We start from the raw sequence: 144,179 nt of genomic DNA, 5'->3' as shown, positions 1-144,179 counted from the left end.
AAACGTTGGATTGCTTTTACTCCAAGGGGATGTGGCCAGTTGAGGACAGCGGAAACCTTCTTGGGATCCATCTCCATACCGGACTTCGAGACAATGTACTCAAGGAAGGGCAAAGAAGACTGCTCGAAGACGCACTTCTCGATCTTAGCGAAAAGATGATTCTCCCTCAGACGTTGTAGAACTTGACGAACGTCTCGTCGATGGGTGGATAAACTCGGAGGAAAGATGAGAATGTCGTCAAGATAGACCACGACACAGGAGTAGAGGAGATCCCGGAATACATCATTTACGAATTCTTGCAATACCGCAGGAGCATTGCAGAGTCCAAACGGCATAACCAAATACTCTTAGTGACCGTCACGCGTATTGAACGCGGTCTTCCACTCATCCCCGGCACGAATTTGGACCAGATTATAGGCTCCTCGCAGGTCGAGCTTGGTAAATATTTGCGCTCCCCTCAGGCGATCAAAAAGCTCTGGGATAAGTGGCAGCGGGTATTTGTTCTTCACCGTGATGTTGTTTAGGCCTCTGTAATCGATACAAGGACGAAGGGAACCATCCTTTTTTTTACGAGGAAGAAGCCTGCAGCGGTAGGAGAGGAGGATTTCCGAATAGCCAGATTCTCCTGAACGTACTCCGACATGGCTAGAGTCTCCGCATGTGAGAGAGGATAGATCCTTCCTCTTGGAGGAATGGCTCCAGGGACGAGGTCAATAGGGCAGTCGTAGAGTCATTGCGGAGGAAGACTCTCAGCCACTTTCTTGTCGAAAACATCCGAAAAGGAACTGTAAACAGAATGCAACCCGGGGAAGATAGAGAGGGAACGAGGAACACCTACAGGACACATCGGTAGCAGACAATGTGTCCGGCAGGACTCTCCCCAGAGCAAAATATTACCAGTATGCCAATCCAAGGTGGGCTCGTGGGTCCGCAACCATGGAAGACCGAGAAGTACCGGCTGAGAGATTCCAGCCAAAACATAAAACGCAATTTTCTCCTTATGCAGGGTCCCTATCTGAAGTTCCATCTCTTGCGTAACCTGAGTAATGGTTTCCTGCAGGGGTTTGCCATCCACGGATGCGAGGATCCATTGATATTCTAAGGTTCTCACAGGGACAGAAAATTTAATGACCTCCTCGAGCCTAATAAAATTCCCCGCTGCGCCCGAATATAAATAGGCGGCTAATGAAAAACCTTTAACACCAACATGCAACATAATAGTAGACAGAGTAAGGCCGGAGTCACACACAGCGAGCTACGGCCGAGTCTCGCAGGTTAAAACCAAGCTCTGGCACCGGCACTCCAGAGCGGAGGGTGCAACTCCATGTATTGCTGTGCGGCTGCACGCTCCGCTCCGGAGTGCTGGCGCCAGAGCTTGGCTTTAACCTGTGAGACTCGGCCGTATCACGCTGTGTGTGATCCCAGCCCCAGGGGTAGAAAGGTATCACATACACCTAGGGAGGCTTCTCTTACCTGACGTAGGCGGAGAAGTTTTCTGGACGTTCAGGGCAAACTCGCAGCAGATGGGAGGCACTCCCGCAGTAGAAACAAAGGCCCTGAGTGCGTCTCTCCTTACGTCGTTGTTCAGACATCTTGATCCAATTGACTTGCATCGGCTCGGGCACAGACGCAGTAGAGGACGTTCCGAGTTGAGTCTTTTCTCACTGGCACGCTCCTGGAAACGAAGGTCAATACGAGTGGCCAGGGAAATCAAATCTTCCAAGGTAGTTGGGGTGTCGCAACCTGTCAACTCGTCTTTTATTCGCCTGGAGAGTCCCCACCAGAAGACTCCCACCAAGGCCTCATTATTCCAGCCCAAATTGGATGACAAGGTACGAAACTGGATTGCGTACTGACCTACAGATAGAGACCCTTGGTGGAGGTTAAACAGAGCCTCTGTGGTAGAGACCAGGCATCCCGGCTCATCGAATTCCAGATGAAAAGTCTCCAGAAAGACTGACAACTGTGAGACCACAGGGTCATCACGCTCCCAGAGGGGATTAACCCATGCCAAAGCATCCCCTTCCAGGTGGGAAATCAAGAAGGCCACTTTAGCCCGGTCAGTAGGGTACTGCAGAGGCAGGAGCTCAAAATGGAGGTGACATTGATTAAAAAAACCTCGATACCGTTTGGGATCCCCATTATACCGAGGTGGTTTTGCCAATGGGGAGGAGGGTGGGGAACCAAAACAGAGGTGGAAGTAGAGGTGGCCGACTGCAAGGAGAGAAACCGGTCGTCCACCAAAGCCATATAACTAAGAATATGAGACTGGGTGTCTCGCTGCTGAGCCAATTCCTGTTGCAGACCAGCCAGCTGAGAGGTGCTCCCAGGATCAGAGGTCTGGAGCGTGGAGAGTCGAGAGTCCATAGTTTTCATGAAGGATATAATACGGGTCTGATTTTCCCATAAAAAGACAAGCTCTTTCTGAGCGGCTGAAGCTCCAGCGGGTCCATGGCCTGGTTATACTATTAGGACTCGAAGGAAAACCTCTGGGTTGTAGCTCTAGAGCCCCTGAGGGCGAGCGGACCTGATGGAACCACCCCCTATACAGAGAGCATTAGGGGCAGTCCCAAGGGGGATGAAACCACAACAACTGGAGCCAAAGGGGCGACTAAGGGCAAGTCAGGAAAGAGAAGAGACCGGGGTATGGAAGCAGTAAATGGGAACAGAGAACAAACGGAAACTGAGGAATATGGGAGGTAGATAAGGCTAGGAGGATCAGAGACGGGCGGCGGCACGATGCTGCAAGAGAGGAACGAAAAAAGGTAATAACTAGCAGGAATAGACGGAACTGGTAGACACAGGACAGGTACGGCTGAGACACAGAGCAGGCACAGCAGAGACACGGGACTAGCACGGCAGAGACGTGGGGCAGACACAACTGAGACACGGGGCAGGCACGGCTGAGACGCTGAGCAGGCACAACAGAGACACGGGGCAGGTACGGCAGAGACACTGGGCAGGTACAGCAGAGACACAGGAAAGGCAAACGGAGATAGGGAGCCAGACAACAAGGGGGAACGCCAGCAAGAATGCTAGCGTCACCGCTATAGATAACCGGGCGTCTTACCTGTGCAGACGCCGAGTAGAAATACCCGATGGGCACCGCCATGATGGGGCGGAGCCAGCGGATCACAACCTCCCAGAGAGCTTAGTGGCGGGAAAAGCGCGACCGCGAATGCACGAAGCGCTGACACCCCGCGACCCCGAGAAGACAGGCGGGGAGCGGTAAGGGACCCCGTCGGAGACGCGCCGGAGGGAGGGGACAGACGGGTAAGAACACAAAGTCATGACAGTAACTAGCTGCTTTTCCTGATTCTCTCAATATTAGGGTATGTGCACACGTTCAGGATTTCTTGCAGAAATTTCCTGAAGAAAACCGGAAATTTTCTGCAAGAAATCCGCATTTTTTTTTTTGCGTTTTTTTAGCATTCTGCAAGCGTAATTAGCTTGCAGAATGCTAAAGTTTTCCAAGCGATCTGTAGCATCGCTTGGAAAACTGACTGACAGGTTGGTCACACTTGTCAAACATAGCGTTTGACAAGTGTGACCAACTTTTTACTATAGATGCAGCTTATGCCGCATCTATAGTAAAAGATAGAATGTTTAAAAATAATAAAAAAATGCTTATACTCACCCAGACATCTCCTCACCGGCGTCCGGCTCCTCTTCCTATAGCTGGTCTGTGCGCACAGGACCTTCCGTGACGTCACGGTCACGTGAGCGGTCACATGACCGCTCACGACCAATCACAGGACAGTGACGTCATCGGCAGGTCTTTCGCCGCACACCAGCTACAGGAACCGAACGGCAGCGTGCAGTGGAGGCGGGAAGACATCGAGGGTGAGTATAGGACTGTTTTTTATTTTAATTCTTATTTTTTGACCACTTATATGGTGCCCAGTGCGTGGAGGAGAGTCTCCTCTCCTCCACCCTGGGTACCAACCGCACATAATCTGCTTACTTCCCGCATGGTGTGCACAGCCCCGTGCGGGAAGTAAGCAGATCAATGGACCCCTAGGTGTGCGGAATCCCCTGCAATTCCGCATTTTAATGAACATGTTGCTTTTCTTTCCGCGATGCGATTTTTTCGCGGAAAAAAAGGCTACATTTGCACAAAAAATGCGGAATACACTTAAAATAATAGGAGGCATATGTAAGCATTTTTTTCGCGTTTTTATCACGTTTTTATAGCGAAAAAACGCGAAAAAAACGCGAAAAATACTGAACGTGTGCACATGGCCTAAAGGCTATGTGCACACGTTCAGGAATTCTTGCAGAAAATTCCTGAGGAAAACCTGAAATTTTCTGCAAGAAATCTGCTAGAAAACCGCATGCGTTTTTTGCGCGTTTTTGACGCGTTTTTGGTGCGTTTTTGATGCGTTTTTTTCCGGACATTTCCCAATGCATTTTAAGTGGGAAAAACCGCAAAAAACCCGTAAAATTAATGAACATGCTGCGTTTTTTACCGCGATGCGTTTTTACCGCGGAAAAAAACGCATCATGTGTACAAAAAGTGCAGAATTCATTAAAAATGATAGGATGCATAATATAAGCAGATTATTTGCGGTTTTATAGCGTTTTTATAGGGAAAAAACGCGAAAAAACCGCGAATAATCTGCAACGTGTGAACACAGCCTAAAGCACCAACTTCATTGAGAGAAATAGGAACAGATGCTAGTTGGCATGTGACTGTATGAAAATGTCATATGACTGGAACCAGCAAGCAGAGACCAATCCTGAATACTGTCTCCTCACGCATTTCATCCTTCCTTCTCATACTGTCTTCACACGTTTCACCTCACCTTTACATACTGTCTCTACACACATTTTGCCTACCTCTTCCCATACTTTCTGATCACATATTCCCCTTTCCCTTACCGTCTCTTCCCCAAAACATTCCCCCTTCCCATACTGTCTCCTCACCTCATTTCCCCTCGACATACTGTCTTCTCACACATTCCCTCTCACCATATTGTCTTCTCACACATCCCCATCCAACCCCCCCTATATTGTTTTCTCACACATACCCCCTCCTACTGTCTTCTCTCACATTTCCCCAGCCCTTATCATCTTCTCACACATTACCCCTCTCAAAACGGACTTCTCACACATTCCCACCTGCCCATACTGTTTCCTCAAATATTTCACCCCATCCTATACTATCGCCTCACACGGTTTGCCCGCCTTTCCCTTAAATCTTTTGCCTACACCTTCCCATACTATCTTATCACACATTCTCCCCATACTTTTCCCTTCTCCCCATACTGTCTCCTCACACATTTTGACCCCCTTCCCATACGGTCTCCTCGCACATTTTCCACTCCAATTACTACATCCCTGCATATTTTTCTCTCCCCATACTGTCTCCTCACACTCCTCCTCCCTCCCTATACTGTCTACTCACAAGATTCCCCATAATATTAAAACTCTGTTCTTTTCAGCTCTATTGGAGCATTTACTGTACCAACATTCACCACCTCTATGGCACAGAAGATTGACATCGGTAGCATGCTCGGCTGACCTCATCACACTGCGAACATCACCCCAACAATGAAGTGGCTTCAGGACAGGGCTTCTATTGAGCTCCTACCTGAAAAATGATGGTACAACTGAAAGCTCGGAGTCGGCATTTTATACCTTCTTTGAACCCTGCCTGCCAACTGACCACCCTGATCCCTACAAACGTCCCTGATCTCAGAATTATTTTATGATTTGGAGTTTTTGATGATGTTATTACTTTGTAGAGGTTGCAATTTGATTGGGTTTCATCTGATTTTTTTTAGGGTGTGAAAGTGCTGCAGACTGCTGTGAGATAGCGCTTACTGCATGTGTTGGGGACACTCTCTTAGCAACGGTACTCAGTCACACAGCCATGATTTTCTCACAAAAATAGTCTATGCGGTTTATTATGCAGTCATAAACCGGATTATGCACAGTTCATTATATACTTCATGGAACACAGATCAGTACAGGGGCCCACTAGGGGATTCCCCTGTTACCCTATGGGCCAGTCCGAGCCTGAGCACACACCAATATGACATGTTTTTCCCATTCTGCTCTCTGTAAATAAAAAGGTATATATTTAAATGGTCTTTTTTACAGTTAAAATGGATACGTCAAACACTCTACAAAAGCGTTGTGTGAAACAGGCATTGAAGCTGGCAAAAGATCCATCCAGCTCTTCTGAGGCCACACCACATTTTTGTAGTGTCATTAATATATTCATTTGTACTGTAAAAAAAAAAATGTTGTAAACACATTGAATGTAATGGGTAAACCATGCCAAATGACTATCCGTTTGACGTATACTTGTGCACATATTCTTTTTGATCCGCTTCCTGACGCGATGCATAAAACAGTTGTCTGCGCTTGTTCATTAAGAAGTTGGTCCCTGTTTTATGACATTGCAGGTTATGGATTATGTTATACATTTACATGCTTTTTCTCTCATGCGTTTTTTCCATTTATTTTTAGCAGAAAACAAGTCACATGATTTTCGACACTCCCCCATGTTCTTTAAATAAAAAATAGATCTTTAAAAAAAAAAAAAAAGAAAAAAGGATGCAACGAATATGTTGAAAAAAACAGATATATTTTTTCTTTCAAATGAATACGTTTGCAAGTTTTGAAATGGAGCCATCGTTTTATGTTTACAGTGTACAAATGTTTAGTGGTTACAAATTGCAAAAATGTGATGTGAAACAGGCCTGATCCAAGGCAATCAGCTGTTAGTACTCAGGAATCCTTGTGTGACCGCTGCGGAGGAAATGTAGCGATATAGCGATTACTCAAGAGTATGACTGAGCGTAAAAGATGGCCACAATGAATGCCAGAGCAGCAACTCTTTTACTTGAAGTAGACCTTTTGTCTGGAATAAGGTGGAGGGTCTCATGTGGAGGACCCCCTGAATGGAAATTCATATATTGTAATAGGGTGAATAGAAAGCAGCTGTCCGGTTGTGAAAAATGCTTTTACTGTTGGAAGGGTTACTTATGCAAGAAAAAGAGGTAAATATATTAGCATTGTCCAGACTTGTTGAATATAACCTCAGAGCTCCATCTAGTGGCCAACCTACGTATAAGTATAGTATAGACACCACATTGGTTAGGGGACGTTCAGACGCTGCAGATTTGTTGCAGACGTTTTTCTGTCTCATTCATATCAATGCAATTTGCATACATTCATGCACAACCTGTAAAAACAACATTTACACAGTATCAAGAATAAATTCTGTAAATGTCCAGAACAACCTCGTCAAGGGGGTTGTCTCATCTTCTTGTTAGGAGCTCCTGATTAATAGCAATGGCAGGGTTATGCCGCAGGCCCAAACTGTGCACTCTCTGATGTTGTAAGCCAGGGCAGTGATCTGGCCAGCTTTAGAACAGTGCTCACAAGTGCTATAGAAAAGTGCTTGTAAACGCTGCGCTCCTTGCCTAGGAGACCGGTCACCACTGATGGATCCCAACAAGCAGTAAACAAAACAATTAAGGAATTCTCCTTTTTTGAGAATGGAAGAATTTTTTTTAACAAAGGAATTGCAAAGTTGCCTGTTTTTCTTACAAGCACATTGCTGTTTTAACCATTTTGTGATGTTGAAATACACCATAAAACAATCTTGCTAATCTTGTACACGTACTATATTTATTGTGTAATACATTTTTGTCTTTCAAATATTTTATTATGTTTTCCCAATATAATTAAGTTTAAAATCCATTAAACCAACACAAAATCTCCTAGACGTAGTATGACAAGCCCCCTAATGAAATGAATCACACAAACACAAAAAATATCCAATTGGACAGAAGCAGTGAATACTCAGTCTTACACAGAAGAAAAATCACTGGCACACGAACATAATAGATAATATATAAAATAATAGAATAGAATAAAAAATAGATATTAAATTTACTGAGTAATTACATAATCATAGAAAATTCAATAGCATATATAAATAAACTAGATGGTGGCCCGATCGGGAATTCTAGAATATGTATGTATGTATGTACGGCGCACGTAGCACAGCCACGTAGTATATAGCACAGCCACGTAGTATATAGCACAGCCACGGAGTACATAGCAGCCACATAATATATAGCACAGCCCACGTAACACAGACAGCCACGGAGTATATAGCAAAGCCCACGTAACACAGACAGCCACGTAGTATATAGTACAGCCACATAGTATATAGCAGCCACGTAGTATATAGCACAGCCCATGTAATATATAGCACAGCCCACGCAGTATATAACACAGGCCACGTAGTATATAACACAGCCCACGCAGTATATAACACTGCCCACGTAGTATATAGCAGCCAGGCAACACATAACACAGCCCACGTAATATATAGCACAGCCCACGTAGTATATAACACAGCCCACGTAGTACATAACACAGCCCACATAGTATATAACACAGCCCACACAATATATAACACAGCCCACGCAGTATATAACACAGCCCACGTAGTATATAGCAGTGTGGGCACCATATCCCTGTTAAAAAAATAAAAAAATAAAATAGTTATATACTCACCCTCCGGCGTCCACCGAAGCTGTCCCGATGCGCGTGATGCTGCTGCCAGCTTCCGTTCCCAGTGATGCATTGCGAAATTACCCAGATGACTTAGTGGTCTCCGTGCGCATCGGTGGACGGCGGAAGGTGAGAATAGCACAATTTTTTTTTATTATTATTTTTAACATTATATCTTTTTACTATTGATGCTGCATAGGCATCAGGCATAGCAAACAAACATCAGGGACATGTGTGTCTGTCTCCCTGATCTGCGTCTTTTTGGCTTAATCGACACTATATTATATCTTTGTTTATATATGCTATTGTATTTTCTATAATCATATAATTACTCAATAAATTATTTTTTATTATTTTCACACGGAAGAAGAGAAAAAGGGAAGCAGGGCAGCAGCAACCTGCAACAGTGACCCCATTCCTTCACATCTCCTGCAGTCTCTCTCACCAGTGGTCACCACTCACCGGACTAAAATATTTAACCTCTCTCTTTCTGCAGGTATCTTTCCCTCCTTATTTAAATATGCCATCATAACCCCTTTACTTAAAAAGCCATCCCTGTACCAGAACTGCACAGACCTGTCTCTAACCTGTCCTTCATTTCTAAACTCCTGGAACGCTTGGTCCACTCCCGTCTAATCCGCTATCTCTCGGATAACTCTCTTCTCGACCCCTTACAATCTGGTTTCCGCTCTTTACACTCCACTGAAACTGCCCTCACTAAAGTCTCTAATGATCTAATAACAGCTAAATCCAAAGGTCATTGTTCCCTGCTGATTCTCCTGGATCTCTCCGCAGCATTCGACACTGTGGATCATCAGCTCCTTCTCTCTATGCTCCGCTCTATAGGCCTCAAGGACACAGCCCTCTCCTGGTTCTCCTCCTACCTCTCTGACCCCTCCTTCACTGTATCTTCTGACGGCTCCTCTTCCTCTCCTCGTCCTCTTACTATCGGGGTTCCGCAAGGCTCAGTCCTAGGCTCCCTCCTCTTCTCTCTATACACTGCCCCTATTGGACAATCAGCAGATTTGGGTTCCAGTATCATCTTTATGCTGATGACACCCAATTATACACTTCTTCCCCTGACATCACCCCTACCCTAATTCAAAATACCAAGGATTGTATGTCTGCTGTCTCTAACATCATGTCCTCCCTCTATCTGAAACTAAATCTCTCCAAAACGGAACTTCTTGTGTTTCTCCCTTCTACTAACCTCACTCTACCTAACATCGAAATTACCCTGGAGGGTTCAACCATAACTCCCAAGCAGCATGCCCGCTGTCTTGGGGTCATATTCGACACCGAACTTTCCTTTACTCCATATATCCGATCACTCACTCGCTCTTGTCACCTGCATCTTAAAAACATCTCCAGAATCCGACCTTTTCTCACCTTTGAAACTGCTAAGACTCTTACTGTCACTCTTATTCATTCTCGTCTGAACTACTGCAACTCTCTTCTGATCGGTCTTCCTCTTACCAAACTTTCTCCTCTCCAATCCATCTTGAATGCAGCAGCCAGGGTCATATTTCTGTCCAGCCGTTTCACCGATGCCTCCATCTTGTGCCAGTCATTACACTGGCTACTCATTCGCTACAGGGTCCAATATAAACTCATCTCTCTCACCCACAAAGCTCTCCACAGTTCTGCACCGCCTTATATCTCCTCTCTCATCTCTGTCTATCGCCCTACACGTGCCCTCCGTTCTACAAATTACCTAAGGCTAACATCCCCCGTAATCCGAACCTCGCACCTCTAATGCTGGCTAAGATTCAACACTAGTTATATACTGTTACTTTATGTGATGTAAGTCTATCATAAAGAATTATCATCTCCCAAACAATATGTTTATTTATGTAATTTATATTTATCTCATGTGCTAATTTACCTAGGTTTAATCATGTATGGAAAGTAATCAGTGCAATTTGCAGACATTTTACCTCAAAGATACAATAAATATTGATAAAACAACTGTAAAATGTTAATAAATGTTTTAACACTAAAATCATCTAATATGTAATTTGGTTCTGTTACAGCAATTAGCCTAATTTTTCATCCTGATGCTGCTGTTTATTGCATGCAATAGTGCATAAGGGGTAACATTTCTCCATGTCTAGATTGGCTCTTCAGAGAGGAAGAGGACCAGAACTCTAGCGCCACCTATAGGAAGTAGCAATCCTAAAAGTCAATATTGTCACGCTGCAGCTATGCAGGTAACTGCAACTTCCACTAGATGACAATAGAGTGGAAGGATAGTAACAAGCCTGCAAGGGCAGACCTGCAGTGCTGCTGCGAAGCTACCACCAGGTGGCAGCAGAATAGTCAAACAAGCAGAGTCAAAACCTAGACCATCACACAGTATAAAGGGGAAAAAACAAGCACAGAGTCAGTGGAGAGCCAGAGGGTCAACACCAGACAAAGGCAGAAGTCCCGGGGACCAGAGGCAAAGTCAGAGTCAAAGCAAACACCGAGAAATCCAAAAGCAAACAGGAAACACTAAGATGGGACGGAAAGGGAAGGAGGAATAGACACAGGCAAGGTCAGAAAGCGCATCAGGACTAGTGATGAGCGAGTGTACTCGTTGCTCGGGTTTTCTCGAGCACGCTCGGGTGACCTCCGAGTATTTGCAAATGCTCGGAGATTTCATTTTCATTGTGGCAGCTAAATGATTTACAGCTACTAGCCAGCCAGAGTACATGTGGGGGTTGCCTGGTTGCTAGGGAATCCCCACATGTAATCAAGCTGTCTAGTAGCTGTAAATCATTCAGCTGCCGTGATGAAAACTAAATCTCCGAGCAGTCATAAATACTCGGAGGTCACCCGAGCGTGCTCGGAAAAACCCGAGCAACAAGTACACTCGCTCATCACTAATCAGGACCAATCATGGTACTACCAGAGTCAGATACTCACGCTGAACGCAGAAAATATAACTGACATGGCCTGCAGGATACAGTGGAGCTAAATAGCAAACCTGAACCCAGAGCAGAGCAAAGTTAACTCTTGACATGATCCAGCCTGGGAAAAGGGCAGACAGGATTCAAAACCCAGAATGGATCATGACAAATCTCGACTCTCTAACGAGACTTAGGATAAAAGCCAAAACCAAAATCTCGATTTGCAGACACTGCAAAATGTAATCACAGAAACCGGATGTCAACATATTTTGAGGCTAATGGTCCTTGAAAACTAATGATTGTTTATATTTTGCATACAAATTGTTTAATTATTACTAATATTAAATATTTTTTAATTTGTGTGTTTGCAGAAACTCGATGGCTGTGAGCCAGGTCTCTCTTATATTTGCAATATCTCCATATTTAATAACTTATCTTTACCTAGTTCTTTTTAATTGTAACTTATTCTAAATATTTTTTATTCATATAACCTGTGAAGACTGGTGTTAGGGGTTGAGATCCCGCCTCTGCACAGGGGGAATCTCGAACCATCTCCGCTGCGGTCTCCCATTCTTCTCCAGCCGCAGTGGAGCATTCTCAGCAGAGATGTCGGTCCCTGCATCTGGCTCAGCCTGATACGGTGCTGATGGTTATTGCTGCCTTTCCAGGCTCAGCCATTGTAGCCAGTACTGGTCAGCGGCGAGCAGACGTCTCTGGGACTAAGTCCTGCTTTTCCCCTTCTGAGCATGCCCAGGGTAAGTCCTCTCATTGGAGGTCGGGGGTCACATGCTCAGGTACTACAGCAGCTCCCATTGGTCCTCTAGGAAGGTCCTGAAGTGGCGAAGGTACTGTAGCAGCTCCCATTGGTCCTCTAGGAAGGTCCTGTAGTTGCTGCAGCTATAAAAGGCTTGCATGGCCGCACGGCTATGCGCTAGTATCAAGTAAGTTGTGTGTTCTGCGGCTGCGCCAGTGTGGTCATGTGTATGTGATTTCAGGGTTCTGCTGAAATAAGCCCCTAAAATACCAGCACCTCCGGTGAGGAGTTTTGTGTGAGTGGATTCAGGGCCTGGCTGAAATTAGCCCCTAGAATACCGGCACCTCCAGTGAGGAGTTTTGCGTGTGCTATTCTGACTGCATGACCACTGTTTGCTCTATTTGGTAGCTGTGTTCCTCTGAGAGGCTAACAGGGCACAGCGTTCTCTTGTCTTAAGTGACTCTGTGAAGTAACAAAGTTCACTTATACCGCCATATAGTACCGTCAGTTGCTAGCAGAGGGTTTTACTCTTGCACAGTGGACCCCGTGTTGCGAACACACCTATTACTCTTTAAATATATATTTGGTGCATTCCGCCAAACCCTAACATAATACTAGCGTCAGTGTCTGGCTAGTAAATGGCGGATAAAGAGCAATCTTTGCGGTGCATCCAGCAGCTGGAGGGTAGGTTGGCGGCTTTCGAGCGCACAACCTCAGCAGTGGATGTTACCGCAGTTGCTGTTCAGGCTGCTAGCGTGGTTGCAGCAACCTTGTCCACTGCCACCCCTGTTCCGACTCTTTCTCGCCTCCCGCTGCGAGAGAAATTTTCTGGAGATAGTAAATCTTGTAGGGGTTTCGTGAGCCAGTGCTCTATACATCTCGAGCTTCTGGCCGCACGTTTACCCACAGAGTGGGCAAAGGTGGGATTTATAGTGTCTCTCCTGTCGGACAGGGCGTTGGAGTGCATTGGTGCGTTCCGCCAAACCCTAACAACTGGATCTTTGCTGGTATAGTTTTCAATATCACCACTGAAACTAATGTTTGCAGCAGTCATGTGTGTCTATTTGACCAGCAGTGTCACCACAGAGGATATCAATGGAGATCTATTACCAGATGATATAATACATTATTAGGTTAAGTTCCCATAGTGATTTCTTTATGAATGTTTGACGCTGTGTATTTTTGCTGTTCAAAAATATGTAGCGTCTTGCAGTTCCAGCAGAGTTGGCAGGATTTATAGAAATCTCATAACCACTGTGCTTTTATTTAGCTAAGAATAAACTGACCTGTAGTGTGTGTTTCAAATTTGCAACATGTTAATTTGTCTCACGAAAAACACTGGATTTTATGTATAGATTTTCCCCATTGACTTGCATTAGATTCAGAAAATCAGTAATTGAAAAGCGCATCTGCATTTTTAGTGTATTTTTGCAAATAAAATGCATTTCTAAAAATGCACACAAAAAGTGCAATGAAAACCCTCTGCAAATAACCTATTTTACTTTATAGGTGGATAAATTCTGCAGAAATTCTGCAACATCAAAAGTATACCAAAAGCTCATCGTGGGGCCACAGCATTAAAGGAAATTTGTTGGTAAGATCCCATCCCACCCCAACTGCACATATGGGAATGCAAGTCTTTGAAAGATAAATCCATAGACCCTGCACCATTATATCCTCTATTTTGTGCTGCATTTCTAAGAAATTAGCATTTTTATTTAGACAGAAATAAGGTGCTCTGAGTATGACAAAGCACTTCCCAAGCCTCTGCCTCCTCAGGTTTTTTCCCCACCCAGCTCTAGCCTCTTTGTCATGATTTCACCACTCAAGGTGTCCTAAGGACCTTGTGAGTGACAACTTAGCCACCCTCTGGGATCAAGGGCATGCTGGGTTTTCAATTATTTGATTCACAGCCCAGTCGTCCAATCTGAGGCATGGGCTTGTTGGGCTGCAGGTGTCTCCCGTTCAGGGTGATTATTTAGCTGGCTGGCAATGGTCAGTTGTAGCCTTGCTCATGTGATGTGTTTGCCTGTGCTCCCAGTTCTTAGATTCTGATCCTTCTTGCCAGAACTTGGATTTGCATTTGACTACTCATTTGTATTACTCCTTTTGTCTTTAAGCACTATGAATTTAGTTATCTGACCCTGGACTTTGAATCTGACTTACCGTTTGTTTTATTCCACTGTCTTTGACTTACCCTCCTGGCTTTTGACCTCGGATTCCTTGACTTATACGCTTCACGGCTTGTATGCGAAAAGTGACTCAACGTCACATTACAATTGGCCATTACATTTGAAAACTCATTGTGGAAAAAAGGGTATGAGTACTATATAACATTTATTTTGATCTTTGTTTAGTAAATATTAAAATAACATATAGAATATACAAATGTAATATCAGAGGCTGTAATGACATATACCGTATATATTAGTCGCAGGAGACCTTGTTACTTATTTTGCCCGATCTGAAATCCTATTACATGTCCATTATTACTGAAATACGTGTAGACTGAACATTAATCTAAGTACAAAAAAAGTGTATGTAGTGTAAAGTGCTGCTTAATAGCGTGCATATACAATACAATGTGATAAAGATAGTAAGACTTACATAATAGGACAGGGTATAGTAGAGGTGCTCCCGCCGCCCCAACGCACGTTTCATGTGGTTACTTCCCCTGTTTCACAGAACTGAAAGGTACTAAAAAATGTTGCGACTTTTGACATTTTTTGACAAAATGGGTGAAGTTGGGGTAGGGCAGGGTCATGTCCGCTCATCAAATTCACAAAAAATGCTGGTGTTTTGTATGCCAGAACTGAGAAGCATTTCTGGTGCAGTGCATACAGGAGCATGGCACTTAGAAGAGGCGACAAATTCATCCTCTTAATAAATTAGGCACCTTCTATTTCAGCAACACTGATGCGATTGTGCACTACATCAGTCTTGATAAACTGGCTCCTATGTGTTGTGAAATCTGGTGACAGATCCTCTTTAACAGTTCATGTTAAAATCAATGTAGGAACATATCACATGCTGGATCCTTCAGGAAAAGAGCTGCTGTTCACATCCATCCTCTGCTTTGGCTAATAGATAAGAATCCTAAACAGAAGAGACGTTCTATTAACTCTTAAAATTTATAATTTTTTAGGCATTTTCTTGTACAAATCTAGCTCTTTTCTTGTATTACCATGGGACAATAATCCATGTATTAATATAAAGAATCCTTACTTTTATGTAACAAGGACCTGCAGAAGCAGAACCCAGTCGTCACTTACCTTTACTCTAAATTGATCAAAATGCTTTATTCTATTTTACTCCTTAGTCCCAGCATCTCTACGACTTTTATAATCATCTTCATGTCTTTTGCCTTGTGCTATGTGTCAGTTTTTATATTTTTTGGCTGACTCAAAGTGTTGTATTTCTATCTCAGAAAGCAGTCACTGTGATCTGTAGAAATGCAACCACATCGTCTGTTTTATTGCTCACTCCTTCATATGTCAGTGCGTATTCTGATACAACTGCTTTTCAAGCAAAAAATGTTGCGTTCATAGAGTAGAAAAGAAATACAGGTATCAACGCTCTTTTCTATTCCTAAAAAAAACAACAACAGATGAATCAATGGGCAGTAAATTAGAGGCTTCTGCAAAGTGATTTGCAGCAAATATAATCTACAGCGGTGGAGCCGATCAGCTGATCAGGCGGATCACTCCAGGAAGCCGGGTTCCCTCTGCAGCTTATTCGGAAAGCACTATAGCTTGCAAAACAAGCAGGGACCAGATCAAATTCACTCATCTCTAGTCAGGAGCTGTTTCCCCATGATGCCCTGCAGCAATCCGGTCACATGGTGTAAGCACAGCCAATCAGTGGGCAAATCAGTATAAATCTTGGGGCCGATCAAAGAACGCAATTATATACAGTTGTATGAAAAAGTGTTTGCCCCTTCTTGATTTCTTATTCTTTTGCATGTTTGTCACGCTTAAATGTTTCAGATCACCAAACAAATGTAAACATTAGAGAAAGATAATACAAGTAAATCACAAAATGCAGTTTATAAATGAAAGTCTTTATTTCTAAGTGGAAAAGAAATCCATACCTACAGGGCCCTGTGATAGCCCCCCTCGCCGTTAAAACATAAATTAATTGTGGTTTATCATATCTTTGAGAAGCTAAGTTCCAATTGCCTAGCCACACCCAGGCCTGATAATAAGCACAATATAGCACAGTGACTGAAGACTTGTAGCCTAAGGCCAGATAACCCCTTTAATGTTGTACAGAGTGGAATTTCCAATCATCAATGATATCTGTTTCTATTCTGCCCCAAAGTCCCCAAGCCTTAACTTTAACATTAACTTTGGAAGCTAAGGCTTCTTTCACACTTCCGTCGGTACGGGGCCGTCACAAAGCGTCGGCGCAACGTACCGACGGACAGTGGTGATTTTCTGCACAACGTGGGCAGCGGACGCAGTGCTTCAACGCATCTGCTGCCCATAGTAAACTCCCACGGAGGAGGGGGTGGAGTTACGGCCGGGCATGCGCAGTTTAAAAAGCAGGACACGACATACGAAAAAACGCTCCCTTGAACGTTTTTTTGCTGCCAAAATCCGCCAAATAAGGACGCATCCAGTGCACGATGGACGCGACGTGTGGCCATACGTCGCGATCCGTCAGCAATACAAGTCTATGGGAAAAAAACGCATCCTGTGGGCACATTTGCAGGATGCATTTTTTTCCCAAAACGACGCATGGTGACGGATCTAAAAAGTGTGAAAGTAGCCTAAGGAACATATTACACCAGAAAAACTTCTTCCAGTTGATAGTTTGCAAGACATGAACATTCAGCCATTATTCTCGGAAGACATGGTGCCAGCTAGGCTGCACAGCACAATTCTAATGCCAATCTGTGTTGCAGGCTTTGTGGTAGGGACTAGAGATGAGCAAATTTGTTTGAAAAAAGTTCGCCAATCTCAAATTTGGCATGAACGTTGCATATTCGACTCATGTTTGGATTCCTGAGCTTTTTCCCTAAAAATCCGCAAAATTTGGCCAAAGTTTGGTAAATGATCAAGTTCACAAAGGACTCTTTTAATCATCAGTGTTTCTGGTAGCAGCACTGGCTGAAAAACGTCTCTCACACGTGCACACTGAGGACACACGGATGTTATCAGCGTAACAAGTGACGGGAATACTGTTAGGGCTGTTCCCTGAAGTGAAGACACCTCACATCACTGTCCCCTGCACACGCTGCGATTATTAACCCCTTCACCCCCAAGGGTGGTTTGCACGTTAATGACCAGGCCAATTTTTAAAATTCTGACCACTGTCCCTTTATGAGGTTATAACTCTGGAACGCTTCAACGGATCCTGGTGATTCTGACAATGTTTTCTCGTGACATATTGTACTTCATGATTGTGGTAAAATTTATTTGATATTACCTGCGTTTATTTGTGAAAAAACGGAAATTTGGCGAAAATTTTGAAAATTTCGCAATTTTCCAACTTTGAATTTTTATGCAATTAAATCACAGTGATATGTCACACAAAATACTTAATAAGTAATATTTCCCACATGTCTACTTTACATCAGCACCATTTTGGAACCAACATTTTTTTTTTGTTAGGGAGTTATAAGGGTTAAAAGTTGACCAGCAATTTCTCATTTTTACAACACCATTTTTTTTTAGGGACCACATCTCATTTGAATTCATTTTGAGGGGTCTATATGATAGAAAATACCCAAGTGTGACACCATTCTAAAAACTGCACCCCTCAAGGTGCTCAAAACCACATTTAAGAAGTTTATTAACCCTTCAGGTGTTTCACAGGAATTTTTGGAATGTTTAAATAAAAATGAACATTTAACTTTTTTTCACACAAAATTTACTTCAGCTCCAATTTGTTTTATTTTACCAAGGGTAACAGGAGAAAATGGACCCCAAAAGATGTTGTACAATTTGTCCTGAGTACGCCGATACCCCATATGTGGGGGTAAACCACTGTTTGGGCGCATGACAGAGCTCGGAAGCGAAGGAGCGCCATTTGACTTTTCAATGCAAAATTGACTGGAATTGAGATGGGACGCCATGTTGCGTTTGGAGAGCCACTGATGTGCCCAAACATTGAAACCCCCCACAAGTGACACCATTTTGGAAAGTAGACCCCCTAAGGAACTTATCTAGATGTGTGGTGAGCACTTTGACCCACCAAGTGCTTCACAGAAGTGTATAATGCAGAACCGTAAAAATAAAAAATCATATTTTTTCACAAAAATTATCTTTTCGCCCCCAATTTTTTATTTTCCCAAGGGTAAGAGAAGAAATTGGACCCCAAAAGTTGTTGTACAATTTGTCCTGAGTACGCTGATACCCCATATGTGGGGGTAAACTACTGTTTGGGCGCATGGGAGAGCTTGGAAGGGAAGGAGCGCCGTTTGATTTTTCAATGCAAAATTGACAGGAATTGAGATGGGACGCCATGTTGCGTTTGGAGAGCCACTGATGTGCCTAAACATTGAAACCCACAAAAAGTGACACCATTTTGGAAATTAGACCCCCTAAGGAACTTATCTAGATGTGTGGTGAGCACTTTGACCCACCAAGTGCTTCACAGAAGTTTATAATGCAGAGCCGTAAAAATAAAACAAAAATTTTTTCCCACAAAAATTATTTTTTAGCCTCCAGTTTTGTATTTTCCCGAGGGTAACAGGAGAAATTGGACCACAAAAGTTGTTGTCCAATTTGTCCTGAGTACGCTGATACCCCAAATGTGGGGGGGAACCACCGTTTGGGCGCATGGGAGGGCTCGGAAGGGAAGGAGCGCCATTTGGAATGCAGACTTAGATGGAATGGTCTGCAGGCATCACATTGCGTTTGCAAAGCCCCTAATGTACCTAAACAGTAAAAAAAAAACACAAGTGACACCATTTTGGAAAGTAGACTGTTATGACCTGGTGGTTAGGAGCACCCGAAGTGACCTAATGGTTAAAACAGAAAACCTGGGACAAGCTCTGAGGAAGTGGCAACTCTACTGACCGCAATCCCTAATCCTATCACACACACTAGAAATAGCCGTGGAGCGTACCTAACTATCCCTAGATGCCTCTTCACAGCCTAAGAGCTAACTACCCCTAAAGATAGAAATAGTAGCCTACCTTGCCTCAGAGAAATTCCCCAAAGTAAAGGTAGCCCCCCACAAATATTAACTGTGAGTTAAGAGGGAAGTGACAAACACAGGAATGAAACAGATTTTAGCAAAGGAGGCCGAATCTTCTCTAGAAAGACAGAGGATAGGAAAGGGAACAATGCGGTCAGTAAAAAAACTACAAAAACCACGCAGAGTGTGCAAAAAGACCTCCACACCGACTCACGGTGTGGAGGTGCAGCTCTGCACCCCCAGAGCTTCCAGCTAGCAAGGAAATATCATAATAGCAGGCTGGACTGAAACATAGCATGTACTGAAAAATATATTCAAAAACCGATGAACAGCAAATGACTAGCAAGGACTTAGCTTCTGCTGGAGTAGTCAGGTCATCTGAGAATTCCAAGAGAGATCTGAACCAGTACTAAGACATTGACAGCTGGCATGAACTAACGACCTGGGCAGAGTTAAATAGGAAAGCGAGCAGAAGCAATAAACGAGGGCAGCTGAGAAAGCCAACCTCAAAGATCAGCAGTTCCACTCAAAGCCACCAGAGGGTGTCCAAGGACAGAACTCACCAAAGTACCATTCACGACCACAGGAGGGAGCCCGAGAACGGAATTCACAACAGTACCCCCCCCTTGAGGACGGGTCACTGAACCCTCACCAGAGCCCCCAGGCCGATCAGTGTTATGATCCTAGTGGCAAGGATCGCAAGTAGGACTAGCTAAGTAACTAAACCGACTACAAACTCTGGGGAAGTGGTAACTGAATTGACCGCAACCTGATCCTATCCGCAAACAACTATAGGCAGCCGTGGAACGTTACCTGAAAATCCTAGACGTCTCTTCACAGCCTGAGAAACTGACTATTCCTAGAGGGAATGAAAGTCCTCACTTGCCTCAGTGAAATGACCCCAAAGATATAGAATAGCCCCCCACAAATATTAACGGTGAGTTAAGGGGAAAGCACAAACGCAGAGATGAAATTAGATTTAGCAAATGAGGCCCGCTAACACTAGAAAGCAGAAAATAGAAAGGGAACTGTGCGGTCAATTAAAAACCCTATTCAAAATATCCACGCAGAGATCGCTCGAGCCCCCGCACCAACTAACGGTGCGGGGGAAGCAACTCTGTACCCCAGAGCAAACCAGCAGAAGAAATCACATATTAGCAAGCTGGACTAAACTCATCATACACAGAAATCATATTTCAGACTGATGAGCAAAAAATAATTAAACAGAACTTAGCTTCTCCTGAAGAGACTGAAACCGAAGATAATCAGGAGTAATCAGAATAGCACTGAGTACATTGACAGCCGTCAACAAGTGGAAGTGAAACAGAGCTAAATAGGAAACTCCCAAGTGAATAACGAGGCAGCTGATCAGCCACAGACCCGCAGGATAACAAACAAAGCCACCAGGGGGAGCCCAAAACAAAAGTCACACAATACCACCTGTGACCACAAGAGGGAGCCTGAAAACAGGGTTCACAACATATCAGGACGAGCCAAATGAAAGGCACGAACCAAATCGGCAGCATGGACATCGGAGGCAACAACCCAGGAATTATCCTCCTGACCATAGCCCTTCCATTTAACCAGGTACTGAAGCTTCCGTCTCGAAATACGAGAATCTAAAATCTTCTCCACCACATACTCCAACTCCCCCTCAACCAACACCGGAGCAGGAGGATCAACGGAAGGAACCATAGACGCCACATATCTCCGCAACAACGGCCTATGGAACACATTATGGATGGCAAAAGAAGTTGGAAGGGCCAAACGAAACGACACAGGATTGATAATTTCAGAAATCTTATAAGGACCAATGAAACGAGGCTTGAACTTAGGAGAAGAAACCTTCATAGGAACATAACGAGAAGACAACCAATCCAAATCCCCAACACGAAGTTGGGGACCAACACAGCGACGGCGGTTAGCAAAACGTTGCGCCTTCTCCTGAGACAATGTCAAATTGTCCACCACGTGAGTCCAAATTTGTTGTAACCTGTCCACCACAGAATCCACACCAGGACAGTCAGAAGACTCAACCTGCCCTGAAGAAAAACGAGGATGAAAACCAGAATTACAAAAAAAAGGCGAAACCAAAGTAGCAGAACTAGCCCGATTATTAAGGGCGAACTCGGCCAATGGCAAGGTGGTCACCCAATCATCCTGATCAGCAGAAACAAAGCATCTCAGATAGGTTTCCAAGGTCTGATTGGTTCGTTCGGTTTGGCCATTTGTCTGAGGATGGAACGCTGAAGAAAAAGACAAATCAATGCCCATCTTAGCACAAAAGGACCGCCAAAACCTAGAAACAAATTGGGAAGCTCTGTCCGACACAATGTTCTCCGGAATGCCATGCAAACGAACCACGTGCTGAAAAAATAATGGAACCAAATCAGAGGAGGAAGGCAATTTAGGCAAGGGTACCAAATGGACGATCTTCGAAAACCGATCACAAACCACCCAGATGACAGACATCCTTTGAGAGACAGGAAGATCAGAAATAAAATCCATGGAAATATGTGTCCAGGGCCTCTTCGGGACAGGCAAAGGCAAAAGCAACCCACTGGCACGAGAACAGCAAGGTTTGGCCCGAGCACAAGTCCCACAGGACTGCACAAAAGAACGCACATCCCGTGACAAGGAAGGCCACCAAAAGGACCTGGCAACCTCTGGTACCAAAAATCCCAGGATGACCAGCCAACACTGAACAATGAACCTCAGAAATAACCCTACTAGTCCATCTATCAGGGACAAACAGTTTCTCCACTGGGCAGCAGTCAGGTCTATCAGCCTGAAACTCCTGCAGCACCCGCCGCAAATCAGGGGAGATGGCAGACAGAATCACCCCCTCTTTAAGAATACCAGCCGGCTCAGGGACTCCCGGAGAATCAGGCAAAAAACTCCTAGAAAGGGCATCAGCCTTCACATTCTTAGATCCCGGAAGGTATGAGACCACAAAATCGAAACGGGAGAAAAACAGTGACCATCGAGCCTGTCTAGTGTTCAACCGCTTGGCGGACTCGAGGTAAGTCAGATTCTTGTGATCAGTCAGGACCACCACGCGATGTTTGGCTCCCTCAAGCCAATGTCGCCACTCCTCAAATGCCCACTTCATAGCCAACAACTCCCGATTGCCGACATCATAATTACGCTCGGCAGGCGAAAACTTTCTAGAAAAGAAAGCACACGGCTTCATCAAGGAGCCATCAGAACTTCTCTGAGACAAAACAGCCCCTGCCCCAATCTCAGAAGCACCAACCTCGACCTGAAAAGGGAGCAAAACATCTGGCTGACGCAACACAGGGGCCGAAGTAAAACGACGTTTAAGCTCCTGAAAGGCCTCAACGGCCGCAGGGGACCAATTCACCACATCAGCGCCTTTCTTCGTCAAATCAGTCAAAGGTTTAACCACACTAGAAAAATTAGCGATGAAGCGACGGTAAAAATTAGCAAAGCCCAGGAACTTCTGAAGACTCTTCACAGATGTAGGTTGAGTCCAATCATAAATGGCCTGAACTTTGACAGGATCCATCTCGATAGTAGAAGGGGAAAAAATGAAGCCCGAAAAGGAAACCTTCTGAACTCCAAAGAGGCATTTAGAGCCCTTCACAAACAACGCATTAGCACGAAGGACCTGGAACACCATCCTGACCTGCCTTACATAAGACTCCCAATCATCCGAAAAGACCAAAATATCATCCAAATATACGATCATGAACCTATCCAGATACTTCCGGAAGATGTCATGCATAAAGGACTGAAACACAGATGGAGCATTATAAAGCCCGAATGGCATCACCAGGTACTCAAAATGGCCCTCGGGCGTATTAAATGCTGTTTTCCATTCATCGCCCTGTTTAATACGCACAAGATTATACGCCCCTCGAAGGTCAGTCTTGGTAAACCAACTAGCCCCCTTAATCCGAGCAAACAAATCAGACAACAGAGGCAAAGGGTACTGAAATTTGACCGTGATTTTATTGAGAAGGCGGTAATCTATACAGGGTCTCAGAGAGCCATCCTTCTTGGCCACAAAAAAGAACCCTGCTCCCAACGGCGACGAAGACGGGCGAATATGCCCTTTCTCCAAGGACTCCTTTACATAACTCCGCATAGCGGCATGTTCTGGCACAGATAAATTGAACAGTCGGCCCTTAGGGAACTTACAACCAGAAATCAAATTAATAGCGCAATCACAGTCCCTATGAGGAGGTAGGGCACTGGACATGGGCTCATCAAATACATCCTGGTAATCCGACAAAAACTCAGGGACTTCAGAAGGAATGGAAGAAGAAATTGACATCAAAGGAACATCACCATGTATCCCTTGACAACCCCAACTAGACACAGACATTGATTTCCAATCCAGTACTGGATTATGAACCTGTAACCATGGCAAACCCAACACGACAACATCATGCAAATTATGCAACACCAAAAAGCGGATATTTTCCTGATGTGCGGGAGCCATGTACATGGTCAGCTGAGTCCAGTACTGAGGTTTATTCTTGGCCAATGGTGTAGCATCAATCCCCCTTAAAGGAATAGGACTCTGCAAAGGCTCCAAGGAAAAACCACAGCGCCTGGCAAACTCCAAATCCATCAAGTTCAGGGCAGCGCCTGAATCCACAAATGCCATAACAGAGTAGGACGACAGTGAGCAAATCAGAGTAACAGATAAGAGAAATTTAGGCTGCAAAGTACTAATGGTGACAGACCTAGCGAACCTCTTAGTGCGCTTAGGACAATCAGAGATAGCATGAGAGGAGTCACCACAGTAAAAACACAGCCCATTCTGACGTCTGTGTTCTTGCCGTTCAGCTCTGGTCAAAGTCCTATCACATTGCATAGGCTCAGGCCTCCACTCAGAGGACACCGCCAAATGGTGCACAACTTTGCGCTCGCGCAAACGCCGATCAATCTGAATGGCCAAAGACATTGACTCATTCAGACCAGCAGGCGTGGGGAACCCCACCATAACATCCTTAAGGGCTTCAGAAAGACCCTTTCTGAAAATTGCTGCCAGGGCACACTCATTCCATTGAGTAAGCACAGACCACTTTCTAAACTTCTGGCAATATACTTCTGCCTCATCCTGACCCTGACATAGAGTCAGCAAGATTTTTTCTGCCTGATCCACAGAATTAGGTTCGTTATAAAGCAATCCAAGCGCTAGAAAAAATGCATCCACATTAAGCAATGCAGGATTTCCTGGCTCAAGGGAGAATGCCCAGTCTTGCGGGTCACCACGCAACAAAGAAATAATAATCTTTACTTGCTGAATGGGATCACCAGAGGAGCGGGTTTCAGAGCAAGAAACAGTCTGCAATTATTTTTGAAATTCAAAAATTTAGATCTATCCCCAGAAAACAAATCAGGAATTGGAATTCTAGGCTCTAACATCGGATTCTGAACTACATAATCTGGAATACTCTGTACCCTAGCAGTGAGTTGATCCACACAAGAGGACAAACCTTGAATATCCATATCTACACCTGAGTCCTGAACCACCCAGAGGTTAAGGGGAAAAGAAAGACAAAACAAGCTGCAAAGAAAAAAAAATTGACTCTGAACTTCTCTTATCCCTCTTTTGAGATGCATTAACACTTTGTGGGCCAGCTGTACTGTTATGACCTGGTGGTTAGGAGCACCCGAAGTGACCTGATGGTTAAAACAGAAAACCTGGGACAAGCTCTGAGGAAGTGGCAACTCTACTGACCGCAATCCCTAATCCTATCACACACACTAGAAATAGCCGTGGAGCGTACCTAACTATCCCTAGACGCCTCTTCACAGCCTAAGAGCTAACTACCCCTAAAGATAGAAATAGTAGCCTACCTTGCCTCAGAGAAATTCCCCAAAGTAAAGGTAGCCCCCCACAAATATTAACTGTGAGTTAAGAGGGAAGTGACAAACACAGGAATGAAAAAGATTTTAGCAAAGGAGGCCGAATCTTCTCTAGAAAGACAGAGGATAGGAAAGGGAACTATGCGGTCAGTAAAAAAACTACAAAAACCACGCAGAGTGTGCAAAAAGACCTCCACACCGACTCACGGTGTGGAGGTGCAGCTCTGCACCCCCAGAGCTTCCAGCTAGCAAGGAAATATCATAATAGCAGGCTGGACTGAAACATAGCATGTACTGAAAAATATATTCAAAAACCAATGAACAGCAAATGACTAGCAAGGACTTAGCTTCTGCTGGAGTAGTCAGGTCATCTGAGAATTCCAAGAGAGATCTGAACCAGTACTGAGACATTAACAGCTGGCATGAACTAACGACCTGGGCAGAGTTAAATAGGAAAGCGAGCAGAAGCAATAAACGAGGGCAGCTGAGAAAGCCAACCTCAAAGATCAGCAGTTCCACTCAAAGCCACCAGAGGGTGTCCAAGGACAGAACTCACCAAAGTACCATTCACGACCACAGGAGGGAGCCCGAGAACGGAATTCACAACAGTAGACCCCCTAAGGAACTCATCTAGATGTGTTGTGAGAGCTTTGAACCCCCAAGTGTTTCACTACAGTTTATAACGCAGAGCTGTGCAAATAAAATTATTTTTTTTCCACAAACATTATTTTTTAGCCCCAGTTTTTTTATTTTTCCAAGGGTAACAGGAGAAATTGGACCCTATATATTGTTGTCCAATTTGTCCTGAGTACGCTGATACCTGATATGTGGGGGGGGGGAACCACCATTTGAGCGCATGGCAGAGCTCGGAAGGGAAGGAGCATCATTTGCAATGCAGACTTAGATGGATTGGTCTGCAGGCGTCACATTGCGTTTGCAGAGCCCCTAATGTACCTACACAGTAGAAACCCCCCACAAGTGACCCAATATTGGAAACTAGACCCCCCAAGGAACTTATCTAGCTGTGTTGTGAGAACTTTGAACCCCAAAGTTTTTCACTACAGTTTATAACGCAGAGCCATGCAAATAAAAAATATTTTTTTTCCACAAAAATTATTTTTTAGCCCCTAGTTTTGTATTTTCCCAAGGGTAACAGGAGAAATTGGACCCCAAAAGTTGTTCTCCAATGTGTTCCGAGTACGCTGATACCCCATATGTTGGGGTAAACCCCTGTTTGGGCGCACGGGAGAGCTCAGAAGGGAAGGAGCACTGTTTTACTTTTTCAACACAGAATTGGCTGGAATTGAGATCGGACGCCATGTCGCGTTTGGAGAGCCCCTGATGTGCCTAAACAGTGGAAAACCCCCAATTATAACTGAAACCCTAATCCAAACACACCCCTAACCCTAATCCCAATGGTAACCCTAACCACACCTCTAACCAAGACACACCCTTAACCCTAATCCCAACCCTATTCTCAACCGTAAATGTAATCCAAACCCTAACCCTAACTTTAGCCCCAACCCTAATCCTAACTTTAGCCCCAACCCTAAATGTAGCCTTAACCCTAGCCCCAACCCTAGCCCCAACCCTAGCCCCAACCCTAGCCCCAACCCTAGCCCCAACCCTAGCCCCAACCCTAGCCCTAACCCTAGCCCTAGCCCTAACCCTAGCCCTAACCCTAGCCCTAACCCTAACCCTAATTGGAAAATGGAAATAAATACATTTTTAAAATTTTTTTAATTTTTCCCTAACTAAGCTGGTGATGAAGGGGGGTTTGATTTACTTTTATAGCGGGTTTTTTAGCGGATTTTTATGATTGGCAGCCGTCACACACTGAAAGACGCTTTTTATTGCAACAAATATTTTTTGCGTTACCCCATTTTGAGAGCTATAATTTTTCCATATTTGAGTCCACAGAGTCATGTGAGGTCTTGTTTTTTGTGGGATGAGTTGACGTTTTTATTGGTAACATGTTCGGGCACGGGAGATTTTTTGATCGCTTTTTATTCCGATTTTTGTGAAGCAGAATGACCAAAAACCAGCTATTCATGAATTTCTTTTGGGGGAGGTGTTTATACCGTTCCACGTTTGGTAAAATTGATGAAGCAGTTTTATTCTTCGGGTCAGTACGATTACAGCGATACCTCATTTATATTATTTTTTTATGTTTTGGCGCTTTTATACGATAAAAACTATTTTATAGAAAAAATAATTATTTTGACATCGCTTTATTCTGAGGACTATAACTTTTTTATTTTTTCGCTGATGATGCGGTTTGGTGGCTCTTTTTTTGCGGGACAAGATGACGTTTTCAGCGGTACCATGGTTATTTATATCCGTCTTTTTGATCGCGTGTTATTCCACTTTTTGTTTGGCGGTATGAGAATAAAGCGTTGTTTTTTGCCTCGTTTTTTTTTTTTTTACGGTGTTCACTGTAGGGGTTAACTAGTGATATAGTTTTATAGGTCGGGTCGTTACGGACGCGGCGATACTAAATATGTGTACTTTTATTGTTTGATTTTTTTTATTTAGATAAAGAAATGTATTTATGGGAATCATTTTTTTTAATTATTTATTTAGGAATTTTTTTTTTTTTTTTTTTTACACATGTGGTACATTTTTTTTTTACTTTTTTACTTTGTCCCAGGGGGGGACATCACAGATCGCTGATCTGACAGTTTGCACAGCACTCTGTCAGATCACCGATCTGAGTTCCAGTGCTGCAGGCTTACCAGAGCCTGGTCTGCACCCGGAAGTAATCCCTGCAGGACCCGGATGCAGCCCCGCGGCCATTTTGGATCCGGGGCCTGCAGGGATAGGAGGTAAGAGACCCTCGCAGCAACGCGATCGCATCGCGTTGCTCCGGGGGCCTCAGGGAAGCCCGCAGGGAGCCCTCTCCCTGCGCGATGCTTCCCTGTATCGCTGGCACACCGCGATCATGTTTAATCGCGGTGTGCCGGGGGTTAGTGTGCCGGGGGCAGTCCGTGACCGCTCCTGGCACATAGTGCCGGATGTCAGCTGCGATAGGCAGCTGACACCCAGCCGCGATCGGCCGCGCTCCCCCCGTGAGCGCGGCCGATCGCGCTGGACGTACTATTCCGTCCTTAGGAAGTAGGGCCCACCCCACATGGACAGAATAGTACGTCCAATGGCAGAAAGGGGTTAAAGGAGTCTGTATAATTCTTTCAATTAAAATACTTTATTCTGACTGTGTGTTTATTCACAATTTAATTATAGGATTAGTAATGGAGAGGTGTCTTAGAGACGCCTCTCCATTACTAACCCGTGGGCTTGATGTCACCTGACAATACAAAGGTGACGTCAACTCCACAAATATGAACCCCACTTGCCACTGCACAGGGCAAGTGGGAAGAGCCGGGCAATCTAATTGGTAAAGTGGATGGTTGCCAATTATATATATGACTAGGTAACTACTACTCGTATATGTTCCTACATTGTCAACACTTTCCAGCTTGTGCGGCTCCTATGCAGGTCAGGTCAGAAAGAGAAAAATTGTTAGCAAAGGCAACATTTTGTAAAATGATCAAACCAAAATTATTTTAATTCTATAAATGCAATTTTCTTTCAGAAAATAAGTAAAAAAAACATTAAGAATAACCAATGCAGCAGAAGCAGCACCAATTATAATATACTAGCTGAAGAGCCCAGCGTTGTCCGGGCATAGTAACTAACTGTGGTTAGTTATAACAAATTATAATGATTATATTGCACATAAAAACATTTCACAACATATTTTCAACACTACAGATTTTCATTTTCCCCTTCACATCTCTCACTTTCCCCTCCTCTCATTTTCCCTTCATTCCTCTCATTTTCCCCCTCACACTTGTCATTTTCTGATCACTCCACTATTTTCCCCTCATGTCTCTCATTTTCTACTTACACCTCTTCATTTTCACCTCACTCCACTATTTTCCCCTCATTCCACAATTTTCTCCTCCTCCTCTCATTTTCCCCTCACTCCTCTCAATTTCCCCTCGCTCCTCTCATTTTTACCTCTCTTCCCCTCACACGTGCACAGCAATTTCCTGTTATGAGCACAGCGGTGTAATCCACGAGGCTCCTCCCTTTCCCTTGACGTCATGCCTCACAAGAGGAACTCCATTCTAGACACGACGGAGCTAGATGTGGCCTGTGCCTGCCGTGCACTGTTACTCTGAAGGCGGCAGCCCTAATTGTATCTCACAGCAGCAGGGATGTCGCAGCCGGTGAGTTTTGCAGGGTGGCTTTCGAGGTGAATGTGTCTCCGCCCATGTGCGCTAACAATGTGGGCCATGTGGATGGGGCTTTGCGTTTGGAGTGAGTGGGGCTATGTGGAGTGGGTGTGGCTTGATACATACTAAGACTTGTATTGTCGAAACGTGGCATGTATTTGGCAGAATAAAAAGAATAAAAGAATTATTTGCTTCACTCAAGTTTGGATTCTGTCCATTTAATCCTTTTATGACTGTCAATTGTCTGTCTTCTACATCATTATATAGCTAAGAGAGCCTGTGGCCCATGCTCAGATAGGCATCTCCCTGTCTATCAAGTCATCTGTACTGTAGCACTACTGGTACTGCCGTTGTTGGTCCTGCACTGCCACACATCTACCTGCCTAACCAAACAAAATTGCTTACCATATAGATTTGGCAGCAACCACTGCAAAGACACACCAGCCACACACTTCTTGGTTGCCCACTGTGTTTTATAGTACTAGACAGTAATACTGCTGCCGGGGCTGCCATTGCTGGTCCTAAACCATCAAGCATCGTCTTGCCTGCCCTTGTGGGGCTTTTGTACCTTCAACAAACAGCTCTCAAAACAGGGCTAATTTTTTAAAAGACTTTGTGACAACAAGCCATAATTTCTTCACAATCAAAACAGTACTCCTGTTTTGTCTCCAGAAAAAAGAGGATCATTTTTGAGTGGCTTGATAAAAAAGCCATTGTAATTGCCTAATCATTTTGTGACTAGCAAACCAGTTGTGTATGCCGAAAAGGGAATAATTTTTTTCACTTCTAGTTGAGAAGCCATTACTTCTTAACAATCAAATCAGTAGACTACACCTATTTTGTCCCCCTTATTAAAGGGGTAATTTTCAGCAGGGATAATTGTTGCACCCAATCACGTGAAAATGCCATAGCTTCTTCGGTTTGCACCACCTGCCTATAAAACACAGCAATGCATACATCTGCCTACCCAAAATGGATAATTTTTGGCCACGCATACAATTTTTGTAGCCTAAAAAGTCTTATACCACAGTGTGTTGTTAAATATGATAATGGTTAGCTGTGGTTACCATCCATTTCCCCTAATCAGAGAGGTGGAAGTCATTTGGACATAAAAAAGGCTGTGTTTACAGAGATCAAAACATGTTCAATTGACTGTAGGGGAACTCAGTCTTATATATATATATATATATATATATATATATATATATATATATATATATATATATATATATATATATATATATATGTATTTATATATATATATATATATATATATAAAGAAAATTGGAACAGCACAATGCTCACCAGTGGGTGCCCAGCCTCCTGGGTAGAATGGTCCACTCATCTACCCAACTTGTATACATAAATAGAAAAAAGAAGGCAGCACTCCAAGTCCTCTTCAGGGTGAAAAATGTGAGGTTTACTCAGCCCACATCTCTGTGCGACGTTTCGGCTCACACTGAGGCTTTTTCAAGGCTTGAGAAAGGCTCAGTGTGAGCCGAAATGTCGCACAGAGATGTGGGCTGAATAAACCTCACATTTTTCACCCTGAAGAGGACTTGGAGTGCTGCCTTCTTTTTTCTATTTATATATAAATATATATATATATATATACTAGCTGTACTACCCGGCTTCGCCCGGGGTAATAACTGCTGTTAGCAAAATAGAATGTGTTAACAAAAATTTATTCTGCACAAAAAACCCACAAAACAAATAGATAGAAATGTAATTATTAAAAGGCAAAAACTAAGCTAATAGAAGCATTTTACAACATATATTTCAACACCAGAGATATTCCACACAGATTTAACTAAATTGGCCAAGTAATCTGAAGTAATCTTCTACTACTTATTCGAGAGCCTTTTGATAAACGACATTCTTAGTTTTTCCTTCAGGTGCAAAGACAAACAGATTTTTGGCTGTTCCAACTCTTGAACAGGCCACATAAAGTTGACCATGAGAAAAGCATGGAGATTGTAAATCTAAGCTAGCTGAAGAGCCTGGCATTGCCTGGGCATAGTAAATATCTGTGGTTAGTTATAGCACCTCACTTCTCTTATTTTCCCATCACGCCTCTCATTTTCCCCCTCACATCTCTCATTTTCTCCCTCACACCTCTCATTTCCCCCTCACTCCTCTTATTTTCCCCCTCACTCCTCTCATTCCCCCCTAACACTTGTAATTTCAACCTCACATCTGTCATTTTCCGATCACTCCGCTATTTTCCCTCACTCCTCTCATTTTGCACTCACACCTTTTCATTTTCACCTCACACCTCTCATTTTCACCTCAGTATATACATGTTTGTCATCTCCCTTATATATAGTATACACCTGTATGTCATCTCCTGTATATAGTATATACCTGTATGTCATCTCCCCTGTATATAGTATATACCTGCTGTGTGTCATCTCCCCTGTATATAGTATATACCTGTATGTCATCTCCTCCTATATATAGTATATACCTGTATGTAATCTCCTCCTGTATATAGTATATACCTGTGTGTCATCTCACCTATACAGTATATAGTATATATCTGTGTGTCATCTCCTCCTGTATATAGTATATACCTGTATGTCATCTCCTCCTATACATAGCATATACCTGTATGTCATCTCCTCCTGTATATACTATATACCTGTAGGTAATCTGCTCCTGTATATAGTATATACCTGTGTGTCATCTCCTTCTGTATATAGTATATACCTGTATGTCATCTCCTCCTATACATAGCATATACCTGTATGTCATCTCCTCCTGTATATACTATATACCTGTAGGTAATCTGCTCCTGTATATAGTATATACCTGTGTGTCATCTCCTTCTGTATATAGTATATACCTGTATGTCATCTCCTGCTGTATGTAGTATGTACCTGTATGTCATCTCCTCCTCTATATAGTATATACCTGTGTGTCATCTCTCCTGTATATAGCATATATCTGTGTGTCATCTCCTCCTGCATATAGTATATACCTGTGTGTCATCTCCCCTGTAAATAGTATATACCTGTGTGTCATCTCCTCCTGTATATAGTATATATCTGTATGTCATCTCCTCCTGTATTAGACCTCGTTCACACGTTATTTGGTCAGTATTTTTACCTCAGTATTTGTAAGCTAAATTGGCAGCCTGATAAATCCCCAGCCAACAGTAAGCCCACCCCCTGGCAGTATATATTAGCTCACACATACACATAATAGACTGGTCATGTGACTGAGAGCTGCCGGATTCCTATATGGTACATTTGTTGCTCTTGTAGTTTGTCAGCTTATTAATCAGATTTTTATTTTTGAAGGATAATACCAGACTTGTGTGTGTTTTAGGGCGAGTTTCGTGTGTCAAGTTGTGTGTGTTGAGTTGCGTGTGGCGACATGCATGTAGCGACTTTTGTGAGATGAGTTTTGTTTGGCGACATGCGTGTAGCAACTTTTTGTGTGTCGAGTTGCATGTGACAGGTTAGTGTAGCAAGTTGTGTGCAGCAAGTTTTGCGCATGGCGAGTTTTGCGCGTGGCGAGTTTTATGTGTGGTGCCTTTTGAGTATGTGCAAGTTTTGTGTGAGGCAACTTTTGCATGTGTTGCAACTTTTGTGCATGTGGCAATTTTTCCGCGTGTGCAAGTTTTGCGTGTGGCGAGTTTTCCATGAGGTGAGTTTTGCACGTGTGGCGAGTCTTGCATGTGGAGAGTTATGCGTGTGGCGAGTTTTGAGCGGCGACTTTTGTGTTTCAACTTTTATGTGGCGAGGTTGGTGTATGTGTGGTGAAATGTGCGCTGAGGGTGGTATATGTGTTTGAGCACGTGGTAGTGTGTGGCGCATTTTGTGTGTGTGTTCATATCCCCGTGGTGGTGTGGTGTTTATCCCATGTCGGGGCCCCACCTTAGCAACTGTACAGTATATACTCTTTGGCGCCATCGCTCTCATTCTTTAAGTCCCCCTTGTTCACATCTGGCAGCTGTTAATTTGCCTCCAACACTTTTCCTTTCATTTTTTCCCCATTATGTAGATAGGGGCAAAATTGTTTGGTGAATTGGAAAGCGCGGGGTTAAAATTTCACCTCACAACATAGCCTATGACGCTCTCGGGGTCCAGACGTGTGACTGTGCAAAATTTTGTGCCTGTAGCTGCGACGCCTCCAACACTTTTCCTTTCACTTTTTCCCCATTATGTAGATAGGGGCAAAATTGTTTGGTGAATTGGAAAGCGCGGGGTTAAAATTTCACCTCACAACATAGCCTATGACGCTCTCGGGGTCCAGACGTGTGACTGTGCAAAATTTTGTGGCTGTAGCTGCGACGGTTCAGATGCCAATCCCGGACATACACACATACACACATACATACACACATTCAGCTTTATATATTAGATATATATATATATATATATATATATATATATATATATATATATATATATATATATATATATATATATATATATATATATATACTGTATACAATTGCAACAACCCTGCTGGCATCACTGCCTGGCCTCCCATCCCCCACCTGCATTACACTCAAACTCACTTCTCTGGGCCTTGTTGTGACTTCTCTCTGCTGCCAGCTCCATGCTGTGTGCCTCATGTCTGCTGTTTGCCCTGTGCATGCTCTGTGTGCATAGGGGGTGGAGACGGCAAATCCTGTGTCTTATTGAGTCTGTGTGCACCTTGCTAAGGTGTCCCCGGCCAATTGCCATGAGGCTTCCTGTATTTAAGAGATCCCCACCCATTGGTGGGGGCCTGTGCAACTTACTCCCTCAGTCAGTTCTTATCTGCTGAGGTGCCAGGCCCTGTCTCTTTTACTCTCGTGTCCTCCACCCAGGGGGGCGTTGTACCCTGGTCTGTGTCCTGTGTAGCTGCAGCACCCCAGAGTCCTGGTTGTTGCAGTACTGTGGCTCCGCCACTATGGGGAGCTATGGTACGTCTGATTGCACTAAGGAGTTTCTCTGACCAGGTACATTCTCACCACACTTCACACTCCGGCCACCAGGGGGGGGGTGGTCCTATCTAGTAGGCCACTCCTCACAACTCTGGTAAAACTGGGGGTTGGACAGGAAGACAGGGAGAAGTAGCTGGGAAGAGCTAGTGAGAGGACCTGTCAGGGATGGGGATCCTGGCAGACTCCTCAGAGCAGAACTAACCAGCAAACAACGGGAATACAGAAAAGGAGAATACCAGCAGGGGTTTTGTTGAAAGAGGCAGCACCTTGCTGAGGCGCAAACAATCGGTGGCCGGAACGCCGAGCAAGTAAGAGACTTTAAGTACATTGCAAACCACGGCAGGACAGCTAATTACAGGTTGGCTGTCTCACTTAACACCTAAGCAGACAACGGAGGCAGCTGTGGGAGAGGGGCGACTCTAGAGTCCCGGAAGAACTCCAGGCCTACCCCGTCATACGGGTGCGTCCTACCATATCACCTGGAGGACGGAGAACGAACAGTAGAGACAGAAAGAAACAGTTGTGAGGACTATCCCGGGAGCTCAGCAGGGAAGAACTACAACACACAGCGCTAGAAGGTAGATACTGATTCCCACCTGTGAGGAGAACTCCTGATGTGTCGTTGGACCGGCCGGTCTCTGAAAACCCAGTTAACAGCGCTCTGGACTGAGGTCTCCAACATCTTCAGTAAAGAGGTAAAGAGACTGCAAACTGGTGTCCTCGTTATTTACCGCGACCTGCACCGTTACCACACCACTTATTGCACCGGACGTCCCCCATTGACAGACAGGGCCACGGACCGGGTCTAGCCACCGTGACAACCCCAGGACTGAGACCTAGAGGCCCGGCTCCGGGTACCCCTCGGCCCTGCGGCGGTGTGGGGGCGCTCCAACTTGGCGTCACGAACAGGATCTACTTAAGCCTGAAGAATCAGGTCATGTGTGCCTAGAGACTGTGATTTATTGTGCTTGGACTGTACTTTATTGAAAAGACTGTGCTGTGCCATTTGCCGCCAAAAATTCGCCATTGCCGCGCGCGGAGGGAGGAGCCTTAGCTACGTGGGCGGGATCAGCCAAAAGAAGCGCGGAACGGAAAGCGCGGTGAGGCGCCAATCCCGGAAGAGGAACTCCAACCTCCAGCAGGTTAGTGGGAGGAAGGGACGGCCATGTCCGAGTCGGGAGGAGAGGAGGTGGCGGTCGCAGCCGCGGACGCAGGGGCAGCTCCGGTCCCCGCAGCGGGCGAAGCCGCGGCCCTAATACCACCACTGACTGCCGCAGAACCCGCTGCCCCCATCAGCCAGTCGGACACTGCCGCTAATGCAAAAGCCATAATGCCCTTCTCCATGCCCTACCTGCCCGGAGCGGCCTGGCTCCCACGATACTCTGGGGAGGCGCATACGTTCACTGACTTTAAAGAAGGGCTCTGCAGCCTGCTCGAGTTCTATCCCCTAACCGAGCCCCAGAAGGTCCATATGATAACCGGCCAACTCTTTGGGGCGGCTCTGAGGGAATTGAAATCCTGGCCCGCTGAGGATAAAGGAACTGCACAACAGATTTTTGCCAAGCTTAAAGCCACCTTTGACACTCGCACTGCTACAGAGATTAAACTGACTTTTTATGGATGCAAACAAAAGTCACAGGATAGCTTGCGGGACTATGCCCTTAATCTCCAGGAAGCAATGCGGGCCATTAAGCAGAGTGACCCCGGCAGCATGCAGGATGAAGATAAAATACTGAAGGAGCGGTTCATTGAGGGGCTCCTGTGCAGTCACCAGCGGGGCCAATTGCACTTTCTGGCCATGCAAAATCCAGACTTGACTTTTGCGCAGTTTAAAGATAAAGCTATCCAGGCATTGCAGGAGCGACAGCCCAGCCGCGCAGTACCACCCAGGCGCCCCGCTCTCACATACCACCAGGAGGTGGCATCGGATACCCCAGTTGTCACGGAGGCCGACGCCCAGAGCTTCGAGGACGACTCCCCTGCAGGACTTCGTCTCCAGATGCAAGAGCTGACCAAGAGCGTTGCTGCCCTGGCCCGGACGGTGCAGTCCCTACAGGAGGCCCCCAAAGAGAAGATCCAGTTGGCTTCCAGCCCGGAGGATGTCCCTTGGATGCGACAGAGGAGGACTCCGCCGACCAGGAGCCGGCCCGACGATCGCTTCCACCAGGATGGACGACCCATCTGCCGCCGCTGTCACCAGGTGGGCCATCTTGCAAGGTACTGTCCTTTAAACGAGCAACCCCTGGGGCAAAGGGCCAACCCCCAGGAGTAGGACGGTCAGGCCCGCAGCATTGGAGAACCAAGTATATTGGAGGACGACCAGTTCTCCCTGTAGTGATTGATGGAATCCCCTTGAATGCTTTGCTGGACACCGGTTCTCAGGTGACGACTATACCTTACGTGCTCTACAAACGGTATTGGGAGGACGCTGATATTACTCGTGGCCCTGATGATGATTTCACCATAATCGCCAGTAATGGTCAGCCATTGCCACAAGTGGGGTATAAGGAGGTCACCATCAAAGTGGGGCGGGTGGAATTGAAAGCCCAAGGGATTGTGATTGTAGATATTGATCGTCGAGAATGTAATCCCATGATGACTCTTGGTACTAATGTTATAGAAAATTGTCTTGCAGAAGTGATTGTTTTGTTGCAACAGGTGGCAGAAAACGCTGGCCACAGTGAGCAACGTGCCCTGCAGAAGGAAATCAGAGCTCTGATGCAGAGACAGCAGGTAGAGCTGACTGGTGGTGAGATTGGTCGTGTCACTGTAAGTGATTCAAACCCCATCGCGATACCTCCCAAGAGTGAAATGTTAATATGGTGTCGAGCAGCCATAGGCCTCAGGGGTAAGGACTACCAGGCCTTGGTAGAACCTGTATATTCAGACAATAGGCCTACTGTTCTGACAGCCCGGGGGGTGGTAGACGTCCGACAGGGGAGAGTGCCTGTACGTGTCCTCAATTGTGGGGAGGAAGAGGTCCACCTAACCAAGTATACTACGCTCGCCAAACTGTTCACTGTCAATAATAGTGTAATACAGACACCTGAACCCTTGGGCCCGTCAAATGTGGCGGAGAACAAAGGTTCTGCAGAGCACTCGAAAGATTGGTGTCGGGAATTGCATGTGGGCACTGACTCTACCCCATCTCATCAAATACAGGGGGCTTACAGGGTGGTACACGAGTACGAACAGGTATTCAGCAAACACCCCTCAGATTTTGGGCAGGTGAAAGGGATCCAACATCACATCCCCACGGGAGATCATCGACCCATAAAAGAGAGATATCGCCCTGTACCCCCAGCTCATTACCAGTGTGCCAAGGACATGTTGCGGGAAATGAAGGAGGCTGGGGTGGTGAGAGACAGCTGTAGCCCCTGGGCGGCTCCGTTAGTCCTTGTTAAAAAGAAAGATGGTACAATGAGGATGTGTGTTGATTACAGACAGTTGAATCGCATTACACATAAGGACGCATACCCACTGCCCAGGATAGAGGAGTCTCTGGCTGCTTTAAAATCTGCTAACTATTTCTCTACCTTAGATCTCACCAGTGGGTACTGGCAGGTTCCTGTGGCGGAGGCGGACAAGGAAAAGACGGCCTTCACGACGCCAATGGGCCTCTGTGAGTTCAACTACATGCCCTTCGGATTGTGCAATGCTCCCGGAACGTTCCAGAGGATGATGGAGAGCTGCCTGGGACACCTGAACTTTGAAACCGTGCTGCTATATCTGGATGACGTCATAGTCTTCTCTAAAACCTACGAAGACCATCTGAAGCACCTGGCCGAGGTGTTTGAAGCCTTGTCCAAATTCGGCCTAAAAGTGAAACCATCCAAGTGTCATCTGCTGAAACCTAAAGTGCAGTACCTGGGCCATGTGGTGAGCGCTGAAGGAGTGGCCCCAGACCCCGACAAGGTCACAGTGATCCAGGACTGGCCAAAGCCTAGTGACCTCCACGAAGTCCGGCAGTTCCTCGGGTTGGTAGGTTACTACCGGAGATTCATTAAGGATTTCACCAAGAAGGCCGCACCCTTGCAAAATCTGCTGGTGGGCCAACCAAAGAAGACCAAGGGGAGGAAAACCCCCTTTGATTGGAACGAAGAGCTGGAGGAATCCTTCACCTGCTTGAAGTCGGCGCTGACGGGGGAAGAGGTACTGGCTTACCCCGAATACGACCAACCGTTTGTGCTGTACACAGATGCCAGTAATGTGGGACTAGGAGCCGTGCTGTCTCAGGTCCAGAACGGCAAGGAAAGAGTGATCGCTTACGCCAGCAGGAAACTCCGTCCCACGGAAAGGAACCCTGACAACTACAGTTCCTTCAAACTGGAATTCCTTGCCCTTGTCTGGGCAGTGACGGAGAGGTTTAAGCACTACCTGGCTTCCGCGAAATTCACCGTCTTCACGGACAACAATCCGCTAACGCATCTGGATACCGCCAAACTCGGGGCCTTGGAACAGCGGTGGATGGCCCGGCTGTCCAACTATGACTTCACCATCAAATATCGGGCAGGGCACCAGAATGCCAATGCCGATGCTTTGTCCCGAATGCCCAATTTACCAGAAGTGGGAGAAGACCCGGAGGCACTTGAAGAGGTGGAGCTGCCTGCCTTCCATCGCCCCAAAGCCACTCAGAGCTCTCACCATGTGAAGAACAGGCACAAGAACCAACCGGATGCCACGCTGAATCCCCTGCCCCACCACGGATGGGCAGAAACCCAGGATAGTGACCCCGCGGTCCGTCAGGTGAAGGAGCTCTTGACGCAGGCTGGGTTGCACCCTGGCCCAGATGATCCACAAGAAACCCAACAGCTGTGGAAGGGAAGAAGCAAGCTGTTTATCCATGATGGCAAGCTGTGCAGGAGGAGCATTGACCCACGTACTCATGAATTGGTGTGGCAGATAGTGGTGCCAAGGCGAGATGCGCCCATGGTTCTGGGAGCCTACCATGATGGAGCCGGACACTTCGGATGGAAGAAGCTGGAGAAGCTACTCCGAGGGAGGTTCTATTGGATTGGCATGAAGAGAACCATTGAGAAGTGGTGTCGGGAGTGTGGTCCATGTAGTCTGCGCAGAAAGGACCGTGACAGCCAACGGGCCCCCCTGCGGCCTATCATCACCAAACGGCCGCTTGAACTGGTCGCGCTGGATCATGTGAAGCTGACACCTAGCCGGTCGGGCTATATCTACGCCCTTACCATCGTGGACCACTACTCCAGGTTTCTGGTGGTTGTGCCTGTTAAAGATCTAACGGCCAAGACTGCCGCCAGGGCCTTCCAGCAGCACTTTTGTAGGCCCCATGGCTACCCAGAGAAGGTACTGACGGACCAGGGACCTGCCTTTGAAGCAGAAGTATTCCAAGAATTCTGCCAGTTGTACGGGTGTAAGAAGATCAGAACTACACCGTACCACCCTCAAACCAACGGGATGTGCGAGAAGATGAACCAGGTAGTAATCGATTTATTGAAGACCTTGCCTGTGGAGGAACGGAATCTGTGGCCGACAAAGTTGCCTGACTTGGTGGATATGTACAACCACATCCCAGTAAGTTCCACCAACTGTACTCCAGCGTACCTGATGCGAGGAAGGTCTAGTCGGTTACCCGTTGATCTGGACATGGGGGTCCTAGTACCCGAAGATACCTCGCCGGATGCGGATTGGGATGCAGAAAGGCAGCGAAGGTACCGCGAAGTGCAAGAGTGTGTGGAGAGAAGTCTCGCCCAGGCTAGGCAGAGGCAAGAAAGGGACTACAACCAACACGCTCCTGCGATTCCCCTGTCACCTGGTGAGCAAGTGCTTAAACGAAAGAGGAGGTTACACAAGCTCGATGACCAATGGGAAGCGGAACCGTATACCATCTTGCCATCCGACTTCGACAACACTAAGGTCTGTCTCATCAGCAAGGACAAAGGGGAGACCTCGACAGCGGTATCCAGGGATCACCTTAAGGTCTGCCCCGATAAATTGAAAGAGAGGGGCACGGCCCCAGAAATCTCCCCGCCGGTGGAAAAGGAGAAAATGTTCCATACTGTCCTTGGTGACTTTCCCCAGTCCTGGACTCTGATAAACCAAGCCGTTGCGGTACCTGTTGTAATGTTTGAACAGCCGGACCCGCCAGAAACAATGGTGGAACCAGATCATCCGGCCCCGCAACCTCAACAAGCCTTGCCTGAAGAAGCCATGCCAACCGTTGAACCGGCAAATCCTCCCTCTGCTATCAGTGAGCCTGCCGTACCCACTGTTGATAGCAGCAGCTCTGAGAGCCCCAACCTGCCAGTGCTACCCAGACTCACTAGAAGTGTAGTTAGAAGACAGCGCACTACACCAGCGGTAGCAAGCATAGCGGGCCCTGTTAGGCCAATAGCAACCCCTGCGCTGCGAAGGTCCACACGCAGCACACAGAACCAAACTCCCCTCCGCTACAAAATGTGGAGGTATTGATAAGGGCTGCTATTTCATTAAAAATGTTTGTATGCATATCTTTTTGTTACAGGTTGTTAAAATGGACAATAGAGTAATGGACAGTGAATTGCTCAAAAACTTTCATAAGGGGGACCCCTTTGTTTACCCGGGGTCCCCGCTGTTTCAACCACTGAACTGAGAGTCATAAACTGTGCATGACCTAACTTTTGCAACGTTCAAGAATCCTCACCTCCCGTAAAGGGAAGCATTGTTATGTTCAATTGTTATGCTATTTCAAAAGTTTGTGTGTTTCCTGTTAACATGTATTATTGTTCTTGTTTTCCCAGTCCCGGAGTACTGGATTTAACCGGGGGGGAGTGCAGCACCCCAGAGTCCTGGTTGTTGCAGTACTGTGGCTCCGCCACTATGGGGAGCTATGGTACGTCTGATTGCACTAAGGAGTTTCTCTGACCAGGTACATTCTCACCACACTTCACACTCCGGCCACCAGGGGGGGTGGTCCTATCTAGTAGGCCACTCCTCACAACTCTGGTAAAACTGGGGGTTGGACAGGAAGACAGGGAGAAGTAGCTGGGAAGAGCTAGTGAGAGGACCTGTCAGGGATGGGGATCCTGGCAGACTCCTCAGAGCAGAACTAACCAGCAAACAACGGGAATACAGAAAAGGAGAATACCAGCAGGGGTTTTGTTGAAAGAGGCAGCACCTTGCTGAGGCGCAAACAATCGGTGGCCGGAACGCCGAGCAAGTAAGAGACTTTAAGTACATTGCAAACCACGGCAGGACAGCTAATTACAGGTTGGCTGTCTCACTTAACACCTAAGCAGACAACGGAGGCAGCTGTGGGAGAGGGGCGACTCTAGAGTCCCGGAAGAACTCCAGGCCTACCCCGTCATACGGGTGCGTCCTACCATATCACCTGGAGGACGGAGAACGAACAGTAGAGACAGAAAGAAACAGTTGTGAGGACTATCCCGGGAGCTCAGCAGGGAAGAACTACAACACACAGCGCTAGAAGGTAGATACTGATTCCCACCTGTGAGGAGAACTCCTGATGTGTCGTTGGACCGGCCGGTCTCTGAAAACCCAGTTAACAGCGCTCTGGACTGAGGTCTCCAACATCTTCAGTAAAGAGGTAAAGAGACTGCAAACTGGTGTCCTCGTTATTTACCGCGACCTGCACCGTTACCACACCACTTATTGCACCGGACGTCCCCCATTGACAGACAGGGCCACGGACCGGGTCTAGCCACCGTGACAACCCCAGGACTGAGACCTAGAGGCCCGGCTCCGGGTACCCCTCGGCCCTGCGGCGGTGTGGGGGCGCTCCATAGCCACCCAGCAGGGCTTTGTACCCTGGCCTATGTCCGCCACCCAGAGGGGCGTCGTACCCTGGCTTGTGTCCATGTCTCTGTGCCTTGTCCTGTTCCTGACTTTGTATTAGCCTAGTCCTGTTCCTGTGTCCGTTTATATCCCTGCCTTGGTTTCCTTTCCCTGCTCTGCGTTATCTGTGTCTTGCTTTGCTCTGCTTTCAGCTCTGCTCTCTGCGACCTTGCTTTGCTCCTTGCTCTGCATTCTGTGACCTTAATCTGCACTCTGTGGTTTTGCTCTTGGCTCTGCACTCTGTGTCTTGCTCTGCACTCTGACTTTGCTCTGCTCTCAGCTCTGCTCTCTGTAGCTTTGCTCTGCACTTTGCTCTGTACTCTGACTGCTCTGCTCTCTGCTCTGCACTCTGTGGCCCTGCTCTGCGGCTCTGCTCAGTGGCTCTGCTTCTTGTGGTTCTACCTGGCTCCGCCTCCTGCGTTTCTGCACTTGGCTCCGCCTCCAGCTCTTGGCTCCACCTCCTGTGTTTTCGTGCTTGGCTCCACCTCCTGCTCTTGGCTCCGCCATCTGCCTTCCTGCACTTGGCTCCGCCTCCTGCGTTTCTATGCTTGGCTACTCCTCCTACTCTTGGCTCCGCCTCCTGCATTTCTGTGCTTGGCTCCGCCTCCTGTTCTTGGCTCCGCCTCCTGAATTTTTGTTCTTGGCTCTAGCTCCTGTGCTTTCGCTCTGCATCCGCTCTTGCGGTCTTTCTCTACCTATTCTTAAGTCCTCCTGTCTGGACAGGTTCTTACCTGTTTAACATACCTGCCTGCAGACCGGTCCCTACCGGTTCTTCCAGTGTACCAGCCTTGTCCGCCTGTCCTGCCAGAGAGCCAGCCGTACCTGCCTGCCTACCAGAGAGCCAGCCGTGCCCGCCTGCCAGCCAGTGTCTCTGTTGTACCCGTCTGCCTGCCTGTGTCCCAGCCGTGCCCGCCTGTCTGCCAGAGTGCCAGCCATGCCCGCTTGCCTGTCTATGTTCCGTTCTCCGGTGGGATCAGCAGCCACAGCCAGACACCACCCTGGAGTGGTACCTGGTAGCTTCCTATTGCACAAGTCTGTCCTCACTATCAGAGGCTCCAGCGAACACCTAGGAAGCTACTTAGTTACACCCCTTCCAGGGAAGTTTGGTCTGTGGTCCAGTGGGGCCACATCCCCGCACACCCGCGCCAACCAGTCTAGGGCGCAAGCGTGACAATAATCTAGCATGCAATTAAAGGCATGTTTGTTTTGTGATTTGCGCAAATTTCTTCACTGTAAATCACATTTTTTGAAAAAATTGACAAAGTCAACAAATTCGACTTTACCAATTTTAACTAAACAAATATAAGTTTTATCTTTAGGCTTAAATTTTGCACCGGATAAATGATTTGATTTATTCTAGACATTGCTAGATATTAACAAGTTTGTCCGTAATTTGACTGTTAATAGACATTTCTTTTCTTTGGATTCTGTGTCAATTGATCAAAATTTTTCTACACCCTCAAATGAATTTCGTAATTTAACATTTGTGGAACACCTAGCTTTGAGAGATCTTCAGGATCTACGAGCTGTTAACTCACCTGGTGAGAAATCAATAAATTCAGCAGTGCGTTTACAAACTAGGAATCCTATGTTTTATCCCATCCACTCTAAAGTGGATTGCATGGATCATTTTCAATCCGTTATTGAAAGAGAATTGAGAGCCCTTGATCTATCAACTAAGTGTCATGAATACAAAGCCAATCTGAATTGTGCACAATTTAAAGGAATCCAAGAAATTAAAAACATGCCAGAAATTACTGTTAAGGTGGCACACAAAGGTGGCTTAGTTGTGGTTATGGATACAGAGGTCTACAGAGATCAAATTAATTCTCTTTTGGAAGATGATATAACGTATACAAAACTGACATTAGATCCCACACACCGTTTTCAAAAAGAAACTTTCAGCTTAATAGATGAAGGCTTTGCATTGGGGGTTCTGACAGAAACTCAAACAGAATTCCTCAAAGTGAACCACACAGTACTCCCAATAATGCATGCTCTGCCAAAAGTTCATAAAAACATTACACCGCCGCCTTTGCGGCCCATTATATCTGGCATTAGTTCCATCACAGAGCATCTAAGTCAAAGGTTGGACTCCCTTCTGCAACTTTTATGTACACGAACTTCCTGATTTCTCAGAGATTCTAAAGATGTATTGGATCAATTTTCAGTCATAGTCTGGATGGATATTATTTGTGGATCAGCTGTGATGTAACTGCCATGTATACATCGATCCCACAAGACTTGATAATAGCAGCCTTAAAATTCCACCTTAATACAATGACTATGCAGCTGACCTACGCATGTTCATGATCCGAGTGACCCATTGTTTAATGGGTCATAATTATTTCTGTTTTGATCAGAGTTATTATCTCCAGTGCAAAGGGGTGTCAATAGGTGGTAAGCATTCATCGTCTCTTGCGAACTTGGTCATGTCCTATTGGGAGGAGTTGTTTTTGTATTCTGGGGACAATCCATATTTGCCCTACATCTTCTGGTATGGCAGATACATCGATGACACACTCCTCATTTGGAGTGGTGATGTATCTGCCATGCCCAAATTTGCAGGGTACTTAAATTCTAATCGCAGGGTATTTAAATTCTAATCAATTTAATCTTCTTTTACTTATGTCACTGATTAATTTTCCATATCAGTTTTATATTTGCAATTGAGGGGTGTCAGTTAAACCTATAATTACATCAACCTTTTCTAAATCCTTATCTGGTAATACCATTTTACATGCTACCAGTAGTCATCCCCAGCATATGATAAAATTGATACCAGTTGGTGAACTTACACATATCACTAGAAATTGTTGTGACACCACTATTTTTTATCAAGAGACAATTTGCATATTTCCCAGAGGAGCATTGCGGCTTTAAGTCTCGACATGCTTAACATGGCACTCTCCACAAGGAGAAACGATACTTCTTGGATCCCGGTCAGATGCCTCTCAGTCAGCCAAACCAGATTTCCACTTTGCACTGACGAGGGGCAGTACCCCGAAACAGTGTCTGCAAATTGAGATTCTGGTTTGGCTTTTATCCTAAGTCATGTGACAAGGCTCGTTAAAGGGTCGACATTGACTGCTAGAATTGCTACTTCCAATAGGTGGCACTAGAGTTCTAGTCCTCTTCCTCTCTGAAGAGACAATTTGCTTATCAAGAGACAAAAACATGTCAAAGTAAATTAAAACAAGAGGGGATTATACGGAGAGAAATGGGAAGCGCAGACTTCTGAGTGTAGCAGTTAGCTTCCAAATATGTATACTCAGTGTGAATCCACTCATCTTTTCGGTGTCTTGAGATACCGCGTATAGATCCAATCGATGGATCACTCCATTCCTCTTTCCATTCAGTTTGCTGCAGAGATCTGGGAACTGATGATCGCACTGAACAGTGCTTTCATAGGCGATAACACTTTGTAAATGTTTTTCCCAGCAATATGCGTTCCTGAAGGATGATGATGGAACTCAATGTTCTGATTCAAGGATGATTTTTAGGATGATTTTTATTTCAAACTTAAGTTTTAAATAAAAATCATCCTTGAATCAGAATATTGAGTTCCAATTCTTTGGATAACCTACCCTTTCCATTCAATTCAGCCCCCAGTTAGTTAAAATCAAATCCTTAATTCAGAGACACATTCCCATTTTATATGAGACTGACATTTTATCATCTGTACTAGCACCTGGATGTTACATCATAGCCAAAAAAGCTGTCAGCCTGTGTAATATACCGTCTCCCCGAAAATAAGACACCATCTCATATTAATTTTTGCTCCGAAAGTTGCACCATGTATTATTTTCGGGGAGGAAGGGGGGTATTTGTCTTATTTTCTCAAGAAAAAGAATTGACAAATTTTTTTTTTAACAAAAAAAACTAACGTTTATTAACATACCAGCGTATGCTGAACAGTAGTCATCACAAAACAGTAGAAACAAATAAACTGTGAATCGTATCAAGAATTTCTTGTTACTACCGTGTAATTACGGTATTTCCATGTACAACATGTAAAACAACAAACAATGATTCATTTATTGATCTCAATATTTAATAACACAAAACAAGATTTATTCAATGACAACCATGTCATCATCTTCTGGAACATCATCATAACAATCCAAACTCTGAAGTTCCTGTGGAATTTCTTGTGACTCCATTTCTTTCAGAATCATTGGCCCATATCTCTCATGTCTAGCAATAGCACTGTCCTTAAATGAGCACTTCTTGTCAAGGTAGCCTGCTCGTAGTGCATTTGCAATGCAAGTGTCAGTGATTTTCTCCCATGAATTCTTCACCCAAGTCACAATCTCTGGCAGTTTAGGTTTCACAAAGTTTCCACGTTGATTTCTCTCCATTGTATTTTCAATGTAGTCATTGATTTCCACACGCAAATTGTCCTTGAATGGCTTGTTAATGGCGATATCAAGAGACTGGAGATAAGCCATCATTCCTGCAGGAATCATTATTTGATCTATTTTTCTCTCATGAAGGAAGTTCTTCATGTCTTTGGTGCGGTGTGTGCTGGCTGCATCCCAGATCAGCATTCCTCTTTGGCTCCCTCGCATAACAAGCGGCAGCATTAAATTGACCCACTTCCTTATAACTGCTTGTGTGGCCCAGGCTTTTTCAGTTTCAAGAATATAAAAGCCTGAAACACGTTCAATCTTGTCTTTCTTGCCCTTTGAAATGAGTAAAGGTGGGACTTTAGTGCCATCCAGACGCATCGCCAAAATACAGGTAACACGTGCACTTTCATAAGCAGTGGAGGGAACATGCACTGAGGAGGCACCTCGTTGTTCAATTGTTGTTTAAGATGCTTGGCCCATAAACACTGCAGTTTCATCCTTGGCAATCATGTTGGAAAGATTGTATTTAGAGAAGTCAGCGTCATCAACAAAGCTCTTGAATGCAAATGCGCATTTAATAATTTCAGCATCTTCCAGCCTAAAGAGTGTTGTGGAACTTCTCAAAGACAGTTCACTTCGTTGAAGAAAGTTATCCAGCCAGTGTTGTGATGCCTTGAATTCTTCATGGGAAATTTCAAACTGTGGTGACATTGCAAGGGCAAATTTTTGAATCTGAGCCCTAGTCACAACCAATGTCTTTGCTCTCCTGTCAGTATACCACTCACAGATCAGGTCTTCCAGCTCGGAATATAATGGTTGCTGACCAGATCCAACCTTGCGCTTTTTAGCATTTCCGCTGTCCACTTGTTGACTGAGGTTACTGTAATCTGCTCACCATTTTTGGACCAATCGGACACTCAACATTTTCTCTTTGCAGAATTCAGTAAGATTTTTGCCCCAAGATTCTTCCACGATTCCTTTTTTGTACTCGACGGAATAGCTCTTTCTTTTAGCGCTCATGTCTAGGGGTAAAAATATACCGTATAACCATTGTTTATGGTATTTATTTTACAGTACGGTAATTTACGGTAGACCTTTCAGCAGAAAAGCAGACAACAAATCAAAGTAACACACTACGGTATGGTACTGTAATTGCCTGACTCCCACACAGGGCCACAAAACATAAGGGCTCTAAAATGGCTCCCACACACTTTCTGGACACTGTACCGCTACCGTAACAATCACCCACAGCAGTTCCTTTACCGTAGCAGCCCCATCATCATTTTGCAGCCCCAAATATTACCATCCCATTGTAGCCCTCATCATCCCTTTACAGTCCCCAATACAGCACCCCCATCATTCCATTACAGCCCCCATCATTCTAAAGTACAGTATTGCAGCCTCCCATCATCCCACTGCAGCCTCCCATCATCCCGGTGTCCCACTGCAGCCTCCCATTATCACAGTATCCCACTGCAGCATCCCATGTGTGTACCGTACACACACACCCTTACACAGACACACACACACACACACACACACACTTTCTTACTGGTTTCCTCCGCGGTGCTGCTTTCAGTGCTTTGGTGGTGCAGGAGCCCTGGGCCAATCAGAGCACAGGAGCCCTGGGCCAATCACAGTCCAGGAATAATCAGAGGCTATGGATGTCAGCTGGCCCATGGTTCCTGTGCTGTGATTGGCGCATGGCTCATAGGCAGAGATCAGCACACAGCTCCGAGGCTGTGATTAACTCCTGCGAACAGCGCGGCTGCAGTGGCGGGCACCGGACAGCGAGAGCGAGACACAACTGCATGCCCCATGCACAGAACAAGGTATGCCTTATTTTCGGGGGGGGTGCCTTATATTAGCAGGCACAGTGCTCCCCCTAGCATGCCTTACTTTTGGGGGGCGCCCTATTTTCGGGGAAACAGGGTAATTTCCCCCAGTTTTTTCAATCCCATCAAAAGACACTATACTTGGCTAAACTATCCTGGTTTCTTTAAATGCGGTAGTTCATGATGTAGAACCTGTGCACACTCCAGAGTAACACACACACATTTTCTGAAAGTGACAATATTAAACAGTATACAGTAAAGTACAGCAATATATTAATTGCAACTCAAAAATTTTTTGCATAATTAGATGTGTTGAATGCAATTCAAACTTTTCCCCAAGAGATGTCAGGGGAGAGACGCATCCACCTTTTTGTGTTTTAAGGTCCAATCCTTTGGTCGGTGTTGAGATTATAATCTGAAGTGTAGATGTGTTGAATGTTCAAATCCCATAAGTGATAGCTTTTATTTTGAATGCATGAATTTATAGCATAGTGTACAAATATTTCCTGTTTATTCTGCACAAAGAAAATGTAATTGAATTAGCGAAGGGAAAATATTTATTCGTTCCAATGCTCCAACTGCTAATGACCTACTGCCTTGGAACACCACCCATCTTATTTAAGACTTAAATTTCAACTTCTTGTTCTTTCTCATTTAATCATTAAAAGAGCAAAAAAAATTGCATTTACATTATAAAGTTTTCGCAAATAGAATGAGAATTTTTCACTCTACTAAACAATTTCATATATGATAGACAAACATTTTTGTATATTGTTAATTCACTCAACCCATTCACATTACTCAATTATTGTGAACTATGTTCTCATCTCGAGACTTTATTTGCAGCCTCTGGCTCAGATCTAACCAATAAAATACTATAAAAAATTTTTGTGGTACAATAGTTGATCCCATAATAGAAATCTGAGAGACCAAAATACAGTTATTGGGGTCAGCTGGGTGCCACTGGTCTCCATCACGAGACATAGGCACTGCTCATAATTTCATTGTTCTGTGCCTATGATGGAGCAGAATGATGGAATTAATAAATGCAAATGTGAATTAAACCTAATTTGGGACAGACATGATAAACACAGAGAGTGAAAATCACACAGCAGAGGAGAGTTACTAAGCAAAAATGTTCACAATTCTGTTGCACCTACAAAGTTATTAGCGGCAGCAGGCGTAGGCTGGTGGGAGCAGCAGTCCCACCAGGTAAACTTTTTACCTCCGATCACCACGGTGGACTCACACTATCATTTGACAGCGTGCTATCTGACCGGTGGTGATGATTTTAGCGCTGATCAGAGGCAGTGTTTGCACATAACAGCATGGCAAACACTGGATGTTTGGAGCCCCCCATTCATGTAAATGGGGTCTGGGTTCAGGTACTGTTCTCAACCCAGACCCCGTTCTGTACTGTGCCCGAACACAAACTTTTTTTAAACTCTTTGGCGAACCCGAATATCCAGGGGTCCGCCCATCTCTAGTCCCTATACTATGACTTCTATGGTGTAAAATCACCAAATGCGATACTTCTGTACTATTCTTTAGTCGTCATTTCATATGTTTTTATTACTCGGCGTACATTATCTTCCTTTATAGTTATTATTTCTTAGCTATAATGTAACTATGTTTAATACCTCATGAATTAATTTGTGAACGAAACGCATTCTGGGCTTTCCATTCACTTATAGGGTAACTACCTCCAATGTGGCAAGTCTCCTTACAGGGTTAATATTGACTTATAAGCTGGCTACCTCCAATAGGTGGCACTAGGGAGCTACCTTTCTTTCTCTTGGAAGAGGTTAATTTATATAAACCTGTAATGTGACATCACCATATGCATTATCCTTGTAATAAATAATACAATATATAATAATAATATATTTATAATATATATATATATATTTTAAGTTGTAGTTGATCCTTTTCTACCGACTACCACTTCACTTACAACAAGCTCTAACTCCAGCTCAGGAACACTTTGTTGAATTTTGACAGCTAGTGGGTGTGTGGGTGCTGTTGTTCGTCATAATATTGTGTGGAGGGCAGTGTAGGGACAATTATAATGTGTGGAGGGCTGTGTGGAGACCATAATACTGTGATTGGGGCTGTGTGAGAACCATGATATTCTGTGGGTGGGGGATCATTATTGTACTGTGTGGAGGGCTGTGTGGGGACCATTGTAAGGTATGTGTGGTGCTTTCAGGGCCATTATACTGTGTGTGTGGGGGGCTATGTGGGGACCATTGTACTGTGTGTGGGGCTGTGAGGGCCATAATACTGTATGGAAGACTGTGGGGCCCATCATACTATTTCACAGGACTGTGGGGGCCGTCATACTGTGTAGTGGGACTGTGGCAGCTGTTATACTGTGTTGTGATACTGTGGGGGCCATAATACTGTGTTGCAGGACTATGGGACCATCATAATGTGTGTGATGGGATTTTGAAGGACATTGTAAAGTGTGTGGGGGCACCACTGTGTTGGGGGCAGTATGGAAGCATCACACTTTGCGTGCAGAGTGAACTATGGAGGAATTCACTATGGAAGTATCATACTGTGTTTGGGGGGCATTATTGTTGGCATCATTCTTTATGTGAGCTCATTTTGTAAGTCTTTTCTGTGAAGTGACATCATTTTGTGTCTCATCTTTGACCTATGTCTTCTCTGTAATTATCGTGCTAAAACATGGTTATTATAAGTGTATTTTGGCATTACTATGTGTTGTGACAGCGGTATTGTTATTATAGTGCTATGACATTGCTTTATTCATTTTCCCCATACTGTGACACTACTGTGTTTTGTCCCTGTATTATGGCATTGCTGTATGCATTATCCATATACTAGTTCTTTTCTGCATCCACATTTTCCCATATTGTGACATCACTGTCTCAATGCTTAGCTCGATGGGTGGATGCCTGGGAAGAATAAAAGTTACAGAAACAATACAAGTTCTTTTTTCCTTAATTACCGTACTTTAAAATGGGCACATCTGGAGACCTGGAAAGAAGTCAAACAGTTAAAACCCTTAGTAAGTATCAGGTATACAGAATCCCAAGCAATTCTCCATTCTGATCCAGATGGGAGAGTACAAGATGTTCTGACAAAGTTATGATTCTTCACGGGACGGGTCTGATGTGTGCAGATACATGTGAGAATGTGAAAGATCTGCACTTCTGCACTGACTGTAGCATGTTAGCGGTGTGATATACTGCACTATGTACAGCTTTAGAAATAAAATATTAATATAAACCATGACATAAATAGGAGGTTTTTTTTGAAGATGCGTTACTAATTATCTGTTTTGTTCCCTTTAAAAAAAAATGTGTGTAAGGGAGATGGGGTCACATTGAATGTTTTACACAGGTCACAGCTTTTTGAAGAGTTCATGCTGCCCTTTGTACTTTGATTACAAATACTATTTTGTGTTGTCAGGAAAGGTTCACACATAGTGTTCTTGTGCAGCAAAAAGTCATAATAGTACTGAGCAACTGTAAAAAAAAAAACAACAACTACATTTTAAATGGGTTCTGTAAATTTTTTTAATAGAACAAAGGGCAGTAAATCATATAAAATAATGAAAAATAGCATTATTCATCTATTGAATCTCGCGCACCTCCAACCAAGGGCGTAACTACCACAGTCACAGCTGTCGCCACCGCACCTGGGACCTGCACGTGAGGGTCCCTTCGGGGCCAGTAAATACTTCAGCTGGGTACGTGTGCGGCAATACAGGCTGCCGACCAATCAGGAGCCAGCAGCTGACATCAGCGTGCATGTGACTTCGGACACATGGCAGTGATGTCATGAGTCAGATGCCGGCTTCAGAAGAGGATGACATGCGGCAGGGGAGCAGAGGGGAGGGGAGGGGAGCATTTATTTATTTTTTTTAAATCAGTGAGTACACAGTGGCCATACTACTACATGGATGACTTTGGGCTGTACATTATATTATATGAAGGATATGGCTGTATATCATACTAATATGGAGGTGCGTTAAACTATATGGAGGACTATGGAGAGAGCATTGTATTATATGGAGGACTATGTGGTGCATTATACTATAAGGAGGACTATGGGCTGTGCATTATATATGGAGGTACATTATGCTATATGGTGAAATATGGGGGTGTATTACACATGGGGGACTTTGGGGGGTGCATTAAATTACATGGGAGACTATGTGGTGCATTATACTATATGAAGAACTATGGACTGTCCATTTTATGTTTTCCTATAATCCTATTTGCACAGAACAGACGTTGTCGGCTTATTTTAAGGCAAGTTAGTTGGCAGCGCAAACACTACAAGACTTCAGGATTGTTTTTCAGATATACAGTAGATTGTTGTGACATGGAAAATAAATTTAAAAAAAAAACAGAAAAACTAATAAGTATGTTTAATATTAAAACTTGATTTAACCCCATGTTAGTTCAGAGGAAAGAAGCTATTTCAGAAAAAAATGCTATTGCTTGATGAGTAACAAAGATGATTCAGTGCTGGAGATGACACTTTCCTAGGCACCCAGAGACCTCAGATATGTATGTGCCCAGCTTCTGAGATCTCAGATCTTGATCAAATTACCCAGATGTTTGGTGCCTGAGTCATATAGTTGTCTGTTCTGAGGAGCGAAAAGTAGCTGGAATTGTGTATACAAGAAGCATACCTGATGTGCACACCTTCACAGGTGTCTTCTTTCTACCTGTCAGAGCATATCATTCTTGGATTGCAGAAAAAAAACATGGATTTTCGTCTAATAAATTGGATAATGTTTTCTTCATATTCTAAAATGCAAATGTGTCTTAAAAATGTAGCAATATATTCTGTTATTAAACGGGTTGTCCAGGCAAACACTATGGATGACCTATCTACAGAATACAGAATATCTACGGAATGGGTCATCAATAGCAGATCGCTGGAGTCCAACATTCGGCGCCCCCACAAAAGTGGCTGCTGGCCTCCAATCAATGTGTAGGGGCCGCTGCCAGACGTTGCTGACTACTGCAGTGAGCTTTTATGCAAAAGAATAGGATCTGCTCAGCAGCAGCTCAGTTCAATGTGTTCAGTCTTAAGGCTGAGTCACACATAACGATATCGTTAACGATATCGTTGCAACGTCACGCTTTTGGTGACGTAAGCAACGATCCCGCTAACAATCTCGTTATGTGTGACAGCGACCAACGATCAGGCCCCTGCTGGGAGATCGTTGGTTAATGGGAATGATCAGGACCTTTTTTTGGTCGCTGATCACCCGCTGTCATCGCTGGATCGGCGTGTGTGACGCCGATCCAGTGATGTGTTCACTTGTAACCAGGCTAAATATCGGGTTACTAATCATAGGGCCGCGCTTAGTAACCCGATATTTACCCTGGTTACCATTGTAAAAGTAAAAAAAAAAACCACTACATACTCACATTCTGATGTCTGTCAGGTCCCCCGGCGTCCGCAGGGTTGACTGTGTCAGCGCCGGCCGTAAAGCAGAGCACAGCTGTGACGTCACCGCTGTTACTGCCGGCGCTGAGACATTCAGTGCAGGGAAGATCTCGGCAGCAGCGCGTGCATATTAGCAGCGCTCCTGCCGAAAGCAGTTTTAACCCTGTGGACGCCGGCGGGGGACGTGACAGACATCAATGTGAGTATGTAGTGTTTTTTGTTTACTTTTACAATGGTAACCAGGGTAAATATCAGGTTACTAAGCGCGGCCCTGCACTTAGTAACCCGATGTTTACCCTGGTTACCCGGGTGCTGCAGGGGGACTTCGGCATCGTTGAAGACAGTTTCAACGATGCCGAAGTCGTTCCCCTGATCGTTGGTCGCTGGAGAGAGCTGTCTGTGTGACAGCTCCCCAGCGACCACACAACAACTTACCAACGATCACGGCCAGGTCGTATCGCTGGTCGTGATCGTTGGTAAGTCGTTTAGTATAACGGTACCTTTAGGGTAGGTTCACACCACCAATTAGTCAACATCCAAGAAAAATGGTCTGATAATTCTGATCAGACTTTGATCAGAGTAACATCAGTTTTTCTCAGATGTGGAGAGAAAAAAAAGTTTCTCCACCATCTTCTTTCTGTCAACCTGTGAAAATCGGACTGCACATGGATGACATCTGAGTGAGGTACAATTTTTTCACAGACTCATATACTTGCATTGCTGATTTTGATCCAACAGTCGGATGAAAATCGGACGTGTCTGTGATTTTTTTCGAGGACCACTTAGTCCAAAGGAAAAAATCGGACATGTGCACAGCCCCATAGAATATCATAAACCACGGATAGGACTCGTCTGAGAAAATCGGTCATGAGCACGAGCCCTTACAATCGGACACAGGACAGTGAGGAAGAGAGCAGACATGGCTAAGCTCCCAAGATACAATGAGAAGATTTCTCTACAAGATAGGGTGGGATCAAAGGAAAGGAATAGCCTAATGATGGAATTTTAGAGATTTTTATTTAAAGAATTATTCCCATCTTTATACAAGAGCGTGTTCGCTATTTACTGTTTATTTAAATTTGCAGCCATTCTTGATACTTTGATACTTACTGTCTCCTTCCCCATAATCCTGTAGAATGTAAAGGTACCTTCACATTAAGCGACGCTGCAGCGATAGCGACAACGATGCCGATCGCTGCAGCGTCGCTGTTTGATCGCTGGAGAGCTGTCACACAGACCGCTCTCCAGCGACCAATGATGCCGAGGTCCCCGGGTAACCAGGGTAAACATCGGGTTACTAAGCGCAGGGCCGCGCTTAGTAACCCGATGTTTACCCTGGTTACCAGTGTAAAATGTAAAAAAACAAACAGTACATACTCACATTCGCGTCCCCCGGCGTCCGCTTCCTGCACTGACTGAGCGCCGGCCCTAACAGCAGAGCGGTGACGTCACCGCTGTGCTGTACTTTCACTTTCACTTTACGGCGCTCAGTCAGTGTGGGAAGCGGACGCCGGGGGACGCGAAGGTGAGTATGTACTGTTTGGTTTATTTACATTTTACACTGGTAACCAGGGTAAACATCGGGTTACTAAGCGCGGCCCTGCGCTTAGTAACCCGATGTTTACCCTGGTTACCAGTGTAAAACATCGCTGGTATCGTTGCTTTTGGTGTCAACACGATGATACACGCCGGTCTGACGACCAAATAAAGTTCTGAACTTTTGTTCAACGACCAGCGATATCACAGCAGGATCCTGATCGCTGCTGCGTGTCAAACTAAACGATATCGCTATCCAGGACGCTGCAACGTCACGGATCGCTAGCGATATCGTTTAGTGTGAAGGTACCTTAAGCCCGCAAGGGCAGGGTCCTCTCCCCTCTGTATCAGTCTGTCATTGTTAGTTTGTTTACTGTAAGTGATATCTGTAACTTGTATGTAACCCATTCTCATGTACAGCACCATGGAATCAATGGTGCTATATAAATAATAATAATAATAATAATAATACTTTTGTTTAAAGCTTGTTGTTCAGGAGGAAAGAGCGAGCTTTAGCGATCCTGACAGCTTGAAAACAGTGATTATAAACTCAATAGAAAAAGAGAGCTTGTAATAGTAATGCATGTTCTGCTGTCTTGTGGTCGCTCTCCAAGGCAATGAGCTGTAAACAAAAGAAAAGTGTTGATATCTCAGCAACAGATGAAACATTTTATTAAGCAATAAATTGTGACATTGCCTGTATTTACAAGCACTATCCAACAATACCCATTTATGAAGATGGGAATAACCCTTTAACCCCTTAATGACCAGGGGTATTTCAGTTTTTGAATTTCTGGTTTTTGCTCCCCTTCTTCCCAGAGCAATAACTTTGTTTTATTTTTTGGTCACTATGGCCATGTGAGGGCTTGTTTTTTGTGGGACAAGTTGTACTTTTGAACAACACCATTGGTTTTAACATATTATGTTGTTGTTTTTTTTTCTTACCATGTTCACTAAATGCTAAAACTGAACAGCTATTATGATTCTTCTGGTCATTACAAGTTCACAGACACCAAACATGTATAGGTTCTTTTTTATTTAAGTGGTGAAAAAAAATTAAAAAATGTGTTTAATAAAATGGCGCCATTTTCCAAGATCTCTAGGGTCTCCATTTTTCATGATCTGGGGTTGGGTGAGAGTTTATTTTTTGCGCGCTGAGCTCATTTTTTTATTGATACTATTTTGGTATAGATACGATATTTTGATTGCCTGCTATTGCATATTATTGCAATGTAGCGGCAACTAAAAAAACTTAATTCTGACGTTTTAAATTTTTTTTATCGTTACGCCATTTAGCGATCGGGTTAATTTTTTTTTATATTGATAGATCTGGCGATTCTGAACTCAGCGATACCAAATATGTGTATATTTGATTTTTTTTATTTAATTTTGAATGGGGTGAAAGAGGGGTGATTTGAACTTTTATATATTTTTTATTTTTTTAATATTTGTAAAAACTTTTTTTAAATTTTTTTGCATGCTTCAATAGTCTACATGGGAGACTAGAAGCTGCAATACTTTGATCGCTTCTCCTACACACAGGCTAAACGATGATAAAATCGCCTGTGTGTAGCAGAAATGCTCACTAGCTATGAGCGCCAACCACGGGGCAGCGCTGATAGTAATCTGGCAATGACAACCATAGAGGTCACTTAAAAAGATGAGAGAGGCCTGTAATTGACATCATAGGTAGACCACAACTATGTGAGTCAAAATGAGAAAACAAATCCGGAAAATCACCTTGTCTGATTTGGCAAGATTTATTTTGAAAAATATGGTGGAAAATTAGTATTTGGTCACCTAAAAACATGGAAGATTTCTGGCTCTCACAGACCTGTAGCTTCTTTAAGAGGCTCCTCTGTCCTCCACTCATTACCTGTAGTAATGAAACCTGTTTGAAGTTGTCATCAGTGTAAAAGACACCTGTCCACAACCTCAAACAGTCACACTCCAAGCTCCACTATGGTGAAGACCAAAGAGCTGTCGAAAGACAACAGAAACAAAATTGTAGTCCTGCACCAGGCTGAGAAGACTGAATCTGCAATAGGCAAGCAGCTTGTGTGATGAAATCAACTGTGGGAGCAATAATAAGAAATTGGAAGACATACAAGTCCACTGATAATCTCCCTCAATCTGGGGCTCCATGCAAGATCTCATCCCGTGGGGTTAAAATGATAACAAGAACGGTGAGCAAAAATCCCAGAACTACACACTGGGGGATGTAGTCAATGACCTGCATAGAGCTGGGACCACCATAACAAAGGCTACCATCAGTAACACACTACGCTCAGGACTCAGATCCTGCAATGCCAGATGTGTCCCCCTGCTTAAGCCCAGTACATGTCTGAAGTTTGATAGAGAGCATTTGGATTATCCAGAAGAGTATTGGGAGAATGTCCTATGGTCTGATGAAACCAAAGTAGAACTGTTTGGTAGAAACAAAACTCGTCGTGTTTGGAAGAGACAGAATGCTGAGTTGCATCCAAAGAACCCCATACCTATTCTGAAGCATGGGGGTGGCAACATCATGCTTTAGGGCTCTTTCTCTGCAAAGGGACCAGGACGATTGATCCGTATACATGAAAGAGTGAATGGAACCATGTATCATGAGATTTTGAGTGCAAATCTCCTTCCATCAGCAAGGGCACTGAAGATGAAACGTGGATGGGTCTTTCAGCATGATAATGGTCCCACACTGCCAGGGCAATGAAGGAGTGGCTTCGTAAGAAGCATATGAAGGTCCTGGAGTGGCCTAGCCAGTCTTCAGATATCAACCCCATAGAAAACCTTTGGAGGGAGTTGAAAGTCCATGTTGCCCAGCGACAGGCCCAAAACATCACTGCTCTAGAGGAGATCTACATGGAGGAATGGGCTAACATACCAACAGTGTGTGCAAACTTTGTGAAGACTTACAGAAAACATTTGACCTCTGTCATTGCTAACAAAGGATATATAGGAAAATATTGAGACAAACTTTTGTTAATGACCAAATACTTATTTTCCACCGTAATTTGCAAAATAAATCTTGTCAAATGAGACAAGGTGATTTTCTGGATTTTGTTTTCTCATTTTGACTCTCATAGTTGTGGTCTACCTATGATGTAAATTACAGGTCTCTCTCATCTTTTTAAGTGGGAGAACTTGCTCAATTGGTGGCTGACTAAATACTTTTGTCCCCACTGTAAATGCTGCTGTCAAAGATTGACAGCGGCATTTATCTAGTTAACAGCCGAGAGTGGATCGTGATTCCACCAGTGGCTGTTGCGGGCACATATCAGCTGCATAGATCAGCTGACATGTGCCCGGAAAGGTGCGGGTTCTGGGGGAGTGCGGCGTTGGCGTACTATTACACCCAACGTCAGAAAGGGGTTAAAGACCTATTGTTTATGAGATAAAGAAACACAAAAAAGTGACAAAACATGAAATTCTAATTTTCTTCTCAAATATATATCATTAGCAAATCAGATGGTTTATGTTAGAATAACAGGATTTACACAGGTTTTACTTTTAATTTACCAGAGTGAGCTTAAAAATATTCTCACCTCTTGTGAATTCTCTGCAACTGTGATGGCGCTGATAATGTAAAGCATTGGAATGTTAAATGGAGCCTTGCGCTCAAATTTTACAGAATTTGGCCTGCTTCATCATTTTGTCTAGTTGCTGCACTACAAAACACTATTGGGACAATCAAGTCACCTGTTTTTCATATGAATTTCCCTAAAATTAAGTACAAATGTAGTAGATTAATTCAACAATGCATCCCAACAGGCTGTGGAATCAACTGAACAGGCAACATTTTCCTCAGCCCTGATGAAGACCCTAAATTTTACAATAGGCAGAATACTGTTATTTATCTCTGTGTAATAAGATTTCCCTGTGTATTATAGAGCCTAGATAAATAGGGAGGGTACAGCTGCTTCTAAATGGTTAATTTACAAGAGTAAAACATAGCTGCTTCTAAGAGGTTATACTTCAAAGGGAGAGCAAGGTTGCTTCTAAGGTTAATCTAATGTAAGAGGAAATAGCCATTTGTAAAGAGTTATCTTTGGGACTGGTTTAACAGGTTTACCTTTGTAACTGTTTCTTTTAGTCCTCTCTTTGGGTATGTGCACACGTTCAGGATTTCTTGCAGAAATTTCCTGAAGAAAACCGGAAATTTTCTGCAAGAAATCCGCATTTTTTTTTTTGCGTTTTTTTTCCGTTTTTTTCGCGTTTTTTTAGCATTCTGCAAGCGTAATTAGCTTGCAGAATGCTAAAGTTTTCCAAGCGATCTGTAGCATCGCTTGGAAAACTGACTGACAGGTTGGTCACACTTGTCAAACATAGCGTTTGACAAGTGTGACCAACTTTTTACTATAGATGCAGCTTATGCAGCATCTATAGTAAAAGATAGAATGTTTAAAAATAATAAAAAAAATAAAAAAATGCTTATACTCACCCAGACATCTCCGCAGCGGCGTCCGGCTCCCCTTCCTATAGCTGGTCTGTGCGCACAGGACCTTCCGTGACGTCACGGTCATGTGAGCGGTCACATGACCGCTCACGACCAATCACAGGACAGTGACGTCATCGGCAGGTCTTTCGCCGCACATCAGCTACAGGAACCGAACGGCAGCGTGCAGTGGAGGCGGGAAGACATCGAGGGTGAGTATAGGACTGTTTTTTATTTTAATTCTTATTTTTTTGACCACTTATATGGTGCCCAGTGCGTGGAGGAGAGTCTCCTCTCCTCCACCCTGGGTACCAACCGCACATAATCTGCTTACTTCCCGCATCCTGGGCACAGCCCCGTGCGGGAAGTAAGCAGATCAATGGACCCCTAGGTGTGCGGAATCCCCTGCAATTCCGCATTTTAATGAACATGTTGCTTTTTTTTCCGCGATGCGATTTTTTCGCGGAAAAAAAGGCTACATTTGCACAAAAAATGCGGAATACACTTAAAATAATAGGAGGCATATGTAAGCGTTTTTTTCGCGTTTTTATCACGTTTTTATAGCGAAAAAACGCGAAAAAAACGCGAAAAATACTGAATGTGTGCACATGGCCTTTCTCCTGCTGCTCCAAAGTGCACAGAAATCCATCTGATATGACTTCGTATATCAATACATTCTGTGCGAAGCAGCACAGATCCCCCTGGCATTTTACAGCTCAGAGGCAGGAATTGTCATGATTCCTCCACTCAGTGAATGATTGCTATGCTGTTCTTTGGAAACTGGCTCATGCTAAAGGTACCTTCACACGAAACGACATCGCTAGCGATCCGTGACGTTGCAGTGTCCTGGCTAGCGATATCGTTTCGTTTGACACGCAGCAGCGATCAGGATCCTGCTGTGATGTCGCTGGTCGCTGAATAAAGTCCAGAACTTTATTTGGTCGTCCGATCGCTGTGTATCGTTGTGTTTGAAAGCAAAAGCAACGATACCAGCGATGTTTTACACTGGTAACCAGGGTAAACATCGGGTTACCAAGCGCAGGGCCGCGCTTAGTAACCCGATGTTTACCCTGGTTACCAGCGTAAAAGCAAAAAAAACAAACAGCACATACTTACATGCGTCCCCCAGCGTCCGCTTCCTGACACTGACTGAGCGCCGGTCCTAAAGTGAAAGTGAAAGCACACTGTTAGGGCCGGAGCTCAGTCAGTGTCAGGAAGCAGACGCTGGGGGACGCATGTAAGTATGTGCTGTTTGTTTTTTCTTACTTTTACGCTGGTAACCAGGATAAACATCGGGTTACTAAGCGCGGCCCTGCGCTTAGCAACCCGATGTTTACCCTGGTTACCCGGGGACCTCGGCATCGTTGGTCGCTGGAGAGCGGTCTGTGTGACAGCTCTCCAGCGATCAAACAGCGACGCTGCAGCGATTGGTATCGTTGTCGCTATCGCTGCAGCGTCGCTTCGTGTGAAGGTACCCTAAGTTGTCAGTGTTTTGATTAACAGCCTGGCTGTCCAATCCTGTGATTGTTGTTTTGAGCTGTCAGCGCTTTGGTTGACAGCTCCGCTGTCCAATCTGTGACTGGGAGGTGCGGGACTTTCTCCAGGTGTTCTGCGTTCTGGAGATTGCCCAAGCTATTTAACTGAGCTGTCTGCCCCTGATCCCCTCCCAGGCGTAGTTTGTGTTTCCTGGTGAGTGTTAACCTGATTCTGTTGCTCTTGGGCCATGTGCACACGTTCAGGATTTTTAGCGTTTTTTTCGCGTTTTTTCGCTATAAAAACGTGATAAAAACGCGAAAAAAACGCTAACATATGCCTCCTATTATTTACAAGGTATTCCGCATTTTTTGTGCAAATGTTGCGATTTTTTCCGCGAAAAAATCGCATAGCGGAAAAAAAAGCAACATGTTCATTAAAAATGTGGAATTGCAGGGATTCCGCACACCTAGGAGTCCATTGATCTGCTTACTTCCCGCACGGGGCTGTGCACACCATGCGGGAAGTAAGCAGATTATGTGCGGTTGGTACCCAGGGTGGAGGAGAGGAGACTCTCCTCCACGCACTGGGCACCATATAACTGGTCAAAAAATAAGGAATAAAATAAAAAATAGTCCTATACTCACCCTCGATGTCCCGCGCAGTGTTCCCGCCTCACCGCTGCACGCTGCCGTTCGGTTCCTGTAGCTGATGTGCGGCGAAGGACCTTGCCGATGACGTCACTGTCCTGTGATTGGTCGTGAGCGGTCATGTGACCGCTCACGTGACCGTGACGTCACGGAAGGCCCTGTGCGCACACACCAGCTATAGGAAGACGAACGGACGCCGCTGATGAGATGTCTGGGTGAGTATAAGCATTTTTTTATTTTTTTTATTATTTTTAAACATTCTATCTTTTACTATAGATGCTGCATAAGCTGCATCTATAGTAAAAAGTTGGTCACACTTGTCAAACAGTATGTTTGACAAGTGTGACCAACTTGTCAGTCAGTTTTCCAAGCGATGCTACAGATCGCTTGGAAAACTTTAGCATTCTGCAAGCTAATTACGCTTGCAGAATGCTAAAAAAAACGCGAAAAAAACGGAAAAAAAAACGCAAAAAAAAAATGCGGATTTCTTGCAGAAAATTTCCGGTTTTCTTCAGGAAATTTCTGCAAGAAATCCGCAACGTGTGCACATGGCCTTAGTCCTGATCATTTAGACCATGTTCTGACTATTCCTTTGTTTTGTCCTTTGGCCTTGATCCACTATCTCTTGTTATTGACCCTGGGCTGTGATCTGACTTACGCCTTTGCCTTTTCTCTTTGGTATCCACGTGCTCTCTTGGTATTGAACCTAAAACGTCTGACTTTTCTGCCTCAGTCTGTCTGTGAGTAGTGACTAGAGTCACAGGAAGTCTCACAAAGCTCTTAAGGCAGTTGACTTCAGGCTCCCTCGCTTAAAGGGCCAGTTTTTATTAAATAAGTTACCAAATGTTTTACTGTTCCTATGGCTAAATAGTTGAAAAATGTTTTTCATCCCCTTTTCCCCTAATTAAGTTTTGCAGGAGGTGATAGATTCACTTTAAATGTTCTATGATTAGCGTTCTTTACACTTGACTAATAATGATTTATCATTGATCACACAGCACTCTGGTTGACAATAAAATAACAAAATGTACTGACTACTTAAAGTGTATACGGTATATTTTTTATTATAAAGGAAATGAGTAATAACAATCACAAATAGAAAGAGACATCACATCTCTGGCACTGTTAATTTCTGTAGAATGACTCTACCATACAATACTTTAAGTTCTAAGAAAGATTCCCACTATTAAAGTGATCTATCCACTAGCATCTTGCAAAAGGTGAAACGCAGTTCCATTTAATTATCGGCTTCTTTAACCTCTGCCAGGAGGCTTGAGTCTACTACTTATAAAGTAGAGTACCAGAATTCACAAATTTAATATGAAATCAGTGCCTCTTAATATCCATTTAACACTTTTACATACTAGAGGCACATACAGTGTATGTATCACACATTTACAAGAAGGCACCATAGGATGTGGACGAGGAGCCAGCAAATTAATCAGGTCTATAGGAAACCCACTGAATTGGCAGCCTATACTTCAAGGAAGATTAACAAAACATTGTAAGCTTGTAAAATGCCTTCATTATATACAATGATGAGAAAAGCTAAGGACATCCTATTTGAATTCTATACTTTTATGCATCACAGACATAATAGGAAAAAACATCTGTTGGTTAGAAAGTCTTAAAATCAGGTAAAATGTGAGGTCAGATAAACATTCATACATGACAAATTGCACTATGTCATTATTTAACAAAAAGGAGGCCAACGTGCTGAAGCAGTTAATGAAATAGTAAGTACACCTAAACTGTTTCCATAAGAATTGAGAGATATTTGCAGCCAGGGGATACTAGTCAATTGTCCTTGATTAATTGTTTCTCAGTAAGTAGAACCACCTCTATAAAAGCAGCAAAGCACTTTGCTGGTCTGAGCATTCAGGAGTGTGTTAACACAATGACAAGGAAGAAATACATCAGCAATGATCTTTGAGAGGCTTTTGTTGCTACCAATTTATATGGGAAGGGCTGTAAGGCCATTGCCAAACAATTTGAGGTCAAACATTCTCCACTGAAAATTTTTTTTCACATGTCAAACGTTCAAGACAGTTGACAATCGTCCCAAGAGTGAACATCCCAGAAAATACACATCAAGGTTAGTTTGCATTGCTCAGAGGAATTGCAAAAGAAAATGCAAGAGCTAAAGCTTAGACTCTAAAGGTCTCAGCCTATTAATATTCAAGTTCATGACAGTACAATTAGAAAAAGATTGAACAATCAGGGCTTATTTGCAATGGCTGGTAAGAGAACGCCTCTTTCTAAAAAAAAAAAAACACACACACACATTGAAGCGCTGCTAAAGTTTTTGATGTTACATCTAAACAAACTACAAGACTTCCGGAACAATGTTCATTCGGAATAAGAAATCAAAGTGGAGATGATTGGCTATAATACCCTGCACCACGTTTTGCAAAAAACATTCATAGTGCATCAGCACAAACATCTCATGCTGTCAAGCACATTGGTGGAGGAATGATTATATGGGCAGGTTTGGTAGCCAAAGCAGCAGCTATCTGGAAAAACTTAGCATGGGGGACACTGACCCATCAGTAGTGGCCCATCCTTCAAGGGGTAATCACAGGATATGACATAGATGTGTAGTAATTTCACATCCGACCAGAATGTTCAGAACTTTACCCTGATTCACGCCACTGTCAATGGAGAAGTGGTCAGATTTCCATTCATTTGTACAAAAATTCTGAAAATTTCACCACTGACAGCTGTGTGATGGGCTCTGATCTGAAGATAAATGCTGGTCCCACTGACTTCCATTACACAATACATTTATGGAATATATTGTGAATATGCCACAAATGTACAAGATGAAGATCCCGTTTTGACCTTTCTTCTCCCCCTACCACATAAAGACAGGATTATATCCATTTGTCGGTAATAAACATGGCTGGTGGTATGCCTTTAATTTCCAAATTAACCAATCATTTGCATTTCAGGATAATTGATAAAACTGTCATGGTCCATCCATGAAGCATTTCAGCTGTTCCATTGGGAGTTCTCTCTGAGTCTCTGAAAAAAGGGGTTCAGACAGAATTCAAACAGATCAAATGGATTTTATTTGCTCTTTTTATCCAACTGTGACCATCTTTAACATGAATACAAGAATGTAGTCTACTGCTTCATACATACCTTATCAGAACCAAGCTTATTATATACTGTAGATATGGGTGAAAAACCAAGCTTACTCCATAGATACCATTACAGAACCAACCTTACCACACAAATATTGCTACAGAACCTAACTTGGATACCATGACAGGACCAAGAGCCTAGCTCACTACATATATATCATTATAGAGCAAAAAACTAAGTTTAGACATCGCAGCAGAACCAAGAACCAAGCATATGTATTGGATACCATAACAGAACTAAGCTTAGATACTGTAATAGAACCAAGTGTATACAAAGTACCAGAACCAAGCTTATATACAGTAACAAAACAAAGCTTATACACAGTACCAGAACCAAGCTTATACACAGTAACAAAACAAAGCTTATACACAGTACCAGAACCAAGCTTATACACAGTAACAAAACAAAGCTTATACACAGTACCAGAACCAAGCTTATACACAGTAACAAAACAAAGCTTATACACAGTATCAGAACCAAGCTTATACACAGTAACAAAACAAAGCTTATACACAGTATCAGAACCAAGCTTATACACAGTAACAAAACAAAGCTTATACACAGTACCCGAACCAAGCTTATACACAGTAACAAAACAAAGCTTATACACAGTACCGGAACTAAGCTTATACACAGTAACAAAACAAAGCTTATACACAGTACCAGAACCAAGCTTATACACAGTAACAAAACAAAGCTTATACACAGTATCAGAACCAAGCTTATACACAGTAACAAAACAAAGCTTATACACAGTACCAGAACCAAGCTTATACACAGTAACAAAACAAAGCTTATACACAGTACCAGAACCAAGCTTATACACAGTAACAAAACAAAGCTTATACACAGTATCAGAACCAAGCTTATACACAGTAACAAAACAAAGCTTATACACAGTATCAGAACCAAGCTTATACACAGTAACAAAACAAAGCTTATACACAGTACCAGAACCAAGCTTATACACAGTAACAAAACAAAGCTTATACACAGTACCGGAACTAAGCTTATACACAGTAACAAAACAAAGCTTATACACAGTACCAGAACCAAGCTTATACACAGTAACAAAACAAAGCTTATACACAGTATCAGAACCAAGCTTATACACAGTAACAAAACAAAGCTTATACACAGTACCAGAACCAAGCTTATACACAGTAACAAAACAAAGCTTATACACAGTACCAGAACCAAGCTTATACACAGTAACAAAACAAAGCTTATACACAGTACCAGAACCAAGCTTATACACAGTAACAAAACAAAGCTTATACACAGTACCAGAACCAAGCTTATACACAGTAACAAAACAAAGCTTATACACAGTATCAGAACCAAGCTTATACACAGTAACAAAACAAAGCTTATACACAGTATCAGAACCAAGCTTATACACAGTAACAAAACAAAGCTTATACACAGTACCAGAACCAAGCTTATACACAGTAACAAAACAAAGCTTATACACAGTACCGGAACTAAGCTTATACACAGTAACAAAACAAAGCTTATACACAGTACCAGAACCAAGCTTATACACAGTAACAAAACAAAGCTTATACACAGTATCAGAACCAAGCTTATACACAGTAACAAAACAAAGCTTATACACAGTACCAGAACCAAGCTTATACACAGTAACAAAACAAAGCTTATACACAGTACCAGAACCAAGCTTATACACAGTAACAAAACAAAGCTTATACACAGTATCAGAACCAAGCTTACACAGTAACAAAACAAAGCTTATACACAGTACCAGAACCAAGCTTATACACAGTAACAAAACAAAGCTTATACACAGTACCAGAACCAAGCTTATACACAGTAACAAAACAAAGCTTATACACAGTACCAGAACCAAGCTTATACACAGTAACAAAACAAAGCTTATACACAGTATCAGAACCAAGCTTATACACAGTAACAAAACAAAGCTTATACACAGTACCAGAACCAAGCTTATACACAGTAACAAAACAAAGCTTATACACAGTACCAGAACCAAGCTTATACACAGTAACAAAACAAAGCTTATACACAGTATCAGAACCAAGCTTATACACAGTAACAAAACAAAGCTTATACACAGTACCAGAACCAAGCTTATACACAGTAACAAAACAAAGCTTATACACAGTATCAGAACCAAGCTTATACACAGTAACAAAACAAAGCTTATACACAGTACCAGAACCAAGCTTATACACAGTAACAAAACAAAGCTTATACACAGTACCGGAACCAAGCTTATACACAGTAACAAAACAAAGCTTATACACAGTACCAGAACCAAGCTTATACACAGTAACAAAACAAAGCTTATACACAGTACCAGAACCAAGCTTATACACAGTAACAAAACAAAGCTTATACACAGTACCAGAACCAAGCTTATACACAGTAACAAAACAAAGCTTATACACAGTACCGGAACCAAGCTTATACACAGTAACAAAACAAAGCTTATACACAGTACCAGAACCAAGCTTATACACAGTAACAAAACAAAGCTTATACACAGTACCAAAACCAAGCTTATACACAGTAACAAAACAAAGCTTATACACAGTACCAGAACCAAGCTTATACACAGTAACAAAACAAAGCTTATACACAGTATCAGAACCAAGCTTATACACAGTAACAAAACAAAGCTTATACACAGTACCAGAACCAAGCTTATACACAGTAACAAAACAAAGCTTATACACAGTACCAGAACCAAGCTTATACACAGTAACAAAACAAAGCTTATACACAGTAACAAAACAAAGCTTATACACAGTATCAGAACCAAGCTTATACACAGTAACAAAACAAAGCTTATACACAGTACCAGAACCAAGCTTATACACAGTAACAAAACAAAGCTTATACACAGTACCAGAACTAAGCTTATACACAGTAACAAAACAAAGCTTATACACAGTACCAGAACCAAGCTTATACACAGTAACAAAACAAAGCTTATACACAGTACCGGAACTAAGCTTATACACAGTAACAAAACAAAGCTTATACACAGTACCAGAACCAAGCTTACCACATAGACAAGATAGCAGATCTAACAACAAAACATACCTGGAAATAAACCCAGAGTAAATACACTTGCGAATTCCTCTAACAGGATTGCTTTCACAAAAATTGTGAAAATATCGAAATGTAAATGATTCCACTGTACATTCTACTTTTTCTTTTGTTAGAGGAAAAACAGACCCATTCTCATTGTAAAAAAAAATAAAATAACTTTAAAAAATCCAGTAAAAACATTATATAATTAAGATAGTTACAGTACATCCACTTTTTTGCTGTAAAAGTCAATATATATGAAAACATGATGCAAATCTAGTCTCAGCTACAGATTTTACCTTTTAAACTTTTACTTACATGATAATGTACATACTCCTTTATATACACACACAGTGGCTCACCTTGTGAGAACATAGGCAACCTTTCACACATAGTGTATGTGCACGCACAGGCACATGTAGGCATACAGAGTCATAATTTCATCGATACATATTTCCAGACACACATATATAGGCATATTTATATAGACACATTCAGTACATAGATGTATTTACATACTGATACATAGGCAGATCTACGTATAGACACATAGAGGCATATTCACATACACACATACATAGGTGAATTTACACACACATGTATACATAAGTCATACATAGGTGTCTATATACCCACATAGACAGGCGGATTTACACACACACACACACACATACATACATAGGTCATGCATAGATGTCTTTGTACAGTAAATTTACATGTAACAAATGTTTCCTATTTACATATTTGCATATATCAACATATTTAAACATACATTTTTTATATAGAGAAACATAAGAATACTTATATCTGCACATAGTTATATTTACATGCACACAGACATAGGCATATTTACATTTACACAAGTATACAGGCTATTACACAGAGGCACACTTCTGGACATACTGTACACACACAGGCTTGCTTTTCCACACACTGCACATACATAAAAACATACACATATTTATATATACACATACATAAGCACAAATTCATACTTTTCATACTTACATGGCACATAGGAGTGGCACAATGGCAACTCAGGCAAAAGAGTGGGAACCGGGGAGAAGCCAGGAGAACTATGGGTGATATGAAGGGCTTTGGTACCAAGGTGCAAGGCAAGCCAGTGCTTCTCAGGCAACCAAACAAACATCAGAGTGCTTTGCACAGGATGTTCCAACATAACCTAGAGTCACAACATCCTATGTGCTGCGGCTGGAGAACTGAACATCCTGACGCTTGTTGGCATCAAAACCTCAGGCACTTAGCCAAGGCAGGCAACCTGGACTATTGTGGTGGTTTTGAGGCACTTTTAAATAATTACAGCAGTCTAGATGGTAGCCAATTTTCTCAGGCAGCAGACATCTACCTGGGGACCAATCCGGGAGAAACAAGTCCTCCTCACCCACAGCCCTGCCCGCCCCTGGCCACAGGACCTTGCAGTCACTGAGTAGACCAAGAACTCCTCTCTATCCCAAAGTATTGTAGAGTGAAACGTGAGACCATCTATCCAAAAGACAAAGCTTGGCCGAAACTGGATCATGCACCAGGACGATGATCCCACTAAAACCAACAAATCTACATTACAATGGATGAAAAATGAAAAAGAAAAGAATTAAGGTGTTGCACTGGCCCAGTTAAAGAGGCTGACGGGTCCAAATCGATAAGTCTGCAGGCACTCTGACTTATAAATCCACCAATTCACACACTGTGCGCTGTGGGAATTCACCAGTTTCTGAGCCGAGACCAGAGAGTATGTTATATGAGTTATACATACCCCTGGTCAGTGGGCGCGGGTTTGACAATACACTTGCAGTGAGCTGCGGCAGCGCTCTGTCTAGTCACATGCATGTCTAGTGGGCATGACTGACTAAAGGGCACGGCCTCTGGCCAGGAGTATATATAACACATATCCTCCGGTCTCAGCTCAGTAACCGGCGAATCCCCGCACAGTGCGTGTGCTGGGGGGGTTCATAAGTCTGGAGTCACACAGAGTGTCAGCAGGCTTGGACTTAACAACCTTTAAAGCCCAGATATTAACCCACTAATAATGCTGTAGTGGGATCTTAAGTGTGCTGTGTACAATGAATTGCCATAAACCTCAAAGAGCTTAGGCAATATCGGAGAAAGGGGAGCCTTATGATGTGAGAGACTGATAGTCATATAGAAAATGATTATTGCTGCTAAGGGTTCTACGAGCTATGGATCCATAGGATGTACTTATATTTTCACACTCTGCTTCTGCATTTTTGCCTTGTTTTGTTAAATAAATAAAGGCCCATTGTAATTTGTCTTGTGTTGTTCAACTGAGGTTGTACCTATTTTTATGGCCTTCTAAGGACCAGATTTTTTTTATTATGTCCTAATATGTGAAACCATAGAATTCAAAGAGTGTATAGTTAGTTTTTCTCATTATTGTACAAGGGATGTCTTCAAGACGTCATAGACAAAGTATATTTAGAGAAACACAGTCTAATTATTCATATGGAACCAACACAATGGAAACGTTGCTTATCGTAAAAACAGTGGCCCCAATTCATCATTGCTGTTTTTTCAGTTTTCTGGAGTAATTTGCTCCTGTTTAGTGGCTGTGGTATTTGTGCCTTATTCTCTATACACTTTGTGCCAACTTTTAAGTTGTCTTTTTTTAAAGTTTTTTTTTAATTTTATAATTTTTCTTCAACAACTTTGCTTATCCAGATGTTTTAGACAGATTCATCAAATGCAAATTCTTCCAGATAGCAATTCATTTTATATCACGGTACCTGGGCTGCGCTTGTGGAAATGAAGAATCCTCAGTGGTATACAATTACAGTTTTTATCCAGCCCAACGCATTTCGGTGCTGGACTGGTGCCTTTTTCAAGGTAGAAATCAAAAGCAGTTGGTTTTTTACCTTGAAAAAGTTGCCAGTCCAGCACCGAAGTGTGAATAAAAACCTTAACTTTATACCAGAGAGGATTCTTCATTACTGCAAGCCGGTCCAGGTAACGTAATATCGCCGTTAAACTGATGTTGCTCATTATGGCACCATATTTCGGAGATATCCCCACCATATAAGCACTGCTTCTTGGGAAGATTGGCCCCATAATAAGGCATCTGATCAAAAATGTCACAAATTGTTTAGCGGATTTGACAGAGGAAGTCTCCAGATGCCTCCCTCCATAAAACTGGAGGAAGGGTGGACACCGGGGAGAAATCAGGAGAAGATCCCATAAAAGTTTGTGGGTGCCCTATTATATCTGTGGCCAATTTGGAAGTTGTATAGACTTATATTATGGTTAGCAGGTGTTATTTTATGACATCCGCACACAGCTTTACCATGCTCCACCAAGTGCCCTAAACACAGAGCTATTCTAACTTAAAAGCAATAGTTAATATCACAAAATGGAAAAATAAAGAATTTCCCAATAAAATTCATATAAAGAGCATGAGAAAGTCTGAATATCCTATTTTGGTCATATCCCAGTTGCTGATTCAATTAGGCATTTACAGTACATTTGAAATGACAAAATATGAATACTGCAGACGTATGACGTATGGACACGTTCTGGTTTACGTCTACCCCATAGACGTTTATGTAAGTGTTACAGAATAGACCTTAATTACCAGCATAGTCGGTGATCATAAAGTGAATAGAGTATGACAGTGACACAACATTTGTGAATAGAGTATGAAAGTAACACATTGTCATTTAGTATTAGCTATGTGTAAGAATAGTTGGTGACTGATACAATTTCTTTTGATCGGTAATGTCTGTGGCAGTTCTTATTTCCTACCAGACATGTCCGAGTACATGAACATGAAAAAGGTGACCTGTAGAGAGGGATATCTGGTAACAATGTACCGTAAGAAAAAATTATTTCTAATTGTAATTTCTTTAGCTACGGTAAATCTTACATATTACAATCCAAGAATCAATAATCCCTACAAATTAATATGGTACTTGTAAATATGGCTCATTGCCACAGTTATATTGAATTGGTATTATGCTGTGAAGTTAAGAAGTGAAGCCTTACGAAGTGGAGATGGCCATTTTTAATAAGGAGTAGAGTGGCTTGTGTCTTCTGCTGGCCAAATATAGGCTGTTATATCACAGAAAGGCACTTCTGCGGTGTTTGCCTATCTTTGAATCTGTTGGGACTACTGATTCATAGAATATTAGAGTTGGAAGGGACCTCCAGGGTCATCGTGTCCAACCCCTGCTCAATGCAGGATTCACTAAACCATCTCAGACAGATGTCTGTCCAGCCTCTGTTTGAAGACTTCAATTGAAGGAGAACTTGCCACCTTTCGTGGCAGCCTGTTCCACTCATTGATCACTCTCTCTGTTAAAAAGATTTTTCCAATATCTAATCTGTATCTTCTCCCTTTCAGTTTAATTCCATTGCTACTCATGTTTTGCGATTCTTCTAGCAAATTAGCAAATATTTTACAGAACTTGCTTATTAAACTATTTTCAGGGGTCATATACAACCCATTTCTCATTCATATCAATGAATCGGGTCATCCACAGGAGACAACTGCTCTATACATGGTCTGCTCTAGCAATGTCATGATCTAGAAGTGAATTGATGTAATACATAGGAGTCTATAAAATGGCTGCTTCAACAAGGTGTATATAATAGGTATGTTTAAAGGGGTTGTATTTTAATCTTGCATGGAATAAATTTGTGAAGTGCTTGTAAAAACAATCAAGTTTGCAATCTACTTGTTATTGAAAATCTGCTCCGTGCACAAGAATAATGACTGTTTACTGGTATTTGCCTAGGTTACTGGCCACTGCTGCAGTGTATCAGTGGTGGCCAATGTCCTAAGCAAGAAGTGCAGCACTTAAAGAAGTGCTTCTAACAACGTTTTTAACCTCTTAATATTGTAATCATCATATTCTACAGCACTGTGTACTTACAATTGCTCATTTTGTCTTTCTACCCAGTTGATTCTTCTCTTTTCTCTGCTCTATATAGAAACAGGAAGTATTGTACCTGCATTTATCATTCCCCGCTTCAGCTCCTGACCCAGCTGCTCCCTCCCCCACCTGCCAGGGACTTTTGCAGTGACTTCGAGCTCATGCATGGAAAATTGACCTCCTGTTTTCTTCCACATAGAGTTTAGAAGGATTCAGCTCGTCAGTTATTAATCACGTGATGTCATAGACCTAATAGAATAGAGAAGAATTATCTGGGTAGAAAGGCAAAATGAGCAATTGTAAGTTCACAGTGCTATATAATATGATGACGGCAATACATTAAGAGGATAAAACTTTGAAGGGATGAGTGTTTCTTTAAAACCTATCTCCTATAGAGCTTGTCAGCACTGCTGTAAAGGTGATCAGATCACTGGATCCAGCCAGCTTCAGTACACCTACAATCTTCTGATGCTGGCGAGGCAAAACTACCTCCGTTTGCCGCTTTGCAGGCACATAGGTCAGGTAAGCAATACAATGATGCCGCTTATTCCTTACTGTAAATTAATCAGAAGCACACAGCCCCTGTTAAACAGGAAGCCAAGGGGGCAGAGGAGTAGTGTGCTCCTGTTCAACAGGATGAGAAAAACCTTTAAAGGTGTGGTCCACTACTATGACAACCCTTTCTTGATCAAAAAGTTTGGCCCCAATAAAATAATAACGCTGTCGGCAGTCACTCTCCCCGGGGCTCTCATGCGGTGTTGTGGCACGTGACCCCGATGCCCAAACAGTGCTGGCATCACTGTCCCCATCTTTTGAACAAATTGATCATGAAGAAGTCCGGGCTGCAGCTGATCCCGGAATTCCTCTTCATGATCGATTTGTCCAAGGTGGGGACAGTGATGGAGATGCTAATTGGGCGCTGGGGTCATTTGTCACAATACAGCACAAGAGCCCTGGGGAGAGTGACTGTCGACACCATGGGAATGGCGTCAGCATGGGAGGTGAGTATAGGCTTTATACTTTTTGGGGGGCCAAGCAAGGGATGTGAGAAGTTGTCCAAAAAGTGGACAACTTCTTTAAGTATAGCCACATATTTAGCCTAAACCATGTTGCTTTTATCATTACACAAATAATTTTAGTAATTTTTAAGTAAACCATGAATGCAAAATGACACAAATTGTATCCAGCACAATTTGCAGAGATAATCTTTAAGGTGAAAAAGTTAAATTGATGAATACATCTGATATGTGATAGTTCATCGTGCAATCCTGGCAGTGGTCAGACAGTAGTGGTAGACTTAACCTTAGAGGATAATACTTGCTTAAAACGTCTTTTCAGGTCTTGCATGTTGGGAGACCTTGGACGCACAAGATGGAGTCCTCTTCGTTTTTCTCCATTACAACTGAAAATCATCTTACCAACCTCTTGGCAAAGCTGGTAAAATGCTCCGTATACCCCTTCATAATTTTCTCTGGCAGATACTTCAGCATATGTGCCAGTCAGTTCATTGGCTAGTTGGACCCCTTCATCAGATTCTACCTGCCGGGCCCTTAAGAGATCAGCTTTATTTCCTACTAAAAGCAGAGGGATTTTGGTGTTTGGGTGGATTTTCCGTAAATGCTGATATAAGGGTCTAATCACTCGGTAGCTATTGTAGTCTGTGATTGAAAACACAAAAACAAAGCCATCTGCCCAGTAAATGGATCGGTTGATCTGCTCCTGGCAACAAATACTGTCTGCATCTTCCTGTGAAAACAAAAGGGAAACACATTTAGCAAACGAAGAAATGGGGCCCTATCCTCCATATACAATGTGTGCTTTGCTACTGGTGACTGCCATGCTTTTTCAATTTTCTCAACGTAAGTAATTTTTTCCAGCCCATTTCCATATATAATGTTTTTTGTCTTAAAGGACACAGTATTTTCCTGAAGCCACAAGGGTAATCTGCAGGTAAATACTGTCTTGACCACTTCCCAACATGGCAATTTTCTGTTTTTGAACGTTTGTTTTTTCCTTCCCTTTTTCCAAAAGCCATAATTTTTTTTCTGTGCCCACATAGAGCACTTGTTTTTTTTATGGGACCAGTTGAAGTTTTTATTTACACCATTCATTTTACCATTCAGTGTATTGTAAAACAGGAAAAAAAGGAAAAAATTGTGGTGAAATTGTGCAAAAAATGCAATTTCTCAATAGTTTTTTTGGGCTTTGTTTTTACAGCCTTTTTTTAATTAATTTTAGATTTTGATAGATCGGACTTTTATACTTTTATGGACGCAGTGATACCTAATGTTTTATTATTATTTCTTTATTTTTAATAGGGGAAAAGATGAGTGATTTAATTTTTTTACATGTATTTATTTATTTTTCTATATTTTTAAAACCTTTTTTCTTCTCTACCTTTAAGTTCCCTTCGCAACCCATGTGCCCTCCACTATCACATCATGGTGGGGGCAAATGCATGCACCACGGTTTGCTCAAATGCATGCGCCATGGTTTGCGCACATTAAATATCACTGTCAGAGTAGAAAAAAATATATCTTTGTGCCGTGTTAGCCAGTAGAGTGAAAAATATTACAATTTGAGAGTCCTCAGTGGTTGATACCTTTTAATGGCTAACTGGAAAGATGGTAACAAATAGCAAGCTTTTGAGACTACTCAGGTCTCTGATGAAGAGGCCTGAGAAGTCTCAAAAGCTTGCTATACCAAAATGTACAGTTTTTCTTTTTAAGTGGTAAAAAAAATGTGAAAATGTTTTTCTGCTTTAGTCACCATTTTCTGAAACCCATAACATTTTCATTTTTCCGGACATAGAGCTGCTTGTGATCTTATGTTTTGTGCCCTGAGGTAATGTATTTATTGATACCATTTTGAGGTAGACACAATGTTTTGACTGCCTGTCAATGCAATGTTGCGGCAGCTATAAAAATTTAATTGTGGTGTGTTGATTTTGTTTTCGTTATGCCTATTACCGATCAGATTTATTTATTTTATAATTTTATAGATCTGACATTTCTAAATGCAGCGATACCAAATATGTGTATTGATTTTTAAATTGTTTTATTTTCAACGTGTCAAAATGAGGGTAATTTCAACTTTTGTGTTTTTTTTTTTTTTATTTTTTCATATTTTTAAAAACTTTTTTACTTTTCACTGGATTTAATAGTCCACTAAGGGGCCTTGAAGCTTCAATCGTTTGATCGCTTGCCACGAGTTGGCGTTCATAGGAGTATCATAATGACAGGCACGGGAATCATCAGCGTATCCCCGGCTGTCATAACAACCCACCCCCAATCAAGTCACAGTAGCGCCAATGTGACCATGGAAAGATGCACTCCTTGTCCGCATGTAATGTAATTCCACATGTAATGTAATTCAATCAGGAAAACCCGCACATAAAACTCAGCGTACCTGCAAGAGAAATTGACATGTTGCGGATTTGAAACCCGCATCGCAGGTCAGTTTACACTGAGTAAAAAAGAACAGTGGGCATGAGAGGTCTATAAATCCCATACACTTTGTTTGTATACCAGGACAGCAGGAACATGAACATGTTGCTTTTTTTTCCGCGATGTGATTTTTTCGCGGAAAAAAATGCAACATTTGCACAAAAAATGCGGAATACACTGTAAATAATAGGAGGCATATGTAAGCGTTTTTTTCGCGTTTTTATCACGTTTTTATAGCGAAAAAACGCAAAAAAACGCGAAAAATCCTGAACGTGTGCACATGGCCTAAAGCACAGCCATAGGATCAGCTATCATTCTTCTGTCCAGCTGCATCTGCTCCTGTTTAAATAATGTGCAATTAATATACATGAGGTTTTGAGTAATACATTGATGGATGAGCTTGCACCATGTCCCAAGTCTGTTTGACGGTTTCCTTTTATCAGGAGTGAGCCTCAGGGAGATGGGAAACTCCATGTTTGGATTGGAGATTACATTTTAAACCTTAGATCCAGTAGAAAAAGGCCTGAAGCCCTGTTTAAGCAACATAAATGAAGTAGTGATATATGAGCTTGGACGTTATGACTCAGTGTTTGTTAACCAAGTCAAGTCTTGGAAGCAGATCATGTGAATTAAAATGGTTATATCATGTAATGCAGAGTCATCAGGGGGATTTGTAATTGTTCCTTTAGTGTTTATACACAGTCATACACTCGCAATCCTCCAACATTACCCTGCATAACTACTGACCTAATATTTGCATCTGATATAGCTGGATACACATACGAGGATATCAACACAATAGAATTTAAGTACAAGGCCAACTTCACACATTTGTGGAACACGGACTATGCAAAGATCAGAAAAGCTGGCCAAACTGCTGGGTTTCCCAACCTGAGCTAGCTGCTTCATACAGTACCAGTGAAATGTTGGGACACATTGTAAATTCATACAGAAGGCAGGAAAACCACAAACACATATGAAAACAAGGAGAAAAGACATAGGTGTGAGACCAGCCAAGGTGTGTTTAATCTTATATTCCTCATAGTTCCCTTCTTTTACAGTGATAAAAGTTTTACTCCCCCTATGCATTCTCTAAACCAGCTCTGTTACATAGTCACCTAGAATGGCTTTCTGTCTTGAAGGAGTTTCCAGAAGCGCTAAGCACTTTTTGGCTTCTTTGTCTTCACTTTGCGGTTCAATACACCTCAAAATCTCAATTATTTTGAGTGATTGTGGAGACCATGTTATCTGATGAAGAACTTTGTTCCTGTCACTCTTGGTCACTTTCCTTCTTGGTCACATGCCTTTATACAGCCTTGAGGTGATTTTGAGTCGTTGTGTTGCAACACAAACAATGGTTATGTAACTGGATGGGTGGTGGACCCACTGTGCCGTGGCCCAAGGAAAGCCCGGAGAGGGCGCAACTAGGTGCCTCACCAAGTCCGACCTTGGATACACAGCGACTAACGATACCGCAATCCGAGGAGAGACAAAAGAGTGCTACAACACAACTGACCTCGAGTGGATGGCAGCTGACCCCCAAGGGACTGGAGGCAGGGATGGTGGACTGGGCAAGTACTGACAGGCACGGCTGGTATAGTAGCTGGCACGACAGACACACAGGCTGGTACTGGTAGGCAAGTGCAGGCGGCCATGACTGACAGACAGGCAGGTGGCCACGGCTGACAGACAGGTAGGCAAACACGGCTGATAGGCAGGAGGGACAGTAGTAGAGGAATGGTATACTGGATACGAGTACTGGGACCGGAGAACTAGCAAGCGTGTTAGATACACAGGTGCTCAGCCATCTCCATGCTGGAGGAGATGCCTTAAATAGTAAGTTTCCTCCAGAACTTGGCTGTGGACACTTTAAGAGGAAGCGCACAGCCTCTTAAAGAAAGGGTAAGCGCACACGCGCTGCAAGCACAACGCCCAGGGATCTGTGTACAGTGCGCGCAGCTGCCAACTCAGAGGGAGGAGACAGTGCTGGATGGGGGCCGTGGTGGTGAGAAAGCCGGTGTCTCTGCCGGGCGAAGGAAGCAAAAGGCAGAGATGCCAGCACTACAGGTTCCACTAAGTGCAAACCAAATGGGATGGCATGACGCTGCAGAATGCTGTGGTAGCTATGCTGTCTTTAATTTGGAATAAATCACCAATAATGTCACCAGCAAAGCACCTCCATGCCATCACAACTTTCACCCTATGCTTCATAGTGGGCACCACACATTTTTCCCCATGGTGGAGTTACTCTTTGCCACATGGGGTTTTTTTGCCTTCCCCTGGATCAACATGTTAGGGCATGTTAGGTTAGGCTATGGGTTGAACTAGATGGACTTACAGTCTTCCTTCAACCTTAATAACTATGTAACTATGTAACTATGTAACATGGAGAAACCATCCACTAACCTTTTTCTGAGTTTCACAAAGACAATGCAGTTGGTACCAAACATTTTTACTAATTAGGCCACAGTACAGATTTTTACTGATCTAACGTCTAGTCCTTGTGACACTTGAAACAAGAAAATCTCTTCTTGTTTGTGGTCCTCAGAAGTGGCTTCTTTGCAGCAATTTTACTATAAAGGCCTCCTGCTTGCAGTCTCCTTTCAACAACTGATGTTGAGATGTGTCTCCTACTTGATTTCTCTGCATCATTTATGATGGCTTTTATTTGACATGCTGTCAATTTTCAATTTGTAAGGCTGGTAACTCCTATGACTGCAGCAGAGGAAACTGTTGTTCATGCTTTCCTGGGTTGGCCTTCTCTTGAGAGCTTGTTTTATCATATCGGTTTTTATGACTGCACTTAAGGATTACTTCAAGGCTCTTGGATTTACTGAACTAAGTTTCTTAAAGTAATGATGGATTGTCATTTGTTTTTGCTTAGTTGAGTGGTCCTTGCCAGATTCTGGCTTAGAACAGGTGTGTAAAATGGCTCAGCACCATATGAAGCTATGCTCTAAAACTGCCCCTGTGAAACACATCTGATGGTCTTGAACAGGTTCTGAAGGCCAGTGATTCCACAAACCAATTCTTGATGAGGCATACCTGTTCATTGGGAGTCATTCTAGGTGATTACCTGATGAAGCTGCTTGAGAGAGTGCCAAGAGGATGTAAAGCTGTCATCAGAGTAAGGCGGGGGTACTTTGAGGAAACTAAGGTTTAACACATATTCTGCTTCTTTACTCCATGTCTCCATATGTCCGCATTTGTGGTTTTATTGCCTTCAGTCTGAATGTATAATGTGCATATTCCAATAAGAACAAGGAAAACCACTGCATGAACAGGTGTGTCCGAACTTTAAACCAGTACTGTATACCTCTAGAAAGCAGCTGGCTTAAACCTCAAATCTCAGCAATTGGGTTAAGTTTTCTGAACTGAGAACAGTCTGGGTTTCATAGACGTGTGAAATCGGCCTAAACGTGCAATAAGAACAAGGTGTCTTTGATAATTCAAGTCATCAGAATTTCAAATCTTATTTTGCAAGTTTAACATAAATGTATCCATTCACTGTGCTTCTTCAAGTAGATGAGGTTTGTGGTGTCTGGACTCAAGGAGGCCTATGGGTCTCAAAGGAGTTGAAGGGACTCAAAGTTCTGCCCAGTATCTCTGCCCTTTTGTTTCAGCGATTGGTAGACAGTGGGAAAAGTGTTATATTTTGATGGACATAAAATAATAATTTTCAAAAACTGAAGCCACATCCCACTGTACGTTTCTCTGTTAATCCTTTTTATTTATTGTAACTGTATATACTGTATTGTTGTGTTGCTTTTGTAAATTCTTTTGTATATTTTTTTTATTAACACTGCCTATCGTTCTGGATTAAATAGAACATTTATTAGTTCTGCTCTTTTTGTTCTGAAAAGGACACACTCCTGAAAGCCATACACTGCCAGAAACCAGGCGTCCGATCGTGGATTTAGAAGTGACCATAACGGGGTATATATATTCCATGCATTGGAATGGGAGGTGTATATACCATGCACACACTGTTAGTTCTCCAATAACCGGCCTATTAGTGGTAACAGCCACATCCTGTTAATCTGTTAATCGTTGGCCAATCGTGTAATTGTCCTGAGGATAGGAGGTTCAGCGTGATTCCTCTGGCTGTGATCCTTGACATACTACACTTAGGATATGGAGAAATTCAATAAAAAGATGCTTTGAAATGCATATGAAAATATGCTCATATTTTGTAAACCTATTTTGGTCTCTTTGATGCTAAGAAAAAAACACTAGATGAAGGTGTTTAGTTTCTTTCAGAAGATACAAAACTGTGTGCATATGGGATCTCAGTTCCTTTGAATATAATTTGCAATCCATTTTCATTAACTTACACTTTTTGCACATTTGATGTACTAATATGGAAAATCAATTTATTTTAACTACTTAAAAATGCCATTTCTTTTTCCGATCTGGAAATTTTAGTTCTTTCCATTGCTTGGAAAATACATGCCCATGTGAGCGCCCGCAATTAGAGGAATACAAGTTCCTTCAAAATAATGAGAAAAGCATATAAATCATAAAAAAAAACATACTAAGAAGAATTATTTCACAACTTTTTCCACCTTTTACTGTCACCCATAATTTGTACAAATCAATTGAGAAACAAACTGAAATCATTTCATGAAGAAAATAAGAATAACAGAACTAAAATAATATGGTTGCATAACTGTGAACGACCTCTTATAACTGGGGATATGGTTGTGTTCAGAATTAGCCAATCACATTTAAACTTATGTTAAATAATAGTACCGAGCTGCTATAATTTAGGGGGATTTTGCTTAACCCCATTTAAAGTTTCAATACGCTAGTAGGATTTTCTTAGTTGCTTTTTACAGCAAAAACCATGTGCACATGGACTTCAATGAGAGGCTTAACTTAGTCATAAAAGTGATATTATCTAGAACTGAATGTCCCTCAAAACGAATGAAAAGAACAGAAGAAAATCGGTCCAAGAAGCTGCCAAGAGGAAACAGCAACATTAAAGGAGCTGCAGGAATTTACAACAAGTACTGTTTTTGTATGTAGCATTTACCAATAATCTACAATTTTCATCATATGTCTGGCCTGTGCGTTAGGGTGGCAAACTGGAAGGCTGTTATTAGAAAGATAAATATTGAAGCATATCTATGTTTGGCCAAAACCTTCATCTAGTCTGCCAAAAGCTAGGGTGAAAACGTGCTATAGTCTGATGAGACCAAGGTTGAACCTTTTGGCCATTATTTCAAAAGGTATGTTTGATGCAAAGTTAATAATGCAGATCACCAAAAGAATGTCATACTCACAGAGAAGAATGGTTTAAGCAGCATTATGCTTTGGGGTTGCTTTTCAGTAGCTGAAACTGGGTCTTTAGTCAAGGTGGAGGGAATTATAAGCAGTTCCTAATATCAGAGAATTTTGCATTAAAATCTTTAGGCCTCTGCTAAAAATCTGAAGATGAAGAGGAATTTTACCTTTCAGCATGGCAACAACCCTAATACCTTCAATTCAACAAATAAGATGAATGCTTTGGAATTGCCAAGCCAGAGCCCAGACCTGAATCCAACTAAAAATCTATGGGTTAACCTGAAGAGGGCGCTGTACACAGATGATGCCTTCAACTATCTGACAGATTTGGAGCACTACTGCAAGTAAGAGTGGTGTAGCACCTAGGGACGTTGTAGGGCAGTGTGGCAATGACATAGGTAGACACAGTCCATATAAGAAAAAAGTGAGGCTTTTAATTTCAGCCGAAATGTAACAAATAGTAAAACAACCACAAATGATCAAAGACTTGCCCGGCTAGGCGCTAACTAATACATCATACCTCTGACTCACGCTACCAGGGATGTGTGCAGGGCTTGGCTCTCCAGCAACTCAGCGTTTAGCACATTTAACCGCTATGTGTTACACCTGGTCTGGTCTCTGTACCTTTGCGGGGTCCCCGTCGGGACTCCCGCTCTGTGCCGGCTCCACGCTGTCAGGATGCAGCTTCTGCCTCTCCTTCCTCTTCTGCTTCCTGGCTTGCTGCCAGCAGGTTCTCAGGAAGAGTGCTTAGGCCACGCGCGTGCTTGCTCCCGGTCTCTTAAAGAGACAGCGCACATTTTTTTAAATATGCTTCTGGCCAATGGCGTGTTGTTCAATGCTATTTCTAGCTCCTCCACCATAGGGAGGGCGCCGGAGCAACAAGTATCTATGGTTGCTTCTTCCGGTTCCTGTCAGCATGTGCTTCTGTTTCTGAAAGTTCTCTGGCAGTGTTCTGCTAATACTCTCTGTTTCCACAGGTCATCAGCTATCAGTTACCCGGCTATCTTGGACGACGTTCGCTTTGTCTACGCCAGTTCAGTCTCGTCCCGCCAATCTGCCATCCTCATCTCCTGTACATCTGGTTCCACCTAGGTAGCTTCACGTCTGCCGCTAACCCTGCTTGTCCGTTTGTCCCGCTGGGACAGCTACCACGAGTCCGGGATCTAACTGGAGGTAGCACCCATGTCTCCCAGGCATACCATTCTGACACTGTTCGAGGGGACTTATCACGGGTGTCTGGGACTCAAGTAGTCATGCCCCCTTCGGAGCCCCCCGGATGTTGGCCCAGAGGTTCATAAAAATAGCAAAAACTCTGTATGTAGATGAACGACACAGATGTACCCACTAGAACAATTAACTAGATACAGCGCAAGTGGAAATAAAACATAACTTTTACTAGGATAATATAAAAGTACAAATCAAAGAAAGCCACCCAAAAGTGATCTAAAAACACATGGGGTAAGGTCTCAACAAAGGGACCCCGCAAAAAAACCCCTGAAAGGATTCAAAAGACACCGCCTGCAGAGGCGCTTGCAGATGAAAAGCAGACCAATATATGATTCACAAAATAGCTACCAGAAACAAATACATATGAGTCATGAAGCAATAATACATATAATTGGTTGCATGTAAATAGACAAATATTGCACAATGGCAAAAGACATGGCACCTATACCACGGTGTCATTAATAAGAGTCAGGTTAAAGAAAATGGAACATCCTCACCAACTCCAGGATAAATAGGCAGGAGACCCGGAACACCTCTTGTATAGGCCACGGTCCGGAATATGAAGAAGGGAACTGACAATACCCTGTCATTCCCTATGGGGCTAACAGTAGTCTATCCCCAAAACTCCTGCCCTTACAAGGGCAGTCCACAGCTACCCCTGCACAAACATGCCCTGCACTCTCCCTGTGGTCAGTCCCGACGCGTTTCCTCCAAGCTAATCATCAGGGGACCTGCTTGATTGTAGAGATAAGTGCTCAAAAGGGAGACATAAGTTGCTGCCACCCCCTATGCTATCCTGCAGAGGTTCCACGTTAAACCTTAATAAAAATGAATGTGAACTTCAACTTCTGTGCCTCCGTTTCTATTCGTTACACTTTGCACATCCTTCTCAGAAACACCATATCAGTCAGGAGGCTGTGTCTCTCTCTGAAGCTTTCTTCAGCCTTTTCTGGGACTGTAATGAGATGACCTCTCTCAGTTGAGCTGCCTAAGCCTCCAGTACTACCCATACTGGAGCGGGAGTCGGAGTGATGAGTCCCACCACTGAATCCTCATCACTCCAATAAAACCCGGCCCACAACTACCATAAATAAAATGGGTCAACACCTAAGCTGCTGCACCAACCAGTACAACCTGGTTTTAAAATTTTGCTTAGCTTAAATTTCTGGGAGAGAGATACAGGAAAGATATATATCTTGGTACCGTGTTAGCCAGTAGATAGAAAAATATTTAGAATTGAGAGTCCTCAGTGGTTGATACCTTTTAATGGCTAACTGAAAAGATGGTAACAAATTGCGAACTTTCAAGACTACACAGGTCTCTTCATCAGGCACAGACTAAAACAAATTCTGAAGAATCACATATTTATGCACAACATAGCACAGAAAGAAAAAAAAAACATGGATAAGACAGGTGACATGAAGCAGAATTACCATGAGTGATAAACAGTTATGTCCATAAATATTGGACCACTTTTTAGATAAGGAATGTTTTATTGTCCTCTGATTGGGGTCCTGGTCTGTTGTGATGACCCCCTCATAGTCTGAGGGGCAAGTTCCTTAATTGATGTAAAAAGACATAAATCCATGAGACACATTCATTCCACCACTAAGACAGTCAAAGGTCGTCATCAGTTTATATTCCCAGACTCTTCTGTCTCTCTGAGTTTTGAAGTTACCTTTTAACACAAGTAATTTCATGTCCATAAAGTTATGATTTGGGAGACAAAAATGTATTGCCACAGGTAGATCCATTCTTTTTTCTCTTATTGTGTGGCGGTGAGAATTCATTCTTGTTCTCGATTTCTGCCCTGTCTCCCCTACATATAGACCCCCAGTTGGACATTTAGCACAAATAATTAAGTACACCACATTAGAAGTGATGCAGCTGAATGTACCTGGTATCTTGTAGTCCTGCTGTGAATTGGGGATCTTTATCTTGTCCGTGGTCATTATAAATGGACAGGTTTTACATTTTTTCTGATTGCAAGGAAAGGTTCCTGCAGCTGTTGGAGAGGACAGAGAGCTCTTGACAATGATGCTTCTTAGATTTGGGGGCTGTCTAAAACACAGTAGTGGGGGGTCTGGAAAAATGGATTGTAATCGGGCATCTTTTTGTAGTAAAGGTTGTAATTTCCTTGCAGCTCCCCTTTGCACCTCCAGATTTGGATTGTAGGTAACTACTAGAGGTACCCGGTTATTTTCTTCTTTAGCTTTGTAATGTAGCAGGTGATTCCTTGATATTCTGGTGGCTCTTGTAATCTGGTTTTCAATTGTTCTTGGATGGTAGCCCTGATTCAAAAAGGTCTTTCTGAGGCGACCAAGGTGTTCATCCCTATCCATTGGGTTGGAACATATACGATTGTATCTGATGGCTTGGCTGTAGACAATGGAGTTTTTTATGTGTTTTGGATGGAAACTGTCCCATTTAAGGTATGTTGGACGGTCGATTGGCTTCTGATACAGGGATGTCTCTATTTTATTGTTCTGCAGCATAATGATGGTGTCCAAAAAGTTAATTTCAGTACAGGAGTAGTTGAGTGTCAAGTTGATGCTAGGATGAAATTGATTAAACTGTTCATGGAACGACTTTAGCTGTGGCTCAGACTCCGTCCAGATGATTAAAATGTCATCAATGTAGCGGTAGTACGCCAGAGGCCTGATGGGACATGAGGACAAAAAGTAACTTTCAAGCTTGGCCATGAAAAGATTTGCATACTGTGGGGCCATTTTACTTCCCATCGCTGTGCAGTCTCCTTTAGATAGATCTTCTTGTCAAATTCAAAGTAATTGTGGGTGAGGATGAATTTTATAAGTTTCACCACAGAATTTGGGAGAGAGATATACACTCCATCAAGTATCCTCCCTGTTGGTCGCCTACAGTGGTTAAAGATCGCTAATTCTAGATATGACATGCTGATAGACTCCTACTCAAAAAGACTGCAGGCTGTCATAAATTCAGCAATGTATTCATTTAAATCTAGTAAATCTAAGTCTATAGATAGGTGACATGAAAATTAACGTGTAAGGGTACTGTCACACTCTGCAACTTTCCAACGATCACGACCAGCGATACGACCTGGCCGTGATCGTTGGAAAATCGTTGTGTGGTCGCTGGAGAGCTGTCACACAGACAGCTCTCCAGCGACCAACGATGCCGAAGGCCCCGGGTAACCAGGGTAAACATCGGGTTACTAAGCGCAGGGCCGCGCTTAGTAACCCGATGTTTACCCTGGTTACCAGCGTAAAAGTAAAAAAAAACAAAAAAACGTACATACTCACATTCCGGTGTCCTTCAGGTCCCTTGCCGTCTGCTTCCCGCTCTGACTGAGTGCCGCCGTAAAGTGAAAGCAGATCACATCGGTGACGTCACCGCTGTGCTCTGTACTGCCTTACGGCCGGGAGTCAGTCAGAGCGGGAAGCAGACGACAAGGGACCTGAAGGACACCGGAATGTGAGTATGTACGGTTTGTTTTTTTTTAACTTTTACGCTGGTAACCAGGGTAAACATCGGGTTACTAAGCGCGGCCCTGCACTTAGTAACCCGATGTTTACCCTGGTTACAAGCGAACGCATCGCTGGATCGCTGTCACACCCAACGATCCAGCGATGACAGCGGGAGATCCAGCGACGAAAGAAAGTTCCAAACGATCTGCTACGACGTACGATTCTCAGCGGGGTCCCTGATCGCAGTAGCGTGTCAGACACAGCGATATCGTATGGATATCGCTGGAACGTCACGGATCGTACCGTCGTAGCGACCAAAGTGCCACTGTGTGACAGTACCCTTACACTACAACATGGCCTTGGATGATTATCAGTTCAGTCAAGTAGCAGCCTGCAACCAACTGAGGCCTTAGTGCAACTGTTACAAAACAATCCAACACAGACTACAATGTAGGTTGTGTGAAACTGCGACTCTCATGTTATCTGTCTGAAATACAACTGTTTTTACAGCCAAACTGTCTCATGACACATATGGCCATGTATCCCTAGCCTTACATTATTGGATTTTTGGCAGAAAGTCATATGTGAATTTGAGAACGTGCAATTCAAGTGTTACCTTGTCTGCAATTCAGCTCTTTCTTGAGGTTTTTAACAGCCAAGTTACAGCACAGAAGCCTGATGTCAATTCTCAGACAAGCCATGCAACCAAAAACATTTGCAACTTGTCTGAAACTTGCTATTATAGAGTTCAGATTTTGCTAAAAAAAAAAAAAAAAATCAGCCAAACAGCAGTTTGCATGGAAATTTATGGCAAGTCCAATACGACTGGAGGCCAGCAACAAATAATATAAAACAAATTGGAAACATTTACAACCCTGCATTACGGTCATGAAAGGTTAAAACTGTGGATACTGGAAAAGAACCTGAACCTGATTATCTGGGGTAGTGCATTGCAGAGAACTGGAATCTGTAGCAGGACTTGAAAATTGCTGTTCACAGACAATTTCCATCCGACCTCACTGAGTTAGAACTAGTTTGCAAAGAAGAATGAATAAACAATTTAGCCTCTAGATGTGCAAACCTGGTAGGCAGACCCCAAAAAGACTTCCAGTAGTAATTGCAGTGAAAGGTCATCCTACAATAGCATAGCGGGCTGAATACAGATGCGTGTTGCAATTTTCATATTGATATTTTTTAAATATTTTGAAAACCATGTATTATTTTTATTACCATTCACAAATACTTGCTATTTTGTGTTGATATATCAGATAAAATCCCAATAAAATACATTTAAGTTTGTGGGTGTAACGTGATAAATTGTGGAAAAGTTCAAGGGATATACTTTTTCAAAACAATGTACCTATTTATCACCTTAGATGTAAAGGCTCTTATATCTGCATGTAATTTTCTAAAAATGCTGATTATCATATTAGATGGAACATCACATAGGGCTGACTGTTGCCATAATTAAACACAGATGAGTGTTGACAAGGAAAGAATAAAGCGTGTACGAAACCTTACACTACATGAAGGATGAAGGCAAGATGCTTGAACATATGTTCAATAAAACAGGAATAGAACTGACCAGCACATCATCATAAAAAAGTCTTACAAAACAGAAAATTAAGATCTGCATCAGCATTAGCGTCAATGTAAGATTTGTCAGTGATTAGTTAGAGAATGATGCTATTACGACTTCTCCCCTAGTGACATCATCGTGTCGGTGTCCTATGAACTGACCTTGAGAATAGAAATCACGTTAGAAGACGATCATGGAAACTTGAGTATTATGATCTGACAGTCCAAGTCTTCTTGTCCTAATTTGTCCATTTCCTTCCCTGCATTTAAACAGGAAACGATCTAGATAGCTACAGACTAGCAGCATCTGTTCTTGTCAGCCTGGGACGGTTCTTGGAGTCAATCGTGAGAACATAACGTTTTCATTCTCATACAGATGACGTAAGGAAAAACTCCCCAATTAAGGGTTATTGGCTGCAATGTCACAGACACTTCTGTATTGCGAGATGTCTTCTGTCAGTGCATAAACTTTTGTTCCCTCAGTCTTCATTACTCTTAGAATAACTAGAGATAAGCTGACATCTGCTTAATTTATCACAGTTACATATTTAACCCACAAAGGCACAGTGCAAGAAAGCACGGAATGACAGAATCGATGCATGGAGACGTGACAACAAATACACACATATTGTAAAGATTAGGGGAGTCTGTAAGCAGAATAAGTATATGGAGCCCTTGTGGCATCATAAATAACCCCTCAACTATAGAACAACCACCATAATCATCTCAGGTCCAGCCAAGAGTCTCCTGGCAAATGAGCTGTAACAAATCAGGAATGTTTAAAGGGGTATAGAATTAATACATGGTGGACATCCTGGTGAATGGTCCTCCATTAAATACCTGGACAGACCAAGCATGCCAGAGTGAGACCTGCTGCTTGTTAGTGACTTACATCTCCGGCTCATAGAGGAGGATAATTAGAGAGGTCCCTCCTCACTGAGAGCCGCATACCCTAATAGGTCACTGTCATAGAAAATATTAAAATCGCTGAAGTCCCTAGTTAGGAGGGCATTCACCCCCTTCTCCTCCCCTCTCACACAGATTTCCATAAGGGAAACAATAGCTAACATACTGAGTCTCTTAGACTGGTACAATGGACGTACATGAGGAAATTGGGTATAGTTAGATAGTGACAATCCTAATTAAAATGAACCAGAAGAGATCCTGGTAGTACCAATGAGGTTGTATATTGTGGCTAGACAAAGGTATATAGATTGGAGAGGTAGTTAAAGCAGGAATGGTCTTTTCAGAGGGCTGAATAACAAAGGTACATGTGTTTACACATAGATAGAGAAGTGAAAGAGCCTCTTTTGTCCCCAAGAAATACCTTGTCCCCTCCAGGGGAAATGTTATACAATGAACCCAGACTTATGACTCCATAATAAAATTATTAATATTGGGGCTTGTATAGCTCCGATAGGGATGGGACATAGATTTTCAGCTACAGTTTTTTCATAACTGTAACCTCTGCCTATAAGCTACAAATCAATAGTGGCCAGATCACTGACAAAATTTATGTCATATTTGGTCTATAGGAACCGGTAAAATCCAGATAAAAAGTATGGGGGCGATCTCGAATTTCTGTGATCATCAGGAGTGAAGTTATCGCATAAGTTGGAATTTCATAAATTCCTGAAGGGCTGAGGACATCCCACAACCTGGCCCAGGTCATCACGGGAAGTTTGTGGGTGTAACTCAGGTGCTGATGAAAGGTCAAGGCAAATTATGATCTGTTTTCATGTTGAGAGATACATATCAGAGGATGCATGATTCCCGTTCGATTGATTATTTTTTAATCAAAGCGCTCTTCTTTGCTAGGCCGAATCATATCTGTGATCAGTGTAGTAAGTTTCTTTTGTTTTATCCGTTTTATTTTATGCAACTGTATATGCTGGATTGTTTTGTCCCCTTTGTAAAATCTTTTGTATATTTTTATAAACACTGGCTATCATTTTGGATTAAATAATAATAATAATAATCTTTATTTTTATATAGCGCTAACATATTACGCAGCGCTTTACAGTTTGCACACATTATCATCACTGTCCCCGTTGGGGCTCGCAATCTAAATTCCCTATCGGTATGTCTTTGGAATGTGGGAGGAAACCGGAGTGCCCGGAGGAAACCCACGCAAACACGGAGAGAACATACAACCTCTTTGCAGATGTTGTCCAAGGTGGGATTAGAACCCAGGACTCGAGCGCTGCAAGGCTGCTGTGCTAACCACTGCGCCACCGTGCTGCCCATTAAATACAGTGCCTTGCGAAAGTATTCAGCCCCCTAGAACTTTTCTACCTTTTCCCACATATCATACTTCAAACATAAACATTTATTGATTATTTTACATTTTTGTGGAAATTCAAAAACTGAAAAGTGGGGCGTGCAATATTATTCGGCCCTTTTAACTTAATACTTTGTTGTGCCACCTTTTGCTGCGATTACAGCTGCAAGTCGCTTGGGGTATGTCTCTATCAGCTTTGTACATTGAGAGACTGAAATTCTTGCCCATTCTTCCTTGGAAAATAGCTCGAGCTCAGTGAGGTTTAATGGAGATCGTTTGTGAACAGCAGTTTTCAGCTCTTTCCACAGATTCTTGATTGGATTGAGGTCTGGGCTTTGACTTGGCCATTCTAACACCTGGATACGTTTATTTGCGAACCATTCCATTGTAGATTTTGCTTTACGTTTGGGATCATTGTCTTGTTGGAAGACAAATCTCCGTCCCAGTCTCAGGTCTTTTGCAGACTCCAATAGGTTTTCTTCAAGAATGGTCCTGTATTTGGCTCCATCCATCTTCTCATCAATTTTAACCATCTTCCCTGTCCCTGCTGAAGAAAAGCAGGCCCAAACCATGATGCTGCCACCACCATGTTTGACAGTGGGGATGGTGTGTTCAGGGTTATGAGCGGTGTTGCCTTTATGCCAAACATATCGTTTGCCATTGTTGCCAAACAGTTCGATTTTGGTTTCATCTGACCAGAGCACCTTCTTCCACATGTTTGGGGTGTCTCGCAGGTGGCTTGTTGCAAACATTAAACGACAGTTTTTATGGATATCTTTGAGAAATGGCTTTCTTCTTGCCACTCTTCCATAAAGGCCAGATTTGTGCAGTGTATGACTGATTGTTGTCCTATGGACAGACTGTCCCACCTCAGCTGTATATCTCTGCAGTTCATCCAGAGTGATCATGGGCCTCTTGGCTGCATCTCTGATCAGTCTTCTCCTTGTTTGAGATGAAAGTTTAGAGGGACGGCCGGGTCTTGGTAGATTTGCAGTGGTATCATACTCCTTCCATTTCAATATGATCGCTTGCACAGTGCTCCTTGGGATGTTTAAAGTTTTGGAAATCATTTTGTATCCAAATCCGGCTTTAAACTTCTCTACAACAGTATCACGGACCTGCCTGTTGTGTTCCTTGGTCTTCATGATGCTCTCTGTGCTTCAAACAGAACCCTGAGACTATCACAGAGCAGGTGCATTTTTACGAAGACTTGATTACACACAGGTGGATTATATTTATCATCAGTAGGCATTTAGGACAACATTGGATAATTCCGAGATCCACAATGAACTTCTGGAGTGAGTTTGCTGCACTGAAAGTAAAGGGGCCGAATAATATTGCACGCCCCACTTTTCAGTTTTTGAATTTCCACAAAATTTAAAATAAGCAATACATTTCGTTCAACTTCACAATTGTATTCCACTTGTTGTTGATTGTTTACCCAAAATTTACATTTGGTAGCTTTATGTTTGAAGCATGATACGTGGGAAAAGGTTGAAAAGTTCCAGGGGGCCGAATACTTTCGCAAGGCACTGTATAAAATTTTATAAATCTGTTCCTTTTGTTCTGTAACTTGCACCCTGAAGCCATACTCTACCAGAAGCATAACAAGGCCTCCAGCCTATATAAAAAAACAACTGGTGGTGGCAGCGATTAGTCTTGGGTTATTGTGGAATTCGCAGTGACTATATCGGGGGTATAAACATATATTCCATGAGTTGGAATCGGAGGTGTACATACCATTCACTCAGCTAGTTTCCTGTTAACCGGCCTATTAGTGGAAACTGCCTGCAGCCTCCTTTGTTGATCGTTAGTCAATTGTGTAATTGCCTGAACGATAGAGGGAAGAAAAAGCTGCTCTCGCCAAAGATAACAACACGTGGATCTGCATGACCTCCCAGGCTGCAATCTTTGACAGTCACAAAGATAGGATTTATTATTATCTTTAGGCCATGTGCACACGTTCAGTATTTTTTGCATTTTTTTTGCGTTTTTTTCGCTATAAAAACGTGATAAAAACGCGAAAAAAAGCAAAAAAAACGGTTACATATGCCTCCCATTATTTTCAGTGTATTCCGCATTTCTTGTGCAAATGTTGCATTTTTTTCCGCGAAAAAATCGCATCGCGGAAAAAAAAGCAACATGTTCATTAAATTTGCGGAATTGCGGGGATTCCGCACACCTAGGAATGCATTGATCCGCTTACTTCCCGCATGGGGCTATGCCCACCATGCAGGAAGTAAGCAGATCATGTGCGGTTGGTACCCAGGGTGGAGGAGAGGAGACTCTCCTCCACGGACTGGGCACCATATAATTGGTAAAAAAAAAGAATAAAAATAAAAAATAGTCATATACTCACCTTCGATGGCCCCCGGAGTCTTCCCGCCTCTCATCAGTGCACGCTGCCGCTTCCGTTCCTATAGATGGTGTATGTGAAGGACCTGCGATGACGTCGCGGTCACGTGACCGCGACGTTATTGAAGGTCCTGCACACACACACACACACACACACACACCATCTATAGGAACGGAAGCCGCTGAGGAGATCGGCTGTCTGCAGGTGAGTATAACCATTTTTTTTATTTTTTTTATCATTTTTAAACATTCTATCTTTTACTATTGATGCTGCATAGGCTGCATCTATAGTAAAAAGTTGGTCACACTCGTCAAACACTCTGTTTGACAAGTGTGACCAACCTGTCAATCAGTTTTCCAAGCGATGCTAGAGATCGCTTGGAACACTTTAGCATTCTGCAAGCTAATTACGCTTGCAAAATGCTAAAAAACCCCGAAAAAAACGGGAAAAAAACGCAAAAAGAAACATGCGGATTTCTTGCAGAAAATTTCAGGTTTTCTTCAGGAAATTTCTGCAAGAAATCCTGACGTGTGCACATACCCTTATACTTCTTTATCCCCTTCCCAAACACGCAGTTTTTCATTTTTGCATTTTAACTTTTTCCTTGCGTCCTTTCAAGAGCCAAATTTTTATACTTTTCCATCAGCATAGCCTTATCTGGGCTTGTCCTTTTTCAAGATGAGTTGTAGTTGTTTTAAATGACACCATCTATTTTGCCACAAAATGTACTGATAAACAGTAAATAAAAAAAATTCCAATTGCGATGAAATTGAGGGAAAAAAAGCAATTTCACCATTATTTTTAGGTTTTGTTTTTACGGAGTACAATTTTTGGTACAAATGACCTGCAAACATGATTCTCTAGGACAGAACAATTACGACAATGCCACACTTGTATATTTTTTTCCCCCTTTAAAAAAAAACAAACTAGACAAGTTTGTAAAACAATTTTTTTTCTGTCACCATTTCCTAAGACCTGTAACTTTCTCTAAAATTTCGATTGATGGAGCTGTGCAAGGGCTGATATTTTTTACTGATACCATTGAACGGACACCCGATGAAAGATGTATATGTATGTCACATGTTGGGAAGGTGTGAAATTTTATTTTTCCATTTTCAGCAAATAAAGTTTACTCACAGTATGCAGGGTTTCCAACTGTTCAGAAATTCCTGGACAGTCCAGGACACTTTTTTCCCATCCGTACAAAAAACTTGATGCGTTTTGTGATTTTTTTTATAAGCTGGAGAAACTTCTACAGATTATTGTGACTGTAAGGCCGGGGTCACACTAGACCGTAATACGGACGAGTGCTATGCGATAAAAAATCGCATAGCACTCGGCCCAATGTTAATCTATGGTGCAGCTCCCATCATCCGATTTTTTCTCCACCGTATTCAGGATCCGAGTGAAATCGCAGCATGCTGCGATTGTCAGCGTATCTCGGCCGAGACTCGCCAATGCAAGTCTATGGGTGCGAGAAAAAATCGGATTACACACGGACCATGCGTGTGCATTGCGAGAAATACGCAGCGGTGTTAGAGAAAAGCCGGCAATTCAATTGCCGGCTTTTCATTTCTCCTTCCCAAACCCGACAGGATATGAGACATGGTTTACATACAGTAAACCATCTCATATCCCGTTTTTTTTTTGCATATTCCACACTACTAATGTTAGTAGTGTGTATGTGCAAAATGTGGGCGCTGTAGCGTGTAAAATAAAAGGTTAACTGGCGGAAAAAATTGGCGTGGGCTCCCGCGCAATTTTCTCCGCCAGAGTGGTAAAGCCAGTGACTGAGGGCAGATATTACTAGCCTAGAGAGGGTCCATGGTTATTGGCCCCCCCTGGCTACAAACATCTGCCCCCAGCCACCCCAGAAAAGGCACATCTGGAAGATGCGCCTATTCTGGCACTTGGCCACTCTCTTCCCACTCCCGTGTAGCGGTGGGATATGGGGTAATGAAGGGTTAATGTCACCTTGCTATTGTAAGGTGACTTTAAGCCAGATTAATAATGGAGAGGTGTCAATTATGACACCTATCCATTATTAATCCAATTGTATGAAAGGGTTAAAAAACACACACACACATTATTAAAAATTATTTTAATGAAATAAACACACAGGTTGTTTTAGTATTTTATTGCTCTCTCAATCCACCTGAAGACCCTCGCTTGGCAAAATAATAAACCAACAATATACACTCACCGGCCACTTTATTAGGTACACCATGCTAGTAACGGGTTGGACCCCCTTTTGCCTTCAGAACTGCCTCAATTCTTCGTGGCATAGATTCAACAAGGTGCTGGAAGCATTCCTCAGAGATTTTGGTCCATATTGACATGATGGCATCACACAGTTGCCGCAGATTTGTCGGCTGCACATCCCAAAGATGCTCCATACAAGGCAGGATGGATCCATGCTTTCATGTTGTTTACGCCAAATTCTGACCCTACCATCCGAATGTCGCAGCAGAAATCGAGACTCATCAGACCAAGCAACGTTTTTCCAATCTTCTACTGTCCAATTTCGATGAGCTTGTACAAATTGTAGCCTCAGTTTCCTGTTCTTAGCTGAAAGGAGTGGTACCCGGTGTGGTCTTCTGCTGCTGTAGCCCATCTGCCTCAAAGTTCGATGCACTGTGCGTTCAGAGATGCTCTTAGGCCTACCTTGGTTGTAACGGGTGGCGATTTGAGTCACTGTTGCCTTTCTATCAGCTCGAACCAGTCTGCCCATTCTCCTCTGACCTCTGGCATCAACAAGGCATTTCCGCCCACAGAACTGCCGCTCACTGGATTTTTTTTCTTTTTCGGACCATTCTCTGTAAACCCTAGAGATGGTTGTGCGTGAAAATCCCAGTAGATCAGCAGTTTCTGAAATACTCAGACCAGCCCTTCTGGCACCAACAACCATGCCACGTTCAAAGGCACTCAAATCACCTTTCTTCCCCATACTGATGCTCGGTTTGAACTGCAGGAGATTGTCTTGACCATGTCTACATGCCTAAATGCACTGAGTTGCCGCCATGTGATTGGCTGATTAGAAATTAAGTGTTAACAAGAAGTTGGACAGGTGTACCTAATAAAGTGGCCGGTGAGTGTACATACCTTCTGATGAACTGTCAGGTCCCACGAAGTAAATCCATCTGAAGGGGTTAAATCATTTTACAGGCAGGAGCTGCGCTAAAGCACTCGCTCGTGCCTGTAAACCCCGGGTACTGAAAGGAAAGCTGGGTGATCTGTACTTACATTGAGTTGCAGTGAGGCGCCCTCTGGTGGATGAACTCATATGAACTCGAGCGTGGGAACTTTTCCAAGGCTCCAGTTCATGAGGACATCCAGCAGAGGGCGCCTCACCGCGACTCAATGTAAGTACAGATCACTCTGCTTTCCTTTCAGTACCCGGGGTTTACAGGCACGAGCGAGTGCTTTAGCGCTGCTCCTGCCTGTAAAATGATTTAACCCCTTCAGATGGATTTACTTCGTGGGACCTGACAGTTCATCAGAAGGTATGTATATTGTTGGTTTATTATTTTGCCAAGCGAGGGTCTTCAGGTGGATTGAGAGAGCAATAAAATACTAAAACAACCTGTGTTTATTTCATTAAAATAATTTTTAATAATGTGTGTGTGTTTTTTTTTAACCCTTTCATACAAATGGATTAATAATGGATAGGTGTCATAATTGACGCCTCTCCATTATTAATCTGGCTTACTGTCACCTTACAATAGGAAGGTGACATTAACCCTTCATTACCCCATATCCCACCGCTACACAGGAGTGGGAAGAGAGTGGCCAAGTGCCAGAATAGGCGCATCTTCCAGATGTGCCTTTTCTGGGGTGGCTGGGGGCAGATGTTTGTAGCCAGGGGGGGCCAATAACCATGGACCCTCTCTAGGCTAGTAATATCTGCCCTCAGTCACTGGCTTTACGCGGGAGCCCACGCCAATTTTTTCTGCCAGTTAACCCTTTATTTTACACGCTACAGCTCCCACATTTTGCACATACACACTACTAACATTAGTAGTGTGGAATATGCAAAAAAAAGGGGATATGAGATGGTTTACTGTATGTAAACCATGTCTCATATCATGTCGGGTTTGTGAAGGAGAAATTAAAAGCCGGCAATTGAATTACCGGCTTTTCACATATATCGCGCTGAATTAAATATAAATACAGAATATATATATATATGTGTCTCAATGACATATATATATATATATATATATATACTGTATATATGTTTTAAGAACATTTGAGCACATAAATCCATTAGATGTCGGTTTTGCAAGCCTGCGAGAAAATCTCGGCATACGGATGCCATACGGATGTCACACGGATGTCACACGGATCATTTGATGCGAGGAAAGCGCATCCTTGCACTGCACACGGATCACTGTTTTGGAAACATTTGTGCAATTCTCGTCCGTGAAAAACGGACCGTTTTTTTATACGTTGTGTGTGTCCCCGGCCTAATTGTCATAATTTAACAATTCGCAGTAAATCCAACTTCACATCAATGTTATGGGCTGTAGACACGTAGCACTTATAATGATTTACAAAGGTTTCAATGTGTCCTTAAAATATCTTGAAGGTTGGTGATTATTTTGATAAACTGTTCAGAAAAAGTAAAACATCAAGTAGGGAACCCTGTCTGTATGAAATTATAATGTAAATCTGATACAAATTTGTTATGATGTTTTCTTTTTATCAATTCTTCATGGCTATATTACCGTACCATACATTCTTCCGTATTGCCACACAAGCTCCAGTAAAATATAGGCTTACTATATAGTCAATTCAAAATTAACAACAGAGGCCAAAATTCCGGGGTTTAATCTGCAGAAAAAACTGGGGAATCCTCTTTGTCTTGGCCAGGGTATCTAGATAGATGATAGCTAGGGTAGTTCTCTGGGTGAAGGAAAGCCTATATATATTTTAAATAGAAATTATTTAGGATTCTAAAATAAATGATCTAATATTTTTGCAAAAAGACATAAAAAAACAGCTGTTAGGATGTGTAAATCCTAAGGAAATGTCAGTCATTTTGAAGGTAATACTCAATAGAAGGTTCTGATGAACTGCGAGGCCTCATTACTGTATATCATTAACATTACGCTTCTTATGATATATGACCTAATAAAGTACAAAAGAATGTCTGCAGCCCATATGAGTTATATTCTGCCCCATTTTTACCCCTTCACCTACTTTCATCTTTAGTATTCATCTGCTCTAGAGTGAGTTATATTTCTCACAGCAAGAGCTTGGAGTCAGAGGTTGGGCCAGGTCACGGAATGCAAAACTGTAGAAAAACAGAATGCAGCCTTTTTTTTTTAGAACAGACCAGATACTTTCTGGCACCACGATAATTGCCGTAACTTCAATAGCACTGTTGTAACCCACACACTTTTAGCAAGAATTACTGTTATCTACTTAAAGGCTTCTCTGGTGAAAGCAAGTTGGGTAGGTGATGATATTGATTGGTGGGGGTCCATCTACTGGGACTTGCACCGACCTATTGAAAGGGGGCACTTTTATTCCTGATGGCGCTTTTATTTCCGTTACGAAAAAGAGCGACAGGTCAGATGATCATCCGCCACTCCGTTTATTTCTCATGTGGCTTCTGATCGCTTTTTCTGGCAACTACATAGAGAATGACTAAAGCAGCGGTCAGCCATGAGCACTGCCATTAAACTCAAGGATAAAAATGCCCCGTTCTGCTAATTGATGGCAGTCCCAGCGGTCAGACACCCACTGATCAATAAGTTATTCCGCATTCTTGTGAATAGGAAATTTTAATTGAATTTCGTAGCCAAATAGAAGTGAATATGGCGAATTCAAATTTCGGCATGTTCTGCTCATCTCTAGATAGAGTAAATGTACATTTTTTGTACAATAGTGGAGGTTTTTTTTAATAAAAATCTAATATACATATACCGTATATATTTTTTTTGCTTACATTAGTGAACAAGAATCTTTTTCACCTTACAGCATACCACTCTGAGTAATGAAGGGCAGGAGTTGGGGCATTTGTATTGAAAGGCAATTTGAAGACAAGTAATTGATAAAAATGTTCCTATGTGTCCAATCATCTCCTTATGGATATTACGTGGAGTGGTTAGCATGAGCTGCATGAACATGAGGTGAAGGAAGAGCAGTAAAAGTGAATGACTGCATGTGAGTAATCTAGTTGCTTAGTAGTCGAGGCAGCTGTTGGAGCAGGCAACTGGGCGATTTAAGCCTTCTTCACCTCCTAGCTCCCTTCAACCTAGACAATGTAATGATTGTCATGTCACCTTTGGTATCAGATATATCACTGGATCTCTTTTATGTGAACAAGTGTTTCCCGAAACATACAAGCCTAAGTAATTGCCAAACATTAAAATAGACATTTCACTGGATTTATTAATTTAAACAGTACCTCATCCAACTGGTGCTGCTTCACTGATTTTGGAACAGTTTTTCTTTTTCTTCTGTGCTCCTCCATTCCAAAGTTATCCCCCTGGTAATAATGGTGCAAAAGTTCCCTTTAACAATTGGGTGTATACCAGAAAATTCCTCTGTGGGCACGGTCATGTTGTGATTGGCTAACATCAGAGGAGATAACGTAAATGTTCTCATGGAAGAAGTTTTGTTGTATAGACACAAATGATTAAAGAGAAAAATTGCTTATTTATTACCAGAGTGCATCATTTTGGAACAGAGGGGCACAGAAGAAAAGAAGATCTGTTCCATAATCAGTCGAGCAGCACCAATTGGGGGTGATACTCTGATTAAATGGGAAAAAATCCAGAGAAAGGTCCTCTTTAAACTCAATGTTAATGTTGTAAGAGTGGTCTATGGGCCTCTTCTGCAAAAGAGTGATAAGCAGTAGCGAACTGCTAATAGTGGCAGAACACACAGCTACTATGGGGTCCATGTGTCAGGGAGGGGGGGCCCGAAGTCACACTTTCAACTGTATCTGCATCCTGAATGCAGATAAACTTGATACAGCTGTTGAAAGCCATCATACTTTGTCGGGAACTGTGGGAGTATCATACTGCGTAGAGGGCTGTGGGAGTCAATATACTGTGAGGAGAAATAGTGAGGGCCATTATAATAAATAAGGGAACTTTGGGGACCATCAAACTATCTGTGGGGCTGAGGGGGCCCATCATACTGTGTGGAGGACTGTGGATGCGATTATAATGTGTGAAAGGCTCAGGAGGTCATCATACTGTTTGGACAGCATTGGTGACCATCATACTGTGTAGAGTTCTGTGGGTGCTATGGGCATGGGTAGGATGTGTGGGGTCATCATACTATGTCAGGGGGTGTGGAAGAATCATATTGTGTAGAGGGCAGTGGGGGCCATTATATGGAGAAACAAAGGAAAAAGGAGCTAATGGATAGAGAAATTGAAGAAACTGTCAAGTTTGGTGAAGGAAGCCTAATGATATGGGGCTGTTTCGCAGCCAAAGGGTTTGGATACTTGACCAGGATCCATGGTGGTCTCAATGCTGAGCTATATGTAAAGTATCCTACAAGTAACTTCGTACACTCAAGTAATATGGCTATGAAAAGGACGATATAGTGTTCCAGCAGGACAACGACCCGAATAAAGCCTCAAGATTGGTGGAGAAGAAATGGTTCAATAACAATGATTTAGAGGTGCTGGATTGGCCCCCACAGTCTTCCAACCTCAACCCAAAAGAACAATTGTGGGTAGAGTAAAAGAAAAAGCTGTTTACGTACCCAAGTGAGGCGACCAGTATGCACCAACTTTGGGAACATGTAGAAGTGACCTGGGATCAGATTTAGGTCGAGACATGCTTGAATTTGATCGAGAGCATGCCCAGAAGGGTTCAGGCAGTGTTGAAAGCCAAAGGTGGATTTAAAAAATACTAACAAAATAATAAAAGATAAAATTTAAAAATGTTTGATTTTTAGGAGCAAAACAGTAACAATCCAGTGACATAACAAAAGTATGCATACCTAATCATATGCTAAATAGTTAAGAGTCATATTTAGGTATGAGATAGCCATGATGATTGTCTATAAAATGAAGGTAGTCTTACATTCAAAGCAGTAGTGGATGGTAAGATATGGAGCCTGAAAGTCAAAAGTTCAAAACATTGTTACCCTTTTGCTCGTAAGAGTAAATCTCATGGCAGTGAATGGGTTGAGAAGGGAATAGCAAGAAGAATGTACGGTAATCAGAATTATATGCAGGAGCGCGCACAGTGTTAAGGCACAGGGGTGTTGATCATCAATAGGGTCAATCATGGCCCTAAAATGTACTAGCTCTGCTGAAATGGCAGGGTGCAGCCCAATGCCTAGCCAGGTGCTTTATGCTAGACAGCCAGGGATCTCAACATATAGTCAGTTCAATAGGTTGAAAAAAGACATTTATACATTCTCTATTGCTAGATTATTTATAACCCACAACGACATTTCTTATGAGAAGAGCATTCAGTCCTTTTTTCAATACTGTTAAAGTATCTCCCATTACTACCTCTTGTGGTCAAGTATTCTATAGTCTGATTGCTCCATCTGTAAAGAAACCTTTCCTATTTAGCTGCCGGAATCGCCTTTCCTCCACACATGATGAATGTGCCCTGGTCCTTTGTAAGGACTTTGGAAGTAATAAGTCATGTCTTTGGAAGGAATATATGTACACCTATAAATGAGATCTCTCTGAGGCATCTTATTTTTTCCTAAACAACCCCAACCTTTCCAACCTCTCATTATAGCAGAGGTCTTCCATCCCATATAATAATCTAGTTGCCACCTTTGAACTGACTCTGAATCCCAGAGCCCCAGCACTTCATGTTAACAGTTCTGTGATTGTTTTAGTCCTTTGATTTAAATAAATTTGTGATCATTTTGACACCCAAAATAAATTGCTATGAGCATTTATCATTTATTTCATGTGACTGTTTATTGTTGGTTTGTTTTAAGGTGGGGAGAGGACCCATACTCTACCCAAAACTCATGACAGCACTACACCCAATGAATAAGTGAGCTTCCAAAGATAGGTATGCCTTATGAAGCTTAAAACTAAAATGCTAAACCTAGATTAACATCAATGAATAGAAACTGTGCAGTATATAAATAAACACAAGTAGTACATGTAAAAAACAAAGAGTACTTACAGTAGTTGACACTATTTTGATCAAAACAGCATAAAAGCCAACCCTCTGCAACAAGGTGTACTCAATCAGGATGGACCCTAAGGGTACTGTCACACAGTGGCACTTTGATCGCTACGACGGTACGATCCGTGACGTTCCAGCGATATCCATACGATATCGCTGTGTCTGACACGCAGCAGCGATCAGGGATCCTGCTGAGAATCGTACGTCGTAGCAGATCGTTTGGAACTTTCTTTCGTCGCTGGATCTCCCACTGTCATCGCTGGATCGTTGTGTGTGACAGCGATCCAGCGATGCGTTCGCTTGTAACCAGGGTAAACATCGGGTTACTAAGTGCAGGGCCGCGCTTAGTAACCCGATGTTTACCGTGGTTACCAGCGTAAAAGTAAAAAAAAAAAAACTGTACATACTCACATTCCGGTGTCCTTCAGGTCCCTTGCCGTCTGCTTCCCGCTCTGACTGACTCCCGGCCGGAAAGTAAGAGCAGATCATAGCGGTGACGTCACCGCTGTGATCTGCTTTCACTTTACGGCGGCACTCAGTCAGAGCGGGAAGCAGACGGCAAGGGACCTGACGGACACCGGAATGTGAGTATGTACTGTTTGTTTTTTTTTACTTTTACAATGGTAACCAGGGTAAACATCGGGTTACTAAGCGCGGCCCTGCGCTTAGTAACCCGATGTTTACCCTGGTTACCCGGGATCTCGGCATCGTTGGTCGCTGGAGAGGTCGTATCGCTGGTCGTGATCGTTGGAAAGTTGCAGAGTGTGACAGTACCCTAACTCTACTCATATCCCTATGTGCCAACAGAGCTCAAAATAGAGGGGGGCGGCAGAGCAGGACCTAACTGTGTTAGGCTTGGGGTAAATTGTGCTGTAGTTTTGAAAATACACAGCAGGCATTGGCATGTGCGTTCAGTGAGGACCATAGAAATCTATATACAGTTTGCTCTATCTAGTGATGGCAGTCTGCTAATATTCTACAGAGCTCCAACAGAGTGCCTGCTATATAACTCAGATAAGTACAACATAGGACTGCTTTGATCTCACTGGCATCCAAATAGATTACTTCATTTTGTTAGAAAAAAAAAAGCACTATCATTATAGCTCACAATTATGATTTGAAAGCTTTGAATTCTAAGGCATTTTCCAAAATCTAAAGTTATTTTCTTTAATATAAAGTAATTATCTATTCATCATTCCCTCTTTGTACGGATCTGCTTAATTATATACCTAGATTCAAACCACTGATTTTGCCTGGTTGAAACCCATTTCAAAGATATGGAATGAGCAGCCGTGTGGTTATCTCACGGTATATCATGCAGGACAGATTAAAGAGATTTTCCTACAGTCAAAAGAAACATTCTGTTAGAAATGAGATAAGAAAAGCAATGGCTTTATGTAAAAATTATATAACTTCATTTGCCATTATCTTGTGTCTGTTGTGATATACTAGCCAAAAAAACAGCCATACACATGGGATAGCTCATTTGGCTAATAGCCATCTTGCTTAAGTTGTATTTACACTGCCTGATCATCACAAACTGCATTTACATTGCCCAATTATAGGAAAAAAAGTTTTGCTAGGAACACAAGTTTCCTGATGGTATGCAGTGTAGACAGGGTGCCCAATATTTATGGGAAATATATTTCCGGAACTGTAGCAAAAAGATGAAAATAACGAATTCACTCACATCATTATAAGGCCAGCCGAACACCTCCAACTTAATATCGTCAAATGGATAATACTATCCATGCCATGTTTTGTTTCTATTGAAGGGCAGAATTGTGATAGCAAACATGACAACAATATTTCCCACCTGGGACCTCCAGGGGCGAAGATATCCTGAATGTTGAGGATCTCATAAATTTCTAAAACACCTAGCACATCCCATGTCCAGGCCATCATATAAGCTCAGAAATAATAACATAATAAAAATCAGAGTTTGGGTTTTGATCAAATGTTAGTCCTGGAATATATAGCTTATTGTGGTTCTGTCCATTTTTCTAAAAAGGAGTACCTCCCTTTGCTAAGCTCAGAGCCTTTTCCATGACACAGGTTTAGTACTTTTTCTTTTGTTATCCCTTTTATTGTATGTGATTGTTTATACTGTACAGTATTACTCCCATGTTGTAACATCTTTCTATATTTTGTATAAACACCGCCTACCTTTCCAGATTAAATATATAAAATTGAATAGCTCCATTCTTCTTGCTCAGTAAGCCACACCCCTGAAGCCATACGTTACCTGTAACGGGTATCCAATTGGCTTGTATAAAAGATTGGTGGTGGTAGCTAGTAGTTCTTTTTGTTGTTGTGGAGTTGGCAGGGATCGTATGCATTGCAATCGGAGGTGTATATACCATATGTTCACTGAGTTCCCCAATAACAGGCCTAGTAGTAGAAACAGCTGAGGCCTCATCCATCACTCGTCAGTCAATTGAGTAACTGACCTGATGATTGGAAGCAATGGAGTTGTGTCCCCCTGACAAAGTGGAGGCAGTGGTGGATCTGCGTGATTTCTCTGGTGTTCTCCCTTACAAATTTGTCGCAGCGGGGGATCTCCGCGATTCACTCTGCTGTTATACTTGACGGTGAATAATCAGAGTTTCTATCAACGCACATTCACAATAATGATGAAGTCTAAACAGGCTGCTAATTACCAGAGAGGCATGAAAGTAGGAATTAATCCTACCGGTAATGGTATTTCCAGGAGTCCATGAAGACAGCATCACAGAACGTAGTCCTTCTTATCCTCGATAGGGACAGGAACACAGAGGTGGTTAAACAGCCCCTCCTAACAACTATTCACCAGTGATATTCCAAGTACCACACCAGGATGGATGCAACAAAAATATATTGAATTTCCATCTACGTACATTTACTTTACATAGCGGCGGGAAATCCAAGAAAGGGAATATAAGTGCTGCTGTCACGATGGACTCGTGGAATTACCATTACCGGTAGGACTAATTACTACTTTCCAGGATGTCCCTCCTGACAGCAACACCATGAGAAATATCGAATGACTAATCCAGGGTGGAATAATTGCATAGAGGACATTCATCCCAAAGGAAGCCTTGTTGGTTTGACAGAACATCCAACTTATAATGTTTGAAGAAGGTATTAGGATTTGACCACATCACCACTCTGCAGATTTGATCTACTGAGGCCCCGCTCCTTCTGCCCATGAGGTAGTCATTGCTCTTGTTTTATTGAAGGTACACTTCAACTGTGAGAGACAGAATCTTAAAAAAAAAATCCAGAAAACTACATTGTTGGTGAATTACGGTACACAGCTACTTCCCCCTTCCCTGGGAGAGGGAAGGGTACAGACTGAGGGTGAATTCAGGAGCTAAGGCAAGGTACGTGGTCCCGGCGTCTTCACCATCAGACGTAATCCGGGGAACAGGGCGAGCTAGGGCGCCCCTAGCGTTAGGGACAGGGAACAAGCCCCTGGTCCTGGGACACCCGACAAGAGTCGTGACAGAGGTCCTGGAGAAATGTTTTTCCGTCGGGTGAAATTATCTTTTGGTTTGCACAAAAGAGCATCGTTCTCTGCCGAACATTGTCCTATATAAACAAGAACTGTGAAGCCAACAGCAATTTCTGACTATGTACACTACACTATTCTAGGTCATTCAGTGTGCTTCTGAAGCATGGTCTGCCTCTATAAACAAGCCATAAAATGACCGATGACCTGCAAATATATTCTCGTATTAGACCAAGCCAGAGATTCTGTAAAATACATAGTCTGTGTGTAATAGAATGCCTGTAAGCATTTTGCTGAGAGTCTTAATACACTGTAATACAGAAGGATTTCAGTATATTACATGAGTGTTTGAACTTATTTTAAGTTCAAATCCCAAAATAAAAAAAGATAAAAGGTAACAAAAACGATAAAAAAATGTTAAAAGGGTTTTACCAAGATTGAAAGACAAATCTTTGGGGATCCTTAACAAAAAAGAATTTTATCTTATCAACAATCAAACCCCAACGGTAGCGGTTTTTTACCATCTCCCCAAAATTCATAAAGATGCCACAAACCCCCCTGGTCGTCCAATCATTTCTGGCATCAATTGCCTAACCGCTAATCTATCCAAATATGTGGACTTACATCTACAAAAATGTATGCCGTTGTTACAGGCGTACTTAAAAGATACTACACACACCATACAGACTTTGGAGTAATTAATCACGAAAAGGGTTGTCAGGCAGCGGACTTCTTCTTGCACTCATTGGGGATCTACAAAGAACCCCAAATTCAATTTATTCTGGACAGTATTGAGTTTATACTCAACCATAATTATTTCAAGTATGAAAATCAATACTATTTGCAAACATGGGGTACCGCAATGGGTACGCGCTTTGCGCCAAGTTACGCTAATCTGTACGTAGGTAACTGGGAACGACAATACATCTTCCAAAGCGGTACCCTTCAAATGGGACTAAAGTTCTGGCGTCGCTTAATTGACGATAGTTTATTTATATGGGAAGGATCGGCAACCGAGTTGGATCGTTTCATTCTAAACCTAAATAATAACCAGTTTGGTTTGGAATTCACACCTACTATTAGTAGTGTGTCGGTCAATTTTTTAGATTTGACAATTTATGTGGAGAACAACTTACTTAAAACCAAATGTTACCACAAAGACGTGGATTCAAATAGTTTTATACACATATCAAGCTGCCACCTCCCAATTTGGCTCACTAATATTCCGAAAGGACAATATATATATTAGGAGAAATTGCACGGACCTTGATAATTATAATAACGAAACAATGCATATCACTAAACAATTTCAAGCCAAAGGCTATGATACGCAAGTTCTAAACACGGCAAGACATGCAGTGAGCCTTATACCAACAACCTTATTAAACAAAGCAGAGCATAGTAATAGCCCACCTAATATCCAACAACAAATAAAGAGGCTACCTATAGTGACCCAGTTTCATTCCGGTTATAGAACATTCACCAATATTGTCCGTAAATATTGGCCCATTCTGCAGGGCGACAAAAATATAAGTGATTTACTACCTAATAATCCAAGGTTCGTCTATACGAAAGCAAGAAATTTGGGCCTTCTTCTAGCGCCAACAACAAAATCGGTGAGTCAAAATAAGGCAGCACTCCAATCAGTAATGAAATGAAAATTATGGGTTTAACCCATGTGGTGTGTGTTCGCACAACTTTTAATAAGGCATTACAAACCACATTTACAGACTCAAGTGGGACAAGAAAGTTCCACATTAAAAGTAAAATATCTTGCGAGACAACAGGAGTAATTTATGTATTAAAATGCCCCTGTAACAAAATGTACATGGGCCAGACAAAAAGGCGACTCAAAATTAGAATAAAGGAACATCTAGACAATATAAATAAAGGTTATACGGGACACCCTTTATCTCGGCACTTTACAGAATATCATAACTGCTCATGTACTAATGTCTCTTTCTGTGGAATCCAATTCGTCCAGCAGAATGCTAGAGGCGGCAATTTCGTAAAAATCATGTCTAGGGTGGAATCCAAATGGATTTTCACCCTTGATAGTTTAGCACCAAAGGGACTCAACCAGGAAATTGAGCTATATGCTTTTTAACTCTTCAACCAGTTAATATGTCTATGAGTCATCACCAATTTACATCTTATTAGCTATAGCTACTTTTGGAATGCATAACACCTTTTAAATCTTACCTATTGTAGTCTAAATTTTAATCTTATCTATCCAGCCCCACTAATGTTGGGAGGTCTTAATTTCTGATCAGGTGACCCTGACCAATTCTTTTAGCTATGTATACACATATTTCTTAGCCCAATATTTTAATAAAGGCATGTTTTTATAAATAATGTTTATATAACTCACACTATTCGCAATGTCGTCTTTATCTCACGCCCAATATACCCAACAATAAAAGGATATGTATTCACTATTTAAAGGATACACCATCTAATGATCCACATAATTGCGGTGGGTATTCACCTTCTAAGAAGCGTATAAGAATTCATATGCACCCGATACTGGCTCATATATTTTTTATTATTTATTTTGTATATTTTTTATGTGCACGCCCAGCTCAATCTGTTTTACACACTTTTTCCTTTAAAAATGGCCAACTGTAACCATCACTACTAGATGTAGGAAGTGGATTGTCCACCTGATCCCCTCTGCAGGTCACGTGAAGAGGCTAGGAAGGGGTTAATGTTCGAGCACTATATAGGGATGGGCCTCACAGGGAACTGCAGCCCTGATGAAGAAGGAACTTATCCTTCGAAACGCGTTGGATTGCTTTGTTCCCATATGCGCCCCGTCCTCTTACCTGTGTGACATCACATTCTATCCACGCCCCTTCCAAACTCCGCCACCGTTTCGGCGTCGCTTCCGGCAGGGGCACGCCTGAGGCAGGCGGTTCAGTCCAACTTCCCGTGTTTAGTGAGGAGGATCGCAGCGGGCGAAAGCCCTCACACTACCTCCCAGCTCCACTCTATTGCGGGACCGACTACCGAACACCCCTTAGGAGCAAGTACAGCCACGCTAAAGCATCACTACAGACTAACTCAGTAAGTGCATGTGTGCTAAGTACTTCTCTGCTTGAGACATAGTGAAGGACCCCACTGTGACCGGCACTACTGTATTGTTCCCGGACTATTGGATTTGCATATCTTTGTTTTTTCCCCCTTAAGGTACCGTCACATTAAGCAACGCTGCAGCGATATCGACAACGATGCCGAGCGCTGCAGCGTCGCTGTGTGGTCGCTGGAGAGCTGTCACACAGACAGCTCTCCAGCGACCAACGATGCCGAAGTCCCCGGGTAACCAGGGTAAACATCGGGTTACTAAGCGCAGGGCCGGTGTAAATGTAAAAAAAACAAACACTACATACTTACATTGCCGTGTCTGTCGCGTCCCTCGCCTTCAGCTTCCCTGCACTGTGTAAGCGCCGGCCCTAAAGCACAGTGGTGACGTCACCGCTGTGCTTTGCTTTACGGCCGGCACTGACACATTCAGTGCAGGAAGCTCTGAGCAGCAGCGCGGACGCCGGGGGACGTGACAGACATCAGAGGGTGAGTATGTAGTGTTTTTTTTTTTTTACTTTTACAATGGTAACCAGGGTAAATATCGGGTTACTAAGCGAGGCCCTGTGCTTAGTAACCCGATATTTACCCTGGTTACCATTGTAAAACATTGCTGGCATCGTTGCTTTTGCTGTCAAACACGACGATACACGCCGATATGACGACCAAATAAAGTTCTGGACTTTCAGCAATGACCAGCGATATCACAGCGGGATCCAGATCGCTGCTGCGTGTCAAACACAACGATATCGCTATCCAGGACACTGCAACGTCACGGATCGCTGTCGTTATCGTTGCAAAATCGTTTAGTGTGAAGGTACCTTTAGTAGGAGCAGCAATCTGTCATGTGTTTACTTTCACTTTCATTTATCAACGCACTATTATAGCGCAGGTGATAGCTCTTATACATTTATACCTCTGTGTTTTATTATCAGCAGGGCTTTACACAGACCCTGTTCCTTCACCAGCAGCTCTTGCTTTTAGATTGATCCCCCCTTTTCCTTTCCATAATTAGTGTAGCGCCAGTGTGCATTCATTTTATATTAAGATTGAAAGATATTACCTATCCATAGTGATCCTGATAATGGGAATGTAGTGAAGGTTGAGAACGAATGGTTATTGCCATAATCATACTGACTCATAGAACAATGTTAAAGTAACTATTAAGGTTAAATGGTCGCTGTGGAGTACAGTGGAAAGTATGAACCATGCCAGCCTGCACCCCGACTTTATATGCTGTCATCATCGCTGGTCCATCTTACACCAGTGGAGGTGCGGAGAGGCATGGTTCAGACTTCCTACTGTGCGCTATACATGACTGCAGTTTTGTTGTAAAACTCATATTCATTTCCTTAAGTTGAAGATGCCAGCAGCTACATTAAAAGCCCATTGTTTTTGTGCTAAGTAGAATATTTCCAGAACATCAAACTTGGCTGCTAAAGAGAGCAGATAGAAGTCTGTGGATTAATCCAGCAAGCGTCTATTTTTGTTCAAGTGGCAAATGTTGGATTGAAGCCATTTGTCATGTATCAACACTTACACCAAGTAATCGTCTACAGCAGAGATTCTTAGAATTTTGATGGCTGAAACATAACTTACATTTGAAAATTTTAAAAAAGTTTATTCTTTACAAACAATTTGTACATTTACAGAAAAATAAGCTAGATCCAGATGGTTCCATTTTAATCTATTTGTTATAACGACATCGCATCGCAGCATCCATTGTAAACAAGACATCACTGACTCATGTTTGGCTAATTACCATTAAGATATGTCCCCCTTCATTTTCTGGGAATTTGCATGCTAATTTTACTTGGATCTGCTCCCAAGAAAAGTTTAATATGGCATTAACGTCACTGCTGACAAAAGCATCTACAATGTCCTGTTATCTGATGGGACTGTGCGTATATCTCCATGTGCTGGTAAAGGGGCTTAGAAAGTAATAGTTTCGACTATCTGTAAAACATCTCCTAAAAACTTCATGTACTAAGCCCCCACATCTATAGTAACATAGTTATTAAGGTTGAAGGAAGACTTTAAGTCCATCTACTGTAGTTCAACCCATAGCCTAACCTAACATGCCCTAACATGTTGATCCAGAGGAAGGCAAAAAAAAACCATGTGGCAAAGAGTAAGCTCCACATTGGGGAAAAAAATGCCTTCCCGACTCCACATACGGCAATCAGACTAGTTCCCTGGATCAGCACACCCTATCAAGGAATCTAGTGTATATAACCTGTAACATTATACTTTTCAAGAAAGGCATGCAGTCCCCTCTTTAGTAATGAATCACTCATTACAACATCATACGGCAGAGAGTTCCATATACAGTCCAAACAGTCAGGAGTGGCGCACTCAATAAAGGTAGGTGCCCAAAGGAAAAAATAGTAATATATAGAAGGAAAACCTTTGGCACTCAAAAATTAATCCACAGTAGATTGGCTTCGAAAGAATCTTTATTCATAACACTCAGCCGGTATTCAGTAATCAACAGACATCAAAATGATCCGAGTGTCAGACACACTGCCTCCTGATACTGTCGGACACACGCCGGTCACCCGCTACAGGTATACAGCACCATTAAAGATATGGCTAATGATACACTCTATACATTGATTACTATATACAGACTCCCTTGAAAAAGGCATTGTTTTGCCGAAACGTCGGATCATTTTGATGTCTGTTGATTACTGAATACCGGCTGAGTGTTATGAATAAAGATTCTTTCGAAGCCAATCTACTGTGGATTAATTTTAGAGAGTTCCATAGTCTCACTGCTCTTACAGTAAAGAACCCGCGTCTGTTATTATGCTTAAACCTTCTTTCCTCCAGACATAGAGGATGCCCCCTTGTCCCTGTCTCAGGTCTATGATTAAAAAGATCATCAGAAAGGTCTTTGTACTGTCCCCTCATATATTTATACATTAAAATAAGATCACCCCTTAGCCTTCATTTTTCCAAACTAAGTAGCCTCAAGTGTTTAGTTCAGCTATGTCTTTCTTATACACCAGAGACCAGAACTGTACGCAGTATTCTAAGTGTGGTCGAACTAGTGACTTGTATAAAGATAAAATTATGTTCTCTTCATGAGCATCTATGCCTCTTTTAATGCATCCCATTATTTTATTTGCCTTTGTAGCAGCTGCCTGATACTGGCCACTAAATGTTAGTTTGTCATCCACCCATACACCCAGGTCTTTTTCATTGACGGTTTTGCCCAGAGTTTTAGAATTAAGCACATAGTTATACATCTTATTACTTCTACCCAAGTGCATGACCTTACATTTATCCCCATTAAAGCTCATTTGCCATTTATCAGCCCAAGCTTCTAGTTTACATAAATCATCCTGTAATATAAAATTGCCCTCCTCTGTATTGATTACCCTGCAGAGTTTAGTGTCATCTGCAAATATTGAAATTCTGCTCTGTATGCCCCCTACAAGGTCATTAATAAATATGTTAAAAAGAAGAGGGCCCAATACTGACCCCTGTGGTACCCCACTGCTAACCCGCGACCCAGTCCGAGTGTGCTCCATTAATAACCACCCTTTGTTTCCTATCCCTGAGCCAGCTCTTAACCCACTTGCACATATTTTCCCCTATCCCCATTATTCTCATTTTATGTATCAACCTTTTGTGTGGCACTGTATCAAAAGCTTTTGAAAAGTCCATATACACTACATCCACTGCGTTCCCTTGGTCCAGTCCGGAACTTACCTCTTCATAGAAATTGATCAGATTAGTCTGACAGGAACGGTCCCTAGTAAACCCGTGCTGATACTGGGTCATGAGGTTATTCCTCTCCAGATACTCCAGTATAGCATCTCTTAGAAAACCCTCCAGGATTTTATCCACAGTAGAAGTTAAGCTTACTGGCCTATAATTTCCGAGTTCAGTTTTTGTCCCCTTTTTGAATATTGGCATCACATTTGCTATACGCCAGTCCTGTAGTACAGACCCTGTTATTATGGACTCTTTAAAGATTAAAAATAATGGTCTATCAATGACTGTACTTAATTCCTGCAGTACTCGGGGGTGTATCCCATCCGGGCCCGGAGATTTGTCAATTTTAGTGATTTTTAGACGCTGTCGTACTTCCTGCTGGGTTAAGAAGGTGACATTTAATGGGGAATTTTTGTTATGACTGATCATATTGTCTATATAGTTGTAGCAAACGTTTTTTACATTGTGCTTAAGTGGATTAAGGATACACAAATTGAGGTCTACGACTATACGACAATAGGACTAAAAGGCCTTTAATACTGGGTGATTGTTTGTAGGAATGATCATTCCCGATTACTGCTCAGTGTATACAAGCTCAGCGAGCGAAGGATCAGTGATGATTCAATTGACAATTGCCTCTTTTCTATCAAAATAAACATCAATATTATTTGGCAGCACATCCATCCGTGCAACAAAGGAATGTGATGACTACGATACTCTGAAAATGTTAGTAAAAGGCCACCAATCGGCTGTGTTCAGTATTATTTGGATCGAAGATGTTTCTGTAATGATTTTGCCCAAATTAGGCTAATGTCCTGATCGGTCATTATCATGTCTATGTCAGAGCTCTGTATGTACAGACCAATATACCTCGCATCATTGGTTCAGTGGTATGAAAAGTGATAATTATATGAGTTTTGTTATTTCAAATTTAGAGATGAGCGGATCTTTTCAAATTTGAGTTTGCTGAATGTTGTAAAAAAAAATTATTTGTGGTGAATAAATTTGTGCAAATTTTAAAACTGGAAAGCTTGTAATTAGTTGCAAAATGCACATGGGGGAGAGTCAGAGAGAGAGAACCATAAGAGCTTACAATTTACAGGCGAGAAAGAGAGGACCCCGCTTACTGTAAGAGCTTACATCCTACAGGAGAGAAAGGACCCTATTGACCATAAGAGCTTACACTCTAGAGGAGAGAGACAGAGAGGGGGGACCACGGTGATCATAAGAACTTACACTCTGCAGGAGAGAGAGGACCCCACTGACCATAAGAGCTTACACTCTACAGGAGAGTGAGGGGATCCCGGTGGCCATAAGAGCTTACACTCTACAGGAGACAGAGGACTCCGCTGATCATAAGAACTAACACTCTACAGGAGAGCGAGAGGACCCACTGATCATAACAGCTTACACTCTACAGGAGAGAGAGGGGATCCCGCTGGCCATAAGAGCTTACACTCTACAGGACAGAGGACCCCGCTGACCATAAGAACTTACACTCTACAGGAGACAGAGAGGACCCCACTGACCATAAGAGCTTACACTCTACAGTAGAGAGAGAGAGGATCCTGCTGACCATAACAGCTGATACGCTACTGATTAGAGAGGTTACCTATGACCATAAGAGTTTACACTCTACAGTTGAGAGAGGACCCCACTGACCATAAGACCTTACACTCTACAAAATAGAGACTTACCCAGTGACTCTGGAGATGGAAAAATACAAGCTAGTCTGCTGATTTTTGATTGTCCAGGTCCTGACCACTATACTCCAAGGAAAGGTAATCCACTAGATGTAGCTGCAGGGCATTCTGGGTAGGCATGCATGGAAATGCATGAAGACGTTAGCTCGCTCTCAAATACTTCAGCAATGTTGTAAAAGGTGCAGGGCAAGTTTTTTTTTTATTTGCAAATTGCAAATTGAATCTCCAAATGTTCAAATATGCATAAAACTGTGAATTTCAGGAAATTAGTCTCAAACTAGATCTTTTCTGAATTGATCCGCTCATCTCTATTCAAATTAGATCGCTGCATACCAGGAAGGCACAGTAATGCAGACACCTGCATACCTACTCTGGACAAGCTGTGCACACAGACAAACAGCAGATTTCTTGACTACGAGGGACTCTGTATCACTATACCTTAGTGAGCATGACGTCGAGGAGAGTCTATACGGTTTCTCAAGGACATTATTAGAATACAGTAGTAAAGCTGTGGAGATTAAAGTTGGTTGTTTTGAGGCCTGGTGACCTGACAGCTTCCTTTTAAAGGATTTTCTCCGATCCATAGGTTGAGGGGTTTACTACATGGTGCACAACATGAAGATTTTAGGAGGTGCTTCACAAGTGGTGGAAAGTGTTGCTTTATAAGTCTTGTTCAGCATTTTCCAAGGGACCCAGGTTGGGAAACACTGCAGATATACTGGAGTAGTGGTGCATTGTGCAGTGTGCCGTCACCTCCAATGGTTATAGAGCTATAGTCATATTAGTTTCACACTAGATAAGGCCTCTTTCACATTTCAGTCTTTTTGATTCCGTCAAAATCCGTCGTTTTTTGAAAAAAACGTATCCAGCAAATGTTGCTGCTGGATCCGTTTTTTTCTCATAGACTTGTATTAGCGACGGATTGTGATGGCCTTCTGTTTCATCTGTTGTTTGACGGATCCGTTGTAAATTCTGTGTCCGTTGCCCGGAGACAACGGACATAGTAACTTTTTTGTGTACGTCGAAAAAATGGACAGCGACGGATCCTGCGCCGTCCGTCGTTGGCTATAATGGAAGCCTATGGACGCAGGATAAGTCGCTGTCCGTCGAAAGACGAAATCCAGTGACGGATTCCGTTTTTTGAAACTGAGCATGCCTGGAAGAATTTCTAATTCCTGTAATTTAACCCATTTTTCCATTCAGGGAAAAAAAATCTCTCTCTCTCTCTCTCACTCATTTTGTTCCTTCAAATCCGGCAACAACTGCTTCGACGGATCCGTCAAAAAAGCGGATCCAATGCATCAGTATTTTACAATCTGCACAGGATCTGTCTTTTCAACACTTTGACGGATTGTGATTGATTCTAAAAAAAATGATGTGTGAAAGAGGTCTAAGCGAATCCTAACCTAAAAAAGAAATCCCAACCCCCATATTTTGAACTAAATAAGTTTGGTATCGAGGAGGGGAAAGTATGGAAGATTTGTTGTGTAGAGCTATATGTTATCTTAGATGTGCTCACTCTTTTGTCAAGCATATTTAAATCAGGCTGAAATCAATTTTGGTTTGGACTCTAAATATAAGATTGGTGTTACTCTATCCTGGGGCAAACCTTACAAAATCCTGCTTGTAAAGTACTGCATTATGTTAATACTTTATGACACCAAGGACGGCAAATTCATTATTGGTTTGTGCTCAAGGGGACTTAAAAAAAGGGCATAAAATAGGTGATTCAATAATAACAAAAAAACTGAGACTCACATGAATAGCTAAGTACGTCCTCTGCTACACCAGACAGTATTTGTTAAAAGTCCTGCAGAGAAGAGGCGCTGACAGCCTGCAAATGACCACTGCAGCCAATCACAAGCTGAAAATGACACTGCTGATGTCAGCAATTGACTGCAGCGGATACGTTCATCTGCAAACGTTCAGATTTATCAGAAGAGTATTGGTTATTCTGGTATTTTTAGCACTTCCGATGATTTGTAGCCATTTTATAAAAATCCCAGACACCAATTTTATCCTTTTATCTACCTATAACTTGTTTGAATCTATATCTGTAAGTGTTGGGTATAACACTATTTTTTGCAACACTCGCTGCGATTAGATGGATTCAACACATTTTTTACTTATAACAGAATGTTTCATTTATATAAGTATGACAGCTAATAATATCAATATTTTATGAGCTCAGAATATAGAAATATATTTATATGAAAACTGATTGCAAAATATTCCAAATGCAATGGCAGCACTTGGTTTTATGACATACATGACATACATGGTTTTAAAGAAATATTGTGCTGGTCAGTGCCAATTGCGATGAGCAGATAATCAACTAGGTATAGATATTAGTGCAAAAAAATTTATGAATCTTCATTCACATGACCGTTTTGTTGTACGTCTGGTGTCAATGATTCTCAGTGGGAAACGTTGAGCTTTGAATTGTATTAGCCGTAAACCTCTCACTGCCGTAGGTGTACAGGTTTGGTGGTGAAGCCATGTTTGCACAGTCCTCCATTTTTATAGTTCATCACAATCAAGCGTTTCCTTCGGTATATCATTATGGCATGGGGGCATCAAAATAAATACCTAATACTTTTTAAAAACAAGGAGATCAAATATTAACCATTACAAGCTAAGGACAGAACAGGGCTCTAGTGTACTCTGAAATCATTTTAAATACCTAGCAGTTAATAAATTACAATCTGTTAATCAATAAATACCAAAACACAAGCAAAATCCTGTTTCCTGGGACTCAGCTGTACATTTATTTATATATATATATATATATATATGTGTGCTTTGTAAAAATTGAAAAATAAAGTTAAATATTATTTAGCACTATGTAAATATCACATCTTTAGCAAAGGCTGCAGACTAATAGTATCCTACAGCTTACCTCCATTGATACATAGGGTGTATCCTGTACTTGTAGGGAAATTTGTTCTCCATCAATCGTCACTTTTCTTGAGTATAACGCACCTGCGTAGCAAAAAAAAATGTATTAATGTGCTGCTGAACTTGAAATGTATCTGCTAAATTGAAATACTTTAAAACTGCAAAAAGAACAAACCCTTTGGCTGTGCACAAATTGTGTTCTAAAACTGATTTTTTTAGATATCTGTTGCAGATTTTACAGCACTTTAAAATCTCTGGAAATCCTCAGAATATAATCTTGGTCATGACATTGGTCATCTTCGCTAATGGAAGACATGAAAAGTAAGATCCCCATACACATTAGACTAATGTAAGCAAAAAACAAACAATATTGGCAAAATAGTCCAACAGTCCAATGTGAATGGGAATCCCCGACTGTCCCCTAAAAGAGTTGCCTGGCAGTGGCCTTCCCATAGAGGACACAGGAGCGCTCGGCACATCAAGCACTCTGGTATACGGCATAGTTGGGAGAGAAAACTGACAGCCAAACGATTAGGTAGCTAAAGTGTATGGGGACTTTATTGAGTTTATTGAAATTTGGCAGGTTATTTTTCAATGTCCACAGTTTAAGGAATACCCTAAAACACATCTTTGTAGGCAGGTCTATAACATCACTTATCTGTCTCTTCTGTTTCCTTTTTCTACATTTTTATTTATCAGAAATGGGTTCCTTTTTTAATAGTTTCCTCCCACCCTCCACGCACATTGCAGCAGTTCATATCTGTGCATATATAGATATTGATTGGTCACCAGTACATGCAGCTTTCTATTTAAGAACCTATTTATTGTAAAAGATGGCCTGACCATTGTTCAAAATAAGGGACTTTTTAGCTGTTATGTCACAACTCTTACTTCAATTGTTGAAGTATGTGTTACTGTGTAATGCCCTCGGAGTTGTAAAATGATGCAGAATAGTGCAGAAATAATGCAATAAATAGTGACTATAATTAATAATTAACTATTATCAAATACCTATGCCCTTTTTATATTCTTAGACAGTAAATAATTAGTAGATAATCTATATATACTATAATGCTGTAAATTGGGATGATGATGGTGATGATGTCATTACTTTCTGGTATCTTCTTTACCCAGTTGTGGACTCAATTCTGTGTATCCTAAAGTTAATATTATTAAGTAATCTCAAGGCAGACTGGAAAAGTTATTATCTGAGAGGTCACACACTGGAGAAGAAATGTAAGGAAGCTGAGATTTATAAGAGGGTAATGGACCATGGTTTAAAGAATGACCTCTGTGGAGAAGCTTACACAGGATGATGATTAACAAGCTTGGCCTGAAAATCAAAAACACCCAAACACTAAACTACACTGCAAAGAAATATAGGAATCCTGGAAGTTCTGCTCTAGAATCAATTGGAATAAAAACTGAAGCATGGCATTCTGATGAGAAAACATGGATCGTGTTGGTAAAGGACAAGGTCCTAGGTAATATAAATCTATCTTCTGCTAGTGTCCAAAGTGACAGCAGGAATGCACAGACTGCTAAACAAGCCGTGTCCCTTTACGAAGCACATGCTGAGCAATTGATCCCTCTTTCCACCCTCTGTTCAAACTTACCAGTGTTTGCTTCGTAGTCTCCAATAAATCTCTTTGTGAGAAATCTTACTACGAGGGCTAGGACAAAGAGAAAAAAATCCCTTAGTTAGTGCACATTGTAGCGTTACATATTTATTGAGTCTTAAATGACTGCTCCTCTGCATTTTTCACTTTGTGAATTGTGGCTCCACATGAATATTCGCAAACTTGCATTCTTTATAATTACTGAAAGGGTCGTCTGGTCAAGGTGAAGATAGGCCGGCTTTTTAGGCCATTCTAAGCTATTTGCGCGTTAATTGGTGGATCGACTGACGTCTCTTAATTAGTAAAGCTGAAATGAGCTGACTTAGACACTCGTTTTGTAAAGATCATTGTCCTACTATAAATATAGGAACTTTTACAGATATAAGAAGATGCAAATTTGTGATCACACAGAACAATCATAGATGTACTGGAATCCTTGGTAAATCACCAACTAAAATCTATGCGGCTTTCTTCATTGATTTGTGCTCTTGCAGCACCCCAGAGACCTGGTTGTTGCAGTGACATCGCTCTGCCACTAAGGGGAGTGATGGTACGTCTGATTGCACTGCAGGAGTTCACCTGACCAGGTATCACAGACACCAATACACTTCATAGTCTGGCCTCCAGGGGGAGCTAAGGGTGCTATGTATTAGACCACTCCTCACAATCTGGTAAAACTGGGGGTTGGATAGAAAGTTAGAGGAGAAGCTGACTGGGTTGGAACCAGGCAACATCCTGTGGCAGAGGGTGTTGCAGGGGAAGATTCAGGGGGGTCCCTGTCAGGGGTGGGATCCTGACAGAGGCCTAGCGAACAGGAAAGAGCGTTAAGGAACCGCGCCTGCACTACATCGCGGCGGTACCCCAAGAAAGGACAAGAAGCGAGGTTTATTGTGGAGAGTGAGAAACGAGATTGCAGCAACAAGGAGATAATACCAGTAGGAGTCGTGCTGTAAGATCGAGGCAACATCCTACTGAGGCGCGTAGCCGGTGGCCGGAACGCCGAGGAAGTATTAGGCTCCAAGCATTACTTCAAACCAACGGCAGGACAGTTAATTATAGGTTGGCTGTCTCACCTAAATCACCTAAGCAGACATAGGGGGCAACTGTGGGAGAGGGGCGTCACTAGGGTCCCGGAAGAACTCCAGGCCTACCCGTCATACGGGTGCGTCCTAGCCATATCATCTGGGGGACGGAGAAGAACATCAGAATAGAAATGAGAGTTGTGAGAAAGAACATCAGAAACAGACACAACAGTTGTGAGGACTATCCCGTGGTGCTCAGCAGGGAAGTACTACAACACACAGGCGCTAGAAGGTAGGCACAGATTTCCACCTGTGAAGGGAACTCTGGATGTGCCTTCGGACCGGCCGGTCTCAGCCAGCCCTGTTAACAGTACTCTGGATTGAGGATCTTGAAGCCTTCAGTAAAGAGGTAAAGAGACTGCAACCCTGTGTCCTCATTATTTACCGCGATCTGCACCACGCGCCACCACCTACACCCTTTTATTGGATGCCCCTAAGCAGGGTCACGGACTGGGCCTAGCCACCGTGACAACCCCAAGACTGAGACAGAGAAGCCCGGTACCGAGTACCCCGCGGCCCTGCGTCTGGGGGCACTTCACTCTTACTATGAGATAAGATACATCTAACCACGTAAGAACCTCCACACGTAGTGTAATTTGACGTTTATAGGCCTAAGTGCAAAGTCTCTGCCAAGGCCTCATCTTTATGCACAGTATAAATTACTAATATCCATTTATGTGGAAGAAAATTGTTGGGACATTTCAGGGGTAATTCACGGTTTATCTATAGCCACTGAAGCCTTCAAAAAGCGCAAAATGATGTCACAGAACAGAGATAATAAATACACTGCTTTGATAATACAGAGATAATACAGTCACGTCACATTACAGAGATAATACATACAATGATGTCACAGTACAGAAATAATACATACAATGATGTCACTATATATACTGTATATGTACACTACTGTCACAGTACTTAGATAATAAATATAGTGATGTCATAAGTCATAATACAGAGATAACAAATACAGTCACATTACACAGATCTAGATTGTGAGCCCTCGTCGGCAGGGTCCTCTCGCCTCCTGTACCAGTCATAACTTGTATTGCTTAAGATTACTGTACTTGTTTTTATTATGTATACCCCTCCCCACATGTAAAGCACCATTGCATAAATGGTGCTATGATAATAAATAATGATAACAATACTGTGATGAGAATACCAGCCCACAGCTGTCTGCTTTAGCACGGCTGGTTGTCAAAAATGACCCCACGCCATTTTTTTTAAAGTGATTTAAATAATTTAAAAAAAACAGCATGGGGACACCTCTGTTCTTGATAACCAGCCTTGCTAACGCTGACAGCTGAGGGTTGCAGTACCCAGCTGTGAGTTTTGCCGGGCTGGTTATCAAAGATATAGGGTGACCCGCGCCGTATTTATTTATTTAGAGCTCAGGCCGCGGCTGATGAATACTCCCATCAGCTGCCGCCTTCTCTCTCTGTTATCAGCAGCAGCAGGTGTAGGCTGATGGGAGCAGTTGTCCTATCAGCAGTCACCTTCTGTCGCTGTTATGAGTTGAATATAACTCTCATCATTATCCCCTACTTAAGCTGATCATTGGCAGAGCAGGGGGAATGATGCGAGAGGTCTTCAGCACCTGGCACCGGGGAACAGCGCTAACTGTACCACTACTTCTCAGGCACCGGTGCATGTGGCACTGATGCGGCACACGGCTGCCACAATGATATCTCCATTACTGTTTTTTCCGGTAACAGAAATATCAGGACATGTGAAACCGGCCTCAGGCATAGTTTACTTAAAAGCTTGTAAATTGTCATCATCTTTTCAATTAGCCACAAAAAGGCATCAACCACTTCAGGACTCTTCAATTTGTATTTTTTCTATCACAGTACAGAAATAATAAATACATTGATGTCACAGTACAGTGATAATATTGCTGTGATATCATAGTATAGGAATACTTAATACAGTATAGTCATATGTCACAGTAAAGGGAAAAGTAATACTTTGATGTCATAGTAGAAGTGTAAAATAGTGATGTCACACCAATGGGATAACAAACAGTTAATGTTAATTGCATCTTACAGTGCAAACATAATTGACAGTGATATCTATTTCCAAAAGTAATAGTCACAGTGAAACATTAATGCACACTGAAATAAATTGCACATAGTGATGTTACAGTATTTGAACTATGGCGATGTCACCGCACATGGAAAGTGATGTCATAGTATGGAACTATAGCGATGTCACCGCACATGGAAAGTGATGTCATAGTATGAGAACTATGGAGATATCACCGCACATGGAAAGTGATGTCACAGTATGAGAAGAACTATGGCGATGTCACCACACATGGAAAGTGATGTCAGAGTATGGGAACTATGGCGATGTCACCGCACATGGAAAGTGATGTCATAGTATGAGAACTATGGCGATGTCACTGCACATGGAAAGTGATGTCATAGTATGGGAACTATGGCGATGTCACTGCACATGGAAAGTGATGTCATAGTATGGAACTATAGCGATGTCACCGCACATGGAAAGTGATGTCATAGTATGAGAACTATGGCGATATCACCGCACATGGAAAGTGATGTCATAGTATGAGAAGAACTATGGCGATGTCACCACACATGGAAAGTGATGTCAGAGTATGGGAACTATGGCGATGTCACCGCACATGGAAAGTGATGTCATAGTATGGGAACTATGGCGATGTCACTGCACATGGAAAGTGATGTCACAGTATGGGAACTATGGCGATGTCACCGCACATGGAAAGTGATGTCATAGTATGGGAACTATGGCGATGTCACCGCACATGGAAAGTGATGTCATAGTGTGGGAACTATGGCGATGTCACCGCACATGGAAAGTGATGTCATAGTATGGGAACTATAGCAATGTCACCGCACATGGAAAGTGATGTCACAGTATGGGAACTATGGCGATGTCGCCACACATGGAAAGTGATGTCACAGTATGGGAACTATGGTGATGTCACTGCACATGGAAAGTGATGTCACAGTATCACAGTATGGGAACTATAGCAATGTCACCGCACAAGGAAAGTGATGTCACAGTATGGGAACTATGGCAATGTCACCGCACATTGAAAGTGATGTCACAGTATCACAGTATGGGAACTATAGCAATGTCACCGCACATGGAAAGTGATGTCACAGTATGGGAACTATGGCGATGTCGCCACACATGGAAAGTGATGTCACAGTAAGGGAACTATGGTGATGTCACCGCACATTGAAAGTGATGTCACAGTATCACAGTATGGGAACTATAGCAATGTCACCGCACATGGAAAGTGATGTCACAGTATGGGAACTATAGCAATGTCACCGCACATTGAAAGTGATGTCACAGTATGGGAACTATGGCGATGTCACCGCACATGGAAAGTGATGTCATAGTATGGGAACTATGGCGATGTCACCGCACATGGAAAGTGATGTCATAGTATGGGAACTATGGCGATGTCACCGCACATGGAAAGTAATGTCATAGTATGGGAACTATAGCAATGTCACCCCACATGGAAAGTGATGTCACAGTATAGGAAAAATGGCGATGTCACCGCACTTGGAAAGTGATATCACAGTGGGGACTATGGCGATGTCACCGAACATGGAAACAATTTACGTGCTCCTCCTTGTGTCTTAATTAAGGAGAAGCATTGGAGTTGCATATGATGCAAGTTTGCGGTACCCTAAAAGAATTCATGCGAAAGTCTTGCTACTCCAGAACTGAATGTAAACTAAGGCAGTACTATCATTTTTCCAATTTTGCGTGAATCATATAAGAAAGAAAATCACAGAACAGTCACTTAATGTGATATTTATTTGGCTGTTAATACTGAATAAGTACTGTTAAAGCTGTAATTTTACCTTGACCGTACTGGGTTACACAATATGTTTTCAATTCTACCCAAAATCAGCTTTTATAGTTAAATGCAACTGTCTGAATGGACTGGTTGCTACATAGTGTCCTGTGAAGATGTCGATGACCAAGAGAACATATAGAAGACAACCACTGTGTACAATAAATGGCCTTACGTAACAGGCACTGATCGATGATGTGACATAAGTAAGGTGCTCATTTCAAGGTCCTTTTTTCTGTCCGGGAATGAACAATTGTTAACACTGTTTAATGTGCCGTCGACGATTATTTTTTAGGCTGCATAAAAGATATTATCAGCCAAGGAATGGTTGTTTTCTAGTTCAATGGCTGATCACTGACAATGACCAAATGAATGAACGATCATAAACACCTATTTTGGCGTACGCTCATTAGGCCAATTATCAACCAATGGAAAAGGGCATTTATTGTATGAAGCATTGAGGCACAATCATTGTTGAGTTTTGACAGCAAACTGATGCATTTGATCCAGCTTCATCTCTAATACTTGATGATCAGCTCTACTACTATACTACTAGACACATAAATCCTAAAGAAATGTCATTCCGAGCACCAATTCATAAGGTATGCACCCCACAGGAAATGCAAATATGAATATTGAGAACTGTAGAAGATCATAATCTTGTGAAGAAATCCCCATTACTAGGCATTTATACGTCTTACCTGTTTTTCCAACACCGCTGCCGCCAAGAACCACAATCTTGATGTTCCTGTTAGCATCACAATCCAAGAGGGGGTATTCAGGGATAGGAACTAGTAGATAGTTGTGGGAGAACTGGGACATAGTCTATGGGGCTAGTGCCAAAAAATGTCCGATGGGAATGATAAAGTGTTATTATTAGGTTCCACAGCTTCTTGAATCTAATATCATTGTTTAAAAGTAGGTCAGGCTGCTGAGACCTCCAAAGGCAAGACACGACGGTGCCCACTCCGAGGGACTCCTTCAAAGGCAGAGAACTTTTCTCTCCCAGCTTGAGTGAAAACCGATTCCTACATCCAGCATCCAATCAGAAGTTGTTCATTGACATTCCGTGGGGAGGGGATATGGGAAATAGTGATTTTAACTGTATCTCCTCCTCAGATACTCATTCTGTAGATAACCTTCCATATCTTCCTACGTTTCCTGTGCAGACTGTATTAGACCAGAAAGCATGAATCAGAACTCTACAACTTTTTATTTAGAAATCAATATTTTATTTTTGGCATTTACTGTTGATACAAACCATATTTGTAGGTAGCTGAAATATCTTCAACCTAGTTTAGCTGAAATAAAAAAGTCTCTACAATATGTTTAAAGAGTTAAACCATACAAATTACTAACATATTTGAAGATACTAAATTATCTTCAGTTTCACATGGGATACGAAAGTCACATACTAGTAAGTCAGTTTCATAGAGGTACAGAATTCCAAAGATTTGAAATGGTTAATCAAAACTGTTGCTTCTTCAATTTGAGAAAGAGTTCAGGCTTCATTGATTTAATCCTTATTCTTGTGGGACACCCTGCTAGAGGGAGACAGAGAACAATACGTCCTGGAGCCTGTGAGTCAGTTGGGAAACATGCAGTCCTTCATAGATCCATACAAAATGTAGCGTCCTGTCCACATCCCAATAGTGGCAAACTTTGTCAATCTGCCGTCATAAAAGCCTGTGCGCCTAGAGGCGTGAATTAGGAAGACAGATCTGAATGCAAAATGTTGCTTCTGTTTATAAACAAAGTAATAATTCTGACTACTATGTAGCTGATGTTCTTGGTATGTATTTTTGTTTTACATAATGTTACTTCATTTAATATATTTACATTTTTATTTTAACTACAGGACTCTGCAAAAAGGCACATACAAATTATACGGTTGTGCTCAAAAGTTTACATATCCTGGCAGAATTTTTGCTTTCTTGGCCTTTTTTCAAAAATGTTATATTATGTGGCAGTGCAGATCTTCATTTTTTTAATCATGCCTATTCTGTATGGAAAAAACATTGCAGCATGCTGTGAGTGGCTTTGCTAATTGGATGACTCGGATGACACGTACCCATACAAGTTTATGGGTGCATGTAAAACATTAGACTGCACTCGGATGTCATCCGAGTGCAGTCCGGTTTCCGCAGACTCAGACAATGGAGAAATTAAGTTCTCCGTCTTCTTCACACCTGTGATACGATTTTCTCATGCGAGAAAATCAGATCACACTAAGCTGACACTCTGATTGAACTCATAGCAAAGTATCATTAGCATAATTGATTTCATTCTCTCGCAGAGAGACTAATTGTGTGACCCTGGCCTCAGGGATAATACCACCTCAGCCACATAAGCTATATTATGAGAAAAGTCAAACTTTGCACCCTTGATCTACTATAGAGTGTTGATCTTTAGGACCATGAATGTAGAGCTCAACAAAGGTTAAAATGTCTCCATCATAATATTTGAAATAAATATGTTTTGATTTTTCAGTTTCCGTCCCCAGGATCAGCGTTCTGTACTGTAACCTGACACATCTCATATTAATCTGCACATTAGAGCACTAAAAGCGCATTGTTGCTTTAAGACATTGAGTTCCTCCCGAATATTTACAGGGGCTCCAGTGACTTGACATCCTATATGTTCTTGGCAACCTGGAAAGTTATTGCAAAATCATGTGAGCTTTCGAAAAAAAAAATGTGTTTGGAGTGGGTAAGAGCACAAGTAAGTAATCCACCGGGAAGAAGAGGGAGATTAGATAATTGTACTGAGCCATATGAGCCACAGTAAGATGATATAGTGGAGTTTTGCTGCAATTTACTTTAACATATAGTGTAAAGTATGTATCAGTAGAAAGCTGCAATAGAACAATCACACATCAAAGATATACAAAAATAATAATACTAAAAGCGACATTATGCATGACCTTACAGTGCCCGTAAATTAGTGCATGGGGTCTCTAAGTAAACTTACACAAATTGGGCAGAATTTAAAAGTCTGTCACATGATGGAATAGCACCAAAACGGGGGGAAAGGTAACTACATAAAAAAAGGCCAAAAGATTCACATAGTTATTCACAAAGTGTCAACATTGGGCAGAACGGTGGCTCAGTGGTTAGAACTGTTGCTTTGTTTTTATGTTCTCTCCCAATTGGCACGGGTTTCCTCCAGTTCCCTCCCACACGCCAATGATGTACTGTACTGATGTACTCCTCTCCTCCACGCTTATTCGCTCCTCACTCAACCGCCTCCAAGACTTCTCCCGATTATCCCCCATCCTCTGGAATTCAGTGCCCCAACACATCCGGTTATCCATTACTTTTGGATCCTTCAAAAGAAACCTGAAAACCCACCTCTTCAAAGAAGCTTACAGCCTGTAATGACCACACGGCCACCTCAACACCATTTGTGCTACTGCACCCCTCGACCTACTGTCTCCTTTCCCACCATCCTGTAGAATGTAAGCCCGCAAGGGCAGGGTCCTCGCCCCTCTGTACCAGTCTGTCATTGTTAGTTTTGTTTACTGTGATATTTGTATTTTGATGTAACCCCTTCTCTTGTACAGCACCATGGAATTAATGGTGCTATATAAATAAATAATAATAATAATAATAAATAGGGAATTTAGTCCAATGGGGACAGCAATGTCTGTAAAGCGCTGTGGAATATGATGGCGCTACAGAGTTATATAAGCATAATAATAAATAATTATGAACAACTGTAAACAGCAGATAAAATGCTTCAAGGGGTATTCCACTATTTGGACAAGCCCTTCTTAAATACTATATTTGTATCTGAAAAATAAAAATACCATTTTATATCTTCCATATCTGGCATTATATCTTCCATTATCTGGCATTGGCATTAATATGCCAAGTGAGCCCTGCAGCCAATCAGTGAGCGGCGCGCTATAGAGCTCCTGCTTTCTTGCTTCCCTCAGATGAACCTTGCATGCCCGGGGGAGGTGTGCGCGCTGAAGCCCATTAGTGGCCCCTCACTGTCTGCAGAGTTCACATGGCATAACAATGTCATGCAAGCCTTTGGAGACCTGGCACCAATATCACTGAAATGGTGCTGGTACAGGAGGTGAATATAAGATGTTTTTATTTGTCAAGAGGAAATACAGTATTTAAGAAGTGATTACCCAAGTACTGGAAAACCCATTTAAATCCTTAGCGTGATATCACTTACATGAATGTAAGTGCGGGAGTGATCGTATGCGGATCAGGAGCTAAGCCTTCTCCACATGCGGCAGATACTGGCTATATTAAATAGTGGGCATTTGTCTCTAACACCTGCGGCTGGAGAAGAGCTTTGGCTGTGGCTGTTAAGTATTTAAACGATGTAGTCAATCTCTGGCAGAGGCATTTAAATGGAAAGTACGCCATTGCTCACGATTACCGGCACCCTTTGGCACCATTACAGGGTGCTCAGATTATGTCCCTATATAGGTACTGCATCTATCACTCAGCAGGTACCTAATCCATGCGCGATAAGCCCTGGATACGGAGTGACTAGGTCAGTCCCCACTACAACTAAAGACTGAGAGGGTGGACAAACGAGGGGATACACTTAGCTTGAGAAGACCAAGCTAAGTGTATGCCAGCAATCCTCCAAGAGTCCTCTGAGAAGACACTAACCAAATTGAGCTAACACGATAACCATGCATCAGTGTGATGCAGCAGCAAAAAAGGCAAATGCAATTCTGGGATGTATTAACAGAAGCATACAGTCTAGATCATGTGAAGTCAAGGAGCCCTCTCCTCCTCTTTGGTCAGACCTCATCTGGAATACTGTCTCCAGTTTTGGGCACCACATTTTAAAAAAGACATCAACAAACTGGACCAAGTTCAGAGAAGAGCGATCAGAATGGTGACCGGTCTGCAAACCATGTCCTATGAGGAACGGTTACAGGATTTGGGAATGTTTAGCTTGCAAAAAAGAAGACTGAGAGGAGACTTAATAGCTGTCTACACATATCTCAAGGACTGTCACAATGTAGAAGGATCATCTTTATTCTCATTTGCACAAGGAAAGACTAGAAGCAATAGGATGAAACTGAATGGGAGGAGACACAGATTAGATATTAGAAAAACCTTTTTAACAGTGATGGTGATCTATGAGTGGAACAGGATGCCACAAGAGGTGGTGAGTTCTCCTTCCATGGAAGTCTTCAAACCGAGGCTGGACAGACATCTGTCTGGGATGATTTAGTGAATCCTGCTTTGAGCAGGGGGTTGGGCCAGATGACCTAGGAGGTCCCTTCCAACTCTATCATTTTATGATTTTAGAAACTGAATATATTTAAACCTTCAGCAAAGGTGTGTAATTAGCAGCAGAAGATGGAAGTAACTGTTGGTTCCTAGAGGGAGAAAGATATTGCTCCATAACTGTTGTGAATTCTGTTCTTGGGCTCCCTCCGGTGGTTGTTGGTGGTAGTGCAGTTGTCTCTGGGTTGTAATCCAGGGCAGGTGTTTCTGCTGATTGCAGCTCTACTAGGTATTTAGGTGTGCAGGATCCATTAGTCCTTGTCAGTTGTCCATTGTTCTTGGAGGGATTGCATCTCTGTCTGGCTCCTCATGCCCTTCTGTCAATTCAGCTAAGTGTCTGGTTTTTTGTCTCTGCAGCACACATGCAGTGTGCTTTACAATTCAGTGCAATTTATTGTGTTTTTGTCCAGCTTAGACTTTGTTTGGATTTTTCAGTCATGCTGGATTCTCTGGAGATGCAGATATACATTCTATGTCTTTGGTGAGATGTAGAATATTTGTATTATCTGCTGTGGATATTTTTAGGGTTTTAATACTGACCGCTTAGAATTCTGTCCTATCCTTTTCTATTTAGCTAGAAGTGCCTCTTTTGCTAAATCCTGTTTTCTGCCTGCGTGTGTCTTTCCTCTTATACTCACAGTCAATATTTGTGGGGGGCTGCCTATCCTTTGGGGTTCTGCTCTGAGGCAAGATAGAATTCCCATTTCCATCTATAGGGGTATTTAGTCCTCCGGCTGTGTCGAGGTGTCTAGGACGTGTTAGGTACACCCCACAGCTACTTCTAGTTGCGGTGTCAGTTTAGGGTTTGTGGTCAGTACAGGTACCACCTACTCCAGAGAACGTCTCATGCAGCTCCAAGGTCACCGGATCATAACAATAACAGAGATGCAAAAATCAAGAAGGTGCTTGAGCTAATCTCAATGACCTTCTACAGCCAGATCCAGGATGACTGTCTGTCACACCTCACAAACCCGTGACACTCAGCTACAGTATATGTCATGTTAATAATATGCAAATGATGAAAACAAATATTTTTTCTAAATTTTTCAATTAATTATCAAGTATGAGCTATCACAAGCAGAAATATACACACTTTCACACCTCAGATGCCATCAATGAGGTTATTAATAGTTGTCTGAGGAATGTTCTGCCATGCTAAATGAAATTGGGCATGAAAGTCATCAAGAGCTGCTGCTGGCAGCTCCCTTTGCAATTGCCGACCAATAATGTTCCAGATATTGTCACGGGGAGACTAGGTGAGCAAGAGCTAATAACCCGGGCCCCTGCAATTTCCCTCAGACTAGGAAAATCCTGACTGACCCTCTACCTAGAGTTTACACTGACGGTGTGCATGTCTAGGCCTCGATCCTCGCCCTGTCTCCTGTTTCAACCCTAGGCTGACACCAACCGCCCACCACCCAGTGAAGAGGTAATACACCAATACCCACAGTTAGCACAGACAAGGATAAAGGAAAATATACACCACGCCGCAGTCACTCAGGAATCTATATATATAATTGTCTAAGGGTTTTTCTGTCTGTCTGTCCTGGAAATCCCGCGTCTCTGATTGGTCGAGGCCGCCAGGCTTGGACCAATCAGCGACGGGCACAGCATGGCGACGATGATGTTATAATGGAAATCCCGCGTCTCTGATTGGACCAAACTGGACCAATCAGTGACGGGCACAGTATCGACGTAGATGTCATACTGGTTGCCATGGCGACGATGATGTCATAAAGGTTGCCTCGACCAATCAGCGACGGGCACAGTCTGCCGCGAATTCTGGAATCATCATTGTCCATATACTACGGGGACATGCACATTCTAGAATACCCGATGCGTTAGAATCAGGCCACAATCTAGTACACTATAAATGTGCAGGGCAAAATAAATACAAATATAGGAAGGAGTAAATAAGACTAAGGAAAATACACCACCAGCAACAAATCTCCAACAACCAGCTCTCCACTCCGGACCGAGATAACAACGCACAAGACAGAAGCTATAATCGGCGACGCCCAATGATCCGGAGAACTATTTAAAGGCCATGGGCATGGCCCAGCTTCCAATCTGAGGATCAGGTAAATTAACCCTGAAACAGCTGGACAAAACCTAGCCGAAGCCAATGAGCAAATAGTGGTCGAAAGCGGAATTACCGCTGTCTGTCGAACGACCTGGTCTGAACAGCGTCCGACATGACAGTACCCCGCCTTCTACGAGGGACCCCAGGGCCCTCACGGCTTATAGGACCCGGCTTGTCTGGATGGCGACGATGAAAAAACCTGACCAGCCGATCCGCATGAATATCCGAGGCTGGTACCCAGGACCTCTCCTCAGGCCCATAACCACGCCAGTGTACCAAGTACTGTAAAGTACGACGCCCTACACGAGAGTCAACCACCTTGGAGACTTCAAACTCCAAATTACCATCCACCAAGACTGGAGGTGGCATAGGCGCCGCGTCCACAGAACCCACCACCTTCTTTAGAAGAGACCTGTGGAACACATTGTGTATCTTATACACTGTAGGGAGCTCCAATCGGTACGCTACTGGGTTAATGATGGCGGTGACCCTAAATGGACCAATAAACCGTGGACCCAATTTAAGGGATGGTATTTTGAGTCTTATGTTTTTTGTGGATAACCACAGCCAGTCATCCACACTCAGGTCCGGACCTGGCACACGCCTACTGTCAGCCACACGTTTGTACCTAGCACCCACACTCAACAGGCGCTGTTTAACTCTCCTCCAGACTGATGATAATTGTGCTCCTAACTGATGCTCCTCCGGAACGCCGGAAGAGCCCCTCTGACTCAAGGTACAAAATTGAGGATGTAGCCCGTAAACACAAAAAAACGGAGACTCCCCAGACGACTCCTGGCGGTGATTATTGATGGCAAACTCAGCCAAAGGAAGAAAGGTAGACCACTCCTCCTGGTTATCAGAGACAAAGCAGCGTACGTACTGTTCCAAATTTTGGTTCATACGCTCAGTCTGACCATTTGACTGAGGATGGAACGCTGAAGAATGAGACAACTTGATCCCCAGCCGTGAGCAAAATGCTCTCCAAAATTTTGCCACAGAGACCCCCTATCAGACACGATGTCAGACGGAACCCCATGAAGTCTGACCACCTCCTGCACAAATACCTGAGCCAGAGTCTTAGCGTTAGGCAACGAAGGCAAAGGTACAAAGTGCAACATTTTTGAAAACCGATCAACAATCACCAAGATGACCGTGTCCCCAGCTGATGAGGGCAAATCAGTGATGAAATCCATGGAGATTTCCGTCCATGGCTTACTAGGTACTTCAAGAGGAAGTAGTGTGCCAACAGGACGGGAGCAGGGCGTCTTAGCCCTAGCGCACGTGGTACAAGCTGACACGTATGAGACCACATCCTGTCAGATCTTGGGCCACCAAAACTGACGTGACACCAACTCCAAGGTACCTCTAACCCCTGGGTGGCCAGCCAGGACAGCATCATGATGCTCCGACAAAACCTTTAGGCGGAGATGAAGCGGTACAAAAGATTTGTTGATGGTACCTCCTCCTGAGCCTCGGCAATCTCAGCCTCAACCTCGGTAGTGAGAGCCGAAACCAAAACACCCTTTTGGAGGATGGGTACTGGATCCTCCAGAGGTTCACCTCCCGGAAAACACCTGGACAGAGCATCCGCCTTAGTGTTTTTAGACCCCGGTCTGTAAGTGACAACAAAATTGAACCGCGTGAAAAACAATGCCCAGCGAGCCAGCCTGGGGGACAGATGCTTGGCTGACTCCAAATACAGCAGATTCTTATGATCGGTAATAACAGTAACCTGATGTACCGACCCCTCCAAGAAGTGTCGCCATTCCTCAAAGGCCAACTTGATTGCCAACAACTCCCTGTTGCCGATATCGTAGTTACGTTCGGCGGACGACAGTTTCTTGGAGAAATAGGCGCACGGACGCAAACCACTCAAAGATGAGCCTTGAGATAGTACCGCCCCCACACCAACCTCAGACGCATCGACTTCCACAACAAAGGGTTTTGATACGTCTGGATGCACAAGAATGGGGGCTGAAACAAAACTTCTTTAGAAATTCAAATGCGCGCACAGCAGCCTCAGGCCAAACGGAGAAATTGGTACCCTTTTTAGTCGTCAGTTAGCGGTTTAGCAATGATGGAAAAATCCTTGATAAATTTCCTATAGTAGTTAGAAAACCCAAGGAACCGCTGAAGTGCTTTCAGGTTATCAGGCCGTTCCCAATGCAGCACCGCTTGCACCTTAGCGGCGTCCATTTTAAAACCAGAAGCAGACACAAGAAGAACCCTGCTGCCACCGGCGAGGATGACGGCCTGATATGCCCTTTGCTCAAGCTTTCAGCAATATAATCTTTTAATGCTTGTCTCTCCGGACCGGAGATGTTAAACATCCTTGCTTTAGGCAACTTGGCCCCTGGTTTAAACCTGATAGAACAGTCATAGGGACGATGTGGCGGCAACTCTGAGCAACCCTTTTCAGAGAACACATCCACAAAATCCAGAAGTGACTCCGGAACGCTTGAAGTCACCGCAGCCACACATGTGGCCAGGCAATTCTCCTGGCAGAACTCGCTCCACTGAATTATGTCCTGAGTTTTCCAGTCAATTTCCGGGTTGTGCATGGACAACCAAGGAAAACCCAAAACCACCTGAGCAGGAAGATTCCTGAGCACCTTACATGTAACCCGCTCGGAATGTAGAACCCCAATGTGGAGTTTCACTTCAGCCACAAATTCAGTAATCTCCCCCTGAGAGAGAGGAGCAGCATTGATGGTGACCACGCGGATAGGATGAGACAGTTTTTCAATCCTAAAACCTGCTGTGCGCGCAAACTCCACATCAATGAGATTTGTGGCTGAACCACTATCCACAAAAACAGTAATTGGCAGCTCACTGCCAGCGATAAAAACCTTAGCAGGGAGCATGCATTGAGAAACCACCATGGAGGATATACATAAGCACAGATTGGTCTCCTCCACACCATCTGAGCTTAGAAGTTTTCCGCCGTTGCGTTTTTCTTAGACAGCAGAGGACAGATGTTAATAAAATGACCAGTTTTACCACAGTAAAAACAGGCTCCCTGCTTCCTGAGCTCAGGGGCTCGATTCTTAACATGCGATAACCCTGCGATTTGCATAGGTTCCGTGGGCTCACCTGCAGCAACCTCACGTGAACCCAAAACCTCTCCCATAGGTGGTGTCTCATGCTCCCCCTGACGCAAACGGCGATCAATGCGGACAACCAGACTCATAGCGGAATCTAGAGAAGCAGGAGTCTCGTACATCAGAAGGGCTTTTTTAACCCTTCCAGAAACCCCATGAATAAACTGACTCCGCAATGCTGGATCATTCCATTGTGTATCGATCGCCCAGCGACGAAATTCAGAACAGTAATCCTCTGCAACTCGCTCCCCCTGGCGAATAGTGCGTATCTTTGATTCTGCTAGAGCCATTCTGTCAGGTTCATCGTAGATTTTCCCAAGAGAAGAAAAAAAACACTCCACAGAGTCAAATGCAGCAGAATCAGATGGCAAACAAAACGCCCATGCTTGGGGATCCCCGCTTAACAATGACAACACCAGGCCCACACGCTGAGCCTCATTACCCGAGGAGATCGGGCGCATACGGAAATATAGTTTGCAAGCTTCATGAAAAGAAACAAATTTACTGCGTTCCCCAGCAAATTTTTCAGGCAAAGGGAATTTAGGCTCATGTTATGGACCTGGTGGTTAGGAGCACCCAAAGTGACCTGATGGTTAAAACAGAAAACCTGGGACAAGCTCTGAGGAGGTGGTAACTCTACTGACCACAATCCCTAATCCTATCACACACACTAGAAATAGCCGTGGAGCGTACCTAACTCTCCCTAGACGCCTCTTCACAGCCTAAGAGCTAACTACCCCTAAGGATAGAAATAGCAGCCTACCTTGCCTCAGAGAAATTCCCCAAAGTAAAGGTAGCCCCCCCGCAAATAATAACTGTGAGTTAAGAGGGAAGTGACAAACACAGGAATGAAACTGATTTTAGCAAAGGAGGCCGAATCTTCTCTAGATAGACAGAGGATAGGAAAGGGAACTATGCGGTCAGTATAAAAACTACAAAAACCACGCAGAGTGTGCAAAAAGACCTCCACACCGACTCACGGTGTGGAGGTGCAGCTCCGCACCCCCAGAGCTTCCAGCTAGCAAGGAAATATCATAATAGCAGGCTGGACTGAAACATAGCATGTACTGAAAAATATATTCAAAAAACAATGAACAGCAAATGACTAGCAAGGACTTAGCTTCTGCTGGAGTAGACAGGTCATCTGAGAAATCCAAGAGAGATCTGAACCAGTACTGAGACATTGACAGCTGGCATGAACTAACGACCTGGGCAGAGTTAAATAGGGAAGCCAGCAGCAGCAATAAACGAGGGCAGCTGAGAAAGCCAACCTCAAAGATCAGCAGTTCCACTCAAAGCCACCAGAGGGTGCCCAAGGACAGAACTCACCAAAGTACCATTCACGACCACAGGAGGGAGCCCGAGAACGGAATTCACAACAGTACCCCCCCCCTTGAGGAGGGGTCACCGAACCCTCACCAGAGCCCCCAGGCCGATCAGGACGAGCCAAATGAAAGGCACGAACCAAATCGGCAGCATGGACATCGGAGGCAACAACCCAGGAATTATCCTCCTGACCATAGCCCTTCCACTTAACCAGGTACTGAAGCTTCCATCTCGAAATAGGAGAATCCAAAATCTTCTCCACCACATACTCCAACTCCCCCTCAACCAACACCAGAGCAGGAGGATCAACGGAAGGAACCATAGGCGCAACATATCTCCGCAACAACGACCTATGGAACACATTATGGATGGCAAAAGAAGCTGGAAGGGCCAAACGAAACGACACAGGATTGATAATTTCAGAAATCTTATAAGGACCAATGAAACGAGGCTTGAACTTAGGAGAAGAAACCTTCATAGGAACATAACGAGAAGACAACCAAACCAAATCCCCAACACGAAGTCGGGGACCAACACAGCGACGGCGGTTAGCAAAACGTTGCGCCTTCTCCTGAGACAACGTCAAATTGTCCACCACGTGAGTCCAAATTTGTTGCAACCTGTCCACCACAGAATCCACACCAGGACAGTCAGAAGGCTCAACCTGCCCTGAAGAAAAACGAGGATGAAAACCAGAATTACAAAAAAAAGGCGAAACCAAAGTAGCAGAACTAGCCCGATTATTAAGGGCGAACTCGGCCAATGGCAAGAAGGTCACCCAATCATCCTGATCAGCAGAAACAAAGCATCTCAGATAGGTTTCCAAGGTCTGATTGGTTCGTTCGGTTTGGCCATTTGTCTGAGGATGGAACGCTGAAGAAAAAGACAAATCAATGCCCATCTTAGCACAAAAGGACCGCCAAAACCTAGAAACAAATTGGGAAGCTCTGTCCGACACAATGTTCTCCGGAATGCCATGCAAACGAACCACGTGCTGAAAAAATAATGGAACCAAATCAGAGGAGGAAGGCAATTTAGGCAAGGGTACCAAATGGACCATCTTAGAAAACCGATCACAAACCACCCAGATGACAGACATCCTTTGAGAGACAGGAAGATCAGAAATAAAATCCATGGAAATATGTGTCCAGGGCCTCTTCGGGACAGGCAAAGGCAAAAGCAACCCACTGGCACGAGAACAGCAAGGTTTGGCCCGAGCACAAGTCCCACAGGACTGCACAAAAGAACGCACATCCCGTGACAAGGAAGGCCACCAAAAGGACCTGGCAACCTCTGGTACCAAAAATCCCAGAATGACCAGCCAACACTGAACAATGAACCTCAGAAATAACCCTACTAGTCCATCTATCAGGGACAAACAGTTTCTCCACTGGGCAGCAGTCAGGTCTATCAGCCTGAAACTCCTGCAGCACCCGCCGCAAATCAGGGGAGATGGCAGACAGAATCACCCCCTCTTTAAGAATACCAGCCGGCTCAGGGACTCCCGGAGAATCAGGCAAAAAACTCCTAGAAAGGGCATCAGCCTTCACATTCTTAGATCCCGGAAGGTATGAGACCACAAAATCGAAACGGGAGAAAAACAGTGACCATCGAGCCTGTCTAGGGTTCAACCGCTTGGCGGACTCGAGGTAAGTCAGATTCTTGTGATCAGTCAGGACCACCACGCGATGTTTGGCTCCCTCAAGCCAATGTCGCCACTCCTCAAATGCCCACTTCATAGCCAACAACTCCCGATTGCCGACATCATAATTACGCTCGGCAGGCGAAAACTTTCTAGAAAAGAAAGCACACGGCTTCATCAAGGAGCCATCAGAACTTCTCTGAGACAAAACAGCCCCTGCCCCAATCTCAGAAGCATCAACCTCGACCTGAAAAGGGAGCAAAACATCTGGCTGACGCAACACAGGGGCCGAAGTAAAACGACGTTTAAGCTCCTGAAAGGCCTCAACGGCCGCAGGGGACCAATTCACCACATCAGCGCCTTTCTTCGTCAAATCAGTCAAAGGCTTAACCACACTAGAAAAATTAGCGATGAAGCGACGGTAAAAATTAGCAAAGCCCAGAAACTTCTGAAGACTCTTCACAGATGTAGGTTGAGTCCAATCATAAATGGCCTGAACTTTAACAGGATTCATCTCGATAGTAGAAGGGGAAAAAATGAAGCCCAAAAAGGAAACCTTCTGAACTCCAAAGAGGCATTTAGAGCCCTTCACAAACAATGCATTAGCACGAAGGACCTGGAACACCATCCTGACCTGCCTTACATGAGACTCCCAATCATCCGAAAACACCAAAATATCATCCAAATATACGATCATGAACCTATCCAGATACTTCCGGAAGATGTTGTGCATAAAGGACTGAAACACAGATGGAGCATTAGAAAGCCCGAATGGCATCACCAGGTACTCAAAATGGCCCTCGGGCGTATTAAATGCTGTTTTCCATTCATCGCCCTGTTTAATACGCACAAGATTATACGCCCCTCGAAGGTCAATCTTGGTAAACCAACTAGCCCCCTTAATCCGAGCAAACAAATCAGACAACAGAGGCAAAGGGTACTGAAATTTGACCGTGATTTTATTGAGAAGGCGATAATCTATACAGGGTCTCAGAGAGCCATCCTTCTTGGCCACAAAAAAGAACCCTGCTCCCAACGGCGACGAAGACGGGCGAATATGCCCTTTCTCCAAGGACTCCTTTACAAAACTCCGCATAGCGGCATGTTCTGGCACAGATAAATTGAACAGTCGGCCCTTAGGGAACTTACTACCAGGAATCAAATTAATAGCGCAATCACAGTCCCTATGAGGAGGTAGGGCACTGGACTTGGGCTCATCAAATACATCCTGGTAATCCGACAAAAACTCAGGGACTTCAGAAGGAGTGGAAGAAGAAATTGACATCAAAGGAACATCACCATGTATCCCTTGACAACCCCAACTAGACACAGACATTGATTTCCAATCCAGTACTGGATTATGAACCTGTAACCTTGGCAAACCCAACACGACAACATCATGCAAATTATGCAACACCAAAAAGCGAATATTTTCCTGATGTGCGGGAGCCATGTACATGGTCAGCTGAGTCCAGTACTGAGGTTTATTCTTGGCCAATGGCGTAGCATCAATTCCCCTTAAGGGAATAGGACTCTGCAAAGGCTCCAAGGAAAAACCACAGCGCCTGGCAAACTCCAAGTCCATCAAGTTAAGGGCAGCGCCCGAATCCACAAATGCCATAACAGAGTAGGACGACAGTGAGCAAATCAGAGTAACAGATAAGAGAAATTTAGGCTGCAAAGTACTAATGGTGACAGACCTAGCAAACCTCTTAGTGCGCTTAGGACAATCAGAGATAGCATGAGAGGAGTCACCACAGTAAAAACACAGCCCATTCTGACGTCTGTGTTCTTGCCGTTCAGCTCTGGTCAAAATCCTATCACATTGCATAGGCTCAGGCCTCCGCTCAGAGGACACAGCCAAATGGTGCACAACTTTGCGCTCGCGCAAACGCCGATCAATCTGAATGGCCAAAGACATTGACTCATTCAGACCAGCAGGCGTGGGGAACCCCACCATAACATCCTTAAGGGCTTCAGAAAGACCCTTTCTGAAAATTGCTGCCAGGGCACACTCATTCCATTGAGTAAGCACAGACCACTTTCTAAACTTCTGGCAATATACTTCTGCCTCATCCTGACCCTGACATAGAGTCAGCAAGATCTTTTCTGCCTGATCCACAGAATTAGGTTCGTCATACAGCAATCCAAGCGCTAGAAAAAATGCATCCACATTAAGCAATGCAGGATTTCCTGGCTCAAGGGAGATTGCCTAGTCTTGCGGGTCACCACGCAACAAAGAAATAATAATCTTTACTTGCTGAATGGGATCACCAGAGGAGCGGGGTTTCAGAGCAAGAAACAGTCTGCAATTATTTTTGAAATTCAAAAATTTAGATCTATCCCCAGAAAACAAATCAGGAATTGGAATTCTAGGCTCTAACATCGGATTCTGAACTACATAATCTTGAATACTCTGTACCCTAGCAGTGAGTTGATCCACACAAGAGGACAAACCTTGAATATCCATATCTACACCTGAGTCCTGAACCACCCAGAGGTTAAGGGGAAAAGAAAGACAAAACAAGCTGCAAAGAAAAAAAAATTGACTCAGAACTTCTCTTATCCCTCTTTTGAGATGCATTAACACTTGTTGGCCAGCTGTACTGTTATGGACCTGGTGGTTAGGAGCACCCGAAGTGACCTGATGGTTAAAACAGAAAACCTGGGACAAGCTCTGAGGAGGTGGTAACTCTACTGACCGCAATCCCTAATCCTATCACACACACTAGAAATAGCCGTGGAGCGTACCTAACTCTCCCTAGACGCCTCTTCACAGCCTAAGAGCTAACTACCCCTAAAGATATAAATAGCAGCCTACCTTGCCTCAGAGAAATTCCCCAAAGTAAAGGTAGCCCCCCACAAATAATAACTGTGAGTTAAGAGGGAAGTGACAAACACAGGAATGAAACAGATTTTAGCAAAGGAGGCCGAATCTTCTCTAGATAGACAAGAGGATAGGAAAGGGAACTATGCGGTCAGTATAAAAACTACAAAAACCACGCAGACTGTGCAAAAAGACCTCCACACCAACTCACGGTGTGGAGGTGCAGCTCTGCACCCCCAGAGCTACCAGCTAGCAAGGAAATATCATAATAGCAGGCTGGACTGAAACATAGCATGTACTGAAAAATATATTCAAAAACCAATGAACAGCAAATGACTAGCAAGGACTTAGCTTCTGCTGGAGTAGACAGGTCATCTGAGAAATCCAAGAGAGATCTGAACCAGTACTGAGACATTGACAGCTGGCATGAACTAACGACCTGGGAAGAGTTAAATAGGGAAGCCAGCAGCAGCAATAAACGAGGGCAGCTGAGAAAGCCAAGCTCAAAGATCAGCAGTTCCACTCAAAGCCACCAGAGGGTGCCCAAGGACAGCACTCACCAAAGTACCATTCACGACCACAGGAGGGAGCCCGAGAACGGAATTAACACCAGGCTCAGCAACTCTTCCGGTCGCTCCAGCTTGCACATTAGATACTGCTAGTCCCTGTTGCTGAACTGCCCCCCTCAACTCAGTGACCTGTAGGGACAGCGCCTCCAACTGGCGGGTTATGGAAGTCATGGGATTCATGACAAGAGAGAAAAAAAAAAAGAGAAACCCTTTTTTTTTGTTGTTGTTGGGCCGATTATAATGTCACGGGGAGACTAGGTGAGCAAGAGCTAATAACCCGGGCCCCTGCAATTTCCCTCAGACTAGGGAAATCCTGACTGACCCTCTACCTAGAGTTTACACTGATGGTGTGCATGTCTAGGCCTCGACCCTCACCCTGTCTCCTGTTTCAACCCGAGGCTGACACCAACCGCCCACCACCCAGTGAAGAGGTAATACACCAATACCCACAGTTAGCACAGACAAGGATAAAGGAAAATATATACCACGCCACAGTCACTCAGGAATACACTATAAATGTGCAGGGCAAAATAAATACAAATACAGGAAGGAGTAAATAAGACTAAGGAAAATACACCACCAGCCAGCAACGAATCTCCAACAACCAGCTTTCCACTCCGGACCGAGATAACAACGCACAAGACAGAAGCTATAATCGGCGACGCCCAATGATCCGGAGAACTATTTAAAGGCCATGGGCATGGCTGTCTGTCGAACGACCTGGTCTGAACAGCGTCCGACATGACAGATATGCAATGGGTGACAAGTCCATAGGCACTGCAGTCCATGATGGAATGTTTAGGCCATGCAAGATGCACACAGTAGAACCAGCAAAATGCGGCCTGGTGTTGTAAAAAGGCTCCTGAAACATTTTGAAGAAATGGCCATAACACTACCAGTTACATCACCAAAGCAATTTCATGGTGATCTGTTAGTGTACCTGGAATGAATACTAGAGGGATCCGGATAATGAACATTATGCCACCCCACTTCATAATCTGAGTAAAGGCCTCTTCATGGAGTTGTCCACGTGATCTCCAGATGTAGACCAGAGGCTCTTCAGTGATGAGTGCCGTTTTTTTCATGGATGCAATTATAGCTGGAGATTGGTCGGCAGCATGTGTAAGGGGGCATAATGTGTACATAGACCTGATCATAGCCATGATCCTCTTGAAGTGGATATACAGTGAGGACGGAAAGTATTCAAGACCCCTTTCAATTTTTCACTCTTTCTTTCATTGCAGCCATTTGGTAAATTCAAAAAAGTTCATTTTTTTCTTATTAATGTACACTTTGCAACGCATCTTGACTGAAAAAAAACAGAAATGTAGAAATTTTTGCATATTTAATAAAAAAGAAAACCTGAAATATCATATGGTCATAAGTATTCAGACCCTTTGCTTAGACACTCATATTTAAGTCACATGCTGTCCATTTCCTTGTGATCCTTCTTGAGATGGTTCTACTCCATAATTGGAGTCCAGCTGTGTTTATTTTAACTAATAGGACTTGATTTGGAAAGGCGCACACCTGTCTATATAAGACCTCACAGCTCACAGTGCATGTCAGACCAAATGAGAATCATGAGGTCAAAGGAACTGGCCAAGGAGCTCAGAGACAGAATTGTGGCATGGCACACATCTGGCCAAGGTTACCACAGAATTTCTGCAGTACTCAAGGTTCCTAAGAGCACAGTGGTCTCCATAATCCCAGACTATGGGAAATAAGATTCTCTGGTCTGATGAGAAGAAGATAGACCTTTTTGGTGATAATTCTAGGTGGTATGTGTGGAGAAAACCAGGCAATACTCATCACCTGCCCAATACAATCCCAACAGTGAAACATGGTGGTGGCAGACTCATGGCTGTACTAGCTCAAAAGGGAGCTTCTACTCAATACTGAGCAAAGGGTCTGACTACTTATGACCATGTGATATTTCAGTTTTTCTTTTTTAATTAATTTGCAAAAATTTCTACATTTGTTTTATTTTCAGTCAAGATGGGGTGCAGAGTGTACATTAATGAGAAAAAATGAACTTTTTTGAATTTACCAAATGACTTCAATGAAACAAAGTCAAAAATTGAAAGGGGTCTGAATACTTTCCATACTCACTATATATTTCACTATGCCCTCCGCTTCCTCCCCACTAATACGCTTGCTAGAAGCAAAACATGGGCAATTGTGACCTGCATTTGGTACCACTGCTGCTGGGACAGCTGGTGCCATCAGTACCACTGTTGCTGGCAGCTCCCACATTTTTGCAGTTGTATGTTTTTTTTTTCTCACACACAACCACATCCATTGCCATTTGTTTACCATATATTTTAGACACATTTCCAATTTGGCAACATAAAACGGAGGAGCCAAAGCAAATCTGAAGAGTTAATGCTCATACTCATCTGTATTTGTCCCTTGTATATGGTATTATTCGGTCACTATGTGGTGTAATATGTGGTCTGGTCATGGTGTGAAGGTGTTTGTCCCTTCGTATGCGGTATTATTGTTCACTTAAAAAAATGCATGTGACACATTATTTTAAAGAAACTTAAAGAAAAATATACCTAAAAAGAGTATTAGGTGTCTTAATAAATGTTTAAATGTTACAGTAGAGTAGGGCCCAGCCAAAAGAATCTACCTTGTCATGGCGGCGGCTTAAAAAATCTTTTGGCGAAAACAAAAGCTGCTGGCTATATATGTGATATGCTGTTTGATGGGAACTGTTAATGTGTCGACAGAAAAAATAGAAAGGACACCTTGACATGGCAATTGGGCTCACATACAGTACAGACCAAAAGTTTGGACACACATTCTCATTTAAAGATTTTTCTGTATTTTCATGACTATGAAAATTGTACATTCACACTGAAGGCATCGAAACTATGAATTAACACATGTGGAATTATATACTTAACAAAAAAGTGTGAAACAACTGAAAATATGTCTTATATTCTAGGTTCTTCAAAGTAGCCACCTTTTGCTTTGATGACTGCTTTGCACACTCTTGGCATTCTCTTGATGAGCTTCAAGAGGTAGTCCCCGGGAATGGTCTTCCAACAATCTTGAAGGAGTTCCCAGAGATGCTTAGCACTTGTTTGCCCTTTTGCCTTCACTCTGCTGTCCAGCTCACCCCAAACCATCTCGATTGGGTTCAGGTCTGGTGACTGTGGAGGCCAGGTCATCTGGCGTAGCACCCCATCACTCTCCTTCTTGGTCAAATAGCCCTTACACAGCCTGGAGGTGTGTTTGGGGTCATTGTCCTGTTGAAAAATAAATGATGGTCCAACTAAAAGCAAACCGGATGGAATAGCATGCCGCTGCAAGATGCTGTGGTAGCCATGCTGGTTCAGTATGCCTTCAATTTTGAATAAATCCCCAAGAGTGTCACCAGCAAAGCACTCCCACACCATCACACCTCCTCCTCTTTCATGCTTCACGGTGGGAACCAGGCATGTAGAGTCCATCCGTTCACCTTTTCTGAGTCGCACAAAGACACGGTGGTTGGAACCAAGATCTCAAATTTGGACTCATCAGACCAAAGCACAGATTTCCATTGGTCTAATGTCCATTCCTTGTGTTCTTTAGCCCAAACAAGTCTCTTCTGCTTGTTGCCTGTCCTTAGCAGTGGTTTCCTAGCAGCTATTTTACCATGAAGGCCTGCTGTACAAAGTCTCCTCTTAACAGTTGTTGTAGAGATGTGTCTGCTGCTAGAACTCTGTGTGGCATTGACCTGGTCTCTAATCTGAGCTGCTGTTAACCTGCGATTTCTGAGGCTAGTGACTCGGATAAACTTATCCTCAGAAGCAGAGGTGACTCTTGGTCTTCCTTTCCTGGGGCGGTCCTCATGTGAGCCAGTTTCTTTGTAGCGCTTGATGGTTTTTGCCACTGCACTTGGGGACACTTTCAAAGTTTTCCCAATTTTTCGGACTGACTGACCTTCATTTCTTAAAGTAATGATGGCCACACGTTTTTCTTTACTTAGCTGCTTTTTTCTTGCCTTAATACAAATTCTAACAGTGTATTCAGTAGGACTATCAGCTGTGTATCCACCAGACTTCTGCACAACACAACTGATGGTCCCAACCCCATTTATAAGGCACAAAATCCCAGTTATTAAACCTGACAGGGCACACCTGTGAAGTGAAAACCATTC

The 144,179-nt window shown here is 42.9% G+C and overlaps 1 protein-coding gene across 1 annotated transcript; it reads right to left on the bottom strand.

Moving 5' to 3' along the window:
• Positions 1–68,008: 68,008 nt before the first annotated feature.
• Positions 68,009–124,179, bottom strand: LOC143805562 (ras-like protein family member 11A-like). The gene is made up of 4 exons (XM_077285055.1): positions 123,913–124,179; positions 118,259–118,315; positions 116,644–116,726; positions 68,009–74,742 (listed from the first exon to the last, which is right to left on the bottom strand). The coding sequence occupies exons 1-4, from the start codon at positions 124,031–124,033 to the stop codon at positions 74,275–74,277; spliced, it is 729 nt and encodes a 242-aa protein (XP_077141170.1). The 5' UTR covers positions 124,034–124,179; the 3' UTR covers positions 68,009–74,274.
• Positions 124,180–144,179: the final 20,000 nt, after the last annotated feature.

This window comes from Ranitomeya variabilis, chromosome 2 (assembly GCF_051348905.1).
Source record: "Ranitomeya variabilis isolate aRanVar5 chromosome 2, aRanVar5.hap1, whole genome shotgun sequence".
Classification (NCBI taxonomy): domain Eukaryota; kingdom Metazoa; phylum Chordata; class Amphibia; order Anura; family Dendrobatidae; genus Ranitomeya; species Ranitomeya variabilis.
This window is presented reverse-complemented; position numbering and strand designations above follow the sequence as displayed.

What these genes read in the sequence shown, in the direction of transcription:
- LOC143805562 (XM_077285055.1), bottom strand. Translation starts at nt 124,033, where the DNA reads ATGTCCCAGTTCTCCCACAACTATCTACTAGTTCCTATCCCTGAATAC. An exon ending in AGACTACGAAGCAAACACTG is followed by an intron (nt 116,727 to 118,258) that starts GTAAGTTTGAAC and finishes TTTGCTACGCAG; the next exon opens with GTGCGTTATACTCAAGAAAA. An exon ending in CACCCTATGTATCAATGGAG is followed by an intron (nt 74,743 to 116,643) that starts GTAAGCTGTAGG and finishes TTGTTTTCACAG; the next exon opens with GAAGATGCAGACAGTATTTG.